At 39.5% G+C, this 144,179-nt stretch overlaps 2 protein-coding genes, 1 long non-coding RNA gene and 1 other non-coding gene across 5 annotated transcripts; 1 reads left to right on the forward strand and 3 right to left on the reverse strand.

Moving 5' to 3' along the window:
• Nucleotides 1–2,878: 2,878 nt before the first annotated feature.
• On the reverse strand, nt 2,879–6,078 carry LOC134214564 (zinc finger protein 761-like). Its single transcript, XM_062693912.1, has 2 exons — nt 5,767–6,078; nt 2,879–4,954 (listed from the first exon to the last, which is right to left on the reverse strand). The coding sequence occupies exons 1-2, from the start codon at nt 5,902–5,904 to the stop codon at nt 3,104–3,106; spliced, it is 1,989 nt and encodes a 662-aa protein (XP_062549896.1). The 5' UTR covers nt 5,905–6,078; the 3' UTR covers nt 2,879–3,103.
• A 9,459-nt stretch (nt 6,079–15,537) lies between these two features.
• On the reverse strand, nt 15,538–15,613 carry Trnat-agu (transfer RNA threonine (anticodon AGU)). Its single transcript has one exon. It is a non-coding gene; the product is annotated as a tRNA-Thr (tRNA).
• A 31,219-nt stretch (nt 15,614–46,832) lies between these two features.
• LOC134209247 (uncharacterized) lies at nt 46,833–109,147 on the reverse strand. Its single transcript, XM_062685231.1, has 2 exons — nt 109,018–109,147; nt 46,833–55,269 (listed from the first exon to the last, which is right to left on the reverse strand). Exon 2 carries the CDS (start codon nt 55,237–55,239, stop codon nt 46,834–46,836), a length of 8,406 nt encoding a protein of 2,801 aa, XP_062541215.1. The 5' UTR covers nt 55,240–55,269; nt 109,018–109,147; the 3' UTR covers nt 46,833.
• On the forward strand, nt 67,928–71,667 carry LOC134214565 (uncharacterized). Of its 2 annotated transcripts, XR_009979833.1 has the most exons (4): nt 67,928–67,958; nt 70,956–71,006; nt 71,090–71,302; nt 71,361–71,667. It is a non-coding gene; the product is annotated as an uncharacterized LOC134214565 (long non-coding RNA). The 2 variants fall into 2 exon arrangements; XR_009979832.1 differs by lacking the exon at nt 67,928–67,958 and having other exon boundaries at nt 70,535–71,006.
• Nucleotides 109,148–144,179: the final 35,032 nt, after the last annotated feature.

The raw sequence follows: 144,179 nt of genomic DNA on the forward strand, positions 1-144,179 counted from the left end.
ATTCAACCGTCTGAAACGAGTTTACTACTCTCCATTTAATTCCACCAATTATTTTCGATGTCTTTGCAGATGCGTATTTCGACCACAACTGTGTGGTCGAAATACGAATCTGCAAAGATATCGAAAATAATTGGTGGAATTAAATGGAGAGTACTTAACTCGTCTTAGACGGTTGAATACATTCCACAAAAGAGCTTAAAATATTTTTCGGATGGGACTATTATTAATTTAAGAGCACCTGGCCGTGTTAAATCTGTGTTTCTACTTTTCCTCTGGAAACAGCGTTCTCTCGGATCTCATACCGTATTTTGTGCTGTACGCTTGATACTACACCAACATTCTCCCATTCATCGATGTAGTATCCACGCGGAAACGAAAATAACGAAGCAAAATAGACAAGCACATGAGCTGTCCCAATGCGCTATTGCACATGTGCTTGTCTCACAGCTATCTCAAAACTTAGTACGGTGAGCTGGAGATGCGATGAGACTTTACTTCATGGGGCACATCGGAAAACGAAGTGCATGCGACAAAGCACACTTGTGCAACTAAAATTGTGTATGCTCTGTTGTTGCGTCTCTCAGAAACAAAAAATAAATGAGCCGAGCTGTCGCACCGCTCACGGTCTCATTTGTGTATGTGTGAGATTTTTGGAAGCCTGGTTGCAAATAAAACCTGATTTGAAACTTGAATGAAACTGAGTTTCAAATTTATTTAATTGTGTTTGTTTGTTTGAGATGATGGACAAACTCATTGTTGTTCGTATGCGATGTAAAAACTACCGCGAAAAATGTTAGTTTGTTTTATTTTTGTTTTATGAAAAAATAAAACCAAGTTGCATTTCGTTTACAACTCTGCGTTGCGGGCACCAAGTTGTAGTTCTATTTTGACAGTTATAAATTTTATAACATCAAGCAGTACCAAACTGAAACTGCAACTTCAGCATTGGAACCGGCCTAAAACTACGATTTAGAAGACCCAAAAAAGTTGCCCCCCTGCTCGAAATCCTGGCTACGCCCATGGGCCGCCTTACGGCTGAATTCTGAACAAAACAGTTTCTCAAAATATTGGCTTCCAATCCTCGAACAACCTTGTAGAAGACGGCAACTTTCTAATTCCCATAGATCCCGAGATATCGAACCAAACTGGTATTTTCATATACACTAGCGCCGCTCAGTGGGAATTCTAAATCAATTTTTTTTCTTGACTCATAGGGCCGCATGGGATTATAGATGGATTTAGAGTTTTTTTGGAGTTTCTAGAGTTTTTAGAATTCTTATAAGAAACATTGCGCCATTTATTAAGAAGATGAACTACTTCCACCGGTGTTCCGTTGGTTTCGGATCTCCCGGAGGACCAGTAGAAGATCCAGTGGACTTAAAAAAATGTCCCCTTTATTATTATCCCGAAAAAATCACGTTGATATCATTTGAATTGGCTTCATTATAACGGATTTTAGGACTGTTGTACTTTTTACAACACGCGAGTTCTCGAGTTATGAAAGTTGAAGCGGGTTGCGGAAGGTTAATAGGTCCGTTATCTTTCAATAGATTTTAATGATTTATATATCAATCGATTCGTAAACTTTCCACCAATTTGTCAGTAGTATTGAAACTATCCAGTTTTCCGCGAGCGGTAATGGCCGCCAGCTTGCATGCGGGTCAGTCTCTGATTTGACGTTTCTGGAGGTCAACTGCACCCACCGCTCCGAGCATTTTGACCAATGTTGCATATAAGAATGTGCTGATTCGGCGAATTCAAGCCTTCTTATATACCACATTGATCAAAATGCTCGAATGGTGGGTGCAGTTGACCTCCAGAAACGTCAAATCAGATACTAACCCGCAGGCAAACTGGCGGCCATTACCGCTCGCGGAAAACTGGATTGATTATCAACGCTAAACTATTGAAAATTTTAGTTCTTTCATGCATCGTGCATCCCCTATACAGCGCGTTCCAATCCTTGGTAATTGCCTACTTTTAGGGTATTATCTATTATTGAACTAGGTTGTATGAATGGGGTGGCCCAGCCGCTAGACAGTGGAGTCCCTACTCCTTCATAGAGTGGGAGATGCATCTAAGGCCCGATGCCCACGTAGCGTCTTTTCAACGCTGCGTGCACACAACGTTAAAAGGACGCATGTGTGCATCGGGAAAAAGCGGTAACGCAGCGTCGCCGCACCGATGCACACCTGCGTTTTTTCAGCGCCACGTGCACGCAGCGTTGAAAAAACGCTACATTGGCATTGGCCCTAAAGCTGGGTAGTATTGTCGTGGGATGGTTCCTTCCAGGAGGGTGAAACGTCTGTCATCCGCGGTACAATTGCACAATTTTTTGAATAGAAATTCTCTCGAAAAGGTTCGGACTATTTCACCGAACATCACAATAATATTCAGTAGAAAACCTGGAAGAGGCCGTAGGCTTCCTGATGGGCAACGTACACGATGGCTTTTTGTAGTTGAAGAGGATCTGAGGGCATTGAACGTTCAGAGCGAATGGAAACGGCTGGCTCAGGATCGACTTCAGTGGAGAAAGATACCCACCAGGTGTTTTTTTACGCGGTTCGAATTCATCAATTTCTTGGCCTGAACTAATACAGCTTTTTAAATACCGGCTGAATTTTCTTTTATTTCATTCGGTGTATGCTCAACCAGGAGGAGCTGTATGGTTTGAAATAGAGGAAGGAAGCATAGCAGAGCATGAATCCTTGTACAAATCGTAGGTGGAAGTGCAGAGATAAGCATATCCACCGTCATTGTAGGTAAATTCTGTCACAATCTACAATTAGGTAGATCCGATTGTCCTTAAAAGTGTTTGGGATAGCGTTAAAGTTGTTTTGACAAAAAAAAATTAAAAATGAGAAACAATCAGATTTGATTTTTATTTGTATATATATATTTGGATAATATCTATTAAATGAAGAATGAAAACAGAAACTTTACATGGATCAGTTGCCTATAGAGTGCACGTGTGCAATCTAATCTATACTCACCTGCAGAAATAATCTTTTTCTAAAAAACTTAAAACTGCAAATAAAATTAGGAAAAAAAAAGGTTGCCTTCTTAAAATTTGTTTATGCAAAAGCTTTGAATCGCGTTGTATTTAAACACTATGAATATTTAGTTTCTTTTCGGTGAATTCCTCAATTGGGCTTTGTTTATTCGGTTGCTGTTCCACAGAACTATCAACTAGCTCTGGGTGCATAAATCTGGTATGAATCTCAAGCTGTTCTTTCGTGGGGAAAATCAGGCGACATTTTCTACATTTAGGATCATGAACCTTAACAAGTTTCAAGTGAGCTGCCAACTTGGAACGTCTTCGGAACTTTTCCCCGCAAACATCACAAACAAACACTTCCTTGTGGACTCTCTTCGTGTGTAATTTAAGTGATTGACAATTTGCAAACTGCTTTTCACATTTCGTACAGGGATATGCGTTGGTCACTGCATTCGACAACTTCGTGTGCATCAGTTGGTGCTTCACAAAATGTTTGCGTAGTTTGAAAGACGACCTGCACAATTGGCAAACAAATTTATCTGTCTTCTTGTGGGACCTCAAGTGCTTCATAAGGTTATCGTAACTGTCGCATGAAGCCGTGCACCGGTTGCACCTGAAGACGTGCTCTCCCTGGTGCGCTAGGACGTGCATTGGAGTGGTTTCAGTGGCACAAAATGAGCAGAACTTTAGTGAACGTCCATCTTCGTCCTCTTGCTTTACGATGCTTTTTCCTCCTTTGCTGTTAATCTTTATTCTTTTTTGTAGTTTCTGTACGTTTGATGTATCTGTTGGGCTGTTAACAAAATCGATGGGAGCTGTTACTCCTCTGATTTCTGGTATTTCGATTTTAATTTCCCCAACAGCTACTGTTTGTTCATCTTGAGTTCGATCAGAGTCCAATCGCTGTGTTGAAGATATCGGTTCCGTTTCTGTATTATTTTCTGAATTCGAATCCTCAGCTATAACAAAACTATTTGATCGCTGCAGATGTTCTTCCGACTGTTTGTGAATCGCTAACTGTTCCTCCGAGCTGAATTCCAACTCACAGTGCGTACAATAATGTTCATCGTGGTGGGCATCCCTTTTGTGGCGCACTACACTCGAGCTAAGTGCAAAGGTAGCATCACATTGGTCACATGCATAAGATCCCGAGAGTTTTGTTCGCTTGACATTTTTCAAAGCTGTGCTGACAGTGCAATGCTTTTTATTCACATGAGTTCGTAGTTTACTGGGGTGGTCAAATGTAGCAGGGCATATATTGCATAGGTACGTCCGTATAGTATGTTCAACTTGATGATGACGCTTCAAAAGATAAGCATGAGTGAACTGTTCATTGCATTGCGAACAGGAAAACGTGTTATTCTCGACGTGAGAAAGTATATGTGTCTGCAAACACTGAGGATAAATGAACGCCTTCTGACACAGCTTACATTTATAGGTTGCCGATTTTGAATGAACTTTCATATAATGAGTGTAGGCTGCAATATATCGAGCAAATATTTTTGGGCATTCCGAGCACTTGAATGTTCCATCTATCTGGTGAAGCTTAAGATGTAGTTGAGAGACTTTTTTTTTGCAAATCTTGCAAAACTTGCGCTTTTGTCTTTCTCGAACAGCAATGGTTTTCTTATTGGCCTGGACTTGTAAATCAGCTTTACCAACATCATTCAGATTCATTGAATCATTGTTGTGCCCAACTTGATTTGCCATTTCTTTCTGTACTGAAACAATATGGCTAGCTACCTTATTGGTAGCACCTACATCAGGAACATCTGGTACGATCAATTCAGCTCCTTGGTCTTCTACATTGTCTACATCCGGTACGGCTTTTGTGATAAAAGTTTCGTAGAATAATCGATCGTTGCTGATGCACATTTCTCGGAATGTTGCGAAATCTTCCAGATTGGATTTACACTCCAAACACAACGATGCTGGTGCATTTGGGGTGAAGGTTATCTAAATCAAAAGAATTCTATGTTAGAAAGTAATTTTCACATTTTTCCGACTAAAGTATCATTTTGCCATTGTTGTTTCATGAGATTGAAAGTTGGGAACGCAAACATTGATTTTCCTATTGATTTCAGGAAAAAATGGAACTATTCATGGTGTTTTTGGAATGCCATTAAATTGTTAGTTGGTTCGGTTGGGAATGGTTCATTTAATTGGGAAATTTGCAAGAAAAATCAATGTCACATTTGCGTCTCTCGCATTACATTTTCTGAAGACTCTTACGTATACGTGTGCATTACTCCATTTGATGCCGGGTATTTACCTTGCGTGAACGCGGCGTGCGTGCAACTTAAAAAAACGCTACATTGACATCGGCCCTTAGATCATATTCCGAACACTAGCTTTTAAATGACCATTTTAGCTTAGTACTAGTAATTCTTTCCATAGGATCCTAAATTCGTTTGTAATCTTGATCATCAGTACGGAAAACCGATGAAAAACTCAATTTTAGGACACTTAAACGCCAGTGTTCGGAATTTGAGTCAACACGGTATTATACGTCTTGCCTAAATACTACATTTGATGCTGGTTACATTGCGTGGACGCGGCGTGCACGCTACGTTAAAAAGACGCAGGTGTGTATCGGGAAAAAGTGGTAACGCGGCGTTGGCGCGCCGATACAAACCTGCGTTAACACTGCGTGCATTTGGCGTTGAAAAGCTACTTCGTGGTCATCGGGCCTTAGTGTCCATTTGATGCTTTAGTCGAAATGATTCTGTATTTTAAATAATTATTATATGTTGCACTTTTTAACAAACCTTCAAACTTGTGAGCTCTTCGATCCATTGGGGAAGCAATTTGTTGTCGCCATCAAAGATACGCTCACTCCTTTTTCGTACGGTCAAGCATAGTCGACAAATAATGAAAACTGTTTTACTGTTGGTTAACGAATTCATCGTAGTTTTTTCCTAATTCCAAAGATTTATTGCTGATTCGGCAGATTTAATTTATATAATATAATCAATTTTATCTATTCTCAACCACTGTTTTTAGTAAGAGAAATAGTAATTAAAAATTTGCAATTTTTTTACAAAAACCTGACAGAAACCACATCAGTGCGATGTTTTCGATGTTTTGGTTTGACATTAGTATACACGGTAAAACAAGAAAAATCAATTTTTGAAGTGCTTGCACGCTAATCTCGAACAACTCTCTGCACTGAAATTCAAAACAATCCAAAATTGGGTACTTTTCACTCAACTTGACATCTAAGTGCAACTACATATAGTGCAACCACTCAAAATTGAGTTTTTCGTAAAACTTAATTTTAAGTAGTTTGATGAAGGTATAAATTTCAGTAAAAATTACTACATTAGAAAGACTTCGGTTTGGATGAAAAATACCTACCCAGGTAACCACTAAGCACTTTAATAAGCCTTATTTAAATCATATAACAACATTTCAGTGCCTAAAAGCTGTATATATAATTTTCAAGTGCTAATTAGCAGTATAAACTTTAGGCAGTAAAAAAAGCCGTATATCGGTATATAACGCTTCGATATGAGCCCTGTGGATTCAAGCCGAATAAGGGAAGTTTTATTACCAATTTAGAGCTACTATCTATGACGTTTGGGTAGAATCAATAACAATAGCACCTAGAATGTTATAACCTGTCTCTTTTACTCGCATTAGAAATATTTGTTTTGTACTGTCGTGTATGTCGTGCTTGTCAATTACATATGATAGGCAATGATAATAATATCGGCATCATATTGCATACAAAATGCCAGTCTGCCAGATAAATGCTTAATGAGCAGTGAATTTATTCTACGGCAATACCTATAGGTATTTATTAATATTCACCTGAAAGATACCTTTCAGATGGGTTTCCCTAATATACAACAAAAAATTTATCTATAAATAACAGCAGATTGTATCATTTTCAATGCTTTCTCGCCCTCGATACAAAGGCAGATGAGATCCTTCTGCTTTTTATCCCTTCCCAGCCATACATCCAAACAGATCCGTGGTGGATCAGATGGTAAACTATGGGACCAACCTAAATCAAAAGCATCCAACACCAGTTCAAGCGTTCAAGACCGGAGTTAAATCTAATTAGCAAAAAAAATCATTGAATCCCCAAAGGGAAGAAAAGAGAAAGAACGCATTAAAATGTAAATAAATATTTTCCATTTCATTTTTTTTCGTTCCGTTCCAACTCGTCTAAAAATTTTGACATTTTGGCATTGGCGTGGAAAAATAGGTAGGGGCAAGCACTATATCAGCCAAATAATTCGCCAAAAGCGGCTTTTGAGCAGCACTAATGCATAATTTAAGTCTTATTAGCACTGTTGACCAGGTTTTTAATGCGACTATAGAGCCGAAATAAAATCGATTTTAACGGCTTAATGGTTACTTGGGTAAAATTGAGAAATGATTTTTTTACGGAAAATATATTATTGCGCTTTTTGCACTTTATAAGAGTTTTGTGAGATTTTTTTTTCTCTCACTCAATACACTCAAAAAAGTTTGATTTTCCGTGTATAATATATGTGTGTGAGTGCTCAATCTGAAAACAAACAGACGTCAAATCGTGGCGGGAATCGATTTAGTGTACATGTGACTCACAAGTAATGGGTTATAATTGGGTAAATTTCAGTAACAAAAATCGATCAACCCGAAATGAGAGTGAGTGTGAGAAAAAGAAGCGGGCAAGAAGTAGAGGCCTTGATAAGAGAAACGCGGATAGACAATATGACTCTGCCAACTAGAGGTGTGCGCCGGTCCGATATTCGTCGGCGGCGGCGTTTGTCAGAATTTTGGCCGGCGGCGGCGGCGTTTTCGGCGTGACGCCGAAAGCCATTTTACCCGGCGGCGGCGGCGGCGTGAATCGGCGTGGCGATTTTTTTCATTACGTTTTTCTAAGATTTTTTTTTGCATTTTTTCGGCATATTTTCAAGACATTCAAAAACAGATTTTTTTATTTTCGCATGAAAAATCTAATGAACTTTTCCAGAAAAATCTGGAGGAAAACCAAAATTTGGAAAATATTTTCGAATTGTTTGAAGTTTCGAGAAATCTTTGGAATTACCAAGAGAAGCTCTTTTGAATTCCCAAATAAAATTTGGAATTTCAGCAGAAAATTACATGAGAAACTTCATAATTTTTACAAAAAAAAAAGTTCCTTACTTCTACAGGAAAAACTTCGGAAATTTATGAGAAGGTCTTGTTGAGTTCCTATTGAGTATTCTTCCAAATTTGTACAGAACATTATTGATAATTGTAGTAGAGTGCGGCTGGTTGAATGGGTGTTTTACCGTTGGCTTTCTCAATCTACAATAATAAAGACGGCTTGTTTGGCATGGCCAACGATAAAACAGTCAATTCTTAAGAATTTCCGCGGGAGACTCTAAGGAGTTTTCGAGAAAACTTCTCTGGAATGTTCAGGAGAAATTCTCCGTAAGTGTTATTAATTAACGACTGGTAAACTTGTTGCATTAAAAATCTGGCCCATAGACTGAGAAAGCCAGATCCTTAATGCATTCTCCGTAAGTTTAACGGAAACTTCTTTTGAATTTCCGCGGAGGATTGTTCAAAACGATTCAACGAAAAATTGTTCAAAATTCTTGGAATTCTACGGGAAATACTTTGTGCAGAAGACGTTCGATAACTGCAATTCATTTAACTGCAATGCTTTTAACTGCATTTCGAAAGTTACATCAGTTTTGCAGTTATCGAACAGTTAAGCATCAAAACTATGTCAAAGTCGATGATCACTGCATAGCGGTGAACAATCAGATGCACTTCTATTATGACGACGTCTACAATTGTTTGACGTCTAGAATGCGTCATGTTACAGTTATCGAACGACTAGTGTATTGTCCGTAAGAAATTCTTGGGAAATTCCATTGGCCGAAAGCCGTATGTCCGAACTGGTAATTTAGCCGAAAAAGTCGTTTTCCCTAACAGGTCGTTTTGCCGAATAGGTCATCAACCCAAAAATGCCGATTGGCCGATATGGTCGTTTGACAGAATAGGTCACTTGTCCGAAAATATCGTTTAGGCCAACAGGTCTTACGGCCAAATGTCAATAACTGAATGGATAATTTCAAGACAAAATTTTCAAAACGACTTATCTGCTTTTGTAAACAAAGATTCAAACGATGATTTGACGAATCTGATAGCTCTCCCACGCAAGCCAACACCATCAACAGGTAGCGGAATCCTTCACCTACCTATTGATGGTGTTGGTTTGCGTAGGAGAGCTATCAGATTCGTCAAATCGTCATTTGAATCTTTGTTTACAAAAGCAGATAAGTCGTTTTGAAAATTTTGTCTTGATTTAGTCCATAATATCCATCCGTTTGGCTTAATGACATTTACGTTGAAAAGACTGTTAAACGAAATTTCGTAACACCTCTACTTTTAAGTCGATACTAACGTTTAAGCCAAAAACCATCTAATAAAACCCCATTAAGCAGAATTGAACGTTTATCCGAAACTGTTATCAGGTCAAAAATGGTCCGACCAAAAATGTATTTTTTCCGAAAACGACATACAGCCGAAATGGACATTCAGCCGAACTGGTAATTTGGCCGAAAAAATCTTTTATCAAATAGATCATTTGACCGAAAATGGTGTTTGGTAAGAATGGTAATTTGACCAGAAAATGTCCTTTCTGCAAAACAACTTTTCTGGCCGACCAGCATTTTCTGTCAAATGACCAATTCGGATAAACGTCTTCTTTGGCAAAATAACCAATTCAGCCGAACGACACTTTTCGAAAAAGGTTGCCGAAAGGACATTTAAGGTCCAAATGACTCTTTCTGTCAAATGCCATTTTTTTACCAAATGGCCTTTTTGGTCAAATGATGTATTTTCGGTCAAACGACTTTTTCACCCGAGCGGCATTTTCAGCTAAATGACCTGTTAGGGTAAAATTTTTTTACAAATCCGTCCAAATTTTCCTTTTAGCTGTACATCGCTTTCGGTCAAACTACATTTTCGGTCAAACCAATTTTGATCTGATAACAGTTTCCGTTTTGCTAAATGGTACCTGGCTAGATGTCTTTTGGTCTAAAGTCTAGTATTGACCTAAAAATAGAGAGGCCACGAAATTTTGTTCAACGGTCAATTGTCAAAAAGACCATTTCGCCAAACAATTGGCCATTTCTGACCATATTACCCGTTCAGTACGAGGTTCAGTCATTGAAATTTGGCCGTATGACCCCGTTTGGCCATTTCTGTCAAAAAACTATTTCTGCTAAATGGCATTTTTAGACAACGATAGTTTCGGCCAGACGACCTGTTAGGGCAAACGGCTTTTTCTGCCAAATTACCAGCTCGGCCGTCTGTCACTTTCGGTCTTATTGGAGAATACTCAACAGAGACTCAATAGGAACTTTCTGTGAATATTCTGAATATTTTCCTGTAGAAATTTGGAACAACTCCCCGGAAAAACTCTGTAGAGCTTCTCATGTAAATCCCAAACAATTTTCCTTGGTAATTACAAAGAGTTCTCGAAACGTGAAAGTAGTTCCCGTGGAAAATCTGAAAATAATTTTCAAATGAATATTCTGGAAAAACTTGAAGAATTTTTGGGGAAGTTCATCAATTTTTTGAGGCGAGATTCAAAAGATTCTCCAGTTATTGTCGTGAAAATATCCTTAATGACCAATTCAGCCCAACGACACTTTTGACCGAATGTCCATATTGATCAAATTGCCCTTTCTACCAAACTACTATTTCAGCCGAAGGACAAGCTCACGATTTTTTTAGCCAAAGGAACTGTTCGACCAAATAAGATTCTCGGCCAAATATCTGCAGGCTACATAGTCTGAAAACATAATGAGAGCATATAGAATATTTTGATTTTGACAAAATGATTCACAATTGGTTTTCAAATATGTATAAATCATCATGATTGATTATATATTTTGATCTCATGTTGCTGTAGATTACTAAATTAAATGATATGACATCAAAATGTGTACTTATTTTGCTATCGGAAACCAATATCAAATTTAGTTTTCGATTTCCTCTCATCGACAGCAGAATAGTTTTTGATTTGATGTCACGGTAAGCTGATTCTGCTAAACGCTTTGTTATTTCAACCGTTAAAACGACCAAAAAGATATCAAATTAGGTGAACATAATCGATGAATACACAACATTAAAACAAGTTATCGATTTGCTCTTAAGCTTTGCTCGGGTAGGCTTCTACCAATTAATATTTTCGGTTAAACGATTCGGCCTAACAGCTTTCAGTCTTGTAACTTTCTGCCGAACAACTTTTTTCTATTCAAAAATTCAATTTAAATTAGATTTTAATTTTTTCATTTTTCGCAACACGCTTAGTTTTTACGGAGAGCTCTTCGAAGTTTTAACAAGGTATTGTAAGGAATTTTCATGGAAATAATTGGTATCCTCACGAAAAATTCTCTGAAGTTTCAACGTAATGTTGTAGAGATCTATCAGCAAATTGTACGGAAAATCCAATGAATCTTAGGAGTTTCCACTGAAAATTTCAATCGGCGTGAAAAATTATAGATCAGCGGCGTGGCAAATTTTAAATGGCAGCGCGCCGATGCAAAAATGTCGGCGGCGGCGGCGTGCCAAAAACTGCCGGCGGCGGCGGCGTGGCGCGGCGGCGCACACCTCTACTGCCAACACTGCACGGAAGAAATAAACTACCCAATAGTGAGTTTAATTCACCCAACCTCGAACATCCGTACGGGAAGCCAAAATTGAGTAAGTAGGGTCGAAGTAGTTTGCCTTTACTCCCATGTTAAAAAAGTACCCAACGGAAAATTTATTGACCCAAATTTAAGTTTAATTCACTCAATTTCGACCTCAGGTAATAAAACTCAACATTGGCTTCCCGTATTGAACTGGCGTCGGTGGATTGTTTGGCTCTTTTGTTTTTGACAACAAAAGAAAGAGTGGATGAAAGCGAAGAGAAAAAATAACTCAAAAGTAAGTTTAAAAGTACTCAATTTTGGGTACTTTTTTTCTTCCGTGTGCAGTCAATCTTCTTCATCAAAGACCAACACATGAAAAGAAATGGTTTATGTAGAAAAAATCTCACAATCCGCTATTTAATGTGTCCGCATCACATAACAATAGAATCCAACACGCAGAAAAAAAGATTGTAAATTTAACAAAATATTGGGTTGAACTCAACAAATAATTTTGTTATCTCAGGGCTTACAAACATTTTTGTTGAATTCAACCCAAAATGTGTGTTGATCTAAGCACACGTGATTGTTGCCTCTTAATTTGACAGATTTGTACATTCAGCAAACATTTTAGTTGAATTGACAATCAGTTTTGTCAAATCAACTATCGGTTTTGTTGCACCGGATATTCTAGGTTAGGTGCATGATTACAAATTTTCAACTTTCGCTAATTTGAATAAAGTTATGTGGAAATAAGATTATGAGTTTGTTTTTTATAAGTTTTTTTATTTTGTTATAGGGAAATATTTTTAATAAAAATAACCATGAAAATGTCTACCCGATTAAACATGCAGTAGGGGCTCACAGCGTGGACGTCGTGTTTCTAGCTAGAAAAACACAAAAAAAATTAAATACTCTTTTAAAACATATTAATATGCACTTACCTTGTTGATAGATTAATTTCTTTATTCTTTAGTGGATCCAAATTAAAATCAAATACCTGTAAATAAATTATTTACAACTATTCCTGTACACAAATTCTCAACAATTAGTTTTCCCTATTATAAAAGAAAAAACATGAGAGTTTTGTAAATATTTACAAGCTAAATTTCACACGTTTAGGAAAACATACCCAAAATCAACAAATTTGTTTGTTGAAATAGATAACATTATTGTCATTAAGATCTAATTTAATTGTTATTGCGACAAAACAACATTGTTGCTTCAACAAACAAAATGAGTTGAATTCAACAAACAATATTGTTGATTCAACTAAGCGAAAATTCCATGCGTGAATAAATAATGCAATTTTATTTCATAGTCTACACGCTTAAATAAGATAACCTAAAATTAGGTTTTTATTTTACCTAAAATTCGGTATTGTATGTTTACTACAAATATCGGTAAAAATTAACGATAATTAACGTTAGTTTTTACCGACTTTTAGGTATTTGACGTTTTCTGACGAGGACGTTATTTTTTACCTCAAAATAGTTCTTTATGGACTTCTTTATGGTTCTTTGGCGGCCTCTCCCTGCCCCGAGCTTCCGGATTTTTATTAATCAAAAATAAAGGTAAATGGACGATTCTATAAGGAGACGGCTTTTGACCGCGGGCAGCAGGGACTATGTCCAAGGGCTTGACGGTCCCTCCCCAGGCCATCTGCGAGTTGTGGGGCTTGCCTAGGATGTGGTGGGGTTTGACAGTGGGCCCTGTTAAACCTCTATAAAAAGCTGCATGTATCCGCAAGTAGGCCCCACCAAAGCGACCGTGTGCCGCTCAAAGCGCACAAGCCCAAGTCCTGGTGTTAGGTGGGACGCTAAACAGCCCTGACGCGACGGCCCTCCGACGAGACAGGAGGTTTGCGCTGGCCCAATAAGCCGCCTAGAAAACCAATCATTACGAACAATATAAGAGATAATGCGACTCGATATAATCGGCAAAGACTTAGGCGACGAATACAGGATCACGATTGGAAGCTTGGAACATGGAATTGCAAGTCGCTAGGTTTCGCAGGTTGCGACAGGATGATCTACGATGAATTACATCCCCGCAACTTCGACGTCGTGGCGCTGCAGGAGATTTGCTGGACAGGACAGAAAGTGTGGAAAAGCGGGCATCGAGCGGCTACCTTCTACCAAAGCTGTGGCACCACCAACGAGCTGGGAACCGGCTTCATAGTGCTGGGTAAGATGCGCCAACGCGTGATTGGGTGGCAGCCAATCAACGCAAGGATGTGCAAGCTGAGGATTAAAGGCCGTTTCTTCAACTATAGCATCATCAACGTGCACTGCCCACACGAAGGGAGACCCGACGACGAGAAAGAAGCGTTCTACGCACAGCTGGAGCAGACATACGATGGATGCCCACTGCGGGACGTTAAAATCGTCATCGGTGACATGAACGCACAGGTAGGAAGGGAGGAAATGTATAGACCGGTCATCGGACCGGATAGTCTGCATACCGTATCGAATGACAACGGCCAACGATGCATAAACTTCGCAGCCTCCCGCGGAATGGTAGTCCGAAGCACCTTCTTTCCCCGCAAAAATATCCACAAGGCCACATGGAGATCACCTAACCAAGAAACGGAAAACCAAATCGACCACGTTCTAATCGACGGTAAATTCTTCTCCGACATCACGAACGTCCGCACTTACCGCAGTGCGAATATTGAATCCGACCACTACCTCGTTGCAGTATGCCTGCGCTCAAAACTCTCGACGGTGTACTACACGCGTCGAAGTCGGACACCGCGGCTTAACATTGGGCGGCTACAAGATGGTAGACTAGCCCAAGAATACGCGCAGCAGCTGGAAGTGGCACTTCCAACGGAAGAGCAGCTAGGCGCAGCGTCTCTTGAAGATGGCTGGAGAGATATTCGATCCGCCATTGGTAGCACCGCAACCGCTGCACTTGGCACGGTGCCCCCGGATCAGAGAAACGACTGGTATGACGGCGAATGTGAGCAGTTAGTGGAAGAGAAGAATGCAGCATGGGCGAGATTGCTGCAACACCGCACGAGGGCGAACGAGGCACGATATAAACAGGCGCGGAACAGACAAAACTCGATTTTCCGGAGGAAAAAGCGCCAGCAGGAAGATCGAGACCGTGAAGAAACGGAGCAACTGTACCGCGCTAATAACACACGAAAGTTCTATGAAAAGTTAAACCGTTCACGTGGTGGCGGCAGCACTACGAAGAACACCTGAATGGCGATGTGGCAGACGAAGATGGCGGTATGGTGATGGACCTGGGAGAACGCGCGCAGGACATAATTCTACCGGCTCCGGATCTCCAGGAAATCCAGGAGGAGATTGGCCGGCTGAAGAACAACAAAGCCCCTGGGGTTGACCAACTACCAGGAGAGCTGGTAGTTGGGGTTGACCAACTACGGTGGTGAGGCACTGGCTAGAGCGCTGCACTGGGTCATTACCAAGATTTGGGAGGAGGAAGTTTTGCCGCAGGAGTGGATGGAAGGTGTCGTGTGTCCCATCTACAAAAAGGGCGATAAGCTGGATTGTAGCAACTACCGCGCAATCACATTGCTGAACGCCGCCTACAAGGTACTCTCCCAAATTTTATGCCGTCGACTAGCACCAACTGCAAGGGAGTTCGTGGGGCAGTACCAGGCGGGTTTTATGGGCGAACGCTCCACCACGGACCAGGTGTTCGCCATTCGCCAAGTACTGCAGAAATGCCGCGAATACAACGTGCCCACACATCATCTATTCATCGACTTCAAAGCCGCATATGATACAATCGATCGGGACCAGCTATGGCAGCTAATGCACGAACACGGATTTCCGGATAAACCAACACGGTTGTTTTACAATGTTATGACAACTCATATGTGAATATGTACGTTATGTGGAAGATATTGATTTGAAAAATGTATTGGAGGGAACCACTTTCCCTTCGATGGGACTCGAACCCATAACCCTACAGTACACTAGACTGGTGCTTTAACCAACTAAGCTACGAAGGACCTCCGTCGGCCTTCGCAACCTAGCGGCTACTGAACGAGCTCGAGATTTCCAAATTGGACGCATAGTCAAATCACTCGCAATCCATTTCTCAAGCCAATACTTCCACATGTGTATAGTACACGTCCACATTAGAGGAGCGTGAGTATTTAGAATGTCTGGCGGCTGTACACATTCTTCATCAGCAACTGTACTGATTGTAGTATATCAGTGGAATTGACAGAAAAAACGAAATCGTTCATTTATTATTAAACAGTAAAATTATCTGCAGTGAACTCTTAATTGAATTTTAGGTTCAAATTTGTAAAATTTAAAAAAGAAATCGAGTTTCATTTTCAGAAGCGCCCAATGTTATATGACGACATATGGTGAAAGAACGAAACGTCAAACGTAGAAAGAAAAGCATACCCGAACAATTTACTCTTTAGCTGTCCATCACTATCGCGACATGTACTTCACAGTCATAAAGATGGGTATTCGTGCCATGACTTATTCAGTTTATCGACCGATGCAGACCACGCAGGAACGAAGCAGGACAGCAGCAGATCTCCACTCCGACGACGAGCAAGCGGGTGGCACCGCCCTCTGTCTCCCGGAGTGTTGAGTTGAACCAGCAGCCGGAGGACCTCCATTTCAGCAGCGATAAAGCGGGTGGCGCCGCAGTTCACTGCTGAAGTGTCGAGCTGGGCAGACTCCGCTAAGGTGGTGAGTAAGCGGGTGGCACCGCCCTCTGCCTACCAAAGCGTCGAGTGGCGGATCAGGACGATAGGTCACGACAATGGCGTAGCCGGTAGCACCATTTTACGGTAAGAGACAAAATTGAAAAAAAAAAAAGCAAAGTAAGCCAAAAATAATTTGAAATTGATGTGAACAAAAAAAAGAGAGAGAGAGAACTTAGCCTCCGGTGGAGATGGACGGAGAGCAAAAAAAGTAATGAAAAAAAAAGAACTGCTTTCCGGTGGAGATAGACGGAAAGCATGGAAAAAGCCTCTGGTGGAGATAGACAGAGAGCTGTAATGAAATGGAAGTAAATGGCTAAAAAAAAAGAGATTAAAAAAAAAAGAAAGAATACTTAAACCCCGGTGGAGATAGACGGAGGTTAGAAAAAATGTGTAAAGTTAAACGAAAGACTACAACTCTCCTATGGAGTAAGACGGAGAAATGGAAATAGACTAAGAGCTATTTTTCGGTACAGATGTACGGAATAATAAAAAAAAGAGAATAATACCTAAATACATAAATGGGCATTGGGTGGCTCTAAATGATTGTGGATTTTGAACGGACTTGATTCAAAAGATTTCGTAAGAGTATGTGTATCGTTTATATGTCATTAGAATTTCGACTGCATCTAAAAAAAACAAAATCTGCATTGAATTTAAAAAAGTTATCGGAATTGATTTATTCTTGAATTGTACTCAATTTGAACGGGATTTGCAATTAGTTATATAAGCATTAGATTTTGCTTTAAATATATTTGGGTCCGATTTTCCTGAGATCGAGCAATTCAATCAAAATTTTACTTTCATTAGAATATCAACTAGGTGTGGATTGAACTTGAATTTATTTTGATGGAATTATTGTGGTATAGGATATAGATTGCATTGATTCAAAAGTTTGGATTCGTATTAAGAGACTGAACATTAATCAAAGCCAGAAAGGTTGTAGAATAAACTTGGATTGAATTATTTTATTATTTATTCAGACTAAGGCCGAAGTGGCCTGTGCGGTATATAAGAGTCTCCTCCATTCGGCTCGGTCCATGGCTACACGTCGCCAACCACGCAGTCTACGGAGGGTCCGCAAGTCATCTTCCACCTGATCGATCCACCTTGCCCGCTGCGCACCTCGCCTTCTTGTGCCCGTCGGATCGTTGTCGAGAACCATTTTCACCGGGTTACTGTCCGACATTCTGGCTACGTGCCCGGCCCATCGCAGTCGTCCGATTTTCACGGTGTGAACGATGGATGGTTCTCCCAACAGCTGATGCAATTCGTGGTTCATTCGCCTCCTCCACGTACCGTCCGCCATCTGCACCCCACCATAGATGGTACGCAGCACTTTCCTTTCGAAAACTCCAAGTGCGCGTTGGTCCTCCACGAGCATCGTCCAGGTCTCGTGTCCGTAGAGGACTACCGGTCTAATTAGCGTTGGATTGAAATTGCATTGGAATAAGACGGGTTTTTGGAATAGATATGAATTTGTTTGGTTTGTAATTGTGTTTTGGTTGTAACTGGGTTAGATTGAAATAATGTTTGATTATTGATTATTTTTTTTCCAGCACACATGAATTGTAAAAGGATCGGTCCTGGTTTGCAATTGTTTACAACTTGCATCAAAGATGGATTAATTTCATAATGTATTCCTGATGAGTCTGAATCAGAATTGAATTTGGGTTGAATTTCGATTGAATTAGTATTGGATATAAGATTTGAATCGAAATGCGATTTCAATTTATTTGTAATTGTATATGAAGCAGAATCGTATTCGTATTTAGATTGAATTTCAATTTTGTTTTGTAGTGTCGAGCAAAACATGAATATATTGGATTCGATCTGAATTTTAATTGATTTGAGGGTAGATTGGATATGTATTACACGTGGGTCTTATTTGGATCATTTTGTTTTGGGTTTGGATTATAATTATTTTGAAATGGATTTGAATGGGCTTGGATTTTAATTGAGTCTGGATTGAAGTCAGATTACGTGTGAGTTGGATATAAATTAAAATTTTTGTGGATTGAAATTTGTTTTTTGTAGTATTTAATAGCATGGAATTGGTTTTATTCTTAATATGCAGAGTATCAGGATTGGATTAGAATAAAATCTGGAATAAATTTAAATGAATTGCTTTGTGTTAATTTTCCTAATAAATAAGGATTGGATTTTTATTGATAGTGAAGACATAAGATTGCTTGTCCGGAAATAACTGCTATAGTTGAATAAGAATAAGAAGTGATGAATATGTTTAGATTGGATTGGAGCTGTTTTTTTGGAAGATTGATTTTTGATTTTTTTTAATGGGTTTGAATATGATATTACATTTGGTTGATTAAATTTTGAATGGATTAAATTTCATTGAATTTGATGAGCTCAAAAAAAAAACATAAATTTGAAACAATTTCAATTTTTTTATTTATTCGATTTGTTAAGAATTTTTGGAGCTAGAGAATGAAGAATTAATCAGAAGAATCAATCAGCGTAATTGATTAGTAGAAACAAAAATATGAAGAATAAATAGCTATGAGTAATTGATTTTTAATGCTAAAGTCCATTTTGTTGAGTTACTTAAATATTACTTGGTGGTTTTGGTTTTGATTGATTTTTTATCAGATTTAGATTATTTAAGGATTTGGATCTGGTTTGTGAATAATTTAACTTGTATAAGAATTGGGTTAATTTAATAAAATGTTGGGTTTATATCACAATTGATTGGATTGGATTATAATTGAATACATGACATTTGAATTGAATTTAGAATCATATGTACACATTCATACAAGTTTATATTTGGGTTTTGTTTAGATATAATTGAATACTTAGCTAAACATGAATGTATTAGGATAGAATTTGGTTTAAGGATAGGTTGGATGTGTATGTGAAGTATGTTGTATTGTATTTTGATTTTAGTTGTATCATATTGGATTCAGATTATGTTCGGAGTAGATAAACATTAAGTTGGGAATAGGACTGGTTTATTGCGGAATTGATTGAAATTATTTGACGGACTAAGTTCATTGTCATTAGATTTTGTTCGATTATGATTGTATTGAATTTTATTGAATTCGGATTTATGTTGAACTCAAACAGAAATATTAAGAACGGGTTGTGTTGTTAGTCGTTTTCGGTAAGAAGAGTTTTGGGAGCTATGAGATAAAGAATCTAATTACCGTTATTGGTTGTATTGAAATATAAATTGATTGTTGTTTTATTACTTTGATTTTGAATGCAAGTCTGTTTTGTTGAATCACATAACTGTTATTGCATTTTTTTTGCTGAGACACATAGACAAAAATGGTTCTTAAAATACACTTATTCAATGAAAAGTATGCACGTTTGACAATTTGCTGAGAGTAGAGGTGAAGGGAAATGTAGTATATCAGTGGAATTGACAGAAAAAACGAAATCGTTCATTTATTATTAAACAGTAAAATTATCTGCAGTGAACTCTTAATTGAATTTTAGGTTCAAATTTGTAAAATTTAAAAAAGAAATCGAGTTTCATTTTCAGAAGCACCCAATGTTATATGACGACATATGGCGAAAGAACGAAACGTCAAACGTAGAAAGAAAAGCATACCCGAACAATTTACTCTTTAGCTGTCCATCACTATCGCGACATGTACTTCACAGTCATAAAGATGGGTATTCGTGCCATGACTTATTCAGTTTATCGACTGAAGCAGACAACACAGCAACGAAGCAGGACAGTAGCAGATCTTCGATCCGATGACGAGAGTAAGCGGGTGGCACTGCCCTCTGTCTCCCGGAGCGTTGAGTTGGACCAGCAGCCGAAAGATATCCAATTCAGCAGCGACGAAGCGAGTGGCGCCGCAGTTTGCTGCTGAAGTGTCGAGCTGGACAGACTCCGCTAAGGTGGTGAGTAAGCGGGTGGCATCGCCCTCTGCCTACCAAAGCGTCGAGTGGCGGATCAGGACGATAGGTCACGACACTGATCAAGTGAGGTTGTGTAAGCTATTTGCCAGTCGGTCGTCAAGCTCAGACCCGACCGCATTGCGTAGGCAAGAGCACGCAACTCAGGTTCAGTTCAATATCACTGAAAGAAGCGACATAGTAACGCATACTATATCAAGGGTGATGTCAAAAACATTTTACCACTTGATTTCTGCAGAATGCAAAATGCTTTTGAAACTACTGAATCGCGATTGATTTTACCATGCCGTTTTCAAAATTGGGAAGTAGTAGAATGAAATATGTTTACGTCATGGGCACTAGAACACATGGCACACGAATAAAGTGAAATTCACCATGGGTTGTGGTTTCATACTACTAAGAATGGTAGAAATAATTTCTGTGTAATCGATTTTGACGTAGAACTACGTCTGTCTTTTCTATATTGGGGTACACTTTACGATTGCAAAAAATTGAAAAACGTCACGAAAATATGATAGACTTTGATCGTTAATATCTCAGCCGTTTCTCCATGGATTTCCAATTTTCTTGGACCATTCGATCAAGGAGGAGTCAACGCTTCATACCCGATGTACACTGAAGTCGTTTTTTACGCGGTTATTTTTACAGACATCGCTTTTTATGCGATTTTTTTCATTCGAATTTCTGGATTTCCGCGGTTCATTCAGACATATTTTTGGATTTACGCGTTCTTTTACGTTGTTTTAATTTACGCGGCCCATTTCCTCCGCGTAAAAACTGACTCTAGTGTGTTATAATATCTATGTATGATAATATTTATTATTAAAAACTTGCTAACAGTTTAGCACTCGGTTTCGGTGAATCAGTCAATCTCGTAAGTGCAACGCAAACTTCTTCTTCCATAGCATTACATTCCAACTGAAACTTGGCCTGCTTTTCAACTATTCTATTAGCAATCTATTAGCATTTCTTTAGTTATTAACTGAAAGCTTCTTATGTCCGCCATTGCAGGGCTTTTAGCTGGTGCAGTTCGTTTCTGCTAACTTAAACGTGCGTTTTCGCTCGAAAGCTTGGGGCGTTTGACGCCAGCTTCTTGCTTACGTATATTGATGCGAATAGAGGAGCTCGGAATCTTCGGATATACCCCGTTAGGCATAAGTACGTTAGGAATAAATACGTTGGGCATAATTATGTTAGGCATGATGGACGTCAGGCATAACATACATTATGCCTAACGTCGCAGACGCGAATCTTCTTCGCTGCTGCAGTGAATGCGTTCTGGTAAACTTTCTTTGGCTCGTTTTTGCTGATTCTTAGGTGTCTGCAGGAGTAAACGCTAAGTCCGACGCAACTCACGTGAAGGAATAATAATTATTATCAATAAACTGTCAAACTTCTTTGTCGCGACTCCGACTTCCTGCATAGAATGACCACCAAACGCCGTTGACAGCCCAGCTTTCGCGATGGGCTTTTTTTTGTAATGAGCCACCAGGGGCTTAGACAGACTTAGTGATGGGTGCTTAGTCTCTGTTCCAGTTTGCGTCGGCGAAGGTTGCAGTTGTACACTATCAGCCAGTGTTGTGCTTTTCAAATTTTAAACCAAATGTAATTAAATGTAATACCAATTTAATGTCAGCAATGAAGTTCAATCGGATGTTTGGCATTGTGTTTTGGTGTTATGTAGGAAAATAAGTTCAAAAGTAGCATTTACCAATGCTTCGAATCGAAATACAATTATCGAACGATTCTTACTCTCTAACGAGTTCTTATCAATTGATAACTTGAATATGACGAAATAAAGATCTCTAACACACGTGTTTACTCAACGATAGCTTTATTCAGAATGATAAAAAGGCGGGTAACAGAGTTTCAAGAATGGTGCATATAAAAGGTAGGACAATTTGACATTCGGATTACACTCTAAAACAAACTCAATCAACTATTATTATTTACGCTGCTGTCTGTTTCACAACACCCCCTCTCAGACCAAGCGTGAAGCAATGTTTCTTGAAATAGCTAGCAGGAAGGCTCTTGGTGAACATATCTGCAACCTGTTCCTGCGTCGGTATGTACTGCACTCGTATTTCACCAGATTGAATACACTCACGGATAAAGTGGTATCGTATATCCAAATGCTTCAATCTTTTCTGGTCACATGGTTCGTTGGCGATGTGGATACACGACTGGTTGTCTTCATATAGCTTTGTAGGATTGCGGCAATCGATTCCTAGATCCTTCAATATATTTCTTGTCCATATTGCATCACAGGCGGCGTTACTTAGCGACACGTACTCCGCCTCTGTAGATGACAATGCGACGGTCGTCTGCTTCCTTGTAGTCCACACCCAGACAACCAGAATGCATGCATAATAGAATTGTTTTTCTGTTATGCGATACCTATGCACACAAATTTCATCGCTTACCAGTCGCTAAAACGCTTTTTGCGTACAAAAGTGGAGGCGATATATGTGTATTTCTTATCCGACGTTGAACGGCAGTGTATGCGATATGCACGATTTTTATGCGAGTTTGTTCGTTATACATTGCGATGTAGTTTGTGATAACAAACTCTGTTTGACAGATAATCCGATTTCATTTGAGTTTGTTTGCAGGAATATGCGATGTCAACATATGAAGCTGGAATAAACTCGCAAAATAGCCTACTGTGCGGGAAAGTTTATAAATGAACTGATGAGCTTCGCACCACAATGCGATTTAGATGAAATTTGGATCGGTAAACGATTTTAATCGTACATTCTTATGCGATGTGTGGTTGTCTGGGCAGTATTGAATTCCCAAACACCTGGAACAAACTTCCGGATGTTGATCTGCGGTCATTGATGTCGCTTCCCCAATCGGCATCGGCGTATCCAACTAGAGGCTCCGGGTTCTCATTGCGTCTGTAGACCAAACTGTAGTCCTTCGTTCCTTGTAGGTAGCGCAGTACCCTTTTTAAATGTGTCCAGTGAGTGTCTGTTGCACGGCTTTGGAAACGACTGAGGAAATTTACCGCTGAACTGATATCGGGGCGCGACGAAAGCATGAGGTATGTTAAACATCCGACAAGCTCCCGATATGGATGCTGCGTCACCGGATCTGACATGTTCTACTCCAACTTGAGGTTGACTTCCAAAGGTGTGGACACCGGTCTACAATTATTCATACCGAATCGCTTCAACAAGGCGCTGATGTACTGAGTCTGGTTTATAGTCAATGTGCCTTTTTCCAAGTTTCTCTCAACTTTCAAACCAAGGAAATGGTTGAGTTCATTCATGTCATCCATTTCAAACTCTTGGGTTAAGCTACGTTTGATCTCTTTCAGTTCGTCCAATGAACTAGTTGCCAAAATAATGTCATCGACATACAAAATCAGATAGGAGACCAAACCATTTTGATTACGAACGTACAGGCAGCTGTCGTGTTGAGAACGATTGAACCCAAGATGTAGCATAAATTTATTAAATCTTTCGTTCCAGCTACGAGGTGCCTGTTTTAACCCGCACAGAGATTTGTTTAGCCTACATACTTTTCTCCCCCTCTCAAATCCTGGAGATAGGCGCATGAAAACGGTTTCAGAGAGGTTACCGTTTAAAAATGCAGTACGCACGTCCATTTGATGTACGTGAAGGTTCTTTTGAACAGCCACCGCTAATAAAGTACGCACAGTACTTATGCGAACAACTGGTGCGTACGTTTCTTGGTAATCAAACCATGGCGTTGGGAGCAGCCTTTCGCCACTAAACGGGCCTTGTATCTATCAATACTTCCATCGGCCTTTGTATTTGATTTTAAATACCCACTTACTTGGAATGACACGCTTCCCAGCAGGAAGGTCCACAAGGTCCCACGTGTGGTTCTTTTCCAACGACTGCATCTCGTCCTTGATCGCCATTTTCCATTCTTCCCAATCCTCTCGCTTACGCAATTCTTCAATGTTGTCCGGCAACTCTTCCACGTAGTTTTCAGCATTCAACGCGAATGCTACGCACACTTCATATTCTGAAAGATGTTTCGGAGGCCTGCGTTGTCGATCACTTCTTCTCAATGGTTCACTTTCTTCCTCCGCACTTTCGTATTCTTCATGTTGATCTTGTTCTTCCTCAGAGTCTTCATCACTTCGGTTCTTCGTTTCGTCCACGACTTCAAACCTTTGTCCAGATTCCGGTTCCGGTAGGCGGTCGGAAACCAAATTATCGTTCGTGTACACTTCCGGGTGAATGCTTCGCTTCACTGGAAGCTCTTCTACCACAACATCACGACAAACTATAACTTTTCGCTGTTCCGGGTCCCACGCACGGTAACCGTGAAAACCATAACCGATCAAATAGCACACGCGACTTTTGACGTCCAATTTGGAACGTTTTTCTTTCGGGATATGACAAAACATTTTGCTTCCGAACACTCGTAGTCTTGATACATTTGGCTTCCGTCCGTACCACATTTCATACGGCGTTTTCATAACCGCTAGCGCACCAGTCGGGGTCCGATTAATGACGTGAACCGCCGCCTGTACCGCTTCCGACCACAACATTCGATTAATGCCCGATTCATCCAACATTGCACGCGCGCGTTCGAGAATCGTTCTGTTCATATGCTCCGCAACACCGTTTTGTTGCGGCGTATAAGGTACACTTGGTTCCATTACGATTCCTGATTCACTGCAATACGTCATCAGTTCTTCGTTTATATACTCGGTTCCGTTGTCACTACGAAGTCTCGCGATCTTCCGCTCAATATGTGCAGTAGCCATCGCGGCATACTTTTTGAACGCACTTACTACATCACTTTTTGCTTTTAGCACGTACACTGCCGTAAAGTGCGTGTAATCGTCTATAAATGTCACAAAAATTTCTTTGCATCCCAAGATTCCGGCTTGAACGGACCACATACGTCCGTGTGAATTAACTCCAAGGGACGAGACGAACGAGCTCTAACACACTCTTCGAAAGGTAGCTTCGACTGCTTACCCATCATACACGGTTCACAGATTTTCACATTGTCAGTAGCTTGCAAATTTCCTTCGATCCCTTCGATCATATCATTTCGGATCAGTTTCATTAGGCCAGACTTACCAATGTGACCGAACCTATGATGCCATAATGAAAGTTGACTTTCTGAATCACCGATCATGGCAGAAGACACTTTCATAACATCCACTTTTAGCTCGTACAATCGACCCTTTCGTTCCGCAGTACACAACACTTTTCCGTTCTTCATGATTCGCGCACTATCTCTTCCGAAAACCACCTCCATTCCGCGTTCCGCAATCTTTTTTTTACGGAGAACAAGTTGGTATACAAGCCAGGAACAAACAAAACGTCGTACACTGTGCAGCATAGCTGCTTCCCGTTCACCGTTGCACTCATTTTGACGTCGCCGACTGTGCGACTAACCAGTGACACACTCGACTTAGCAATATTTATCACTGTCGGTACTCCCGAGTTTCGCATATTTATGAGACAGCTTCTGTCATTTACCATGTGCTCCGAAGCACCGCTGTCGAGCACCCAACGAAAATCACTACCAGCACTATGTAAAGCATCTTGTTCTAGGCTCGCGACAAAAGCGATATCATCGTTTTCCACTTCAGCCCTGTGCGCTCCAGGCCTATTCTTCTTCTTCACTTGTTTGCGATCATTACATTCTCGATCCGGCCATTTATTTTCAGGACAGTCCACTCGCTTATGACCCGGTTTTCCGCATGAATGACACTTGAATGGGAACTTAGACCCTCTTCCGACAAAAGCCGTTCCCGGATCCAAAACTTTTGAATTTCCACTTAACTGCCGTTTTACATCTTCACTGAGCAGTCTCGATTTAACAAAATCCATAGAGCACTGTTGCACCGGAAGCGTTTCCAGTACGGTAATCAACTGTTCGTACGACTTTGGCATTGATTGCAGCAAGAAAAATACCAGAACCGGCTCATCAAACTTAATGTTTGCCGATTCCAACTCCCGCACAACGACAAAATGTGCTCTTCCATAGAACGACCATCACTGTACTTTGCACCGGTCAACTGCTTCAACAAGAAAAACACTCCCGAAACACCTTTTTGCTCGAATGTTTGCTTCAGCACTGCCCAAATAGCCTTTGGTGACGTTTTTCCACGAATATATTCCAGTTGTGAATCCGCAATTTTGTGAATTAACACCGATTTACACTTTGCGTCTTCTTTCTTCCGTTTTTCTCGCTTATCTTCTTTTTCCGCTTTCACTGCCGCAGAATCAGTCGGATCATCCGGATAAAACACTTCCTCTTCCAGTCGCTTTTCGATACAATGCAACAACCCCAACTCTTCCAGGTATGCCTGCATACGAAAGCTCCACGTCGAGTAATTTCTACCGTCGAACAAATACACTCGCTGTGTACGTTCATCTTCCATTTTGCCGAACGAAAACAAAATGGCGTCGTAATCAGCAAATACTACCGCCGAACTGTTTCCACTGAAAAATTTTCGCCCGCGTTCTTGATTCCACTTGCGACCGAAAGCACTTTTATTTTCCGCTACTTTTCGCGCATCGATTTTCCAATCGAAAAGATTATGGAAAAATTCTCGTGACTGAGGCCATAACCTGACGAAATAAAGATCTCTAACACACGTGTTTACTCAACGATAGCTTTATTCAGAATGATAAAAAGGCGGGTAACAGAGTTTCAAGAATGGTGCACATAAAAGGTAGGACAATTTGACATTCGGCTTACACTCTAAAACAAACTCAATCAACTATTATTATTTACGCTGCTGTCTGTTTCACAACAGAATATGTGAACGCTTTGATCGTGAACGTGTTGTTCATCCTCGATTATTTGAAAATTTTATTTTTATCTTCCTTTTCAAATGTTGGTCCAAAAATTATATACATCACCGCAGTTTTCGTAATGCTCACTCAATCTCAGCTCATAGGATAAACAACAAAAGCAGATTGAAAAACGCTTGGTTTGGTCTCATCGCATAGAATAGTCGAAAACCTGTACATTACATACAGCTACGTAGTTCAACGTCACCTTTGCGTACAACCCGATTGGGCTGCACCTTTGAGTTTTTGTGTGATGTTTCATCAGGAGAAATATAGGACAATCAATCTTTATTTTAACATATTTCTTATTGATTAATAATAATAGACTCCATGCTAAGGATTAGTAACGCACGACAAAAATCGCGGAGATTCCTCGCCAAACATACATACATTGTCATGGGATATTTCATCGGGTATTTCTTCTCCGATGGTACAATAAAGAAACAATTGATGAAAATATGTTTCTGTTTGATGAGCAGGATGGTTATTCTCGGGTTATTCGGCTCTGAAATATAAATAAATGTGCGATAGAGTAGAGTGGGGCAAGAGTGCGCGTGGGGTAAGAGTACGTTTTCGATTTTTTGTAGTAATAAAAAAAGATAAACTAGCAGCACTGCATCAGTTTGGTAGGTATTCTGACCAACTATTTTCATGTGTAATTGTAAACGATTTGAATAAACAACAAGGGAGATATGGAGTTAGATAACTTTTTGGTCATTTTGCTAAAAATAATTGGATTTCCGCAACTAGTATTTCATTACCATATATACGTTCAATCAGGTGAACATTATACCATTTCGATAACCTATTGTATAGAGTACTTTATGGTACAGAACACCAATCCGGTTGGTTTTCCAAGAAATCAAAACCATTACTTGAATAATTTTTGGGACTGTGGGTAAAAGTACGCAGGAACCGGTGGGGCAATAGTACGCATATGAATCTTCGTTATGATGTCAAACCCGTATCTCCGGCCAAAATAAGACTTCTTCCAAAGCGTAAAGATCCACAACTAAGAAAAAAGGGACAGAATTAGAATTTATCACAAGTTTTCAACCAAAGTTGAAGTAATTCGGTGCTAGACAGAACTTACAGAACAAAGAACAGAAGCGAAATAATGAAATTGTATTAGGACTTGTTGTAAACCTAAACATAGTACGAAAACACAATTTCATCTAAATGATAATTTCATTTAATCAAAAGAAACATTCATAAATTACGCAACGTTTAGCTGGAAGGGGTTGTGAGATGTGTGACGATCCATATTATTTTTAGAGGATTCATACAAATAGTGTAAGATAGGGGGGGGAGGGGTTATGAAATTGCCAAATTTTACGTTACGTGATTGGTGGACTTTCTTTAAGGAAAATGCCTTTGTATATGCCACGCGAAACCTGATATATATTTTTACCTCTGTAGTTTTTTGTATATATAAAAAACAATGGTTTTTCGATTGTACGTGCACATTTTTAGTAAAACCTTCCCCTGTAAGTATTACGTATTCTATAAACATTCCCTAATATATGCTCATTAAACATCAATTAAATGTTATTAACTCTTATTTGTGTTAATATATACTTAAAGCACATGATTGGATAAATGCGTACTCTTACCCCACCCGATGCGCACTTTTACCCCACCGATGGGGTAAGAGTGCGTTTTTCACTTGTCTTGCAATAAGGGTTCTACTAAAACGAATCTCAATTATTTCAATATTTTTTCCACTGTGTAGCATAAAGGAAGAGTATATGAATCATCGACACTGATTTGATGTGCAGAAGCTTGCTTCATACGGGCCACATGATCGATTGAAAACTAAGTGCGTACTCTTGCCCCACTCTACTCTACAGTTTTATTGTGAAATACAAATAACCTGTAGCTTGGAATACATACCAAGATTATTTATCTACGGCTTCTTCGGCTGGATCTAGCTTATGTTTTCTGGGACAAAATCCGCAGGAACCTTTTAACAAGGGTCAATATGATTGCGGCAAATGTATAGAAACCATGTTCATTATTTGGTTGATTGCTGGAGGAAGAGGAATTTACGGAACTTACCAGTTTCTAGTTTAATGGAGATGCCGTAAAGTGGCAACTAAAAACAACAAAAATCACAAATCGCATTAAGGCTAGCGGGAACTGCATTGTATATTTAGATTTACTATGGGTGTTCTAGTACCTGGTGCAGTAACCTTCGCTGTGGTTGAGAATAAATGGAATTATGATTAATTTTACTACTACATTGTGGCATAGGGGCCTTCCTTAGCCGTGCGGTAAGATGCGCGGCTACAAAGCAAGACCATGCTGAGGGTGGCTGGGTTCGATTCCCGGTGCCGGTCTAGGCAATTTTCGGATTGGAAATTGTCTCGACTTCCCTGGACATAAAAGTATCATCGTGTTAGCCTCATGATATACGAATGCAAAAATGGTAACCTGGCTTAGAAACCTCGCAGTTAGTAACTGTGGAAGTGCTTAATGAACACTAAGCTGCGAGGCGGCTCTGTCCCAGTGTGGGGATGTAATGCCAAAATGAAGAAGAAGAAGAAGACATTGTGGTACATGGTGTAAGTAACGGCTAGCTCAGGGCTACTCTTTGGTTCAGGGCCGGCTTTCACGTACTTGGAGGACTCCAGATATGCAAAGTGGACATCGACACATCAAAGGACAATCGCATAGAGACGGACTTGCATGCATACCTAAGGCTCATAGTCTGATAAATAATAAGAAATTTGAGATTTTCATTTTACCTTTTTTTTTTATTCAACGTGCATAGGAAGGGTAGGGGGGGAGAGGGGTAATAAAGGGAACGATGCGGCCGATCAGCTACTGTTGGGGCCCTTTAACATGCGACGGGGAACGAGATTGAGAGCATTGACATACCTGGATCTTCGGGCAATGTACCGATCGAAGAGGTGCTCACGGTAGGGGGAAACCACATCGGTAGCAGTCGTTGACGAGCGGGGGCGAACCCAGCCGGGCCTCGCCAAGATGCCACCTCCTTGTCGTCCGATTCCCCGCACCTAGACCGTGTATAGCCACCCGAAATGACGTGGGGGACTCGGGTATCTATCTGCACGCTCACTTTCGGTATTTTCGATGACTTGGCAATTCTTCTCCCGCGTTCTCGACGATACTCTGCTTGAATCCTCTGAGCTCGGCCACCGGTCTAAATTTCGTCCTGGCTGCTATTACGCTGGTCAGCGTTCAGTGCTCACGGTAGGGGGAAATCACATCGGTAGCAGTCGTTGACGAGCGGGGGCGAACCCAGCCGGGCCTCGCCAAGATGCCACCTCCTTGTCGTCCGATTCCCCGCACCTAGACCGTGTATAGCCACCCGAAATGACGTGGGGGACTCGGGTAACTATCTGCACACTCACTCCGAAACATCGGGGGTTGGATAAGGCCCGACGACGCTTTCTGGTAACTTGCTGCTGTCTTCCCTGGAGCAATGCCACTAGCTTCTAACACACGCGGAACAGGTGTCTTACACGTGGGTATATGGCTCTGGAACACTGGGGTCACTGGTTGGTGGCGCAAACACGGCTCACCCATTCTCTGGACCAACCAGAAGGCTTCTGTTGGGTCGGAGGAATATAACTTCTTCCGAACTATCTGTACGAACCCTTTAGATTCCGATTTCCCAAATGCTTAGGACCACTACTCCTTTTCCACGACACACGTTGTCTCTTTTTATCAAATCGCGGCGTTAAACACCAAACCGTCTGACTTGCTTCGTGGTTCTTCTCCAACTCCCCGTTCATCGGTTATCGTCCAACCTTTCTGCCCATTAGCTCTCATCTGCCTTTCGTTCTCTCTCATTCCCCTGACCGTCGACTCCCGATGATTCCGGAAATGGGTAAACGTTCCCATTCCAATCCGTTGGGGATGCTAGCCGTGCTCCCGTACACTCAGCAACCGAATTAGTAACTAGTTAGAATAGGTTTAGTATTATTTTTTTGTAATGACCCCTAAAAAAACTACACAAGCGCGTTTTACGTTTTTTTAGTTGTGTCTAATTAAACTTCATGCTTAGTTTTACAAATTCAATCAGTTAGTAGGTTAGTGCATATGTGTTAAACAAAATTTAACAATTTTTCATATATAGTATAAACCAAAAGCAAAATCGAATATAATTCAAATGATTTGTTTTTATTTAAATTTAAATTAAATTGGAGCCTTCCTAAAGACTAATTACGACTTGAATTTCAGGGTTAGTAAACAAAATCTACACTCAGAAATAGAAGTAACCCATGAAAGGTTTGAAATTAAACCTTTTTATTATTAATGAGATTTATTTTTGATTAGTATAAAATTTATACTATCGATTATATAATTTAAACTAAACCGGTATAACGTGAACATATGCTTTGTTTTGCATTCTGGCTTTAGTAAAATTTTCTTCTCGCGCGTGATGAAATAAGTTCGTAACTTCTCGTCGCGTTTTCTAACTCCATGTTTTTGAATAGGAGCTACATATTTGAAAATCATCGAGAAAATGTGAGATTCTGAGTTTAGTGTAAAATACCTATTTGTGTGGATTTTCATTGTGATTTTCATATTTCCTAGTAGATCTGCTATTTCTGGAATCCAGAAGTCTCGCCAGAAGCGAAGAAATTTTGCATCATGAAGTCTGGATATTGTAGTGGCAAAACGCAACCTCGAACGCCACCAAAGCGCTCTTTACCGGAGGAAGTTCCACGTCTCTATTCACACTGCCACTGGAATGATAAAAATTGAGCCTCAAACACAGGAACAAAAAACAAAACTAGAGCCACAAACATGCAACGCTAGCGAATAAAACAAAAGAAGATCGGCGATGGCGCTCAACCTTAAGCAAGGGGCATTGCCGGAGAACTCGGAAACAGCTTCAGCTAGGGAGGCATCCATTCCTGCACCGTTCATTAGCATCGGCGAGTGCCAGTCGACTGTTTTTTGCAAGGCTACCTGGGTAAGTTATTTACATTTATGTGATCTATGGACATTCAAGGTAATGATGATGACTATTCTACGGTTGTAGGAAACCAGCCGTTCCGAGGAACGCACTTAGGTTGGGTGGAGTCGTGATGCCGACACTTTTCTGGATAAATCGTAGAAGGAGAAAATGGTGTGATCAATTTGTTTAATCCCACACTCGACGCTACATCTTCCGTTGCCAGGACTAAACCGACTCCCGATGTTAATTTCAAAAATTCAATTTGAAACACACTTGCAGTTTTACCTCAACTACACCCGTGCGATGTAAGCCCTGTTGATCCGCCTAGATGGAATGTAATGAGTTACACTTACGATGTTGATATTTTCTGTCTGGATCATATAGTTTTGTATGACTCTCGGGAAACTTCGCATGATAATCATGGATCGCTTCTGGGACATTATGGAATGGTAAGAAGCGAAACGGAGGATTTCCATAGCGAGCTGCGATACGAAGGATTTCTTTCTGCTCCAGGAAGGCAGTAAGTAATGGTGACTCAAAGTAGGCCGACGTGCTCCTCAGAGCAGCTCAAATAGCGTGTAACATGTTATTCCGATACCTGTGGCTCCTCTCTATGTCTGGGCATATTTATTATAAAATGGCTATTCATAATTAATAAAAAGACATATTGTTTTGGATTTTGATATAAATTATTTCAATATTGATATTAGAAAAAAGAAAAACATAACCTAGAAATTCTGGATAAATATTTATGCTGCAAGATAATCTAAATAATAATAAAGCCAAATTATACTAAGTCTCAATTTGTTTAAAGTTATACTAACGCGGTATTGTTGGATCAAATACAAGTTTGGGGTCAACCAGGCGAATAGCCAGTTAGAATGACTTTTAATCTATTTAGTATAGATTTTTCTCAGAGTGTAGCTTTCTAATTAAGGTTAATATTTTATTGGGAAAAAACACACATATCAGCCTTTAGGTGATTGTTCAAGGTCAATGACCGGTAACAATTATTCCCCTCCCCGAATAAAAATTCTCAGAATGGGAATTTTGTCAACTTTAGTCTCAGTTTTACCCTAACTCCATCACTGGTCTTCATCCTCGATTTGTTTTTGAATTAAGCCTTAGTCTGGACCTGTTTTTTTTTGTTTCTACATGGTTTTTTTTTCTTTTGAACATATCATTTTATTTTGCGAGATTATCTTGGAGTTCTGTTTTAACAATGTTCTATTCCTATAGTCCACCCAAAAGTTGTTGCAATCAACCGGTGATGAGAATTGCAATTGATAACAAGCTTAGGTTGGCGAAAGGGAGTATCATACTCGCCTAACGTACTTTATTTATATTCTATTGAACCCTATAATTAACCTTTCTTAAAACGCAGTCATTACTGTCTCATTCATCTCCATTCATTGGGTACCCTCGACATTCATTCATCCTCATTCATTCCTTAATATCTAACTCAAGCTCTAATTCAATCTCATAGACAACGACTGTCTTCGAGAGCATCACCCAGACGAAAACTACAGTCTAGTGTGATCTATTCCTAATCAGTTTTTTTTCCCAGAAACTAGAAGTTTCTGAAGGCCTACTGTAGGAAGGATGTGAGGCAAAATCTTTCGCCTCAATCCACTTCTTGATGTGAACGCACGGTATCAGAAGTATTGCCATATGGAGCGTACCTATACTACTTTACAGTATTATTGTGTTATTCTACTACCTATTTCATTAGTAAACCTATTCGCTCATCAGTTGCAGATAAACCATGTAAGTGAGAACCGATCGTCTTGATGCTCCGTTGTTTATAATATCAACAATCTAATTTCTCATCGATCTGGCATATTCCACCTTAATCGATTAAGCTAGTTGTCTCGGTAGCGAGCTCGGATCAAGTTCTAGATAGACGTGAAACTCAGTAGCGCGGATTGATTGCAAGAGTATGGGGGACTGCATATATTACATCTGGATTGATTGAAACAACCAAGATTGCTGCAAATTGAAGATTGGTATGGAGTCCTTTATCCGGGCTTAATGTGCACTGCTGGCCACACTCCCAGGGATTTACCATCTAAATCTACCAATTCATATGAAGAGGAACCTTTTTTACTCTGGATGCGTGCCGGAATGAACTGCTGACCCAGTTTAGAATTATAATTTTCCATGGCACTCGAAGGCTTCATATTGCGCCGATAAACTAACTGGCCTATCTCAAAGGCTTTACCAAATGCTCGGTGTCTTAGTTCGTACCGTTTTTGACCTTCCAAGTGTGCTTGTTTAAGTTTTCCTCTCACGAGCTCACATATTTTGCCATGTAGGTCTTTCTGATGCGCTTCTCGCTCTCCCGGGGTTTCCTCAGATCCTTTCTCCATCATGTGGTGATCGGATCCTCGGCAAAACATATCATAGCCATGGGTACAGAAGTATGGTGTCAAACTAGTAGCCGTATGTAGGGAGGAATTAAGGACAGTTTCAATTTCGGATAGACGAGTGTCCCACAATTTTTGGTCATTCTTTACGTACGTCCGAATGGCGGCATTCACAGTGCGGTTGACCCGTTCGACCGGATTGGCCTGTGAATGGTATTTCGAGTTCAGCCAGTGTCGTACGTCAAATCGCGATAGTAAATCTCGGAATTCACGAGATAAAAAACAGGATGCGTTGTCCGAAATGACCACTTCCGGTACGGAATTCCGAAAGAACCAGTGGTCTCTGAGAACTGTGCAAAGAGTGGTACTATCTATTTTTCGGAAAGGCCACAGCATGACCCATTTGCTGAAGAGATCCACCACCGAAAGGATATATTGATTCTGTTTCTTACTCCGTGGCAAAGGACCAATATAATCCAGTGCAATAATTTGCCACGGGTGGTTGGTTATGCGCTGCTCACCTAACGGGGGAGCAAGAGCTATGTTGGGCGCCTTGGTTTCCTTACACGTGATACATTTCTGTACGTGTTCGCGAATTTCGGTGGCCATTTTTGGCCAATAAAACTGTTGCCTAATTCTGGCAATGGTTTTGTCGACACCTAAGTGTAACGCTTCGTCATGATGGTTTTTTATTATTTGTGACCGTTCGTTCGGATCGGGGATCAGTTTCCAGTCAAATCGAGAATCATGTAGCTGATCTGTGCTCGAAATAAACTTGTAGAGCTGTCCTTCCCGGATCTGGTAGTCTACCATCTCTTCTGAAGAATCCATAACTTTCTCCAAGGTATTATGGTACCAAGTTACAGCAGGATCCTCTACATTGGACACTGCATTGACAGACTCTCTGAGTGGGAGGATATTCTCAGCCTCGGCCGTAATTGGCACGCTGCGGGACAGGGCATCGGGAACTATGTTCTCCTTACCCCTTCTGTGTTTGATAGTCATGTCATGTTGCTGTAAGGAGAGACACCATCGACTACAACGGGACGCGGTTTTCCATTTACTAGACATGATGTGCGTTAGCGCAGATGAATCAGTCAGTAGATTGAAATGTGACCCTTCGATGTACCCTCTGAATGCTTCAATGGACAAGAGAGCAGCCAAGGCCTCCTTCTCACACGCATGGTAATTCCTCTGAGGAGTTGTCATTTTGTGTGAGAAGTAGGCAATGACTCTCTCTTGCCCATCTTGCAATTGAGTAAGTACACCTGCCACCGCCACGTCACTCGCATCGGTCTGAATGGTGAACTCTTTGGTAAAATCTGGAGGGGTTAATATCGGTGACGTTATTAATTTTTCTTTCACCTGGCAAAAAGCATCTTCAGCAGCCTCGTTCCAACCAATCAGTTTAGACTTGGTCTTCAAGAGGTCTGACAGGGGTGCGGTAATTCCACTGAAATTGTCAATAAATCGGCGATAATAGTTGGCCATTCCTAGGAAACGGCGCAACTTTGTTATCGAGGTTGGTTTGTCATACTCCACAATGGCCCGTACTTTTTCCGGATTAGCACGTAGACCATCCGTTGACAGCAAGTACCCTAGGAATGGCAACTCTTTAACGCCGAATTTTGACTTTTCCAGGTTGATTGAAAGGTTAGCTTGGGATAGCCTTCGCGCCACCTCTTGCAGTAGCCGCAGATGATCCTCGAACGTCTCCGTGACGATGACGATATCGTCAAGGTACACGAAGACGTTCGGTTCCAGTTCACCATGCCCCAATATCCGATCCATCAATCGGGAAAGGGATGCGGGGCTGTTAACCAACCCAAAGGGCAATCTGGTGAACTGAAACATCCCCTTGCCCTGGACGCTGAATGCCGTGTACCGCCGAGAGCTTTTTTCCAATGGGATTTGCAAAAAAGCTTCCGTCAAATCTATGGTACTTAAGTATCTAGCTCGGGATAATTGGCTTAAGATGCGGCCGGGATGGGGCAAGGGGTAGGCGTCCCTTACGGTTCGTTCATTAATTTTTCTGGCGTCTAGACATAGGCGCACTTTTCCTGTTGGTTTAATAACAGGAACAATATTGGAAGACCAATCGGAGTGAGCCCTTTCTAAGATACCAATTTTTAGCATTCTTTCGAGCTCGACTCCTACTTTTTCTTGGATTTTTGGAGACAAGGTATAAGGGTATTGACGAACCGGAGGTTTTCCCCGCCATTCATCTGCTATTTCTATCCGATGTTCGGCTAGGGGCGTGACCGATAGCTTGTCAGGTTCTGCCACTTTGAATAGTGACTTAATGTGTTCAAGTTGTGTCTTCTGTGTCTCCGTGAGAAGAGCAGTAGGTGTGTCAGTCAATTGAACTTCTTCGATCGCGCAACTTTGCACAGTCGGCCAGATACGGAATCTACGCCAAAAGTCCATTCCTAAGATACAGCTGGCTGATAGTCGGCGAACTACCACTGTTGGGATAATTTTCACCTGGCCTTTAAAATTGAACGGGATTGATAATTTGCCGAGCACTACTAGTTCTGAGCCATTAGCGGAACAGATTTTAGTGGGCCTATCTAGTGGTTGTAATTTACTACAATTGAGTTTTAGGAAGATCTCTTCACTTATCAAAGTGAGCTGACTTCCTGAATCTAATAAACCTTTTGCCGGTAAGCCATAGATCTTAATTGTGACATAGGGTCGATTATCATGAAATTCTGATAAGGAAATAGTAAGCGATTCCTGCGATTCGGAACCATAACTCTCCTCTGACACGGGCTCCCACATTTCAGACGGAGTTATGCCAATGGGGTAAGTATTTACGCGCTGCTGTTGGGATTCGACGGTCGGCGATTTTCGACCGTCTGAAGTCCGTTTTTTCGACAATACGGGCAGTTCTGAGTTTCAAACCCTTTGAAACCGCAAACTAAGCAAATACTCCCTCTATAAGTGCGACACTGATCTAGACCATGGTTAGTTTGCCTACAGTACAGACATTCATTGCTACGAGGTGGTCGATAACCATCAACAAGGAATTGTAAGGTTCGAGATGGTTTTGATGGTCCCTCACGAGGGTTTTCTTGTTTTCCAGACTGATTTGTGAATAACAAACCCTTTGTATCCGCTTTGTTAGTCCCTTCCTTGTTCTGAAAAGGCTCTTCCCTTACTTTGGGAGGGCTCTTATCCCGCAGCTTAGCAAAAGGCTTTGATTGGGATTTGCTTCCCTCGCGGTTCGGTGTCCCAGAAGAAACAGCGTTGACCGACTTTTCAGTCCCAAATACCTTGGCGAAAAGTGAAAAATTGGACGCATCTATTTGGTGCCCTGCATCCAACAGTTCCGCTAGGTTTGCAATCGGTTTCCACAAAAGGGCTTTTTTATAATCAGTTCGCATGTTTCTTCTTAGAACATCTAATTTTTCACCTTCTGCCATTGGATGGATCATAGAACGAAACATCCCTTCCATATCGTAGTAAAAATCCTGAAACGTCTCGTTACGTTGCTGACGCCTCTGATACACCTTGGACCTCACTAGTGAGTCCAGTTCGGGATGTGCAAACGACCTTCGGAGTTCGTGGACTAGATGAGTCCAGTTGACTAATCTGCCTGCCGATCTGTTTGACATATACCAGTTTAAGGCTGGTCCTGTAAACAGGTGAAAGGCGGAATCGAAAAGTTCCATCTCCGAAACGTGTTCGGACAAGGCTAATTGGGACACCAAGTGCAAAAATTCATTTAGTTTCAGTCCCTGGTCAGTTCCAGCATACTTGTCCACTTTCCATTTGGAAACAGGCAGAGATTTGCGGCTAAAGGCGTAGTTATTAGCATTTGCTGGAGCGAGCGAATGGAACGGAATTATATTGCTACTGTTCGATGCAATGGATGGCCCAATGGCTGGGTTTGTATAATATCCACTACTATTCACATACGAAGGAAATCCTCCTGCAATATTCCCCGGGGCCATTCCGGAAGAGTAAAGGCTATTGAAAGTTGTCGTTGGCATGGAAGGTATTCCCTGAATCGTAATATTTTGTGCAGAATTCTGTGGAGAAATCTGCGATAAAGAACTAGATGTCGTCGCCATCGAGGCGTACGGCATGAGCTTCCATTCGGTACCAAATTGGTTATACTGGTACGGAAATTGATTGAGACCTAAAGGCTTTTCCAATGAAACTAAATTCTGGCGGGAATAAGCATCGTGAGAGATTGGTGATTGCCAACTGTATGGTCCAATTGACGATGCCACCCTGGGCGCGGAGTTCGATAGAGTAGGATTTGTTTGAGTATTAATAATGGGATAAGTTGGCAACGAAGCGTATTTCCCCCCTTGGCTACTAGAATTCATTGACTTATAAACTGGTGCGCTCCCACCAGCATTAAAATTTGAAATAAATCCGGCGGTCGATCCTATGAAGGACTTTTGAGTCGTTGGTATCGGCTCCAAACCTCCAATGCTTGGTTTTGGAATTGTACCAGTGTACGTTACCTGTGGTTGTGCTCCCGGTGCATTCCTATTCCCCACGATTGATTGAGAGGCTTCTGGCGTTTTCGTGCCTCGCAAAAGATACAATTCGCTTTCTAATTTGAGCAATCCGTTTCTCACTTCTTCTGGGTTTATCTTTCCCGATTCTAATAGTCCTAAACGGACAAGCGAACCTAAAATATCGGCATCTGTGCCTGAAAGACTAAACTCGTGACCCGTCTGAGTGGTTCCTACAGGAAACGTATTTGTCATTGAAACGGAGTTTGGAATGATCGGTTCTTCAAACAAATTCTCGAGCCCTATGTCTAAAGTTACACTGGATCGATCATTCCGTTTGTTGTAAAAAAACTGGTTTAGATAAGTTAGAATCTTGTTTAGAATAATTTCAATGTTTTCTTGCAAGTCGGGACCTGAACATTGTCTGAGCAATCGTGCTCGATTACCCAAGTGTAACAAAACGGATTGGCATCTTGGAGGAAGATCTTTGGTCGTGCCTTGCAAGGTAACCTCAAATTCTCTAAGCTTCCCCTCACATGTCCTCACCTCTTCGAGTGGGTTACGCTTGAATGTCCTGTCACCTGCATCCCCTCTTTCCTTTTCGTCCTTCAGTTTCTCTCTTAAAGCTCGACGTTTTCTTGACATGGAGCCCTCTTGACCGAATAAAATATCGCGAATTTCTAGTTCATACTCTAGCTCATCTTCATTCAGATGATCTACTCTGATGTCGTAGAAGAATTTAGATAAATTATCTTCAACAACTTCCACAATCTGATCACCTCCAGATGCCATTTTGAAATGCAAAAATAATCCAATGAAACTTTAAAAAACAAACCTCAAGCTTTTTATATACACCTTATATCTACAAATTCTCTAATTAGCTATTTGCAAAACTATGGACTAAGAAAAAAATTAAATGTAATGAAAATTCAACCAATTCACTCGCAATAATAATAATAATATTCTAAGTTTAAAAAAAAAAGCATGAATTATTATTTTGGAAATATATTTTTTTAACCACTATTTTTTTGTTGTTCATGTCGTAATCTGCCCATTATACGCTTCTCGCGTCGAAACGTCGGCGCGGCTCCTACGCTTCAATTTTACTCGAAGCGGAGCTGATCCTCGAGTTGGCTCCCACGCTTCGATTGCCGGGGGCGGTGCCACCCGCTTACCCGGATCGAAGCGGAGCTGATCCTTGCGTTGGCTCCCACGCTTCGATTGCCGAGGGCGGTGCCACCCGCTTACCCGGATCGAAGCGGAGCTGGTCCACACGTCGGCTCCCACGCTTCGATTGCCGAGGGCGGTGCCACCCGCTTACCCGGATCGAAGCGGAGCTGGTCCTCACGTCGGCTCCCACGCTCTACTAAATAGAGCGGAGCGGTAGCTCCTTGTTCCGCGTCCGTCGAAAAAGTGACCAGTTCACTGTTATGCATGCGCTTTTATACTTCAAGAACATGTAACGTTAGTGATGTGGGCGTCGTATGTTATTATCCGTTTGTTTATTTTCAGTTTGAGAATCGTATGCAGTTGAACCAAATTTAGCTCAAAAGTTTTAGGTTCGTATGCAGATGAGAAGTTTTATTGAATATTATCTATATTTTCTTTATTTCATTATTTTTATTTATTTTCGAGTTCTTTGTTATCATTTTTGAACAAATGAAATTTTCATTCAACCTGGTCCATATATATATACTACAGTTCAAACAGACCAATCCTTATTCACACACAACCCATTCAATGAAGACGTAGTTCAAGCGTCACGATAAACCACTGGAAACCTTTATCGTGAGTCTCCCCAAGTACATGCAAAATTTTTGGAATTCTGAGAATTACGAAAATTTTGTTTTTGCGGATCGCCAATTGTAAGTAACGGCTAGCTCAGGGCTACTCTTTGGTTCAGGGCCGGCTTTCACGTACTTGGAGGACTCCAGATATGCAAAGTGGACATCGACACATCAAAGGACAATCGCATAGAGACGGACTTGCATGCATACCTAAGGCTCATAGTCTGATAAATAATAAGAAATTTGAGATTTTCATTTTACCTTTTTTTTTATTCAACGTGCATAGGAAGGGTAGGGGGGGAGAGGGGTAATAAAGGGAACGATGCGGCCGATCAGCTACTGTTGGGGCCCTTTAACATGCGACGGGGAACGAGATTGAGAGCATTGACATACCTGGATCTTCGGGCAATGTACCGATCGAAGAGGTGCTCACGGTAGGGGGAAACCACATCGGTAGCAGTCGTTGACGAGCGGGGGCGAACCCAGCCGGGCCTCGCCAAGATGCCACCTCCTTGTCGTCCGATTCCCGCACCTGGACCGTGTATAGCCACCCGAAATGACGTGGGGGACTCGGGTATCTATCTGCACGCTCACTTTCGGTATTTTCGATGACTTGGCAATTCTTCTCCCGCGTTCTCGACGATACTCTGCTTGAATCCTCTGAGCTCGGCCACCGGTCTAAATTTCGTCCTGGCTGCTATTACGCTGGTCAGCGTTCAGTGCTCACGGTAGGGGGAAATCACATCGGTAGCAGTCGTTGACGAGCGGGGGCGAACCCAGCCGGGCCTCGCCAAGATGCCACCTCCTTGTCGTCCGATTCCCCGCACCTAGACCGTGTATAGCCACCCGAAATGACGTGGGGGACTCGGGTAACTATCTGCACACTCACTTCCGAAACATCGGGGGTTGGATAAGGCTCCGACGACGCTTTCTGGTAACTTGCTGCTGTCTTCCCTGGAGCAATGCCACTAGCTTCTAACACACGCGGAACAGGTGTCTTACACGTGGGTATATGGCTCTGGAACACTGGGGTCACTGGTTGGTGGCGCAAACACGGCTCACCGATTCTCTGGACCAACCAGAAGGCTTCTGTTGGGTCGGGAGGGAATATAACTTCTTCCGAACTATCTGTACGAACCCTTTAGATTCCGATTTCCCAAATGCTTAGGACCACTACTCCTTTTCCACGACACACGTTGTCTCTTTTTATCAAATCGCGGCGTTAAACACCAAACCGTCTGACTTGCTTCGTGGTTCTTCTCCAACTCCCCGTTCATCGGTTATCGTCCAACCTTTCTGCCCATTAGCTCTCATCTCTCTTTCGTTCTCTCTCTCATTCCCCTGACCGTCGACTCCCGATGATTCCGGAAATGGGTAAACGTTCCCATTCCAATCCGTTGGGGATGCTAGCCGTGCTCCCGTACACTCAGCAACCGAATTAGTAACTAGTCAGAATAGGTTTAGTAATATTGTTTGTAAACTACACAAGCACGTTTTACGTTTTTTAGTTGTTTGGAATTTAACTTCTTGCTTAGTTTTACAAATTCAATCAGTTAGTAGGTTAGTGCATATGTGTTAAACAAAATTTAACAATTTTTCATATATAGTATAAACCAAAAGCAAAACCGAATATAATTCAAATGTTTTTTTATTTTTAATTTTAATGAAATTGGAGCCTTCCTAAAGACTAATTACGACTTGAATTTCAGGGTTAGTAAACAAAATCTAGCTTTCTAATTAAGGTTAATATTTTATTGGGAAAAAACACACATATCAGCCTTTAGGTGATTGTTCAAGGTCAATGACCGGTAACAATGGCCATAGTAAAATTAAACGCGAGTGAATAGTTACTGTTACTAGATAATTATTTTCAGTGATAGGTTGCGAAGGCCGACGGAGGTCCTTCGTAGCTTAGTTGGGTAAAGCACCAATCTAGCGTACTGTAGGGTCATGGGTTCGAGTCCCATCGAAGGGAAAGTGGTTACCTCCAATACATTTTTCAAATCAATATCTTCCACATAACGTACATACATATTCACATATGAGTTTTCATAACATTGTAAATTAACGTCCAAGTCGGGTGGTTTAATCCCCGGAAATAGGCAATTAACTCTGATTGAACTAACACGGTTGATCAAAGCGACGATGGATCGGGTTATGTGCGTAGTTCGAGTTTCAGGGGCATTCTCGAGTCCCTTCGAAACCCGCAGAGGGTTACGGCAAGGTGATGGTCTTTCGTGTCTGCTATTCAACATCGTTTTGGAAGGGATAATACGAAGAGCAGGGATTAACACGAGTGGTACAATTTTCAATAAGTCCGTCCAGCTATTTGGCTTCGCCGACGACATAGATATTATGGAACGTAACTTTGAGAAGATGGAGGAAGCCTACATCAGACTGAAGAGGGAAGCCAAGCGGATCGGACTAGTTATCAACACGTCGAAGAAGAAGTGCATGATAGGAAGAGGTTCAAGAGAAGACAATGTGAGCCACCCACCGCGAGTTTGCATCGGTGGTGACGAAATCGAGCTGGTAGAAGAATTTGCGTACTTGGGCTCTCTGGTGACTGCCGAAAATGATACCAGAAGAGAAATTCGGAGCCGCTTAGTGGCTGGAAATCGTACATACTTTGGACTCCGCAAGACGCTCCGATCGAATAGAGTTCGCCGCCGTACCAAACTGACAATCTACAAAACGCTGATTAGACCGGTAGTCCTCTACGGACACGAGACCTGGACCAACGCGCACTTGGAGTTTTCGAAAGGAAAGTGCTGCGTACCATCTATGGTGGGGTGCAGATGGCGGACGGTACGTGGAGGAGGCGAATGAACCACGAGTTGCATCAGCTGTTGGGAGAACCATCCATCGTTAACACCGCGAAAATCGACTGCGGTGGGCTGGGCACGTAGCTAGAATGTCGGACAGTAACCCGGTGGAAATGGTTCTCGACAACGATCCGACGGGCACAAGAAGGCTAGGTGCGCAGCGGGCAAGGTGGATCGATCAGGTGGAAGATGACTTGCGGACCCTCCGTAGACTGCGTGGTTGGCGACGTGTAGCCATGGACCGAGCCGAATGGAGAAGACTCTTATATACCGCACAGGCCACTTCGGCCTTAGTCTGAATAAATGAATGCAATGTTCAATGTGTTATGTCTGTGCTATGTATAAAGTGCAATATCACAAAATAAAATTCAAAATCGAAATATACAAATTATACAATATAAGAAAAGTCCAACTTCGTACTGTTAACCTTTTTAATTGAATCACAGAGAAATTGAATTGCTCCTAGAATTTTTGAGTAGAGTTAAAAAAATATCTTATGCTTTCCCGTGCATTTTTTTTTTCAAATAGCATCCTTCGACTTCTTCTTCTTCTTCATGTACCCTTTAATCGCCAATTGAGTTTGGTAAACCTTGAACCGTGAACCAACCTTTGAATACATTGATCAAGTAAATCCACAATAAATCTGCATCGGAATTTGTCTTGAAACGATTTTGCTGTACATCTGAGGCCAGTATGACGGATTTATGTAAGCAGTTCGCAATGCAGAGTTAGTTGGCTCCTGCATATGTAATAATTTATACATTTGTAACGTTTTGTACCAGATATGAAACACCAGCGGAGAACAACGTCGGGTATATGGGTCGAAGTCGACGGAACGATTGGTTCGACGAAGAGTGCAGACAGATTCTGGAGGAGAAGGACGCAGCGCGGGCGGTCGCGCTGCAGCAAGGTACCCGGCAGAACGTGGAACGTTATAGACGGAAGCGGAGACAGCAGACCCGCCTTTTTCAGGAGAAGAAACGCCGCCTGGAAGAAGCGGAGTGCGAGGAGATGGAACAGCTGTGCCGTTCTCAAGATACACGTTCTATCAGAAGCTCAACGCATCCCGCAAAGGCTTCGTGCCGCGAGCCGAAATGTGCCGGGATAAGGATGGGAGCATCTTGACGGACGAACGTGTGGTGATCGAAAGGTGGAAGCAGCACTACGAGGAACATCTGAATGGCGCTGAGAGTACAGGCAGTGAAAGTCAAGGCAGCGGAGGAGATGACTACGTCAGTTCAGCGGACGATGGAAGCCAACCAGCCCCCACCTTGAGGGAAGTTAAGGATGCCATTCAACAGCTAAAGACCAATAAAGCAGCTGGTAAGGATGGTATCGGAGCTGAGCTCATCAAGATTGGCCCGGAAAAGCTAGCCACTTGCCTGCACAAACTGATAGTCAGAATCTGGGAAACCGAACAGCTACCGGAGGAGTGGAAGGAAGGGGTTATATGCCCCATCTACAAGAAAGGCGACAAACTGGAGTGTGAGAACTTTCGAGCGATCACCATCCTTAATGCCGCCTACAAAGTGATATCCCAGATCATCTTCCGTCGTCTGTCACCATTAGTGAACGAGTTCGTGGGAAGTTATCAAGCCGGATTCGTTGACGGCCGCTCGACAACGGACCAGATCTTGACTGTACGGCAAATCCTTCAAAAATGCCGTGAATACCAGGTCCCAACGAACCATCTGTTCGTTGATTTCAAGGCGGCATACGACAGTATAGACCGCGTAGAGCTATGGAAAATTATGGACGAGAACAGCTTCCCTGGTAAGCTTACCAGACTGATCAAAGCAACGGTGGATGGTGTGCAAAACTGTGTGAAGATTTCGGGCGAAGACTCCAGTTCGTTCGAATCGCGCCGGGGACTAAGACAAGGTGATGGACTTTCCCTGTTGTTCAACATTGCGCTAGAAGGTGTCATGCGGAGAGCTGGGTGTAACAGCCGGGGTACGATTTTCAACAGATCCAGTCAATTTATTTGCTTCGCGGATGACATGGACATTGTCGGCCGAACATTTGCAAAGGTGGCAGAACTGTACACCCGCCTGAAACGTGAAGCAACAAAAGTTGGACTGGTGGTGAATGCGTCAAAGACAAAGTACATGCTTGTGGGCGGAACCGAGCGCGACAGGGCCCGCCTGGGAAGCAGTGTTACGATAGACGGGGATACCTTCGAGGTGGTCGAGGAATTCGTCTACCTCGGATCCTTGCTAACGGCTGACAACAACGTTAGTCGTGAAATACGAAGGCGCATCATCTGTGGAAGTCGGGCCTACTACGGGCTCCAGAAGAAACTGCGGTCGAAAAAGATTCGCCACCGCACCAAATGTGTCATGTACAAGACGCTTATAAGACCGGTTGTCCTCTACGGACATGAAACATGGACAATGCTCGAGGAGGACTTGCAAGCACTCGGAGTATTCGAGAGACGGGTGCTTAGGACCATCTTTGGCGGTGCGCAAGAAGACGGTGTGTGGCGGCGAAGAATGAACCATGAGCTCGCCCAACTCTACGGCGAACCCAGTATCCAGAAGGTAGCTAAAGCCGGAAGGGTACGATGGGCAGGACATGTTGCAAGAATGCCGGACAGCAACCCTGCAAAGATGGTATTCGCTTCCGATCCGGCAGGTACGAGACGGCGTAGAGCGCAGCGAGCGAGATGGGCAGACCAGGTGCAAAACGACTTGGCGAGCGTGGGGCGTATCCGAGGATGGAGAGATGCGGCCTCTAACCGTGTATTGTGGCGTCAAATTGTTGATTCAGTGTTATCTGTTTAGATGTTAACTAAATAGGTAAATGAAATGAATGAAACACCAGGGTAATCGCCCTCACTTAGGCAATTTGTTTCGTTTTTTATTATTCTACTGTTCCTCTCCGTTTTAACAACGCTTCGTGGTGGCGATTCTTCCAAGAGGTTTGTTTTAAACGATGTCCTTGCAGTATTACCCACCGCTTATCGGAATTTTACTTCCGCTGACTGGTCCAACGTAAAAAAATAAATAAATAAACTAAAAACGAAGGAATGCACACTCAGTTTTTATTTTTGCAGCTCGGCAAAATCCGCACAGCCGTGTGCCCAGCAACATAAAAGACTGATATCCCGTCAAAAATGAGGTTTGTTAGCTGGGTTTCGGTAAATTATTTTCTGATTTTCAGCAACTTTGACATATCTAGGCGAAAACGTGTTTGCTGGGGCTCGGCTGTGCGAATCTCGGTAAAAGTTGAACAAATTGCTGAGATCCCGCTAAAAAAATTAAGTTTGTGGGTCCAGGCAGTACAAAGAAGAAGTGATGAACTTTGTACCATCTTAAAAATCACTTTAATAAAGAAAAAAAAAAAAAAAAAAAAAACAGTACAAAGAAGTACCAGTTGAAATTAAAACAGCTTTACAACCGCACATCACGAGAGTACACCAGAATTCGTTCATATGTTTTCTCCTTCTCGGAGACGCTTGCGTTCATCTAAACAAATTATATATATGTCTTTTGTCAATTTCTTTTCATCATCTCCATATGTTTCGAGAGCGCTATCTAGCTTTTTCCTCATACCATCGAAGAATCCATTGCTGTGCCGACCACGGTGAACTGGTCGTTTTGTGTTTAAATCTTGACGGGCTTGCTCACTGTCGGGACACGCCAGCAGATTGATCGGCTCGTCGATGTTGAACCCACTCTTCCTGATTGCCTCATGGTTCCGCAGAGAATATGGGATGAGGTGATGTATCTGTTGTCTCCCCATGCCTTCATCCATTGTACTGGATTCCTCTTCGACATCTTTTTCAACAATTTTCGAATATTTTTCTCTATTTGCATCGTACTGTTGAATAAGTTCTACCAGTTTTTTCGTCGTCAACCGTCCACCGCTTAGGGTACGGTCATGTGCAATACTTTCCAGTTCAGCTTGTTTCTGGAACATTTTCTCAGCCTTATCAGGGTTCGATTCGATTAGTTGTACAATTTTTTCGCGCATATCTTCTGCTCTATGGATCTGTAGATCTTTTTTCTCGGCAGAACTTAGCTGAGATACAACTGCATCGAAGGCACAAGAATTCATTCCTGAGGGAGTTACATCGCTCTTGCAGTTCAGTGGACTAAAATGTCCCACAGAATGGTCCTTCGAAGGGGTGTACTTTATCGCCATAGGCGTACCGGGAAGATTATCTCCTACGATGTATATCAATGTTTTACCTGTCTCATCGAAGAAGTGGATTGGTCTATTTATTGCAGCGGACATTAAAGCCAAGCTTGTGCTATCTTGCGGATGATCACCACTTTTTATTGACTCAATTTTTTTCAGTGATTCAGGACCAAGATCTTCATTGCGTTGTTCAGATTTATCCTTAGAGGCAGTATTGGCAAAACTATCTGACACATCACGATTATCACGTTCGGTTTTAATCGTCTTTCTAAGATTCGATACTGATTCTTCCATACCTTCAAAAATCTTTTTGGTTACGGCTGTTGTAGCCTTGCTAAGAGCAGGATTGATTATGTTTTCTTTGATAGAATTTGCCATTTTGCTTGTGATGGTTTTACCAAAAGCATTGGCTAGCGATTCAGGAGTGGATGGTTCTCGATAGACCGATTTCAAATTTGTGACTGTGGCAGGTCGATCGTTTGAGCTATAATATATGTCATCTTTTGCCTGATGCACAAGAATATCCGAACTGTCGTAATCCACATTGACTACTTGAACTATGTTCTGATTATATGTCTGATTTTGATTTTCACTTTTCGGTGCTTTATATGTAACAGCGCTAGCAGTTGAGCTGCTCGTTTCAACAATCTGATTGATGGTTTTTTCGTGAGAGGCCACTACTTTGTTAAATTTTTCAATAAAGTTATCTGTATAAGTTAATAAAGTAATCATACATTCGGTTGCCCCTTGAATTTGCATGACAGCTCCAGCGTATGGTATTGAACCTTCTGCTACACCCTTAACGAATTGTTTGAACATATCCCTACATATGTTGATTTCTTTATCTTTGAGTAATTTATTTCCTTCATCCAAAAACCATTGCTTCCAAGAGCTATCACTGTTCAGCTCGTCTTTTTCTAGTGCTTTCACAATTAATGCATTTGAAGCAAGGGCTCTTATCAATGCTTCGTTTACCTTTTCACTGATCACTTTCTCCAAGTTTTCCATCAGTAACTTATCGCTGCAGTACTTGCCGGCTTCATTCAGGCATTCCTTAACAATACCTTTTCCCATCGACAGTGCCACTTCTTTTATTGCCAAGTTTACTCCACCTTTTGGTACAGCAATTTTATCAATGAGTAGATCTTTACATGTTCTGGATACATCTTTCACTGCTGATTTCATGTTTTGTATCGCTGCTTTGCCGGCATTTTTAAATGATCCAACACCCAAATTTTTAGCACTGGAAAGCGATCTTCGGATGGAAGATATGCCCGAGCAAACAACAGACACAGCTATGCTGACTACTTTTTGTGCCGCCCAGGCCACCCAACTGAACGATCCTTTGATGGCTGCAGTCGTGGCTGCGATTAGATCCGCTACTCCTTCAGCAATGAATCCCGTACCTAACGCTCCTCCGGTGCTCCATGCTATCATGCATCCGACGCCAATTTGTGTGATACCAATTATGGCGACTGTTATAATGCTACCCCATGGTCTTGGCAGCTTCTCTTCAACCGTGAACAGATTCTTCAAACCATTGCCATTTGCCTCGCGCACGGCTTTGGCGTGATCTTCGTTTGCCTCTGAGAATACTTCATATAAACTTTTGAGGGTCAGTTTGACGTTGTTGTTGTTCCCCTGAGCCGTTTTGATGGCTTCGCAAGCCTGTTGAATGAATTCCTCTTGTTGGCTTAGAATGTCCAGTTGGTGTTGTACGTGTTGTGAGGTTTTATCAAGGCATTCGTGCTGTCCAATTAATGTATTGAACGTCAAAAGGTTTGGACGATATACAGATTTGATAAGGTTCTCTGCTTTTCTCAACTCCCGTAGTGCTTCCTGTTGTTTACTTCCCCTATTTTCAGCATAAGAGAGGAGAGCTTGTGCCTTGCAGTAACGAGCATTCACAGAAAATACAGGATCTAGATCTATTGCTCTGTCATAGCATTCGACAGCTTTCTCAATACGCCGATTGCACAGTTGATCATTTCCTTTCAGGACGTAGAAAAACGGGTTATGTACTATCTTGTCATTTTCAGCATCGTGTCGAACTGGATCTTCAAACTGTTCTTTGAAAACGGCTGCTGCTTTCGTAGCCGATATCTGCTGGAAATCAGAGTGCTTGCTTTTTAACCAAAGACCCCAGCATTCTTCCAAAGCTTTTCTTTCATGAGTACCCCATCCGTATCTTTTTGCCAGTTCACTAAGCTTTATTTTAATGTTTTCATAGTTTTTAAAAGCACTGAGCTCATTTGATGACACTTTAGATAAATTATTGGAACAGTATTTCTCCCGAACTTTCCGAATGTAGTTTTCTGTGAAAATAGACGATGCATTAGCCACTTTGATATTCACGCCATCATGAAGATTTTGTTTATCTTTCTCGGTTAACTTTGCTTGCTCGTTCTTGGTGAGCTTCTTGAATGCCTTTTTTACTAACTCTTTTCGTCTTTTTTCGGTCCACATTGCAGCCTTTTGTTCAATTCTCCAAGGATTTAAATGATGCGCCGAATAATCTTTCCATCCTTCATGAAGCATATCCCAAGTCTGAATTTTACTCGACTCCTCCATGCCAGGCAATAGACTGTTCTCTAGCAAGCAGAACTGCTCAAATAAACAGTCTTGAATTAGCATCTTATTGGCGTCATCGATCGCCGACGTGGTTGCTTCAGCCTCATGGACTCCACGTACCCGCTTAAGGACGTCCATCGAAGTATTGTTTTTATCTAATACAATCAGTTGGGCCATTCCTCGCTTTCCTTCGCGAGCCGTTCGCCCCACATTTTGCATTTCGACGCGGAAGCTATCTGGCAAAAATGTCACCAGCACATACATTCCTCCATGTTCTTCAACATTTGTCGTTGTCTTGAGATCCATTCCACGACCCGCAATGTTTGTGGCTATGATTATCTCTTCTGAATCAATCGTTTGCTTCTTGAAGTTGTTTTCCTCTCCCGTGTAAATGAACACCTTTTTTGGATTGTGGAGCTTCTTCAACATGTTAGCAAGGCTCCGAACTTCATTGATGTATTTGCATATGATAAGGACACCTCGTTTATTTTGTGCATGGTACAGAGCGTTCTCTTTAACACTTTGGTACCATGTCGCTCGGTTAGACATAACCAGAGGAGCAAGCTCTTTGCAGCGATATCCAGACGATTCGTTATTTGGGATATCAATGGTCTTGTACGGTGGGATTACAAACATATCCGTGCCGTACACGGCATTTAAAAATTTTAGAGTGGATTTCTCTCCGAGCGTTCCAGTCATTCCGTAGATGTTAGAGCCGTATCGCTTGAAAAAATTTACATTGGAGATAAAGTTTGTGGATATGCCTTCCGGATCCATTCGCAGACCCTCTTTTAGTTGCAGAAATTGCGTCAGACCGTCACTCCAGATCATATTCGTTTGAAGATCACCCGTTTCTTTGAAGTTCACCGGAATAATTTTCCCATCAATAACGGTATAGTGTGCGTCTTTCTGGTAAACCCATTTAGCTGCTATAGCATTTTCCACCCATAAAGGGATTTGATTTAAAGCAAAATTTCTCAAATGCTTAGGAACTTCTATAATGGGATAACGATTATTCCATGCATGCTTCACAAGAGTTTCACGCAGCTCTTCCAGTTTTATTTTTATGTTTGCGTCGTTCTCGTTCTTTGATGACTGTTCTGCCATGTCCATTATCTGTAGATTTATTGTTTGATAATCGTCGTACTCTTTTTGTTCATCATCATTTAACTTCCGCAACAGTTTTCTCAAATGCTCTTCGGTGTGTTTAACGATAAAATCCTTTTTGTCGTGTACTTCGGTGCTCACAGCTCGCCAATGCTGCCCAGAGTATAGCGTAAACTGATTTCCGATTGCCTCAAAATCTTCTGTGATAAAATACACCGTACCTTCAACCTCTACCATGTGAATGTAAATAGTGTGGATATGTTGCCAAATGACAGCCAAGGGAACTTCAAGATGAGTCATACCGGGATTCTCATTGGACAATCGCACACTATGCGTACGACTGTCGAACAACATGCTGTCCACCTCATCCACTATGACCACATTATGCTTTCTGTTTCCGCGACATTCGTTTCCCAGAAATTCAGTTCGCAGTATATCGCCTTGGAAATCTGAAGCCGTTCCGTAAACAATATCACATTCATAAACCTCCGTCTTTTTCTTATCACCACTATTTTCGTCTACCGTGAAACCAAACATTTCGAAGAAAGGTCGTTGTTTCTTCACTTCAGGAATAGACAGCTCAGTGGATGACGTAACAACATCGACCTGGACACCTTTGAGCGCATGAATCACGGCCAGCATGGCAACGATGATGGACTTACCCTCTCCGGTGTTGACCTGGATAAGGCACCCACAATCTTTATTTGCATTCAGCAGCATAATTAATGACAAAATCTGGGAATCTCGAACCATAAACTTGTGACAAAGCTTAACGGCTCGTATTGTGGCTGCTATTTTATCTTCTAGTGTGAACTTATCGTAATTTTGCTTAACGCGTGCAGCCCACTTTCCAATTCGATTCGAGTTGAACAATGAAAACCGACCGGTACATTCTGATTTTACAGCTTTGAAAGCCTTCCTAACATCGTCTAGATTGATATTCTCAAAGTTATATGTACATGCACCCATACGTGTTATTAACTCATCAGCACTATGTTCAAAGCTTTCACCATATATGGTAGAAACAATGAATTTGTCTACTTGTGCAATCCACGTGTCGGCTTTTTCTTCAGAATTGAGAATTCTACTGACTTCAATCCATACTTCTGGTGTTGTTTGATATGTTAATACATGTTCTAAAATGGAAGCGAATGCGGTCATATTTGATTTCAAAATATGCTTATTAGATGTAATTAAGTTAATAAGCGTGTTGGTCGATTCTTTTCGTAAAACTACTGCTATTGTCGAATCCAATTTACGAGCGATTTCTTGTGATAATTCGAATACTTCATTAATTAGTATTTGGTATTGGAGTTCTCTAAGCCAAGCTAAAGCACAGTCTTTACCATAGGTTTTAGTAATAATATCCATAATAGCAAAATGAGAAATATTTTCTTTTTTGACCGTGTTCAAAAAATCGTAAACCGCAGGTTGATTTCTTTCTTCAGAGATGGCATTCAGAACCTGCAAAGTCATCAAACTATTCCAGGGTATACTTACAAGCACTTGAACAAGCTTGGTATATACATCGTCTTCACTATATTGTGGAATCTTGGATTTGATCCAACATCGCTTCAAATGTTGGTACCAAAATTCGCTTCTTCTACACACAATTTCTAATCCTTCGGAAGGAACCTTGCTTAGCATATATAAGATATCATTTATGTGCATTAAGTTGAATTTGCGGATCATCTGTTCCGTACGCAGCGCCAACAATATTTTTTGACGATCCTGTCGATCAAACAACTTTTCTATTGCCAACCAATTGATCCTAAACATTTCAAGCAGTAATGTATCTGTTGGTCCCTCAGGATAGACAGTGAGTTCAAATATTAGATTTTTTTCATCATCTTCTGACATGTAGCCTAACATTATTTTATGCCATGACTCAGGAACGGGTTCATCGTTGCAACAATTTTCAAAACAAAATTTTGGTGATCCATCACTTAACTTCAATGATCCAAAAAATGTGCTACCAGTATCCACTCTATGTTCATAAATCGATGCCGTAGTCTCTATAGGACCTTCCTGTTGTACATATATTGATTCCTTCAGCTCCTCCCTATCATTTAACTCATTTGTTTCCTCTTCACTCACACAACCCGACTCGTCATCTCGCACAGCTAAGGGTTGCTGCAATACTTCCTGTAATTTTGACTTTATCGATTCCCTTTCCCGTTGCTCTCTTTGCTTTTTCTCTTGCTCACGCTGTTGTCGCAATCGTTCCTGCCGTTCCTGTTCTAGAATCGCTTCTCGTTCGCGTTGCATCCTGTGCTCATGTTCACGTCGTTGACGCTCTTGGCTTTCACGTTCCATCTTTTTCCGTCGGGCGATCTGTTCCTGCCGTTCCCTCTCCCTTTCCTCTTCCTCTCGTTTTTGTTGCAATCGTTTCTGTCGTTCCTGTTCTTGCTTTGCTTCCCGTTCGCGTTGCAACCTTTGCTGTTGTTCACGCTCTTGGCGTTCACGTTCCATCTTTTCCTGTCGAGCGATCTCTTCCTGCCGTTCCCTCTCCTCTTCCTCTCGTTGTCGTTTCTGTCGTTCCTGTTCTTGCTTTGCTTCCCGTTCGCGTTGCAACCTTTGCTGTTGTTCACGCTCTTGACGTTCACGTTCCATCTTTTCCCGTCGAGCGATCTCTTCCTGCCGTTTCCTCTCCTCTTCCTCTCGTTGTTGTCGCAATCGTTTCTGTCGTTCCTGTTCTTGCTTTGCTTCCCGTTCGCGTTGCAACCTTTGCTGTTGTTCACGCTCTTGGCGTTCACGTTCCATCTTTTCCTGTCGAGCGATCTCTTCCTGCCGTTCCCTCTCCTCTTCCTCTCGTTGTCGTTTCAATCGTTTCTGTCGTTCCTGTTCTTGCTTTGCTTCCCGTTCGCGTTGCAACCTTTGCTGTTGTTCACGCTCTTGACGTTCACGTTCCATCTTTTCCCATCGAGCGATCACTTCCTGCCGTTCCCTCTCCCTTTCCTCTTCCTCTCGTTTTTGTTGCAATCGTTTCTGTCGTTCCTGTTCTTGCTTTGCTTCCCGTTCGCGTTGCAACCTTTGCTGTTGTTCACGCTCTTGACGTTCACGTTCCATCTTTTCCCATCGAGCGATCACTTCCTGCCGTTCCCTCTCCCTTTCCTCTTCCTCTCGTTTTTGTTGCAATCGTTTCTGTCGTTCCTGTTCTTGCTTTGCTTCCCGTTCGCGTTGCAACCTTTGCTGTTGTTCACGCTCTTGACGTTCACGTTCCATCTTTTCCCGTCGAGCGATCTCTTCCTGCCGTTTCCTCTCCTCTTCCTCTCGTTGTTGTCGCAATCGTTTCTGTCGTTCCTGTTCTTGCTTTGCTTCCCGTTCGCGTTGCAACCTTTGCTGTTGTTCACGCTCTTGACGTTCACGTTCCATCTTTTCCCGTCGAGCGTCCTCTTCCTGCCTTTTCCTCTCCAGTTCTTCTTGCTCTCGTTGCTGTCGCAATCGCTGCTGTCGTTCCTGTTCTAGTTGTTTTAGTCGTGCCTCTTCCCGCTGTTGTTGTTCACGTGCTTCTTGTTCTCGCTGTCTTTTTTGTTGTTGCTCCTGCCGTATACGTTCCTGTTCAGCACGTCGTCGTTCTTCGCGCTCTTCCTGTGCACGTCTTTGATCGGCCTGTCGTTCAAAACAGTTGTGTTCCCCTCGATGTGTGCAACAGTCATAACATCTATTATTGGGACATGAGAAATGGCACATATTACAACAATAAACCGGGGAGCCATCACAACTAAAAGCGTGTCCCCCACCATACAATCCAGCTCTTCCGATATGAAGCACGAATGAGTTATTCACACGCAACAGCTGAATGTGCGACGGATGAGATAGTGGGAAACTCTCCTTCCTGAAATATTGTGAAGCGTATGGGTTGCCGAACACAACTGGAACATGTTGAATTTGATAACAACGGGGAATCGATGAATTGAGCACAGCAGCTTGAATGCCATGGTCAGTAGAGTAAACAACTGCGCGGTACCCTTCCTTGGTTTTAATAAGAATTTTATATTCATGTTGGGCCATTCGATCCGCTTTTTTCTCGGTTGTGTTAAACTAGAAATTGAAATAATGCAAAATGATAAAATGTAATAAGAAAAATTCATAGCATGATGATGTAATGCATGATGACGTAAGTTTGACAGTCTGGTAGGTCATGACGGAGCTTGTTTACAACTTCCGGAAAAACTGTTTTGCGTTATAATAAGAATATTGATTAGAGGCCTGAATAAGAGAAACGCGGATAGAAAATATGAATCTGCCAACACTGCAGTCAATCTTCTTCATCAAAGACCAGCACATGAAAAGAAAGAAATGGTTTATGTAGATACAATCTTACAATCCGCTATTTAATGTGTCCACATCACATAACAATAGAATCCAATGAACAATGCAATTTTATTTCATAATCTATAAATGACTTGCATATTTTATTGCAAACCAATGAAAAATTAATTAAATTTTGCTTTTTCTAAAATGGTATAAAATCGAATTTAGCCGTTTTCAGTATTTGAGCCATCATATTGGCTGCTTGACAGGTCTCCTGCTCGATTGGCTGCTGTTTTTTGACGGTTCGATTGGCGGCACATACCTATCCGCGTTTCTCTTATTCAGGCCTCTAATATTGATGTCTTCTAAGATTGGTTTACGGTAGGAATCAAAGCATATCACTGGAATATACGGATTAGAGTAGAGTGGGGCAAGAGTACGCACTTAGTTTTCAATCGATCATGTGGCCCTTATGGAACAAGCTTCTGCATATCAAATCAGTGTCGATGATTCATATATACTCTTCCTTTATGTTACCCAGTGGAAAAAATATTGAAATTATTGAGATTCGTTTTAGTAGAACCCTTATTGCAAGACAAGTGAAAAACGCACTCTTACCCCACCGGTGGGGTAAAAGTGCGCATCGGGTGGGGTAAGAGTACGCTTTTATCCAATCATGTGCTTTAAGTATATATTAACACAAATAAGAGTTAATAACATTTAATTGATGTTTAATGAGCATATATTAGGGGATGTTTAACCGATTCGGTACGGATTTTTTTTCACCTTATTTCTACATAAATTTTGGACGTTCCGCTTCAAAAACGGATGCAAACCATATAAAAGTAGAAATATGGGAGAAAATATTTTTTTGAGATATTCTAGGGCTTCCAAACCTTTCTTGAGTTCATATCTTGATGTATCTATGTAACAACCAAGCGTTTCACAGGATTTAATTCCTCATTTGAAGTTGCCAAAGCTACTTGAGACATTATTACACTATTTTTTATGAAATCGCAGTGATATCAGAACATCTACGGTACTCCAAACTATTCTTGAGTTTATATCTTGAAGGTCTACAAGATCAACAGAAAGATTCTTAGGTTCCCGAGCTTTTGTGTTAGTTGGAGAAGCTCCATGAGACATCATTACACTAGTACATACAATTCACAACATTCCCAGAATATCTACGGTACTCCAAACCATTCTTGAGTTCAGATATTGGAGGTCAATCGCTGGAAATGGACATTCATACCGTTACCATCTTTTATCCTATACTAGTTGTAGCGGGTAACTGTTAGAATTCGAAATAAGCGAAAAAGTTCGTTTCTGTATATACCCCACCCTTTCATTACTATCACATTGGCAACCCGTTGAACAAGACAAACATCTGCCATAGAACCTAACCCCCAGATTCCAATAAAATTCCGCATGAACTCATGGAGAATGCAAAGGTGTGATTGATTGAGTGATTGCATAATTAATTTCTGCTCATCCCAAGCTCATGCTCGATAAACTCTTTCATTGAAAACATATTTGATAGGCGTACTGGTAACTAGTAAGTGTTATCAAATATTTTTTCGTGAGATGTTCCTATTTTTATGTTAGGGGGTCATTCACAAAGTTCGTCACATACTTACGGGAAGAGGGGGTCTGAGCAGCGTAACGATAAAGACAAAAAACAAGAGGTTCAATACAAAAAGTTTGTATTTGTAGAAGGAGAGGGGTTGAAAGTGTTTTTTTTTGTGCGACGTACTTTTTGGAACTTTCCTAGATGTCTCTCACCATACAATTTTGTGGCGGTAACATCATGCTGCTCTCCACGCATATACGTTAGCGCCTGGATGTTGGCAGCGGCGGGTAGTAAACCAACCACTGCTGGTGATTCATTAGTTCTAAACGACAGTCAGACGTATTGCGGATAAACAGCTGTGCAGTCAAAATGGAAACTAGTGACCGGAAACGCAAAACATTACCGTTGGAAGAATCAATAGTGGATTCGACGGAGGAAGATACGGACGAAGAAAAAAATAGACATATGTGATGCAGATCATGCTTCGTAAGATATGCATAAAGCCTTTATGGTGGGACTTGGCATGACTTTTTTATTTTACTTACAGTGCAGCCGAAGAGGTGGACGAAGACATTGAGAAATTTGACACGTCCTCGTGGAGTTCATCCTTCAAAAACTTCAGTCCCCTAAGAAAACTTCCGGTGGATAGAGAAATTATGATTTCGAATGAAGTTGATAAGAACTCCTCTGAGCTCGATGTTCTGATGGCATTTCTTCCACAAAAGTTTTGGGATGTTATAACCGCACATACAAACGAGAGACTTGATATTTTCTCGAAGAATAAGGGTAAGAAAAATCACGGCTACGCCGCAAGAACTACAAACAGTATTCGGTATATGCCTTGTAACCTGTTACAACAAACTTCCGCACATTAAAATGTATTGGTCCAAGAAACCTTCTCTTGGTAATGACCTAATCAAAAGCGCAATGGCTCGAGATCGGTTTCTATGCATTTTTTCGAAACTTTACTTCAATTCACCGGAGAAACCGGAAGGCGTCAGTAAGCTGTTTTATCTTGAAAAAGTGTTGCCAATGTTCAATTCATCATTTCAAAGAATGCGATCTAACAGTGTTCACCAGTCCATCGATGAAATGATGGTGAAATTCCTTGGTCGTTTATCTTTCAAACAATACCAGCCTCTGAAGCACATCAAGCGTGGAGTAAAGCTTTGGGACCGTTGCGATGCGTTAACTGGCTATGTGTACGAGGTCCAGGTTTATTGTGGAAAAGATACAACAACGAAATCAGAGGGTACACTGGGGGAGAGGATTGTGCAAGGACTGCTGAAGTCCATTCCGAGGGATGAAGTCGACTCCATTTGTTTGTGCTTCGATAGATTCTTTACATCACTCGAACTGCTACGAAAGATGCCATGCTGCGGCGTGGGAACTATCCAGAAAAACCGTAAGAATTTGCCAAAACTTAACACTAAGCTGGATAAATATAGTTCCGAGTTCCAGCACACAGCGGATGGGATTACGCTTTGTCGTTGGCAGGACACGAAAGATGTGCTCGTAGTCAGCAATTGCCACTCAAGCAACATTACAACCGTGAAGCGTACTTCTAAAACCGGTACAAAAAATGATGTCAGTTGTCCTGAAGCGATATCATTCTATAATAAGTACATGGGAGGAGTCGATCATGCCGGTCAAATGGTTACACTATACGATTTTGATCGAAAAACAAATAAGTGGTGGCGTCGTGTGTTTTTCAAGCTTTTCTTGATTGCAGTTTTTAACTCTTTTGTTGTTTTCAAAGAGTTGAAAGGAAACGATAAGCTCTCCTTTATCGATTTTCTTGTTCCATTAGCAGAACAACTAATTGCGAAAGGAACCGAAGGAATCGAAAGGCAACGAGGAAGACCATCGAAGAGGAAGTCACTGGGTAAAGATCATCTTATTATCGTCGGGGATATAAGAAGACGTTGCGTCAGTTGTACAGCAAAAGGTTTCGACCTCAAGACTGATACACGCTGTATAGCTTGCGATCAGCACTTATGCAAGAATTGCTTCTATTCTTACCACGTGAACATGTAATGCAATAAAATATAACATTGAAAAGTTTAAGTTTTCAACACTCATCCTAGTTATTTGTTATGCTTATTTTTGAGTAATGATGTGAATATGATTTTATTATTATTATTTATTTATTCAGACTAAGGCCGAAGTGGCCTGTGCGGTATATAAGAGTCTTCTCCATTTGGCTCGGTCCATGGCTACACGTCGCCAACCACGCAGTCTACGAAGGGTCCGCAAGTCATCTTCCACCTGATCGATCCACCTTGCTCGCTGCGCACCATGCCTTCTTGTGCCCGTCGGATCGTTGTCGAGAACCATTTTCAGCGGGTTACTGTCCGACATTCTGGCTATGATTTTATTATACCCCAGTAATGTGATCGTAGGGAGACATCGTAGATCTTTCTGAACTCGATGGCACTTTGGGGTATCGTGGATGTTCCACGAATTCTGTAATGTGTCTATAATCTTGTAATGAAGTCCGGTGGACCTATTCCAACTCATAAAAATAGTGAGTACATCGTAGATCTTCCTGTTGATCGATTTGAACATTAAGTACTGAACTCAAAGACAGTTTGAAGTGTCGTAGATGCTCAACGAATTATGTAATGTGTCTATAATGGTGTAATGAGATCCCGCGCAGCTATTACAACTAATAAAAGTGGTGAGGACATCATAGATATTCTTGTTGGTCGGTTTGAATATTGGGTTCTGAGCTCAAAGACAGTTTGGAGTGTCAAAGATGTTCAATGATTTATGTAGTGTGTCTATAATAGTGTAACGAAGTCCCGTGGAGCTATTGCAACTCATAAAAATAGCGAGGACTTCGCCGATCTTCCTGTTGATCTATTTGAATACTAGGATCTGAATACAAAGACAGTTTGGAATGTCATAGATGTTTAACGAATTCTGTAGTATGTCTATAATGGTGGAACGAAGTCCCATGGAGCTATCCCAACTAATTAACATTGTGAGGAGATTGTTGATCTTCCTGTTGATCGATGTTAACATTAAAATCTGAACTCAAAGACAGTTTGGAGTGTCATAGATGCTCAATGATTTTTGCAGTGTGTCTATAATGGTGTAAAGAAGTCCCATGGAGCTATTCCAACTCATAAAAATTACAACGTATAGTGGGCTTCGTGGCCGTGCGGTTAGCGACGTCAATCGCATAAGCGCATGTGCTGTGGAGTGTGGGTTCGATTCTGCCCTGGTAAGGATAAAACTTTTCGTGATCGAAAAATTCTCCACTGGTCCACTGGGTGTTATGTGTCCTGTCCGTTGTCTCATGCTAGGTGTTAAGTGTTCAGTCTGTACGACCTCTGGTCGAAGACGGTGCTCCTGTCTTTTAAAATAATGAGGACTTCGTAAATCTTCCTGTTGATCTATTTTAATATTAAGATCTAAACTCAAAGACAGTTTGGAGTGTCGTAGATGTTGAACGAATCCTGTAGTATGTCTATAATGATGTAACGAAGTCTCATGGAGCTATCCCAACTCATTAACATTGTGAGGACATCGTAGATCTTCCTGTTGATCGATTTGAACATTAAGAACTGAACTCAAAGACAATTCAAAGTGTCGTAGATGCTCAACGAATTATGTAATGTGTCTATAATGGTGTAATGAGGTCCCGTGCAGCTATTACAACTAATAAAAGTAATAAGGACATCATAGATATTCTTGTTGATCGGTTTGAATATTAGGATCTGAACTCAAAGACAGTTTGGAGTGTCATAGATGTTGAACGAATTCTGTAGTGTGTCTATAATGGTGTAACGAAGTTCCGTGGAGCTATTACAACTCATAAAAATAGCGAGGACTTCGCAGATCTTCTTGTTGATCTATTTGAATACTAGTATCTGAATTCAAACACAGTTTGGAGTGTCGTAGATGTTGAACGAATTCTGTAGTATGTCTATAATGATGTAACGAAGTCTCATGGAGCTATCCCAACTCATTAACATTGTGAGGACATCGTAGATCTTCCTGTTGATCGATTTGAACATTAAGAACTGAACTCAAAGACAGTTTGGAGTGACATAGATGTTCAATTAATTCTGTAATGTGTCTATAATCGTAGAATGAAGTCCCGTGGAGCTATTCCAACTCATAAAAATAGTGGGGACATCGTAGATCTTCCTATTGATTTATTTGAATACTAGTATCTGAATTCAAAGACAGTTTGGAGTGTCGTAGATGTTGAACGAATTGTGTAGTGTGTCTATAATGGTGTAACGAAGATTCGCGGAGCTATTCCAACTCGTAAACATTGTGAGGACATCGTAGATCTTCCTGTTGATCGATTTGAACATTAAGAACTGAACTCAAAGACAGTTTGGAGTGACATAGATGTTCAACGAATTCTGTAATGTGTCTATAATCGTAGAATGAAGTCCCGTAGAGCTATTCCAACTCATAAAAATAGTGGGGACATCGTAGATCTTCTTGCTGATTCATTTGAATATTAAGATCTGAATTCAAGAACTGTTTGGAGTATCGAAGATACTGAAATAGATTGGGAAGTCGCTGAAAAGGCGAAGAATTTTATCATAACGCATTATAGATTCGAACATTCAACCAGAATATGGTGAAGCATGTTTTTTATTACCTAGAACATCGAAATCAAAACTCAAGGATATTTTGGATGCTCTAGGTCATCCTAGTGCCCATATCCTGACATGTTCAATATTTTTCCTGGGTGGAACAGTCAATTTTGAACATTTTTGCTGAAGAAAGCGAGGCTCTATCTCTTAAACCTGATTTTTGACAGCTGATTTTCGTCTTGGGTCATATATGACCCATCCGTACTGAATCGGTTAAAGATCACGTAACTCTTAAAGGGGGAGGGGGTCCTAAAAATGTGCACTTTCATACGAAAAATCATTTTTTTGTATATACAAAAAACTATAGAGGTAAACATATATATCAGGTTTCGCGTGGCGTACACAAAGAAATTTTCCTTAAAGAAAGCCCACCAATCACGTAACGTAAAATTTGGCTATTTCATCACCCCTCCCCCCTATCTAACACTTTTTGTATGAATCCTCTAAAAATTATGTGGATCGTTATACATCTCGCAACCCCTCCCAGTTTAACTTTGTGTAATTTATGAATGTTTCTTTTGATTAAATGAAATTGTGTTTTCGTACTATGTTTAGGTGTACAACAAGTCCTAATACAATTTCATTATTTCGCTTCAGTGCTTTGTTCGCTAAGTCCTTTCTAACACTGAATTACAGTCGGGATTCGCTGGTTGGGATCTTAATACTTGGGTCACCTCCGCTGGTTGGGCCATAGCCCAACTAAAAAGCAACCGTACGTCAAAATTCAATGTAAACACGGAAAACGGGATTGGGCGTCACTGGACATCATTTGTGATGTTCAAGTCGAAATACACGTGTTCAAATGGCTGTCAGTTGACCCAACTAAAAAAACCGAATTCGTTAGTTGGGCCGAGGTCGTGGCCCAACCAGCGAATCGCGACTGTACTTCAACTTATCCTAAAAACTTGTGATAATTTCGAATTCTGTCCCGTTTTTCTTAGTTGTGGATCTTTACGCTTTGGAAGAAGTCTTATTTCGGCCGGAGATACGGGTTTGACATCATAACTTGAAAATTCATATGCGTACTCTTGCCCCACTGGTTCCTGCGTACTTTTACCCCACAGTTCCAAAAAATATTCAAGTAATGGTTTTGACTTCTTGGAAAACCAACCGGATTGGTGGTCTGTACCATAAAGTACTCTATACAATAGGTTATCGAAATGGTATAATGTTCACCTGATTGAACGCATATATGGTAATGAAATACTAGTTGCGGAAACCCAATTATTTTTAGCAAAATGACCAAAAAGTTATCTAACTCCATATCTCCTTTGTTGATTATTCAAATCGTTTACAATTACACATGATAATAGTTGGCCGGAATACCTGTCAAACTGATGCAGTGCTGCTAGTTTATCTTTTTTTATTACTTCAAAAAATCGAAAACGTACTCTTACCCCACGCGCACTCTTGCCCCACTCTACTCTATGGCAAATGTTGGGTAATCCATATCTGAAGGAATAAAATAGACCTCTATTTCGCGGTCCTTGGTCTCTTACCGAGCAACCTCCATGCCTACCTCCTCGTCGGGATACGAGCAATCTTAAGGAAGATCGGATAATCAACCCCGGTGGGAACTACCCAAGTAACCAATTTTTTTTAAACAGTACGTTTTTCGCTTAATCAGCTCAGTCAGCTTGCTCAGTCAAGCGAAAAACGTACTTTTGAAGGAACTTTTGGTTACTTGGTTATGGTCGTATACTGACAGTGAAGGGATTTGCTCCTCTCCGGAGGTGCAAAACTTACTGATCCATGTTAGTGTTGAAGGAATAATGTCTTACCCCTTACATTGATACGTAGGCTGACCAGATTATTCCGGTGAAAAAACGGGACAAACGCACTTACAAAACGGGACATTTCAAAAAACCTTGTGACAAAATTCCAGATCTGAGGTATTTTCAAAATTTATAGGCTTAATTTTCATTTTCCTTGTAAGAAGTTCGAAAAAAAATTAGAGTGAATGATTCACCAACATATCTTTACACCAACATTAAAAAACAAATGTGGAATTCAATTTTTTTATTTTAATCCGCTCTTAAACATGCGTTATTTTATTACAGGCCAATATCAAAAATCTTTTCCAAATCTGAGCAATTGAAAATAACAAAAAAATAGTCAAATCCCGTAAATCCCGCCCCTTTAAAAAGCATGGAGGACCAAATCTCGTTACACGTTTTCCGCACTGTAAATCAGCCTTAAAACTGGTCTGGGCATTGGAGAGAAAAGCAGAAATAATTAAAAAAAAAATATCAAAAGACAAGTACGAAAAGAGCAATAGTGATGGAAAATCTGCGGATGAGAATAACAAGAATCTTAACAAGGAAAGAACATTAATATAATGTAATTTTAATTATTTCCCTGAATGTGAATGAATGTCAAAACTGTAATCAATTCACAATCCTTTTTGATAGTAATTGATTTAAATGACGCTAAAAGTAGCATCTGGAATCTTGCCCATTGATTTTATACCCATGTGCTTCCAAAAAGGCGGGACTCATGCAATTTCGTCGCGAAAAGTAAAACAATTCCTGACTTATTTTTAGGTTGGTTTACAGCTTGGTTTGAAACCGGATAATTTCGAAAAATTCAGAAAGGAATCGTTCAAAAATTACGTCCATCGCTTTTCGGTATTTTCAACGCACCTTCCCCCCCCTGTTATCACAAGCTGTCACAAATCACTGAACGCCCCCTGTACGTACAGCTGTACTTTATAATAATGGTTGGTTTTCTTCGTACATTATTTCCACAAGAAACAGTAAAGGCTACCTTACACCTCGGGAAAGTTTTCCGCCGGATATTGGTCCCCGTGCATTTTTAATGGGGCCGGGATTTTAATTTTCCGCACCCAAATCCCGAAAACATCGCATATGTAAAAATGCATGGGGGAAAATTCCGCGAACCAAATTCCCGAGGTGTGGCTACCTTAAGAATTAACTCCCTCTAATAGCAAATTTAATTTTTTTGGGCTAATCAAATTGTTTCTAAAATGTTATTAGGTACTTTTTCTTGTTGGACGTAACACAAGACGAGACCCCCCCTCTCCACCTGTCACAAACTGTCACAAATTCTGGACCCCCTCCCCCCTCAAACCATGGACGTAATTTTTGAACAACCCCAAAGATTTTGAATGATTCTTAATGTTTCGAAAAGAATCAAACGATTGAAAAATATGCGGTAAAGCAGATTTGAAAAAAATAGAATTGCCTACTTCACAAGAAAAAAAAAACGAAAATCAAAATATTGAATTTGTTTGAATAATATTTTGGAGCACTTTGGAACAATCAATGAAAAACGGGACAAATTAAGGATTTTCTAGATTACGACGGGACAGCATAATAAGGTCTTAAAAACGGGACTGTCCCGTTAAATACGGTACGTATGGCCAGTAGGGCAGTTCACATTTCAAAAATGTTCGAAAATTCCAACTCCCATAGAGTAGAGTGGGGCAAGAGTGCGCGTGGGGTAAGAGTACGTTTTCGATTTTTTGAAGTAATAAAAAAAGATAAACTAGCAGCACTGCATCAGTTTGACAGGTATTCTGGCCAACTATTATCATGTGTAATTGTAAACGATTTGAATAAACAACAAGGGAGATATGGAGTTAGATAACTTTTTGGTCATTTTGCTAAAAATAATTGGATTTCCGCAACTAGTATTTCATTACCATATATACGTTCAATCAGGTGAACATTATACCATTTCGATAACCTCTTGTATAGAGTACTTTATTGTACAGAACACCAATCCGGTTGGTTTTCCAAGAAGTCAAAACCATTACTTAAATAATTTTTGGGACTGTGGGGTAAAAGTACGCAGGAACCGGTGGGGCAAGAGTACGCATATGAATCTTCAAGTTATGATGTCAAACCCGTATCTCCGACCGAAATAAGACTTCTTCCAAAGCGTAAAGATCCACAACTAAGAAAAAAGGGACAGAATTTGAAATTATCACAAGTTTTTAGGATAAGTTGAAGTAATTTGGTGTTAGAAAGGACTTAGCGAACAAAGCACTGAAGCGAAATAATGAAATTGTATTAGGACTTGTTGTACACCTAAACATAGTACGAAAACACAATTTCATCTAAATGATAATTTCATTTAATCAAAAGAAACATTCAGAAATTACGCAACGTTTAGCTGGGAGGGGTTGTGAGATGTTTGACGATCCATTTAATTTTTAGAGGATTCATACAAATAGTGTAAGATAGGGGGGAGGGGCGATGAAATAGCCAAATTTTACGTTACGTGATTGGTGGACTTTCTTTAAGGAAAATGCCTTTGTATACGCCACGCGAAATCTGATATATATTTTTACCTGTGTAGTTTTTTGTATATATAAAAAAACAATGGTTTTTCGTATGAAAGTGCACATTTTTAGGACCCCCTCTCCCTTTAAGAGTTACGTAATCTTTGAACATTCCCTAATATATTCTCATTAAACATCAATTAAATGTTATTAACTCTTATTTGTGTTAATATATACTTAAAGCACATGATTGGATAAATGCGTACTCTTACCCCACCCGATGCGCACTTTTACCCCACCGGTGGGGTAAGAGTGCGTTTTTCACTTGTCTTGCAATAAGGGTTCTACTAAAACGAATCTCAATAATTTCAATATTTTTTCCACTGGGTAACATAAAGGAAGAGTACATGAATCATCGACACTGATTTGATATGCAGAAGCTTGCTTCATAAGGGCCACATGATCGATTGAAAACTAAGTGCGTACTCTTGCCCCACTCTACTCTATGTCTATTAGCATCATTTTGATAATATAGGAGTCCTGGCAAAATTTCAGGCAATTCGGTGGCCATTTAGGGGTGGCGCGAAGTCAATTTATGTTTATATGGAAATTTGTATGGGAAAAACTTAAAATTTATTCAAATCCCCCTACAACTCTTAAATCGTGATGAATTCAAATAAACATCCCCAACCTCCATTTTTGGAATCTATTTGAGCTCAACCAGTGGGTAACTCATTAATTTTGATTTATATTTCCACTGCTACGTTGAGGCTAATTACACCATTTTAGCCATTTATCCCATATTCACACTGTCAATAGAACCGTTCAATCCACTCATAACTAATGTATTACCCGGAGGTCTCATTTATATAGATTCCAAAAAGGGAGGTTGGGGATGTTTATTTGAATTCATCACGATTTGACAGCTGTAGGGAGACTTGAATAAATTTTACGTTTTTCCCATACAAATTTCCATATAAACATAAATTGACTTCGCGCCACCCCTAAATGGCCACCGAATTGCCTGAAATTTTGCCAGGACTCCTATATTATCAAAATGGTGCTATTAGACATATGGGAGTTGGAATTTTCAAACATTTTTGAAATTTGAACTGCCCTAATGGCCAGCCTATTGATACGACATGGACATATAGCGGGTAATAGACCAGTGCATGATGACGTAGGTTGACAGTTCACAGAGCTTTTTCACCGGGACTTCGCCTCTGGCGAAGCTTCCGATAAAATTGTTTCGTCATTTTATTCGCATGTAGATGTCCTTTGCGATTGATTTCATGCTGAATGCAAAGAATATCATTGAAATATTTGGATCGCAGCAATTTTAAACTAAAAATATGAATTTTAATTTTCTCCTCATCGATTTTTCTTCTAACACCTTGTAAACAAGCTCTGTGAACTGTCAAATAAGTGAGGTTAGATCAAGATCTTGCATTGGTCTATGGCTGACCCCTCGTAGAATGTTTGTTGACGTTTGGTTGGCGCGCTTGTTAGTATTTCGGTTTTTGATGTGATTTAAAAAGTACTTCGTATATCCAGTTTGAGATCGAATAAATAAAGTGCGGTTTCTGATGATAGCTTTGTTTAGTTTCATTTAATAAACGCGTATGTGTTCCTGTGTTCTCTGCTGAAATGCGCAAGATATGAGGCTGCTTCAACAGGTTATGGTCCCAGCTTAGAAACGGAACGAAACGAAGTGATTTGTGATCGTAAACTAATATGAACAGTAGTGTGCTGCAGTATTAAGTACCGTAGAAAAACATTAGTAGTGTTTTTTGTTTGTTTTCAAATTAAATTGTTTGTGAAGAGAAAGTGATCTTAAAAATGAGTGACGCCAAAGTAACGATGGAGCGTCTGAATAACTCCAACTGGGCCAGTTGGAAATTGGAATCGCAGAAAACACCTGGATTTCGAAGGATGCATCTGCTCGGGCGATCATCGGTTTGGCACTCGACGATAATCAGTTGACTCATGTTATTGGGGCAGAGACGGCACATGAAATGTGGTCAAAGTTGAAAGGGTATCACGAGCGCGGGTCACTATGCAACAAAATCCATGTCTTGAGGAAGTTGTGTTCCTTGAGATTATCCGAAGAAGGTGACATGTCGAAGCATTTGATGGAAGTTTCAGATTTAGTGCACAAATTACTTGGCATGGGCGAACAGTTGGGAGATCACTGGATATAGGCTGACCAGATCATTTCGGTGAAAAAACGGGACAAACGCGCTTACAAAACGGGACATTCAAAAAAGCCTTGTAATAAAATTCAAGAGCTGTGAAAATTTCAAAATTGATGGGCTTAATTTTCATTTTCGAAATTTTAGAATTATGAATATTTTAGAGTGCATCATTCATCACCATAACCTTCCAACACAGAGCTTCCCAAACTTTTGGGTATGCGACCCACCTAGCAAAATTCTATATGTCTCGCGACCCACCTATGAAAAAATGCATTTTACCATTTAGTATTAGGCATTAATTGAATCAGAATGTCATCTGTTTCGGCTTCTTCCACATAAAAAATATTCACGTTACCTTACATGTACAAATGCAAAAAATGACAAACATGATATTGTTTGTCAAAAAGTTAGCGTTTTTATTTTACTTCATTAAGAGGACAGCTTTTAGACATAAATGTTTTCTAAAATAGCGTGGTGATGAATATTTAAAACAAAATGCTGTTTGAACTTGAAATTATGTTCCTGAAAAAATGATCAAAAGGTTCGGCATTCGAGCTGCAATTAATATTTGTTCTACGCGACCCACCAACAATCCGCGCGACCCCCCTGGGGGTCGGGACCCACAGTTTGGGAAACCATGTTCTAACAAATTACGGACAAAACCACGAAGGAAAAGAAAATTACGCAAATCTCAATATTTAAAAAAAATGAGATTTTTTTTTTATTTACTCTTAGACATGCATTAGGGACTCAACTATCGAACAATATCAAATGAAAATAACTCACAATTGTAAAAGTACCCTGCCTAAAGGCTACCTTACATCTCGGGATAATTTTCCGCCGGATTTTGGTCCCCGTGTTATTTGAATGGGGCCCTGATTTTGATTTTCTGTGCCCAAATTCCGAAAACATTGCATATGTAAAAATACATGGGGAAAAAATCTGCGGACCAAGTTCCCGGAAAATCAAAATCCCGGCCCCATTTAAAACGCACGGGGATCAAAATCCGGCGGTAAGGTAGCCTTAAGGCCGATTTTGTGCATTGGAAGTCTAAGAAAGAATAGTTTTAAGAAAAAAAAAAATCAAAAGACAAATGCAAAAAGAGCAATAGGATGGGATTATTGGTTTCGCGTGCCTAATCTCTTTTTCATGAATATAAGTGGGAAAAAATCTTTTTGATAATTGATAAAAAGTAATTTTAATTATTCCCATGAATATGGTTGGCGCATGAGAATAAACGTGCTCATGTGCTCCCAAAAAAGCAGGACTCATACAATTTCGTCGCAAAAGATAAAAAAAAATCCTGGGCAATTTGTAGTCTGGTTTACAACTCGTGCTCTAGGAGATTGCCGCTTGATTATTTTTTAAATCTTGCCGAATTTCTAATTTTTCATAACGGAATCCCGTAATTCTTGAAAGCGAAATTTGAGACAAGCCCCTGATGTACAAACTACCTATAAAGTACGTGCGGACCTTAAATCTAGCTTTTAATCCGACCATATTTTCCCTCGGTTTGAAACTGCCTTAAACTCGATTTCGTTCAGTTGGTTTATAAATTATTTTTCCCTGTCGTTTTTTTACAGTGGATGATTTCGAAATATTCAGAACTATTCAGAAAAACTTTGAATAAATTTTAATTGTTCGAAAAGAATCAAATCAATCATTTGATGTAAAAATATGCGACAAAGTAAATTTGAAAAAAAAAAATGAATTCGGAAAATTCAAAAAGGATAATTGAAAATGAGCCTAATTTGAAAATTAGAATGTCTGTCCCTGCGCTTTATTTTATTAACGATGAGGCGTAGCCTGATTTTCAGAAAATATGTGCATATCAAGTTACTACCACTGATGAAATTGGCCAAATTGTAATGCCTCCGGAACAAGCAGAAAAAAATAATTTAAATGAAACTGCATGAAATAAATTGCCCGGCACATGTTGTCATCAACTATGAAAAATCTAAAGAAAAATCCATCAATGGAAAATACAAAACGGCATAGATAGTATTCTTCTAAAAACAAAACTAATAACATAACATCTAACACTTTTTTTGTGGGTTTCGTACAATTTATTTGTTGAGAGATGATCCAGCCGAGGGCTGTTAATCTCTCAAATGAAGACATAAAAAACACTTGTTTGAATAATATTTTGGAGCTCTTTGGCAGAATCAATGAAAAAACGGGACAAATGAATTATTGGCAGTGGCTGATTTGCTACTCGCCGCTATCACATCAAGGCGCTATAGTATATGCGCAAAATAGCCAGCATGAGTTAACCACCAGGAATTTGTATGGCGAAAGACATCTAACGCGGGTTTTCTCAACAGTAGGAGCTTTTCACGAAAAACTATTTGGTACCAGTTATGCAGTAAGGTGTCCGCTACTACGCCTACCAAATATTAAATTGCCTATTTTCGAAATATTAAACATTAGATGCCTTTCGCCATACTGATTTACCAAAGTTAACTCTTAGTGTGCCGCTGTAAGCACGCTCAAAGCAGGCGATTCATTGAGGATTTTTTAGATTACGACGGGACAGCACAAAAAGGTCTGAAAAACGGGACTGTCCCGTTAAATACGGTACGTATGGTCAGCCTACTGGATAGTGACGATATTGCTGTCGAGTTTGCCAGAGACGTACAATCCGTTGATTACACTGTAAACTCGGCATTACTCATTAATTTGGTAAAAATATCCATTATTTTACGACATATGGAGCTGTCAAAATAATGGGTATTTGTAAATTTCTCATAGTGGGTAAATTATGTTCATTATATACTTCCGAATATTTACCCATTAATGGGTGAAAATATAATTCTTGTACTTAAAACATTCTGCAGTTGAAGTGGAAGCGGCACCGACAATGACGTTGGAATCGAGGTTGTAATGAGGTAAGTTTTAAATATTTTCTTCTTGATAATGGATTGAATATATTTGGAATCTTTTGATATTACGTCGTTTACTCGTTTTACAGTGAATTATTTGTTTTACACCTCAAGTGTCCTGCAAATTCTTGGGCAAATTGCTATTTCCTGTGCCATGATCTACCCGGCTGCTAACGGGGCATTTTCTGTAGCACCTTGTTCGCTGGACTCAGCACCGATGACGCTGAATCGAAGCAGTTCCGGCGACTGATGGCATGATGGGTCTCGTTTCACAAAGGCATCTCGGATGGCGTCTCGAAAGGGTGAGCATTAAATTGATTTGTTTAAACTTGTTATGCCTGATTTCAAATGAAATTTCAGCTCCAATAGAGCCAGCGAATATTTATTCTGGCCGGATTTGGTTGGTCCGGCCGTGACCCGGCCGATTCGCACGGATTTTGGCACCTCGTTTTCCCACACGGCCTGCCACCTCAGTAAAGGACAAGGAACAAAGTGTCCATTCGCTGGATCAGCTACAATACATCTTTAATTTAAATCGAGAATCATTTGAGTGGCTACAAAGTGCACTTTGCATGCAAGAAAATAAAAATTGTGTTTATTTTTTAAATAACTCAATAATAAATAAATCTATTCAACTAATTCGATTATTTTACTTCATTTTTATCAAACTTCCTGATTCATTACTTGTCTAAAACTGAAAAAAATAGTGTATAAATTTTACCCACCGCAAGATTTCGAAAAATTTCCTAATGGGTGAAATTTACCCCTGGTTTTGACGTATAAGCGGTTTACTCATTAATGAGTAAACGCTGTTTACTCATTTAATGAGTTGAACTATTTAACTCACCCCCCTGGCGTCCTATACTATCACAAGGGGTTTGACAATAGCCACCATGTCCACGGACGGTAGCTCATTACCGTCCGTTGTTATTGTACGAAAATAAACATCATGTGTTTTGTTTACTATTTGTTTTGGTTAAATCTAAAAATTGTTTTCAAAATAATTTGCAAGATTTACATCTTTGACCATGGGAATTATGTTATTTGATGATAAAATATAATAAACTTACGAATTGGAGGGAATCTACAGGTGAAATCAAGCGCTAAACGAAATCATTTTTCGTAATTTGTTCTCCCACTCCGAATCAAACAAAAGATATTATTATTGTTTATACTGTGTTGAGCATCACAGTTGAAATGGTCCCGGGATGCAAATCGAACAACATTCATTAGTGAAATTGAAATGAAATAAATGGTGTGCTGAAAGATGTTTTAGGATTATATTTTCATGCCCATAATAGCAGGTATTAATTTTGAACAAATTGAAAAAGTGTAGCCAACAATATTTTGGAAAAAAATCCAGTTGCTTATAAAAGCACGATTCGGGAGAAGTACTTTTCAAAATGTATGCTAGACATATTCATGAAGATGTTCGCTACGCTGAGAAGCATCTCTTGCCACGGGGCTGATTTAACTTCATAATGGGTACTTTTTCACCCATTAAAGAGTACTTTGGTGGCACAGTGCACGGACAATCTCAGAAACTCATTAATGAGTAAAATTTCACTCTTTTCGTAGAATAAGTGGATCTACTCATAAAATGAGTAAAACATTGTTTACTCTTCACGCATAGAAATTTAGCTTAGTTGATTCAACAATATTATTTGTTGAGTACAACTCATTTTGTTTGTTGAAGCAACAATGTTGTTTTGTTGTAACAACAATTCAATTTGGTCTGACTTACAATAATGTTATCTATTTCAACAAACAGTTTTGTTGATTTTGGATATGTTTTCTCAAACGTGTACATAAAATTTAGCTTGTAAATACTTGTAAACACACATGTTTTTATGATAATTGTTTAAAATGTAATTCACAATTTGTGTTGTGGAAACATTGGAAATAAATAATTTTCAAGTGTGTAGTTCCAATTTCAACCCAAAGAAGAATGAATCTATTAATAAGGTAAATGCCCAACATGTTTTTTAGAATTTTAAAATTTATTGTTTGTGTTTTTTCAGCAAGGAACACGACGACTACGACGGCTATGCTGTGACTTCCTTCCGGCTGTTTATTTTCCGTGGAAATTTCTTTAAAATGTTTAGCTTTCTATTAAATGAAATGCATAGCGTATAATAAACAAAATCTATAATCTTATTGCACATGCTTTTATTCCAATCAATTAAAAATGTACAAATTGAAAATAATAATCTTGCACCTAACCTATAATATCCGGTGCAACAAACACGTTTGCTGATTTAACAAAACTGATTGTCAATTCAACTAAAATGTTTGCTAAATGTACAAATCTGTCAAACTATGCGGGCAACAATCATGTGCGTTTGAATCAACAAACATTTTGGGTTGAATTCAACAAAAATGTTTGTAAGCCTTGAGTTAACAAAATTATTTGTTGAGTTCAACCCAATATTTTGTTGAATGTACAATCAATTTTTCTGCGTGTTTAATGAGTAAACGCAATTTGTGTCAAAAAATGGGGCTTTTTTCTTTTTGATTTAGAACTTTGAATGGGTATATTTTACCCGCTTTGGGAATAATTTTTGTTTTCGTCGACCGATAATTTGAATAATTCTTCTCACTTCAAAATAAAAAAGCAAACGAAACTATATAAACACGAGATAAACACAATAAGTTTATTTATATGTCACATGAATGTATTTTAATTAAAATATGTTTTTTCCAAAGGGAACGACACAAGTCTTTCCAAGCCGAAAACGACGGCATATCCTGAGCGAATTTTTGTCATTTTTTCCTAGGTTGTGCCGTGTTTTTCTTGAATCTTCGACGCGGGAATCCGAGTGTCGTTCCGCTGATGGGTTTTCGTAGAAAATTCAGCAATAGGATCCGTGTTTAACTGTGTCCATCATGTGGCTCCCGTGACACCTGCATGCTGAATCAAGTTATATCTAAAATGAGGAATCAAATCGAAGTGAAAAACAAAGTGCATACTTACTTTTGCACGTACTAGCTCTCCCATGTTGTCAACGGTTGTAATAATAAACTTGAGCAACTCAAATCAAATTTAAATTATATATTTAATGTACAAAAAAATTTACTTTTTGTTGGGCTCGAATTTATCTCTTAAGTATTTTTTCACCCATTTCGGAGTAAAAGATAATCATTTTCAAACAGAAACAACATTCTCAAAATAGGTATTTTTTACACATTTCAAGTTGTCAAATTTTCCCCATTTTCTGACAGCTACACACTTGAACTAAAAATGAGTACTTTTTTACTCATTAATGTGTTTCTGTGTTTATCCGTGTGTACGGCTTTGGAAGGCCAATCTGAGACAACATTGAAGCTGGACTACGTTAAAGGGAAATTATTGGATGAATGGTGACGTAGATGCGAGATGAAGGAAGATCATGTTCGAAACGACTTGGCACTCAGGGCAACAAGACAACTAAGAGAAACTCGAAGTGACCATTTTTTTAAACGAGAGTGTTACTACTGCCACGAGGAAGGACATATTCGTCGAGATTGTCCAAGACTTACAAAAGTTGGTGGAGGAGACAGGCGAGGAGTAGACGGTGAAAGATCGTCAATTGCAGGAGGCAGCTGGAAAGCAAACGATGTTCGTAGTGTATGCTTCAATGCGACTACTAATAGGGTAAATGATGTATCTTGGACAAGCGCAGGACATTCATTAGAAAATATATCGAGATTGAATAGTATAAACCAATTGAAAACCACTAGGTTCATCCAAATACATAACCTATGATTAGTCTTGTGTCTCCATTGCCCAATTTTTGAGTAAATTACGTTTACTAGGTGTAAACTGTGATATACTGCGAACTGAAATATTTTCTTTTTGGACATCAAATATATAATTTCGACATGGCAAATGCATATATTTTGGACAGAGTCATTTTCTCCTTATTTAAAAATGGCCACCTACAGATCTCAATGGTATGACTTACCTACACGTATCCACAATCATTTAACCCTTAAATGCGCAATGTTGTTTTAAAACAACAAACCGAAAATACGTTCAATGTTAATAATTTCAATGGTTATTAACGTTAAAAATATTTCCGACGATTTCTAAAAAAGTCGCCTTGCACCTTTAAGGGTTAAATGCATTTATTTGCTTAACTGACATAGATTAAACCAGAAATTAACATTGTTTCGCAATAATATCGATATCATTGAAAACAGCCTGAAAGTTGGCAATTAATGGTTCATCCATGTACTGTACATGGGGTGACCAATAAATGTCTGATGCATAAAAACATAACTTCACTTTGGTCACTCCTTTTTCATCCGTCTCAAGTTCATGTTAAGCGATTGGAATATGTTAGTATCTCAATTACAATCAAACTTTGGCCGCAGGACCTCAAGATTGCCGTTTGAACCAATTTAAACGTGTTTCAGGTGCATGTTACGAAGAGTCCTATAATGCATGTTCTCCTGCATACTGGCGTCCAGCAGGCACTTTGGTAGAAAGCTTTACATTTTAGATAATTTTAACGATAAATAATAGTTGATTTGTGAACTCTCATCAGGAGCCGCTAGAGTTGAGGTAAAAGTATGCAATGATCATACTTTCGATAAAAAAATTCCTACACATTATCTAAAATTGATCGAAGAAGCTCAGGCTTGTCCAAAATATGTACATGTCCAAAATATATCATTTACCCTAGAACGAATGGATGGATCATTGATAGCGGATGTTCAAGGCATATGACAGGGGAAATCGGACGATTGACGAATGTCGTACCTTGCAAGGAAGACGTTATTGTTGCTGATGGTAAGAAGTTGCGTGTGGAGGCTGCTGGCACAAGTGAGTTTCTTGGCTATGAAGAAAATGTCGGAGAGATTCACGTTAAGCTGAGAGTGTTTCCTACGTACCGCAGTTAGCAGTAAACGTGATTTCAGTTACTCAAATGGTGGATGCGGGGTATACGGTTACATTTGGTTCGAGAAGTTGTGAAATACGTATGGGCGGCAAAGTAATGTTGGCCGGAGAACGTCGAAAAGGTCTCTACTACGTGAAGGAACTATAATCAATGGTTATATCAATATAGTATCGTGAAAGCAGGGTCTTTAATTCGTGCGGTGAAGGAATAACGGTGTTTTGCTTCAGGAGGAGTAAGTGATGTCGACATTAAGGGTCTGTCTCATTTGGAGAATTAAACTTAAAAGTGACAGTTCGAAAATTAGCAAATAACCCGGTAATAAGAATGGCTAATGCTGCCCAGCAATTCCAATAAGACATCGATGCAAAATGATTCGATATCTGTCAAAAGTAATCTTGCTCTGCGAGCAGGGTTATTTGAGAATTATTGAAATGTCACTGTTAAGTTTAATTTCAGTTTAATTCTCCAAATGAGACAGACCCTAAGGAGGAGTGTTGAAGGAATAATGTCTTACCAAAAGATATTTTAGTTACTAGATAAAGATTGTCGCTTCGGTTCCCTTTGTTCTGCTGTCCGAAACATGTGTGGTACATACCTGTCAAATCGTATGGATTTTTCTTCTTTGACATTTAGCTCCCCTATCCTCGCCAGCAAAAGATGTTCCGGACAGCGACGACAGCGACAATCTTTATCTAGTAACTAAAATATCTTTTGTCTTACCCCTTACATTGATACGACATGGACATATAGCGAGTAATGGCTGACCCCTCGTAGAATGTTTGTTGACGTTTGGTTGGCGCGCTTGTTAGTATTTCTGTTTTTGATGTGATTTAAAAAGTACTTCGTGTATCCAGTTTGAGATCGAATAAATAAAGTGCGGTTTCTGATGATAGCTTTGTTTAATTTCATTTAATAAACGCGTAGGGGAAACTGGACACACATGATCCCCACTTTTTGTTTATGATATTTCTCGATGTAACATGCACAGATTTGCACGATTCTTGATGGACTTGATGAAGAATTTAATAAGCTTTTCAAAAACGTCATTGGAAGCAATTATTTGTTCATGAAAGTTACCAAAAAATCGATTTTGCCGAAAGATAGAAAATTTGGCATTTTGAAAACTTGCGGGAGACTTGATCCCCATATAGGGGGAAATTGATCCCTTTATGAGCTGAACATGTTTAGGTTCTTCCAAGTCTAATGAAAGGTTGAATTGGTCTAGCCTCAAATCCTAACAATTATTTTTAGTCTGTCGTAATGGCAGTCGTGTGAAAATTAAATATTGTTGGTATTAAGCAAGGCAAGTAATTTGATTCTCGAATAGAGTAATAGTGACAAATATAATGTCTGTTATAGCAACAAAATTGGCATGGTGATGATGATTTATCAGGATTTATGGTCATATCACGACAACCATAATGTTCCCAAGAGGATCTCTCTTTGTGATTGATACAGTTATGATACCAAAAATGGTTGATCGATTCATAAAAATATCTTTGTAATTTTAGAATTCAATTATTCTATTAAATCTCTGAAAATTGGCCACACTGTTAATGCCATGGTCAATGGTAAACATCCCTGAGTACCTGTTTTGGGACCAACAAAAAAAGACTGTGATACATCGAGATCGTCAGACTACTACCAATACCACAACCGTGATCATACCAGGATGATGACTTTATACATCAATATGGTACTGTCACGCATCATCGTTTGGTACTGTCACACATCATCATTTTTGTAGTGCGTATTATTATTACACAAATGCGATTTCTCTTAAACGACTGAAAAAAGTTGTTGAATGAGCCTATTATTAAAAATTCTTTAAGAAGACAAATAAATGGTTATGTAAGCAAACTTCTCCTGCTTCAAACGAAAAAAAAAATAAACCAGATCGAACAATACTAATTTTAAGCCCTGTGATTTGTTGAATATTTTCAAAGCTTAATTTACACTTTTTTTTTATTGAAAATAATGATAAAATGCATTTAATAAAACTAATCAAAACTAAGTATGTTCAACTACACTTTGTTCAGGGTAATGAAATAAGGCTATTGAGAAATTCAAATTGCGCGTGTATCGTCTGATTGACAAAATTCAAGATAAATTAAATTTATTTATACTTTTTAACTAGAAAATAATTTTTACAGATCAATTAGTTACATACAATACAATAATATGCGATGGTATACAACAAACGCCTTAATATATGCAATATCGGGATCAAGTGTGTCCAAACTGTGGGGGATCATGTGTGTCCATTAGACTGGCCCAGATTACTATGGGGAGAAAAAAATGTTGTCGAATTCCACGGGGCACCCCCCAGAATTGTGTCTTTGGGTGAGAAAATCAATCTCTGAAAATTTCAGCTCAATCGCTTGTTGCATAAGCTGGCGCATTTGATTTCAAGTTTGTATGGGGATTTCAGCCAAAATGTATAGGAAAATACACCTCCGTCACTCACTCGATCTGGAAATTGGTTCTGATTGCTTGATTGACCTCAGAATTGCAAAAACGGCAGTTGGTATGCTACAGAACAATTTCACAGAACATTACATGATGATTAAATGAACTTTTATATAATTTTCGGCTGAATTATTAGGAGCTGATTTGTGTATTTTTGGGTTTTTTGATCAAATCGCATCAGCCGAAACCCATATAAAAGTTCATTTAATCATCATAAAATGTTCTGTGAAACTGTTCTGTAGCATACCAACTGCCGTTTTTGCAATTCTGAAGTCAATCGTGCAATCAGAACCAATTTCCAGATGGAATGAGTGACGGAGGTGCATTTTCCTATACATTTTGGCTGAAATCCCCATACAAACTTGAAATCAAATGCGCCAGCTTATGCAACAAGCGATTGAGCTGAAATTTTCAGAGATTGATTTTCTCACCCAAAGACACAATCCTGGGGGGTGCCCCGTGGAATTATACAACTTTTTGTTTCCTGGGCCAGTCTAGTGTCCATGTTGAGTATTTATCTTGTTTTATTTTTTGTATTCAACGGAAAATAAGCAATAGTTAATTGTATGAATTTATTGAATTCTACAATAATAAAACTTTGTCCAGTAAAAATTAGGTACTTTTTGGTTGGACATTAGGGTGGTTCAAAAAATCGATTTTGCTCCACAGTGCTCATCTGATTCTTTCAAGTTTGCATGCAAATTAGTATGGGGAAATTATTTTTTTCATTATACTGTTAATGACACTTCCCCATTAAGCGCAGGTTAAAAGAAAACCTACAGAGTTAAAAGGAATACTCAACAGCTTTCACCCAACGAAAACCGCATGTTGATTAAGCGCCCCAATAATTAGTAATCGAATTTAAACTATACCGTAGTTTTCTGGAGCTAATTGCATAACTCACCAACAGGCAACATTGCTGCTCGTGGCGCGAAAGATAGCACACACAAATTCAGGCTACTATGTTGCACTGCACATTTCAGTGATGCCCTCAAAGAAGTTTAACGATCATGACTAAAGATTCGCAACCTGTCTTAAAATCGATTACTAATTATTGGGGTGATTAATCAACATGCGATTTTCGTTCGGTGAAAGCTGTTGAGTATTCCTTTTAGCTATGTAGGTTTTCTTTTTACCTGCGCTTAATGGAGGAACGTCATTAACAGTATAATGAAAAAATAAATTTCCCCATACTAATTTACATGCAAACTTGAAACGGCTTGTGCTAAATCAGTTTTAATCCAAATGAGCTCAAATTTTCAGAGGACACTCAGAACATGGTAAAGAATCAGATGAGCACTGTGGAGCAAAATCGATTTTTTGAACCACCCTATTGGACATATTCAAAGTAATTAAACTTTTCTGCTTTGAAGAAAAAAAGGATTGAGAATGCTTAAATAATAAAACCTCTCTAAAACCCATATACACAAAATAACTAATATCAAATGTTACTCAGATTCAATAATCTATCTAACGGATCCGTTTGCACATATCACTGGTATAAAAATGTGATTAGTTTTCGAGAAAACAGGGGGGGATCATGTGTCCCCGGGGATCATGTGTGTCCAGTTTCCCCTATGTGTTCCTGTGTTCTCTGCTGAAATGCTCAAGATATGCAGCTGCTTCAACAGTTAGGAGCGGCTATCAACAGCGTCTGTTCCACATGTTAGGGGTGGCTGACCATCGTCCGAGTGCCAGCGAGGGACTCTTGCAAAACTGTTCACGCACCATGCTGCATCGTGTCAGGATCGAGAAGGCAGGTAGCGCAATCCCAATAGTGAGTTTAATTCACCCAACCTCGAACATCCGTACGGGAAGCCAAAATTGAGTAAGTAGGGTCGAAGTAGTTTGCCTTTATTCCCATGTTAAAAAAGTACCCAACGGAAAATTTATTGATCCAAATTTAAGTTTAATTCACTCAATTTCGACCTCAGGTAATAAAACTCAAAATTGGCTTCCCGTATTGAACTGGCGTCGTTGGATTGTTTGGCTCTTTTGTTTTTGACAACAAAAGAAAGAGTGGATGAAAGAGAAGAGAAAAAATAACTCAAAAGTAAGTTTAAAAATACTCAATTTTGGGTACTTTTTTTCTTCCGTGTACAGATACCTTCTTCTTATTGGCATTACATCCCCACACTGGGACAGAGCCGTCTCGCAGCTTAGTGTTCATTAGGCACTTCCACAGTTGTTAACTGCGAGGTTTCAAAGCCAGGTTACCATTTTTGCATTCGTATATCATGAGGCTAACAGATGATACTTTTTTGCCCAGGGAAGTCGAGACAATTTCCAATCCGAAAATTACCTAGATCGGCACCGGGAATCGAACCCAGCCACCCTCAGCATGGTCTTGTTTTGTAGCCGCGCGTCTTACCTCACGGCTAATGAGGGCCCAAGAAACCAAGTTATCAAGAAAGGCAAAAGTAGAGCAAACGGATTGATTCAACGGCAACAAGCCCGGCAACTAGTAAAGGACAACGATTGGAAAGTCGGATCATGGAACGTGAGAAATTTGAATATACCCGCACGTGTTGGGCTCCTGCCACGTAAGCTGCAGATGGTCGGCGTGAGTGTGGCAGCACTACATACTTGATTTTTTTACCGGATTCTCAGCAATGCTCGGGTACTTTTTCAAAACGGCGTATGTCGCAAATTGTAAACAAACCAGTTTTCAACAGCATATGGTATCAAATTCATCTAAAAATGTGTAAACTAAAAATCCACACATATTTATTGGCAAAAATCCATAGATTTAACTTATGATGTATATCAGCGCACACCTAACCATTCTTCTCGCGAACTACTTATAAAATATATATCCAAATAAACTTTATGTGTGGTCTCGAATTAGCAATTATTTAATTTATGTGTGGTTCTAAATCGATTATATTAGGGTGGAGCTATTGCAAAAATTTATAACGGCGACACATATATCTTCTTCTCTATATAATAAAAATGAAATGGTCTGTGTTCGTATCCGCATAACTCTAAAACGGCTGGATGAATTTTCTTCATTACTTCAGTAGATATGTTCGTAATCGTTTCCGACGGGTTTATATGATGTTTCCTCTTGCGAAAATCACGAGTAAAGTTGATTAAATCGTGAAAACCCAAAATAAAGATTCGTATGGAAATTGCGAATGGACAGCTCACAATGCGCATTTCCGCCTACTATGCAGGACAACGTCTGTCGGGTCAACTAGTCTTATATAGATATTTTTTGGCAGTGTATCTTCAAAGCTACATGAATATCTGTCAAAGTTGCTGAGAATCAGCAAATAATTTGCCGAAATCCAGCTAACAAACCTCATTTTTGACGGGATATCAGTTTTTCTCCAACAGAACGATGCGTTTCGATATCCAATGCTTGACAGTTGAAGGAGTTGCTGAATAGTACCATCAGATGCTGGACGAGCGAGTAGGAGATGGCGAAGTCAACAGATTGTGGGAAAATATCCGCACGAAGCTGTGACTACAACAGCGCAGGAAGTGTTAGGCATTACACAGCGCGCTAACGAAATGGTTGGTTTGGTGAGGAGTGCCATCGAGTGACGGACGAGAAAAATGCTGTTAAAAGCGTACCATTGGTACTTCGCGTACCTGAAGGAATAAAATAGACCCCTTCTCGCGGTCCTCAACCTCTTACTCAACAACTCCTATCCCTATCTCCCCGTGGTACTGGCCGGGATATGAGCAACCTTAGGGAAGATCGGGTAATTAACCCCGGTGGGAACTATGTGTAGTATAAGCATCGAATTATAAAAAATAATAATAATAATAAATTCTGTAAAGTTGAATTTTCAAAAGAATATTTTCTCCGTGTTCTTATTTCGATAAATATCGTAAGCAGAGTCTATTATATATAGAGTTACGCAAAGAGTGAAGCCAAATCTACCTATTGAACTGTCAAACCGTCTACCTATCGAGCAAAGTAAACAAATGCTTGTTGGTAAGGCGGAAGTATTGTTATCGCCTGATGATTATTATGGCGAATTAAAACTCATGAATTGAAATGTATTAGATTTGTTCTAGAAACAGCTTCAAAAAACTTCTATACACCCCCCAATAATGTAGCAACAAGAAACTTATGGGTTTACACTCTGTGGGTGATTTATTATCGAATTAAAAAGCTTTAGAAGTGAGCACTCCCCTGAAGTCACTTGAAAGGCTGAACAAAAATGAAAGTTGCCAACATAATAACAAGAGCATCATTCAGAATAAGCGTAAGAAGATCCTCTTTGCGCAACTCTATATAATAGACTCTGATCGTAAGCTATCAGAAAGTGGAATCGCCCAATTCTATTTTGTGCAAATGTCAAAACAAAACAGCAACAAAAAAAGAGAGAGGGAAAACCGAACAACAGATACATTGTCGCATGCATGTGCGACGCTACAAATTTTGCAGACAGGGGGTATAAATACAAGTGCGCATGTCATACTTCGCTCAATTTTACGACGGACACAGCCAACAGCTAGCAGTCCTGCAGATTACTGGTCAAGGGACCAATTGGTAAAAGAGACGGCACTCCAGACTCGCAGTAGCCTCGCTCTCTCTGGTTCATCATCAGCGTAAACAGACGGCAGCAGCCCAGCAAATTACTGGTCAAGGGACCAACTGGTAAAAGAGACGGCACTCCAGGCCCCCAGTCAGTGGCCTCGCTCTCTCTGGTTCATCATCAGCGTAAACAGACGGAAGCAGCCCAGCAGATTACTGGTCAAGGGACCAACTGGTAAAAGAGACGGCACTCCAGGCCCCAGTGGCCTCGCTCTCTCTGGTTCATCATCAGCACCCGCAAGAAACGGCTCTTCAGGCCCGCAGTGGTTTCGCTCTCTCTATGCATTCACCTGCAGCATCGTCAAGAATGGACGGTCTAGATTGGACTGTAGAAAATATGGCGGGTCGCGACACTATGGTCGTATGCAGACAGGGAAGGGGGGGTTCGCTCTTCTCCAGAGGTTCAAATCTTACTGAGCGTCTGATCTCTATGTCAGGATCGGCTCACAACAGCATCTGTTCTCCATGTTAGGGGTGGCTGAACGTCGTCCGAGTGCCAGCGAGGGATTCTAAGTGAAACTGTGCACCATGGTTCACCGGGAATAAGGAGGAATAGAAATTTAAGGGGTTTGGTGTCAGGCCCTGCAAGCCAGCCTTTAGAAAAACATAAGCAACGAACAATCAACCAGAGAGTACGGACCGGAAGCATCGGCGAAGACCACTGCGACGAAAAGGGACTAGCGATTAGAAACAGCCCCCACCTTGAGGGAAGTTAAGGATGCCATCCAACAGCTAAAGACCAATAAAGCAGCTGGTAAGGATGGTATCGGAACTGAGCTCATCAAGATGGGCCCAGAAAAGTTAGCCACTTGCCTGAACAAATTAATAGTCAGAATCTGGGAAACTGAACAGCTACCGGAGGAGTGGCAGAAAGGGGTTATATGCCCCATCTACAAAAATGGCGACAAGCTGGAGTGTGAGAACTTTCGAGCGATCACCATCCTTAATGCCGCCTACAAAGTGATATCCCAGATCATCTTTCGTCGTCTGTCACCATCAGTGAATGAGTTCGTGGAAGTTATCAAGCCGGCTTCGTTGACGACCGCTCGACAACGGACCAGATCTTTACTGTACGGCAAATCCTTCAAAAATGCCGTGAATACCAGGTCCCAACGCATCATCTGTTCGTTGATTTCAAGGCGGCATACGACAGTATAGATCGCATAGAGCTATGGAAAATTATGGACGAGAACAGCTTCCCTGGGAAGCTTACCAGACTGATCAAAGCAACGGTGGATGGTGTGCAAAACTGTGTGAAGTTTACGGGCGAACACTCCAGTTCGTTCGAATCGCGCCGGGGACTAAGACAAGGTGATGGACTTTCGTGCCTCTTGTTCAACATTGCACTAGAAGGTGTCATGCGGAGAGCCGGGTGTAACAGCCGGGGTACGATTTTCAACAGATCCAGTCAATTTATTTGTTTCGCGGATGACATGGACATTGTCGGCCGAACATTCGCAAAGGTGGCAGAACTGTACACCCGCTTAAAACGTGAGGCAACAAAAGTTGGACTGGTGGTAAATACGTCAAAGACAAAGTACATGCTTGTGGGCGGAACCGAGCACGACAGGGCCCGCCTGGGAAGCAGTGTTACGATAGATGGGGATAGCTTCGGGGTGGCTGAGGAATTCGTCAGATCATTGCTAACGGCTGATAACAATGTTAGTCGTGAAATACGAAGGCGCATCAGCTGTGGAAGTCGGGCCTACTACGGGCTCCAGAAGAAACTGCGGTCAGAAAAAATTCGCCACCGCACCAAATGTGTCATGTACAAGACGCTTATAAGACCGGTTGTCCTCTAGGGACATGAAACATGGACAATGCTCGAGGAGGACTTGCAAGCACTCGGGGTATTTGAGAGACGGGTGTTTTGAACCATCTTTGGCAGTGTGCAAGAAGACGGTGTGTGGCGGCGAAGAATGAACCACGAACTCGGCCAACTCTACGGTGAACACAGTATCCAGAAGGTAGCTAAAGCCGGAAGGGTACGATGGGCAGGACATGTTGCAAGAATGCCGGACAGCAACCCTGCAAAGATGGTGTTCGCTTCCGATCCGGCAGGTACGAGACGGCGTGGAGCGCAGCGAGCGAGATGGGCAGACCAGGTGCAAAACGACTTGGCGAGCGTGGGGCGTATCCGAGGATGGGGAGATGCGGCCTCGAACCGTGTATTGTGGCGTCAAATTGTTGATTCAGTGTTATCTGTTTAGATGTAGACTAAATAAATGAATGAATGAATGAACCACGATTGGATATATTACATGCGTCCATTGGATATGTTCAATGTTTCAATCCCTTGCCGGCGATTTTACTTGTGTTTGAGTCAGCATTTTGGAAGTAACCGTATTGGAACTAGATGAGTAGGGGAGGAGGTTCGGTTGTGGGCACCGTTCGGTTATTAGCACCCCTACGTATCTTTTGACAGATAACAGATGCTGTCATTCTGACAACCGTTATTAGTTTGCTATTGTAACATAATGTTTTGTGCTCAGAATCAAACCGGATGGGGATCTCTACTTTGAACTAGGAAAAAATCAATTTTTTTTACAAAAAAAACAACACGAAAGTTTTTTTTTTGCCGTTTTCAAAGTGTCATAAATTGAAGTGATTTAATTCAAAAAGTGAGTTCCAATGCATATTTATACAGTAAATTTAATCTATTTTGAGGCTCAATGACGATTACCATTAAAATTTTAGCGCAAATTTTTTGACGTAAACTACGTCTAAGGGGAAGACTCGGATACAGGGTGACAAATGAAAATTTCCAAATTCGAGACCGTCACGAAATCATGTAAGATTTCAAACGTTAATAGCTCCTTTATTTTTCAATGGATTTTCGAGATTTTATTATCATTCGAATCGGAAACTCTCCAGCAATTTTTGGAACTATTGATTATTAATGTAAAAACATTGAAAATTCCAATTCTTTACCAACCCAGTAAAATTTCAGAGTTTCGTTACGACCGCCATCTGGTGCCGTTGGCTCTTGCGCTCTACTTTTGTGCGGCGATTCGCACAAAAAGTACAACAATAGAACCAGAGCAATGACCGCGGTCGGAGCAAAAAATAGTGTTTATGGAAAAGTGCTGCAGATGCTGGACATGTAGAAGTATGCAAGAGGTGATCATTAAAATTGATTATCATCTATAGACGAATCCAAGTAAAAATAAGAAGAAGACACACGACGGTGTTAACTTTGACAGATCCTACAGCACAGCATAGGAAGATCATTTTAAAATGCTTATTATAAATTCTAGATAAAATGTAATTAAAATCTGATTGATGTATGATACGGAAAAAGTTCCGAACTGTATGATAGATACATTTATGGAAAATATTCAAAAAATTGAGATAAGCTTTCAGATACGTAATTCAGAACTTTTTCCGTACCGTACATAAATCAGATTTTAATTACAATTTGTCTAGAATTTATTATAAGCATTTTAAAATGATCTTCCTATGCTGTGCTGTAGGATCTGTCAAAGTTAACACCGTCGTGTGTCTTCTTCTTATTTTTACTTGGATTCGTCTATAAATAAGATTGTCTTTTTAATTAGGCAGCACCCCTTTAAAATAACACTTCAAAGATCACACAACAGTCGGAGAAAGTAAAGGCATCATCACCACTGCGGAATAATAAATTTGGGGTTTTTAAATAAAAAATTTTAATTGTCATATCAATAATTTTCATATACAGTGAACTCTCCCTTACTCGATATTGAAGGGACCATCGAGTTAGGGAGGTATCGAGATAGGGAACACATTTATATTTGGCCGAATGCCATTATACCGAACAGTTAAAATTTGTTTCCTTATTAAGTGAAGTGAGAAGAGAGATGTTCGAAGTGAATGTTGAACAGCCAGAACTGAGAAGCGAGAAATGAGATTGTTTAAATGAGTACAGAGTAGTGAGAAGTGAGTACTGAGAAACGGAAGTGAGTATTGAGTAGTGAGATGTGTGCAGTAACATGTGAGTAGTGGAAAGTGAGAAATGAGAAGTGAGAAGAAAGTGGTGAGAAGTGAGTTGTGATAGCTGCTTAGTGAGAAGAAGGATGTGCAAAGTGAGAAAAACAGAAGCAAGGAGTGAGAAAGAGAGGATAATTATGAGGTGAGAAGCGAGATGTTAAGTTGTGAGTGAGTGGAGAGATATGAGACAGGAGAAGGAAGACAAAAAAAAAAGAAGAGAAAAAAAGAAAGGAGGAAAAAGATAGAATATCGTTTTTCACTTTTTGTTTCCGGTTCTCACTTCTCACTTCTCACTTCTTATTACTACCTTCTCATAACTTACTTCTCACTCCTAATTTCTCACTTTTCACTTTTCACTACTTACTTCTTACTTCTCTCTTCACACATTTGGCTTCTCATCTCCCTTTACTCACTTCTCACTTTGCACTATGCACTCCTCACTATTAATTTCTGACCTCTCACTTCGCACATCTAATTTTTACTTCTTACTTCTCACTTATAACTTCTTATATCTGACTTCTGACTTCTCATTCCTCACTCATCACTTTTCACTTCTAACTTTGCAATTCTCACTTTTCACTTCTCGCTGATCGCTTCGATCTTCGTGCTCTAAGCTTCTCACTTCCCACTACTCACCTCTCACTCTACTTTTCTCACTTTGAATTTCTCACTTTCAACTTCATTTCCCACTTCTCACTTCTCACTTCACACATCTCACTTCTGACTTCGCACATCTCATTTTTCACTTCTTACTTCTCACTTATAACTTCTTATATCTCACTTCTGACTTCTCATTTCTCACTCATCGCTTCACTTCTCACTATTCGCTTCGATCTTCGTACTCTAAACTTCTCAATTCTCACCTCTCATTTCTCACTTCCATTACTCATCTCTCACTTCTTACTTCTCATTTCTCACTATTAATTTCTCACTTCTTACTTCGCGCCTCTCACTTCTCACTTCTGACTTCACACATGTCATCACTTCTCATTTTTCACTTTTCATTTCGCACATATAACTTCTTATATCTCACTTCTGACTTCTCATTTCTCACTTATCACATTTCACTTCTAACTTCTAACTTTTCACTTCTCACTTCTCCCTTCATACTTTTCACTTCTCATAACTCTCTTCGCACTCCGAATTTCTCACTTCTTACTCTGTATTTTCCACTTCCCACTACTTATTTCTCACTTCTTACTTCAAACTTCTCACTTCTCATTTCTCACTTCTCACTTTCCATCTCTCACTTTTAATTTCTCATTTCTAACTTTTCCTCTCTCACTTCTTATATCTCACTTCTCATTCTTCACTTCTAATTTCTTATTTCTCATATCTCATTTCTCACTTCTCAATTATCACTTTTCACTTCTAACTACTAACTATGTCGTGCATGTTTCTGACAACATCGAGTTAGCGAGGTGAAAATTCTTTGGAAAATTACTTCGACTTAGAGAATATTGAGTAAGGGAGATATCGACTTACGGAGGGAGCGCAATATGCTAGATTCAAGGGACATTGAATTTCATCGAGTTAGGGAAAATATCGAGTTAGGGAGAGTTCACTGTATTGAGTTACGCTATTCGAACAAATGAATTGGTGTGAAATCGAACATGATTTGCGGAAAAACTACACATTATACGCGGCAAAACGTTTACCAAAACGAACCTCGTTACCTCCCGACCACACATTGAAGGTTAGGGACACGGCAGGTATTTTCGTCTGTTCGTCATAGTCTCGAAAACCAAAAAACCAAATCGTAAGCTCAGGAGAAACGTTCTGCTATAGTGGAGTTCTAGCAAATGTACGTTGCTTTCGTTGGTTTTAGCCCCTATGACGATGGACGGAAATACCTGCCGTATCCCTATTATTCTCAAATATCATCTGTTGGTTCTCTTTGTAATTACATCTGGCCTGGCAGAAACAGAGTAACAACCGTGGCAGTCAATCATGCTCATAAGAGTGGTTCAAATTTTGACTTTTTCGCTCTCATATGCTTAAACGGTGGCATCAGTTGTCTTTATAGAACTTCCCTAATTGTTAGCAGATTTGGTTGTAATTCGACTTAGCACGCGCGATTTGAAGTTTGAGAATTACTATGAAAACAGTAACTTTTTTGGAAAACCGTTTTGCAATGTTGCTCATTAATATATAAAAATATATGAGTACGTTGGCAACATAGGAAATTTAGCGAGCGAATAAATCGTTTTTGTTGCGAAGCAATTTGCTGCTAATATTAAGGAAATACTAAATCGTGGGAAATTCAATTGAGCACGTAAAAGAATAACATATCAATAATGAGCATTTTTGTTTTCATTATAACTTGCTAACGAAATCTATCGGTTCGCAGCAATAACTGTCTTACAGAATGGGAAATATTCTTCGAAATCTTCGGGTTGATTATATTTAGGAGGAGATCCTCCAGTGCCGGACACATAAGTCATTTCACAAAAAAAAACTCGAACTATCCGGATTATGTTTCCTTTTATACCTTATACATAAAATATGGCCGTTGATGATTCTTACAAGCTATATTTGATCATTTGAACACGTTTTACGACGATAAATTTTGGAGAAAAATTTCACGGTTCAGAAAAATGTTTCCTAGCACCTGATACTATTCCCTAGCAGCACAATCCGAATCGATTTGATTGCACCAACTCAAATGTAACTAAATTTGGTTGTGTAAGGGTCACAGAAACATTTGTGCAACATGTGTGCTAGTCGGGTTGCATCAAATGTTCAAATATTGTTCAAATGTGACTAAGTTCCTGTTACATGAGTAAAGACATCATTCGGAATAATCATATTTTTCACGTGCCTCAAGCTGTAAATATTAAAAATTGTTAGTAGAGCTTATTTGACTCTTCAGCTAATTTTTTTACATCTTAATCCAAATTCTAACCGTTTTGAATGTCCTCTTCAATTTTTGTTTCTGCTAATTTTTGTGGCTTTCGCAGGAAGAAGAAACAATTGAATTGAAGTAAGTGTAACCAAACAGGTGTAAAAAATGGCTATGAAAAATCTCAATGTCCGAACACCACAATTACATGGTACATCTAATAAACCATCATCATTATTCAAAATATGGCTAATATGGACCATCTTCACATAATCAAAATGCAATGCAATGCATGCAGTAACGCGAAACATCAAAATTTTAAGCATTTTTATTCAATTTCAAATTTTGTACAAAGCTTACTACATGAAGATCTGATATCCCATGCCATTAAAAGCCTTTTCAATAGCTTCCTTTTGTACTTAATAAGTTGAAGGAGGGAGCTCTGCAAGTTAAGAAGTGTCCGGTATTGGGAGGTGTCCTACGCTGGGGGATGTCCCCCTAAATAGTTAATAAGCCGCCTCACGAAACGATCTTTCACATACGGGGCGATTTCCATACAAAATACAAACTACAAACAAAATTTCAATCACTCTAAGCTCTAAGCAAATTATTTATTATCTTATGATCTGCTTTACGTAGTTTACGTCGGGCGGTCGTATCTTGTATATAACCCTTCTGATTTTTTTCTTCATTTTCATTGGTTCGATTATGGGCACCCTTATTTTATGGACAAATCATTAAATATCGTTTTAGTTGTCTCCTAACTTATTGCAAATGACGTTTTATGCAGTTTTTGCCTTTCTCGTATACTAAGTATACGGTAAAGGCTATATGATCACTCCAAAAACAAACTTTTATAGGAGACCCGGAGACCCATAGTGTTATATACCGATCGACTCAGTTCGACGAATTGAGGTGATGTCTGTGTGTATGTTTTTTTTTTTTTCTTCCTAAACAATGGAGGGGGAATCTGCTCAACAGACATCCTGGGTTGACCAGGAATTGCGGGGTTAGGAATCACCGAGGGAGGCAGGACTACATCCCCGACCCGCCTCGGTACAACCAGACCCGACTCGGTACAACCAGAAAGTAATGCTTCAAAGGGGGGCCAGTGCACAACGCACCCTCGAGGTTAGCTGCGTGTCCTTGCAGCACCGAACATCGTAACTCGCTTTTTTAGAAGAACACCATGGTATCGTGCCAGCGCGTTGCCGGCTTTCCAGGTGGCCTTACCACGCCCTATGTCCTCGGAAGGTGGGAAGGGTCGACTTCGCGCCTGCTTCCTCTGCACGACTGGTATCAAAAATGATGATGCCGCGTGCACCCCAAATTGACCTTTCTGCGATAGGGCCTATTCGCCAGCTCACAGAGGGACTTGCCGACGCGAGGCTTACGCCTGCCCCAGCCTTGACGAGGACCCCTTTCCGTCCTCGGGCTCGGAACCCGCCCGGTTGACCGACGCCGCGAAAGCGACGATACCATGTTGTTCTTCGCGCGGCCACTTGTTCGATGAAAGGATCGAGTTCGACCACAGAGCATGACCACCGGTATGACCCATGAAGCCGACTCCGATCCCTTGGACCACCTCTTGTTTGCGCCTGAACTAGCCATCCTTGAGCCCACGCGCCACCTTCTGTGTAGCTCCGAGACGATTTGGGCGATAGCCGATAAAACGGCGTTCCAGCCAACTTCATCTTTACACATCCTCCGAACTAGGTTATCCGGGGTAGTGTCCAGACCACATGTGGCAAGCATGTGGTCACGCATTGCGCGAAAACGTGAGCACACGAACAACACGTGTTCCGCCGTTTCCTCTAAACCTGCGCACACCAAACACTCGGGCGAGGCCGAGCAAGCCAGCTGCGTTACCTGCACTTTGATTTTGCAGCACGCTTAAACGCCGGGCACATCGAACCCCCCATGGGGTGCTTGCTGTTCACAGCTTTGCTGGATCAAATCAAACAATTGGGAGGGTTCGTGCAGCATTGTGCCTTATGTCCCTCCAATCCGCAGCGTCGGCAGAGATTGCTTCTGTCAGGGCCTTTGCAGTCCCATTGCTTGTGCCCCGGTTCCAGGCACTTGAAGCAAACTTCGGGTTGCTCGTATATGCGCACAGGGCATACCGACCATCCCACCTTGACGCTCCCTAACTTGACTACCTTGGAGGCGTCCGCTGCAGAAAGGCGAACCAATGCTACCTGCGTCCCTGCCGGACCTTTCCGTAGCCGAACGGCTGCGGTGGGCGTCTCCACTTCACACTGTCGCCGCAGTGCCGTGACGAGCTCTTCGACTTCAGTGATCTCGTCCAGGTCTTTAACCCTTAGATTCACCTCCGTCGTGAGTGCCATCATCTTGACGGTCTCGCCAAGGACTTCCTCCGCCAACTTCTTGTAGGCGGCGCCCTTTTGCGAGACGCCCCGCTTCAGCTCGAGTATCATCTCGCCCATCCGGGTACGTCTTATTCGACGTACGTCGGCACCGAGTTCACCGAGCTTGACGTCACTCCTCATCGCCTTCAAAACATCCGAGTACTTAGCCTCGTCCGCCGTGATGACTAGGGCATCGCCCCTGGAGCGATTGGCGCCTACACTAGACTTCTTGCTACCCTCATTCGCCTGGGCCTTCTTTTCGGCCCTTGACGTCTTCGGTTTTCTCCTGTTCTTGACCAGGGTCCAGGAGGCGTCATCCCCCTCTATTTCCCTGGTTTGGTGCGGCTGAGAACTTTCAGCCTGCCGTAACCCCTTACCACCGTCTTTCCTGAGTGGACGGACCTTTCCAGGTCCTTCCTCCCCCGGTTTTGGAGGTACCTGACCGGGGTTCAGCTTCCCAGCCCCACTATCCTTGTTCGGGGTAGTAACCCTCCGCGTTTTGGAGCGGCCCCCAGGGAGCTCATCCCCTGGAGACTGTCTCCCCCGTTTTTGTGTCTGCTCCGTTGGAGCAGTCACCCCCGACGTACCCGCAAATACTTGAGCCTCAGTCTGGGTAGACTTTGGCACCACCGTCTTCGCTGGCATGCCTTCGATCGATTCGACCTTGCCCGAGTCCGCGAATCCTTGGGCCTCAGTCTGGGTAGACCTCGACTCCACCGATTTCACGGGTTTACACTTGGCCGTCCCGACCGCCCTCTCCAGCTTGGCGTCCAGCATCGACTTTCGAAGTTTCTGCAAGCTCCTCTTGAGGTCCTTGCTGATATTATGCTTCGATGACGCAAAGTCGATGATGGCGTCTGGCGCTGCGCACTGAGCTGCCGACTATTGCCTCTGGCCTCCTAGGCGGAGACCTGAACAACCCACCTCTTGCGAAGGGGTTGTCGCCTACACTACTACCACTAATTGAAGAATTGACTTGGTTTTCCATTTTGGTCCCACGAGTTGCTCGGGAAAAGAGGTCCACCACGCCAGAGCCCAGCATGACGCGGTAAGGGACAATTACTGTGGAGGGTGCCCAGGTACCCCACAGGCTCCGTTAAAGGCCTAGCTTATTATTTCACCCCCCTGGCCATGCATCCACTCGGCACGGGTCGCTTGACGCCTTGGGATTAGGGGTTAGGGACGATGGTCCCGGTCTAACTCGCAGTGGCCATGGGGAGGGGTCGTCAAGCCCTTGGACAAAGTCCCTGCTGCCCCGTGTCTGTGTGTATGTGTGTGTGTGTGTGTGTATGTGTGTTAGGGTGTCCCAAAATTGGACAAAGTCTGGGATTTTGGGGGCTCAACCTTCAAATGAAAGCTTAGGGTAAAACAAAAGAAAAATTGTTCTACGACAACTCTGGGAAATGACGTTTAGGGGTGGCCCCGACGCGTTTTATGAAAAAAGTGCATTTTTATAGGTAACATCGAAAATACCGGTATATCGGAAAGAAATTCGATGAAACCCATCCATTTTATATTTTTTACATTTAACTTAGGGTCTATACTTTATGGTAAAACTTTGATACCGCATGTTTTGGGTCTATATATTTTTCACTGATGCTTTAAATTCCCAAAAATGATGAAGTTTTCTTAATATTTTTTTATTAATGCATCCAAAACTGGTATCAATCATGATGCTTTCGAAACTAGATATACATAGAAAGATGGGGAATTTTATAACGAATATTTTGCTAAAAATAGCAACCTTCTATCTCTATCCGTTTAAAAGTTATTCACGATTTACTGCAGCTTGGAAAAAGACTTTTTGAAATTTCGGATCATAATACCTGGATCATGTTTAAGTAAAAAAACGCCTACTTTTCCATACCAACCAAATGAGCGCTTTAATAACCAATATAGTATTCATATGAGTTGCATAAAATTGATTTTAATACTTATTTGAGTGTTATAATGGAAACCCAACGATGGACCAGCAGCAGTCGTGGGCTTCGTGGCCGTGCGGTTAGCGACATCAATCGTCTAGACGCATGTGCTAGGGAGTGTGGGTTCGATTCCCGCCCTGGTAAGGATGAGACTTTTCGTGATAGAAAAATTCTCCACTGGTCCACTGGGTGTTATGTGTCCTGTCCGTTGTCTCATGCTAGGTGTTAAGTGTTCAGTCTGTACGACCTCTGGTCGAAGACGGTGTTCCTGTCTTTTTAACATGACTGACTACAAATTGTTCAGTTAGTCTAGGTGAGTGCTCAAATAGATGAATATGGTTTCAAAACTACCCATAGGTAGGTTCAGTTTTCGTGTCATGGTTTGTCGAGCTGTGCAATGTTTCTCGATAACATGGAAATTAGTTGTTTTGTGACCATCTTGATTTTTTGCAAGAACGATCATGTGAAGCAAATCCAACTAGATCATTTTGATATCGATTTGTCATATTTTACGCCATATTGAAGCTCATTTTACGTCATTGCAAAAAATAGTGTGTGCAACTAATTGCAAAACTCGATTTTATCAGCACTCGTAGTATTTATCTCATTCGGCAAGTCTCGTTGGATAAACGTACAACCATGCTGATTAAATCATCTTTTTGCAACTAGTTACACAAATTACTATTATCATTATTATTTTATAATGCATATTGAAATATTTGGCATCTACCATCTACAGAATCTCTGGAAATAAGAACAATCTACACTAATTACGAACTATTTTGCCTACCAATACTGAATACAATGATAAATTGATTGCATCGATAAATCGGGACCAAAATGATCCAGCCGGATTAACTTCACATGATCGTGCTGGTTAAAAAATCAAGTTGGTCAGAAAACAATAGATTTCCATGTTATCGTAAAACATTGCACAGCTCACCAAACCATGAAACGATAGCTGAACCTACCTATGGGTAGTTTTGAAACCATATTCATCAATCTATTTGAGTACTCACCCAGACTAACAGAACAATTTGTAGTCAGTCATGTTACTGCTGGTCCATCGTTGGGTTTCCATTATAACACTCAAATAAGTATTAAAATCAATTTTATGCAACACATATGAATGCTATATTGGTTATTAAAGCACTCATTTGGTTGGTATGGAAAAGTAGGCGTTTCTTTACTTAAACATGATCCAGGTATTATGATCCGAAATTTCAAAAAGTCTTTTTCCAAGCTGCAGTAAATCGTGAATAACTTTTAAACGGATAGAGATAGGAGGTCGCTATTTTTAGCAAAATATTCGTTATAAAATTCCCCATCTTTCTTTGTATATCAAGTTTCGAAAGCATTATGACGGATACCCGTTTTGGATGCATTAATAAAAACATATTAAGAAAAATTCATAATTTTTGGGCATTTAAAGCATCAATGAAAAATATATAGACCTAAAACATGCGGTATCAAAGTTTTACCATAAAGTATAGACCCTAAGTTAAATGTAAAAAATAAAATAGATGGGTTTCATCGAATTTCTTTCCGATATACCGGTATTTTCGATGTTACCTATAAAAAATGCACTTTTTTCATAAAACGCGTCGGGGCCACCCCTAAACGTCATTCCCCAGAGTTGTCGTAGAACAATTTTTCTTTTGTTACACCTTAAGCTTTCATTTGAAGGTTGAGCCCCCAAAATCCCAGACTTGGTCCTATTTTGGGACACCCTAATGTGTGTGCGTCTGTGCGCACCCACGTACCAAAATGTAGCAAAAGTGTCACTCATTTTTCGAGCACTTATCCTCAACCGATTTCCTCGCAACAAGTTGCATTCGACGTAGAATTGTGTCCTATTGTTTCCTATCGAAAATTGGCCATATCTGACTTTTGGGATCGGAAGTTATGGCTAAAATACTTTTTCTACGGAATAATCACGTAAAAAAGTGTCACTCATTTTTCGGGCACTTATCCTCAACCGATTTACTCGCAACAAGTTCGACGCAGAAAAGTGTCTCATTGTTTCCTATTGAAAATTGGGCAGATCGGACTATGGGATCGGAAATTATGACCAAAATACTTTTTGCCTTTCGCGTATACTAAGTACACGTAAAGGCTATATGATCGCTCCAAAAACAAGCTTTTTATAGAAGGCCCGGAGACCCATAGTGTTATATACCAATCGACTCACCTCGACGAATTGAGGTGATGTCTGTGTGTATGTGTGTATGTGTGTGTGTTTGTGCGCACCCACCCAAAAAAAAATGTCACTCATTTTTCAGGTACTTATCCTTAACCGACTCGCAATAAATTGCATTCGACGCAGAATACTCTCCCATTGCACATTGGTCCAGGTAGCATATAAAACGGTAATAAGTTGTTCAAGCCGAACATAGCAGAGATAGAAAAAAACTTTGTTCTACAAAGTTGCTCCTAACGGTGAGGGGCTTTTTGAGGTTTTCATAAAAATTAGGTGGGCCACATTTGAAAAAATTAAATATAGAACTTTTTCATTTGAAGAGATACGGCTATACAATGTTCCGCGAAGTTATAGTTCAGCCAGATTCCAAGAATTTTGCTAAAAAAATTATTTCTCTAGCTCTTAAATTGACTGATTTAGAGCAATTTTCCCAAGTTTACTTAGGGTGACCCATAAAAAACAGTTTTTTTGCTCTAACTTTTTTGTTTCAAATTTCTCAGCAATGTGATGTTCAGACCACTATTTGTGCTTTGCAGGGCGCAACTTTTCATGTTGCCATATCTCATGCAGATCAAAAGTTATTGAGGTTTTTCTTCGAAAAAACGTTTTCTTCTAACGGCTGTATCTATGAATGGCGCAAACATTTTTTCAATCTGTTTTCTCGACCTTATTCTACTACTTTCAGGCTTCATTTCAGGGTGTTTAAATCGAGGGGATAATTGGAAATAACCCCATATTATGGCAATGAAAAATTACCGTTTTTTTCCATTTTCAAGCACTTATTTGCTATTTTTAAGTGTTTTGCTTCCATGGCTTACTTCGTGATATGGCAAACGCCACACCATTTTGTTATAGAGCCTGAGCAGAAGCTAATATCTTGAAAACAGCAGTTCTTATGAACTGGATATGAATAAGAGGTAACATGACAAAAAATAAAAACAAAAATTAATATCCAAAATAAATACTTTAGGCATAACATTATCAGATATTTTAATACAAAACAAAAAATAATTATGTTTTGCCTTTGATATTGTAATAACAACATATGTTATGCCTTGAATAGTTTGTATATTACTTTTTAGTATTTCGTATCTTATACATGTCAGTAATTTTCGTTGAGACCGAGCCACTATTTGCACGAGGTCTTTGAAAATGTCCAAATTTATGTTCATTAGAATGCCTTCGGCGAGATTATTAGGGATCCGAGTTAAATTTTTCAGAAAGATGGACCCCTCGTTAGTTATGGACGAAATCACTTTTATGGACCCCTCGATTTTTGTCAATTCTTGATTCACCAAAACTGTCATAACTCAAACATTTCTCAACCGATCTTATGGATCAGCATATCGTTGGAAAGAAGAAGAGTGTATCCTCAATTTGCAATAATAACAATGGGGCAGCCATATTTGATTTGGCTGCCATCTTGGATTTATTTTTTAAACTATTTTTCCGCTAGATTTGCAATCACCGATTTTGAATATCACCACATCGATGGAAATCTTAGCTTATATAGAGCTTTGTGTTCAAAAATCTCAGGTGTATGTTTTTTCTATCAAAAGTTATGTACGATTCACCAAACTATTTTTTAAGGCCCATCTGACGAAAGAACATTATTTATACAAACAATATGAGACTACGACATCAGTTCATTGATTTCATACACTATTCTACGCCAAATATATTTTGAAAATGAAGAGCACATCTACAGCAGTAATTTATTTGGAAGGCTCAAAACTGTAATCCAATACCAAATCCAATATGGCTGCCCCATTGTTATTATTGCAAATTGAGGATACACTCTTCCTCTTTCCAACGATATGCTGATCCATAAGATCGGTTGAGAAATGTTGGAGTTATGACAGTTTTGGTGAATCAAGAATTGACAAAAATCGAGGGGTCCATAAAAGTGATTTCGTCCATAACTAACGAAGGGTCCATCTTTCTGAAAAATTTAACTCGGATCCATAATAATCTCGCCGAAAGCATTCTAATGAACATAAATTTGGGCATTTTTAAAGACCTCGTGCAAATAGTGGCTCGGTCTCATCGAAAATTACTGACATGTATAAGATACGAAATACTAAAAAGTAATATACAAAATATTCAAAGCATAACATATGTTGTTATAACAATATCAAAGGCAAAACATAATTATTTTTTGTTTTGTATTAAAATATCTGATAATGTTATGCCTAAAGTATTTATTTTGGATATTAATTTTTGTTATTATTTTTTGTCATGTTACCTCTTATTCATATCCAGTTCATAAGAACTGCTATATTAGCTTCTGCTCAGGCTCTATAACAAAATGGTGTGGCGTTTGCCATATCACGAAGTAAGCCACACTTAAAAATAGCAAATAAGTGCTTGAAAATGGAAAAAAAACGGTAATTTTTCATTGCCATAATATGGGGTTATTTTCAATTATCCCCTCGATTTAAACACCCTGAAATGAAGCCTGAAAGTAGTAGAATAAGGTCGAGAAAACAGATTGAAAAAATGTTTGCGCCATTCAAAGATACAACCGTTAGAAGAAAACGTTTTTTTCGAAGAAAAACCTCAATAACTTTTGATCCTCATGAGATATGGCAACGCTAAGTCCATGAAAAGTTGCGCCCTGCAAAGCACAAAAAGTGCTCTGAACATCACATTGCTGAGAAATTTGAAACAAAAAAGTTAGAGCAAAAAAACTGTTTTTTTGAGGGCCACCCTAAGTAAACTTGGGAAAATTGCTGTAAATCATCTTGGCTGTGCATATGCACAGCATATGTTTCGAAATTGACAAATTGATATGAAATTTGCGAAAAAGAATCCACGTGTCTTGGAGGGACTCGAACCCTCAACCTCCTACTCTCTAGATAGGCGTGATAACCCCTACACAACAAGACCACTTAAAGGTCACGTTTGCGGAAAAGCCATCAGAATCCGAGTACCAACCTCCACCGCGGTTAGCTCTTTTTTGCAAATTGAATATCTTTCGGATGCTTGATTTGTCCAATCTCCACATGCGCTTTACTGTTGTATATCCACAGCCAAGCGAGTGCACATTGTTTATTAAACGAGAGGATCGCACTCCATGCCCCCCAGTAACTGTCTGGGCGGGACGGTATAGAATGCGAATTCAATCGCACTCTGCTGTGCCAAAGGCTTGCTTGGCTAAAGCATTTGATGAGTTTGATTGCCTTTAACGTAAGCGGTCGCGTGTACTCAGACGACTAATGACGGTGAAAGACCGACACTTGATTACAATTAATTGCATATTATTCGGCAACTCGGCCGTACCAAAACCATTTTTTTTTTGTTAAATATCTTGGCTGTGCATATGCACAGCATATGTTTCGAAATGGACAAAATGATATGAAATTTGCGAAAAAGAATCCACGTGTCTTGGAGGGACTCGAACCCTCAACCTCCTACTCTCTAGATAGGCGTGATAACCCCTACACAACAAGACCACTTAAAGGTCACGTTTGCGGAAAAGCCATCAGAATCCGAGTACCAACCTCCACCGCGGTTAGCTCTTTTTTTGCAAATTGAATATCTTTCGGATGCTTGATTTGTCCAATCTCCACATGTGCTTTACTGTTGTATATCCACAGTCAAGCGAGTGCACATTGTTTATTAAACGAGAGGATCGCACTCCATGCCCTCCAGTAACTGTCTGGGCGGGACGGTATAGAATGCGAATTCAATCGCACTCTGCTGTGCCAAAGGCTTGCTTGGCTAAAGCATTTGATGAGTTTGATTGCCTTTAACGTAAGCGGTCGCGTGTACTCAGACGACTAATGACGGTGAAAGACCGACACTTGATTACAAATAATTGCATATTATTCGGCAACTCGGCTTCTATACCGTCCCGCCCAGACAGTTACTGGGGGGCATGGAGTGCGATCCTCTCGTTTAATAAACAATGTGCACTCGCTTGGCTGTGGATATACAATAGTAAAGCGCATGTGGAGATTGGACAAATCAAGCATCCGAAAGATATTCAATTTGCAAAAAAAGAGAGCTAACCGCGGTGGAGGTTGGTACTCGGATTCTGATGGCTTTTCCGCAAACGTGACCTTTAAGTGGTCTTGTTGTGTAGGGGTTATCACGCCTATCTAGAGAGTAGGAGGTTGAGGGTCGCCTATCTAGAGAGTAGGAGGTTGAGGGTTCGAGTCCCTCCAAGACACGTGGATTCTTTTTCGCAAATTTCATATCAATTTGTCCATTTCGAAACATATGCTGTGCATATGCACAGCCAAGATATTTAACAAAAAAAATGGTTTTCGTACGGCCGAGTTGCCGAATAATATGCAATTAATTGCTGTAAATCAGTCAATTTAAGAGCTAGAGAAATATTTTTTTTAGCAAAATTCTTGGAATCTGGCTGAACTATAACTTCGTGGAACATTGTATAGCCGTATCTCTGCAAATGAAAAAGTTTTATATTTATTTTTTTTCAAATGTGGCCCACCCTAATTTTAATGAAAACCTCAATAAGCCCCTCGCCGTTAGGAGCAACTTTGTAGAACAAAGTTTTTTTCTATCTCTGCTATGTTCGGCTTGAACAACTTATTACCGCTTTGTATGCTACCTGGACCACTGTGCATTGTTTCCTATTGAAAATTGGCCAAATCGGACTATGGGCTCAAGAGTAATGGCCAAAATACTATTTTTATAATGCACGAGAAAGGCACCATCACCGCTAGGTGGATTAATCTGGGTTTTTTTAAATTATTTAGACATAATTGATTGAAATAATGAGTTCAATTCATATTTTTGTTCTTTGGGTATGTTTAGTTATAATATCCACACTTGTTGGAACAAATCGTTGACTGATTTTCTTGCAACAAGTTTCATTCGACGGGGGGAATCCTGTCCCATTGTTTCATATTGAAAATTGGTCAGATCAGACTATGCGATAAACATTTATGGTCAAAATATTAATTTTTGTAATGAATGAGAAAGGCACGGTTACCGCTAGGGTGATTAATAGGTTTTTTTTTGACTGTGAGGTATATAAATAAAACGTAAATCAATGAAAAATAGAAACCCATTTACCTGAAGTGCTATTTTTGACTTTTTTATGTGATTTTTTTAAATATCCTCCCTAATGCACAGATGGAGGCATCATCACTGCTAGGTGGATTGGTTTGATTTTTTTAGTGCCTCCTGGCCATTAGAATGAATAAATTATTCATTTTCTTTAAATCTGGGTGGTTTCTATTCATGCTTCTTTATTTTTACCTGAGTTTCCAAGGGTGTCCACAACCGAACCACAGAATTGAAATGTCCAAATGTGTATTTTTTTTTCAATCCAATGAAGTAGTAAAGTTTATTAGTCTAGTTTTCCATTGGTATACAAATGTCGGCATAAGATCAACTAGAGCCAAATTTATGGATCAAAGACAAAAGGGTGCCCATAACCGAACCTCTTCACCAATCTTTTCATGTCTTTATTTTATACTTATTAACAAATTTTCGTCCATTTTGAAAGCTGAAGACTTAGATTCCAATAAACCCACAAATTTCCCGCTTCTTATGCATAATACTATATAAAAGTATACCCAGTGACAATTCTTGGTAAATAACGTATTAAAGGGCCACTAGGGGGATTAATCTAGGGGCCCTCCTTAGCCGTGCGGTAAGAAGCGCGGCTACAAAGCAAGACCATGCTGAGGGTGGCTGGGTTCGATTCCCGGTGCCGGTCTAGGCAATTTTCGGATTGGAAATTGTCTCGACTTCCCTGGGCATAAATGTATCATCGTGTTAGCCTCATGATATACGAATGCAAAAATGGTAACCTGGCTTAGAAACCTCGCAGTTAATAACTGTGGAAGTGCTTAATGAACACTAAGCTGCGAGGCGGCTCTATCCCAGTGTGGGGATGTAATGCCAATAAGAAGAAGAAGAAGGGGGATTCATCTGTTTTTTTAACCGCTATAATAAAAAGATTAAAAACAATATTTTGTGAACGAACCCTAAGAAGAGTATTTATCCTAAATTGGTCACGACATAATAGGCAAAGCGCTTTCTTTTCGATGGCTATAATTAACACTCTGTGAGACTTGATCCTTTCTATTTATATGCGGAGAGAACCGTGACGGATCGCGGATCTCGGATCTCTCGTAAGTTTTCGTTGACATAATTTTTTCTGGGTTTTGTAAAGTTTGAAACATATGGGGGAAAGAGGAATTTAATATATTTCACCTTCTTTCTCGTTTCAGAGAGCGAACAATGGCGCTTAAACCTAGGATAATTAGCCAGGGCAAGTCTAATAGCTTCGCCTCATCCCCGGAACATCATCAGTGGAGTGACATAGACTTTTTAGCATGGTCACTCCCAATGTCTATTTAAACTTATTTAAAATTTCATCATTTGCTTATGATGATACTCCTAAACTATATCCCCTACCAACCATCCAACTCCTTGACATCTATGAGGGCGTCGGTGAGTTGCTGGCCTCTCGTTAAGTAGATGTCATATCATCATTTCCTCCCCTTCCCTAGTAACGGAGAAGATGGGCGTGGCCAGCAATAATAGCTTTCATGCTTTATCATTCTGGACCTCCAATTGGTTTTTCATTAAATTCCAAATGGAAATCCATAAGCAATTAGGGTATGATAGTTAAAGAATATACATGGCAGCGATCAATCTACGAAATACTCCGTTACAACGCAACGCATAAAGCATGGACGTTAAAAAAGGCGGACCGGATAGCTTTCGGGGTTTTCGAGCGAAAAGTGTTGCGTACAAATACTCGGAGTGAAACTAGAAAATGGTGTGTGGCGCAGACGCATGAATCATGAGCTGTATCAAGTATACAAAGAAGAAAATATTGTGAATCGTATAAAATATGGCAGACTTCAGTGGGCTGGTCACTTAGTACGAATGTTGTAAGAATGAATGGAGTAAACAATATTCAACAGAGAAGCAGATAGAGGCCGGCGAGTAATAAGGAAGTAGAGTAAAAATTGGACACGTGTTGGTTGGATATATTCAAAGTTATTGAACTTTTTTTTTCTTTTGTTGAAAAAAGAATTTGAGAACGCGGTCGAGACGAGCCAGCCTCGGGCTGAAAGTCTCGATAACAAAGACAAAAAAAAATTGAGAACGCTAAAATAATAAAACCTTTCTTAAACCGATATACATAAAGTAACTAATATCAAATGTTACTCAAATTCAATCATATATCTAATAGATTTCTTTACACATATCAGTGATTATAAAATGTGATTAGTTTGTGTCCCCGCAATCACATGTGTCCAGTTTCCCCTACTTGCGTCAAGTATTTTGTTATATGTGTCGTGATTTCTGGTTCTTGATTCACAAAATGCCAGAGGTTTGGAGTCTCTTGATAAGTCTTGTTCCTCTTTTAATTATGGATTCTTGATAATCTGTTCTTGATATTCTCCTTTTCTTCAAACTTGATCCGTTCGTCATGCCATCCGTTGTAAGAATGACCTCTGGCCCCGTTGACACCCGCCTTTTATACAGTTTGGCGTTGGCAACGGTTATGTGTTGTTTGTTATACTTAACCCCGCCTACCATGATCCATTTAGTCGAATTTCTAGAAATTGTGATGCAAACACCGAAAATACCATAGAGTGGCGGATTAATTTATTATTTATTGTTGAACGAAATAATGTATCAATTTGAATAATGTTGTATTTATTGATCAAGCCTTATTCTCTACAATACTCTCATCCTCTACTCTTTAATACAAAGTCTGCGGAAAATTGGAATTCAATTTACTGAATATTGTTTGTATTATAAACATATATATTGAAAACTCAGTGTATTTGAATGACGAACTCCGTTGTAATTATCTTAAACAGCATAGAGTTGAGTTTAATTGACTGTGGCTCAAAGCTATAGAAGTGTGATGACTGAAGGTACTGATTTATAAGTCCTAATTACGAGGAATTATCAAATAAGTACTATCAACTAAAATTTGATCATACAAGGTCAAATTTTTTATGTTTACAATATTTGTAGGGGTTGAAAAATAATCTGACTATTTTCGCCCTTTCTATGCTTGCTCCTGCCACTGTCGTGTTAATGTTTTCTCTTATTACTTGGTAGAATGAATGTCAAAAAGAAATGTCTACCCTTGTCATTTCTGTTTAAAAGTTTACCGTAGAATGTTTAAAGCTTAGCAATTGTGAGTGCTATCCAAATCCTATCTGATTACAAAAAAAAACAAAGTCAGTTAAATACCAATTCCATTCTTTATTTCATTCAAGTTTAATTCACATTTAAAGCAATTCGAAGTCAATCCAAATGCAATCTGAATGTATTCCATTTTTTAACTCAATTCAAAATGAGCCCAAGTTCAACTCAAGAACAATATTATTTCAATCTAAATCCCATCAAAAATAAAACCAATCTAAATCTAATCCCATAAAAATACAATTTGGAATAATTATAAATCCAATTGTACTCCTTATTCAATTCTAAATCAAATGTAATGGACAATTCCAATTTTAGTTCATGTTCCATCCGAATCCAATCGAAATCAAATACAATCCAATACCAAATCTTAGTGTTGTGCAAATTCAATCGAATTTCAATTAAGGTACAATAAATATTCAAAATATGTTTCATTCAATCAAAATCAATTTAATACAATTCTTTCAAATTTAAATGTAATTAATTTATTTTTTTAAATCCATTTCCATAAAGCTCTATCCATTTTCATAAAAATATAGTACAAAGCAATTGTAATTTAATTTTACTTATTTGCAATCCAATTCGTTTGCCTAATTGCCTCCAATTGTAAAAAAATATTTATTCACTTTATACTTGATTCCTTATCCCTCAAATACCTCTGTTTTTCATAATTTTGCGTGATTTCTGTTTTTTTTTCAGCTACAATTTATCAATATGGTCCTCAATTTTTCCTCCATTCCTTCCTTCATTTTTTTTATTACAAACGATAGCGTAACAGTCAAAATTACATGGACCGATCGTATTAAAATTCTGTATTATGGAAAGCCTCAAACGCAATTCAGTGTCAATAAATTTGAAATCATTGTAAAAGCACTAATAAGCTGAAACTAAGCCCAGGCGATCATCTATTTACATTATACTTGTATTTTTTTAATCACTATTTTTCTTCCAAAAACACCAAACGAAATTTCTGCTATTCCCATATTTACATTTTATCAAGTTTCAACTTAAATTTTTCCGTGACTCGGCATTTTAAAACGGAGAATAGCAGGTTAAACACAACATAAAGCAATGGTATTGTCACTGGGTGTTAAATTCTATAACCTTGATGCTCTTAAAGATGTATTATTCACTTATTGCTGCTGATTCTGATACAATTAAACTCCAATCCTAAAATTAAACCAATACAATTGGATTTAAACCAAAAGCCTTTTAAATTCATTCCAAATGTAGAAGTGCAATTCAATTTCATTTCGATCCTTATCCAAATCCCTATCCGATGCAACATAAATCCTGTTCGAATCTTATCCAAGTCCAAGTAAATCAACTTAATCTTTAATTAGTTGAACTCCATTCGAATTCTAATACTAAACCAACACAGAACCATTCCATTTTTAATACTAATTAAAATTGTTTCCAATTAAATTTGAATAGAAATGAATACAAATATAGTCTAGATTAAATCCATTTTCAAGAGAATAAAATCGTAATTCAAGCGTTTCCGTCGTAAAACTAGTCTAATTTAAAAATGTTTCTTTTTTTTTTTTTAATTCAGAATAATTCATGCCAAATCAAGTTCAAGTCTAATTTAATTTTAATCTATTTTAAATCCAATCCAAATCTGCAATACAAATATGGTTCAATCCAATCCATTTTAAAATTTGAACCCAAAAAAATCAATATTGAATCACAACAATTTGTAATCTATTCCAATCTTGATTAAAGTCGAAATTAAAATCCAAATGAACTTCTTCATTACTAAACTTAAAATAAATCCTTAGTTATTTTTGTTTACATTAATCCAACTCTAGTCAAATTCAAGTTTAATACAATCTGATTTTCTGTTTAATAGATCTGTTCTATGTTCATTTGGCTGGTTTTCAACTAACTGTTCTATATGCATTTCCATAGTTAATATTTGATATCTGTTTTATGCCTGCCATTGTTTGAATATGCATTTAGTGTGCCAAATACCATGAATATACTATGTCCCGGACATCAAAAAAAAAATTCCCACCCGAAAGCTTTTTAGGTCGGTCAAAGAATCGAACTCACCATCTTTGAAATTGTAATCCTACGCTTTTGTTCAATACGAAATTTAATTCATCTTAAATAGAATAAAATTGTATTTCAACTCAATTTCAAATATTATCAAATTAAATACAATTTAATCTCAATCTGAAAAAAAAAATCATGAATACAGTTGAAAATTATGTCGAATATGATTCAAACATTTCCAATGTTCAATAGAATTTTAACTTAATTTGTTTCAAATATGACATAGTGGAAAACTTTTTTTTTTACCTTTCATTGCACACTTTCTGATGATATTTGATACTGTAGATCTGTGCATAATTTCAATTTCCAGAATATTGAGCTAGCAGGGTTCACGAAATAACATGAAATAAAACTTAAACTCATTCTTTTTTTATGTTCCGCAAAACCATCACGTTCATCCAAATTTCATAATCCAAAATGGTTGCTTGCTGTTGCACCTCGCGATATTTGAGGGCACTACAGCAAAAGGTATGTTTCATTATTGGCTTTACACGCAAATATCACTTTCTAAAGTGCCCTGCCTCGACTGCAGTTCCAAAGTGTCATTTCTTATTACTCTGATTCATCTATCAGAAGTCAATTGATTCATCGGATGCTGCCTCGACTACAGCTCCGTGTTATGTACTGTTCAGTACTCCTGATACTCTACCTTAGCTATCAGAGATCAATTCTAGATGCTGAATACTGCCTCGTCTACAGTACAGCTATTTTCTACATTTCGCGTTCTTCTGATACCTACCGATTGGGAGCTAAAGTTCTGCTACCGTCCACGCCATTGTCGTGATTTCTGGTTCTTGATTCATAAAATGCCAGAGGTTTGGAGTCTCTTGATAAGTCTTGTTCCTCTTTTAATTATGGATTCTTGATAATCTGTTCTTGATATTCTCCTTTTCTTCAAACTTGATCCGTTCGTCATGCCATCCGTTGTAAGAATGACCTCTGGCCCCGTTGACACCCGCCTTTTATACAGTTTGGCGTTGGCAACGGTTATGTGTTGTTTGTTAAACTTAACCCCGCCTACCATGATCCATTTAGTCGAATTTCTAGAAATTGTGATGCAAACACCGAAAATACCATAGAGTGGCGGATTAATTTATTATTTATTGTTGAACGAAATAATGTATCAATTTGAATAATGTTGTATTTATTGATCAAGCCTTATTCTCTACAATATGTATTAGCACTTGCACTTCAGTAAATAAGGAAGCCACGAATAAATAAAATAACCATTTCCTAGATAAAGTTTCTCCAGTTAGCCTTGCGAACAAAGGCGTAGGATTCCCATCCGGAAATGGCGAGCGATTTCGATTCTCGGTCCGGTCTATAGGATGTTTTCGGGTTTGAAACTTTCTCATCACCCTGGGCATAGTGTATCCATTGTACTTGCCATACAAGCTTTCAATTTAAAACTGAGGAAATGTTAATAGAATACCAAGTTGAAAAGCCGGCCAAGTTCCACTTAGAGCCATAGCAAAAGAAGAAGAAGCTAACGTTCCGTTCTTCACTGTAACCCAACATGGACAATCCTGAAAATCTCATTGATGGAACCTGTACTTGCGAAATCGAAATAATCAGGAACGAAGTTTTTTTTTTAATTTTAAAACTTTCGGCGTGGAAACTTGTGGTCGAATCCACGTTTTTACTCTGCACCCAATGCATGAAGATTACGTTCGATACGTCGTCGTGAACATGATGTTCATGAATTCCTTGATTTTCAGACGTACAGACGGCTAATTTAAATGCGTACGGTTACCTGAACGGAAGTTGTGAATTTTTGTTTCCGGCTTTATCGCTTTTAATTCTAACACCCTGTAAACAAGCTCTGTCAAAAAAGTGAGGTTAAGTTAAGAGTTTGCATTGCGGTCTATACAGTAACTCTCTCGCTCCGTGATGCTAGCGCTCTCGAATTTCTCATTAGTATTCTCAATCAGCCATGTACTCTTGTACTTCCAAGAAATAATGCTGAAAATATTTGCTTCTCTTCGGAATTACCTATGATTCATGTTTTTTAAACAAGCGCTTCGTCGAAGCAAAAGATATTTTAGTTACTAGATAAAGATTGTCGCTTCGGTTCCCTTTGTTCTGCTGTCCGAAACATGTGTGGTACATACCTGTCAAATCGTATGGATTTTTCTTCTTTGACATTTAGCTCCCCTATCCTCGCCAGCAAAAGATGTTCCGGACAGCGACGACAGCGACAATCTTTATCTAGTAACTAAAATATACTCAATCCAGTTGAAACCCGAAATTGGGTGCTGGCGAAGTTGGATTTTTCTCACAATCCGTACGTTAAACCTAACTTCGGAAGTGGTGCGCTGAATAGCGCTTCGCGATATGAAAACAGCGCACCACTTCCGAAGTTAGGTTTAACGTACGGATTGTGAGAAAAATCCAACTTCGCTATTCCCCAATTCCGGTTTTCAACTGGATTGAGAATATCTTTTGTCGAAGCGATTATTAGCCATCACATGATGTGATGTCGAATTTTCTGTACACGATAAATAAATCAGCAGTGGATGAAATAAATCAGCAGTGATAAATGTCACTCTGCTCTGCCATCAATATAATCACTTATTGTATTCGTATGATAAGTACTTACTCTTTAACATAAACCACAGAATTAGATGCAAAAATAGCTTTCACTTGTCGGTTTTATAATATGATGTATTATTTAGTTTGCCAGATAGAAAGGTAGATAGCGTCAAGTGTACAACTTGCGCGGAGTGTTGGCGTTCAACTGAGAAACCGGTGGTTGGCATAAAGCTCGGCTTCCAACGGTGAGTTAATGGCGTTCACGCGAAACAAAGTTTGCCTATGAACCATGTGCGCGCGCGCAATCAATTAACTCTCTCGTCTCGGGATGCTAGTGCTCTCCTTTTAGTCAATGGCGCTTTATCTCTTCTAAGAAATAGTATTTATACCTTGTATAAGGTACGGTGGGGTTAGATTTCACTTTACATTGCGGCTTGTTGTTTTTCTAGGTCGATTTTAGGTCGAAACACGTCCAATTGGTGCATTGCTAAGTGGATTTTGTCTACAATTTTCAGTTCAGCACTAAAAATATTGATTAGTTAGTATTTTATTAGTCTGATTATAACTACTGGCAAGGAAAATTATTATATGTATTAAGTATGTAGTAAGTATCGTTATGAATGGCCATCGAATTTCAACGAATCGAGTCAGCTACTGAGAGGATCCAATGCAGGAAATGCCTCCACTGGAAACCGTAAGTTCTGGATATTCTTTACCAAAGTGGCCAAACATGTTTCCACCGATGTGATGCACGAAATGGTATCGAATGCTTTGCAATCAACTGATCAACTAGAAGTCGTGAAGCTAGTCCCGCGATGGAGTAACTTAGATGATCTGCGATATGTATCGTTCAAAGTTGGTGTGAACTGGAAGGATAAGGAAAAGGCGCTATCGAAGTCAACATGGCCAACGGGATTATTATTTAGGGAATTTGTAAATATTATTTTAAAATGTTTTGTGAGCGTTGATTAACTTATCTCGTAGTTTATTGTGAAACTGTTTAATGTTTGTTATTTTAAATTAATGTGATTTATTCGATGTGAACTGTATTAGCATAAGTAATAGACCTCTTCATGTTTTCAAAAAGTATCACAAATTCAACCGGTCAGCCCAGAATCACAATTCTTATGCTAAAATAAGTCCTCTATCAAATTTTCAGCTTATTCGGCTAAAATTTCGAGGTGGCTCAAGTTGATTTAGTGTTTTTTTGGCTCTTTTCAATTTTGGAAAAAAATCTAACAAGATATATAAGCGTTGAAAACTATCGCAACAACCTCTATACGGAAGCTTTCGGTGTGCTTTACAAGTCTTGTGAACATTGCGATTCGTTCCGTTCACGTTTTGTCCATGTTAAAGTGGTCTTTAAGCTTTTAAGTGCATAAAAATACTGTTTCCCCCAAAAATCGTTGTTCTACAAAATTCTTGAATTTATGACGAATAATTGCTAATTTATTATATTATTATTCCTCTTTTTCCCCTAAAAATTTTGCCAATGTGCGATTTACCGTTAAATTCTTAAAAATCAGAAGCTGAACATTTGTCATAAATTTGCACGCTGAGATTTCTTCAAACAAGTTGTTCGAACAAAACATAAATTAAATCATAATGATATTTGATGCTTACAACAAACGACTTTCAAATTTTGGATTGATTAGATTTGGATTAAATTTGATTGGATTTGAATTTGTATTGGATTTAGACTTGATTCGAATGAAATTAGGATTAGATTTGAATTGAATTTGGACTGGACTTTGATTGAATTTGGATTGGATTGGTTTTGGTTTGGATTTGGATTGGATTGGTTTTGGTTTGGATTTGGATTGGATTTGGATTGGATTGGATTTGGATTTGATTGGATTTGGATTGGATTCGAATTGGATTTGAATTGGATTTAGATTTGAATTGGATTGGATTTGGATTGGATTGGATTGGATTTGGATTGGATTGGATTGGATTTGGATTGGATTGGATTGGATTTGGATTGGATTTGGATTGGATTTGGATTAGATTTAGATTTGATTTGGATTGGAATTAGATTGGATGAGTTTGGATTTGAATTTGGATTTGGATTTGAATTTAGATTGGATTTTGATTTTATTCGGATTGGACTTAGATTGGATTTGGATTGGATTTTGGATAGATTTGATGGATTTTGGTTAGATTTGGATTGAATTTTGATTAAGTTTGGATTAAGATTGGGTTTGGATTTGAATTCGGATTGGATTTACGTTGGGTGTAGATTTTAATAGGATTTGAAATGGATTTTGACAAAATTTGTATTGGATTTGGTTTGGAATTTGATTAGATTTGGATTAAATTTGATTGGATTTGAATTTGTATTGGATTTAGACTTGATTCGAATGAGAGTTTGATTAGATTTGGATTGAATTTGGATTTTATATCAATTGGATTTGGATTGAATTGGTTTTGGATTGGATTTGGATTGGATTTTGGTTAGATTTGGAATGATCTTTGATTAGATTTGGATTTGAATTGGGTTTTGATTTGGATTTTGATTTGGATTGGTTTAAGCTTTTATTCGGATTAGATTTGGATTGGATTTGGATTGAATTTGGATTTGAATTGGATTAGATTTCGATTAAACTTGAATTGGACTTCGATTGAATTAGATTTGAATTGGATTAGATTTTGATTAGATTTGGATTGGGTTTGAATTGGATTTGAATTGGATTTGGATTTGGATATGATTTCGATTTGCATTATATTTGATTGGATTTGAATTTGTATTGGATTTGGATTTTATATTAATTGGATTTGGATTGAATTGGTTTTGGATTGGATTTGGATTTGATTTGGATTGGATTTTGATTGGAATGTATAGGATTTGGATTGGATTTTGGTTAGATTTGGAATGATTTTTGATTAGATTTGGATTTGAATTGGGTTTTGATTTGGATTTTGATTTGGATTGGTTTTAGCTTTTATTCGGATTAGATTTGGATTGGATTTGGATTGAATTTGGATTTGAATTGGATTAGATTTAGATTAAACTTGAATTAAACTTCGATTGAATTAGATTTGAATTAGATTAGATTTTGATTAGATTTGGATTGGATTTGAATTGGATGAATTGGATTTGGATTTGGATATGATTTCGATTTGCATTTGGATTTGCATTATATTTAATTGGATTTGAATTTGTATTGGATTTAGACTTGATTGGAATGGGATTTGGATTATATTTGGATTGAATTTGGATTGGACTTTGATTGGATTGAATTTAGATTGGATTTGGATTTGATTGGATTTTGCTTTGGATTGGAGTTGGATTTGTATTTTAATTAGATTTGAATTTGGGTTGGATTTAGATTTTTTTCGGATTAGATTCGGATTGGATTTGGATTGGATTTGGATTAGTTTTGGATTAATCTTCAATTGAACTTTGATTGGATTTGGATTGTATTTAGATTGAGTTGGATTTGGATTGGATTTAGATTGGTTTTGGATTGGATTTGAATTGGATTTGGATTGGATTCAGATTGGATGTGGATTGGATTTGGATTGGTCTTGGATTGGATGTGGACTGGGTTTGGATTTGGATTGGATTTGGATAGTGTTTAAAATGGATTTTGATTAAATTTATATTGGATTTAGGTCGAATTGGATTTGGATTACAAATTGATTGGATTTGGATTAGATTTGATTGGATTTGAATTTGTATTGGATTCAGGCTTAAATGGGATTTGGATTAGATTTGGATTTTATTTGGATTGGATTGAATTTGGATTGAGTTGGATTTGGATTCGATTTAGATTAGATTCAGATTGGTTTTGGATTGGATTTGGATTGGATTTGGATTGAATTTGGATTGAATTTGGATTGGATTTGGATTCGATTTGGGTTGGAATGTATTGGATTTGGATTTGAATTGAATTTTGATTAGATTAAACTTGAATTAGATTTGAAAGGAATTGAACTTGGATTGGATTTGGATTTGAATTTAGATTGGATTTAGATTTTATTCGGATTGGATTTGGATTGGAATTAGATTGGATGAGTTTGGATTTGAATTTGGATTTGAATTTAGATTGGATTTTGATTTTATTCGGATTGGATTTGGATTGGAATTGGATTAGGATGTGGATTAGGATTGAGTTTGGATTGGGATTGGAATATATTGGATTTGGATTTGATTTGGATTGGATTTTGGTTAGATTTGGATTTGATTTGGATTAGATTTGTATTAGATTTGGATTAAATTTGAAAGAATTGAATTTGGATTTGGATTGGATTGGGTTAGTGTTTGATTTTGGATTGGATTTTGATTTGGATTTAGAATGGATTTGGATTTTGATTTGGATTGAATTAAGATTGGATTTGGATGGGATTGAAATGGATTTAGATCAAATTTTTATTGGATTTGGATTGAATTCGGATTGGAATTTGATGAAATTCGGATTGGAGTTGGATTAGATTTGGTTGAATTTGAACTCGTATTTGATTTGGGCTTGACTCGAATAGGATTTTGATTAGATTTGGATTGAATTTGGATTGGGATTTGTATTGGATTTGAATGGGAATTTGGATTGGATTGGAGTTGGTTTGGTTATTTATCGCTTTTTCGGTTTATTTGTAAATTCAAATATGCAAAGATAAGAGACTGAAAAATTAGTGAGACTTTTGCCACATTATTTTGGGTGTGTGCGTACAGACATACATACACACACACACAGAGCGGTTTCCAGAAATGCTAGAGAGGATCATCTCGGGGATCATCCTCAACAGGTTGTTGATACGCACGGAGGGTGCGGATGGTCTATCGAGTAACCAGTTTGGCTTCCGAAAGGGTAGGTCGACCGTAGAAACTATCTTGTTACCAAATCCGCGTAGATAGCTATCCAGCGTAAGAGGAGGGGAGTTCGCTATTGTGCAGTAGTGACTCTCGACGTGAGGAATGCATTCAATAGTGCCAGTTCTGCAGCTATTTCAGATGCGCTCATGCGTCTTGGAATTCCCGAGCACCTACCCAAGATTCTCGGAAACTACTTCTAGAATCGAGTACTGGTATACGACACGGAGGCGGGGCGGAAGTGCGTTGACATATCCTCAGGGGTTCCGCCAGGTTCCATACTGGGTCCGGTGTTATGGAACGTCATGTACGATGGTGTCTTGAGGTTGAAGTTCCCGGTGGGCGTGGTAATCGTCGGCCTCGCTGGAGGTCTACGGCGCATCGATCGAAGAGGTGGAGTTGACTGCAGCCCACTCGATCGCAATTGTGGAGGAGTGGATGAGTTCCAGGAAGTTAGAACTGGCTCACCACGCATGCAGGCGTGCCTCCACAGCTATAGTGGCATTGTCCCGGATGATGTCCAATAGCTCTGCGGTTTATGCCAGCAAGCGCAAGCTTCTGGCTAGCGTTGGGCTGGCCATATTGAGGTATGGGGGTGCGGCTTGGGGCACGGCCCTGGGTATTAACTGGTACAGCAGGAAGGTAGAAGTGACGGATGGGCTCATGTGCCTAAGAGTTGCGAGCGCGTACCGTACCGTTTCGCACGATGCACTTTGCGTCATCACCGGTATGATGCTTATTGACACCGTGATCGGTGAAGACATACAGTGCTTCGAAATGCGCGGCACGAGAGGCATCCGTAGGACTGTCAGGTTGACCTCAATGGTAAAATGGCAGGGGGCGTGGGACAGTTCCACTAAGGGTAGGACACATAGGTTGATACCGGAGATCCCAAATAGCACACGCAACATCTTCCTAAAAGCATATTGTTTCTATTCAGTTTCATTAAAGGCATTGGAAAAACATGAAATCACGAAAAAGTTGCATCAAGATGTCAAAAGCGTTCGAATTGTGATCAATGTTTCATCAACATTGCAATGTAGGGACACGGCAGGCATTTCCGTCCATCGTCGTAGGGGCTAAAACCAACGAAAACGACGTAGATTTGCTAGATCTCCACTATATCAGGACGTTTCTCCGTAGCTTACGATTTGGTACGAATTAGTTTGGCAAAAAAGTGTCCCTTATATTGGTTTTCGAGACTATGACGAAAAGACGAAAATACCTGCTGTGTCCCTAGTACGTGTTTGACATTTGAAAACAATCAACCAAAGAATACTGCACTTCATGTTGCAAACACGAAACAAAATCATTAAGTTGCATATTTTTTACCATGTCACTTCCATGCGTCTTTAAAAATTTAATTGTTTGTTTAAATTAAGTTGCAGAAAAGTTGAGTATGTCTTCAAGTTTAATTGAGCATCGTTCAACGTTTTGACTACTTACATTTTTCCTGTGATGGTGCAATCAAGTAACAGGAAACTCTAATGCAAAACTTCACAACCGTATGGATTTTATGGTGAATCAATGTGCAGTCCATTCGAAGTGTTGAATGGTGTTGTGGTAGATGAAGGACTATCAATCACAAGATCCATAAATCGAATCCAGTTTTATATTTTTATTTTATTTTTTCTGCTGTAGTATTTTGTAACATTATTGCAATTTTACTGCAATCGAAGGATGTTTCCGTAGGCTCCACCTCTTGCGCTTTTTAGATTGCAAGAGAGTTATCTTTGATGGCACATACGCAAAGATTGTTTCTTTCGGAATAGTTGCAACACAGTGAAATGTTCAGTAGTGAAACAAGTTGTGCTGCTTGGGATAAGTACACGGGTCAAGAGGCGCCATGGGGAAATTACTTTCCACCTGACCCAGGTCCTTACAGGCCATGGTTGCTTCAGACAGTATCTACACCGGTTCGGACACTCGGCCTCGTCCGGCCACTCGAGGAATGGCTAGTTCAGGCGCAAATGAGAGGTGGTCCAAGGGTTCGGAGTCGGCTTCATGGGTCATACAGGTGCCCTGTAGTCGAACTCGATTCTTTTATCTAACAAGTGGCCGCGCGAAGAACAACATGGTATCGTCGCTTTCGCGGCGTCGGTCAACCGGGCGGGTTCCGAGCCCGAGGACGGAAAGGGGTCCTCGTCAAGGCTGGGGCAGGCGTAGGCACCGCGTCGGCTGTGTGTTGGCGAATAGGCCCTATCGCAGAGAGGTCAATTTGGGGTGCACGCCGCATCATCATTATTGATACCAGTCGTGCAGAGGGAAGCATGCGCGAAGTTGACTCTTCCCACCTTCCGAGGACATAGGGTGTGGTAAGGCCACCTGGAAAGCCGGCAATGCGCTGCCTTGATACCATGGTGTTCTTCTAAAAAAGCGAGTCACGATGTTCGGTGCTGCAAGGACACGCAGCTAACCTCGAGGGTGCGTTATGCACTGGCTCCCCTTTGAAGCATTATTTTCTGATGATATGGAAATGCTAATATCATCTTCCAAACTTAGACGTACAGAAGGCAGAAGGACGGTCGTTCTTCATGCCTGCCGTATCCTAACGGAACTATCAATTCTATACTTTCGCCTCTAATTCTATCATGAACATGTACGTCTAAGTTTGGTAGATGATGTTAGCATTTCCATATCATTGTAAATCGTTTAACTTCACGTAGAAGTAACACACACAAAATCATTAATTATTATTTTCTGGTTGTTCCGAAGGGACGATGGCACATAACATAAGTGGATCTTCGAATAAAATCCAATCCAAAAGTTGACCCCCTTTTGATGAGCCAAAACTGTTATAATTGGGAACGGGAACATCGTTCTGTCATTTTCAAGTGTAAACAAATACCATATGATCAGAAAATTATAACACTTTTTTCCAAGACTACAAAGAGCAAGATCTGTAGCCGAAGTATAATGATATTTATTTTTCTATCATTAATTTTTGCATTGTTTTAAAATGACGGATTGCATCCAAAAGAAGGTCTCTCCTATGCTGTTAATAACCAATTTATATTTGATGAAATCTAATTTGATTTATTTGTAGAGTAAACTTCTATTTTCAGGCGCTTTTTGATGAAATGTTCGTCTTTTATTCATTTTAACTTATTTATCATAAGAAAATAAAATTCCTCTGAAATATTTTTGAGATTTTAATATTTTTGAGTCAGCATGGTAAAAATGTAGATTTTATTCATCATGTATAGAAAAGTATATTCCTTAGAACTGTTCTATATTGGGAACGAATCTTTATATATGCAGTCTTAGGTTTTTTCGTAAGGATGACGAGGGATACTCCAATGTTTGTCTACGATGCGCAACAATCACAAAATAGATAGATTAGAAGCAACATTATAAATTATCAATCGTACGAAAGCAAGCTCGCTTATCATAATGCAGAAGGGCATCGCAACTGTGAGGTGTTTCCAATTTGGATATCATTTTAAATGAAAATGTGATGATTCAACTTTGAAATCAAGATAATCTTTATCATGCCATGAAGCACGTAATCTTAGTAGATTATTACGATGTACGATATTAATGTTATCTCTTTTCATGGCATTCTTTTCATTATTAGAACATTGCTTTTGGGTTGATAGATGATTACTTTTTACCAAAAGTAGAGCAACTTCAACGACATGTAAAAAGGAAACAGAAAACACCAAAACTGTGCATTGAACATTTAACTGAGGGTAAATCTAGGTGAGGCATCACCTTTCTAAAATCGACATTTCTTCAAAATAATCCGATTAATGAAACTTTACTTGTTGTTATTGATAATTTAAGGAAACATAGTGTAGACGACTTTTGAAAGACAAAAAATCAGTTACATACAGGTTAGAAAAAAGTCAAATTCGGATGCGATGCCACACTGCCAAAAAATATCTATATAAGATATATGTGTCACCGTTATAATTTTTGCAATAGCTCCAACCTAATATAATCGATATAGAACCACACATAAAGTAAATAATTGCTAATTCGAGACCACACATAAAGTTTATTTGGACATATTTTATTAGAGCATCATTATCGGTCGCGAGCATTTTAATCACCCGCACAGCGCTTTCATTTCCGTTTCGTCACTCGTTTCCGTATCGGTCACTATTTTCGGCTCTCAATTTGGTTGCTGTATTCCGTACCGGTGACGTTTGACAGTTGACAGTTCATCAAATAGCAGCGCTCTTATCGCGCTACCAAATTTGGTCACCTGTCAGTCGCGCTACTGTTATAGCAGCGCGTTTAGTAGCGACCGGTAAAGTGTCAAGTGATGATACTGCGCTGCCAAACGGCTTAAACTCACCACCGGTAATCTTGCTCTTAGTAGTTCGCGTGGAGAATGATTATGTGTGCGCTAAATGTCAACCAAACACCAAACAAATTCATCGTTTACTAGTTAACAGCCCGAGCGCGGCGTAAGAATGGATTTTGTTCGAGTTTGTCGAATCAATATCAATACAATATTAAATCAGTTACATGCCTTTAACTCCTTTCTTTTCTACTTTAATATTGTTTTCCCCAATCTCCAATTAATTATAAAAAAACAATTGCAGCTCCTGAACACCCAACGCCACTAGGGACAATCTTTTGTATAATTCCAACGCGAATCGTATTCATATATACAATATACTCAATCCAGTTGAAACCCGAAATTGGGTGCTAGCGAAGTTGGATTTTTCTCACAATCCGTACGTTAAACCTAACTTCGGAAGTGGTGCGCTGAATAGCGCTTCGCGATATGAAAACAGCGCACCACTTCCGAAGTTAGGTTTAACGTACGGATTGTGATAAATATCCAACTTCGCTATCCCCCAATTCCGGGTTTCAACTGGATTGAGAATATAAGTCGCGTGACCCCTTGTTAGATCAAATACTGTTATACTATCTTTTGACGTTTCGATGTTCCGTATAACAAATAAAAAGTGTTATCCAGCTTTCCACGCCCGGTAATGGCGGCTTGCTGCTGTGTAAAAATCAATCGGTCACTGTACTGTTTGACACTAGCTGGAGGAAAGCTCACTGGCGTTCCTGGGTGAGGGGAAGGGAAAAAAGGCCTTTTCGCCAGTGAGTTTTCCTCCAGCTAGTGTCAAAAAGTACAGTGACTGATTGATTTTACACACCGACAAGCCGCCATTACCGAGCGTGGAAAGCTGGATAAGGGCATCTTTAGTAATGTTACAGTTAAAGTTATATTTATTTCCCGAGTTTTAGATTTTATAACTGTCAAAGATATAAAACACGAAATGCATCTTCAGTAGCAGTTATAAGCTGCACATGTTTTATACTGGAAAACGAAAAAATAATCTTCCGAGGCCAATTCAAATATCAAGATGTTATGATGTCGATGAAATAGTATTTTTTGTAGCTGATGACGTCATCTTGTATTGTTTTGAACGAAATAAAACTCGCGTAAATTCTGTTGCAAATTCGTGCAAAAATACAACTGAGCAGTATTCCAGTTATAAATTTCCCGACGAAACTGTTCGAATTTTTAAAACTATAACGTCTGTTGAAGATGGGATTTTTACAGTTTCAATTTCATTTTCTAACTCTCATACAGTTTATAACTCTACTAAAGATGCCCTAAGGGTACAACTTTTGCTACCCGAGTTACACATATGTTATGTGACGATGGGCTTGGCGGCAATTGAAACAGTTTAGCGGGTCGAGGATATAGTCCTGCCTCCCTCGTTTGCTGATGGAGGTGGTCCCTAACCCCGCACTTCCTGGACGTCCAACCTAGGATGTCTGTTGAGCAGATTCCCGCTCCATTGCTTAGGAGAAAAATAAAATACACACTGTAATTAATCAATGTGAATGATATTTTTTCAAGGATCAACAGGGTATAGCTTTAAGTTTGTTCTATGTTTATAACAGGTCTGTTAAGAAGAGGGGGAGAAGAATGTAGTAGATGAGATCAGGTCTTAAAATATTGAAAAAATAATTCACTTAAATGCATTGTGATATTAGCAATCAATTAATTTCCAATTAGAACATGTTATTTTGTAGTGTATTTCTTTCAAACGTGTAGCGAGCTACCTTAGATTCTAAAACATTTTGATTTCATCCACCATGTAAACATTGTCAAGATGATCGAGTGAAAGCGAAACGAGAATCAGTTTGCTGAGTATATTTGCGACGAACGGTCGAGACTAGACATCTCTTTCGGGTCACGACAGGCAGGAGAGGATAGCTAACAGAATGTCGAACTTCTCAGCATGGTCGCAGCATGCTTACTTTTGTAGTGAGTTGAACATAGTGAACACAGTGAACACAAGATGATTCTGTGGACTATTCTTGTGATGAACGGTCGCTCAATCTTTTGTAGCAGAAAATTTTAAGTCGCTCAAATCTTTACAGTCGGCAAAATTTCATCAGCGGTTGGAAGAAAATCTCGGAGATACGACATGTCGCAGTCGGCAGGTAAATATAAGGGGAAGTTACAGATTCTTGGGGGTTTTCAATGTGTGGAAATTGGCCGTATTACTACAAGGTTATGGCCTTTGAACTAAAAGGGAGCGAGTAGGCTTCCTAAATAGAAAAAAAAATGGAGCGTGTAGGACTCCAACAAAAAAAATTAAAAAAATAGGAGCGAGTAGGACTCCAACAACAAAAAAAAAAGAAGAAGCGAATAGAATTTAAAAAAATATATACATATTTTATGTATATGTTTATATATGCATCTAGTAAATGTAGAGCGTGTAGGACTCTATATTTTATGTTGTTTATTTTAGGAAAGTACGTGCGAGCTCCGCAGCACAAAAACGATAAAGTTAAAGCTAAACACCTAGCAAGAGAAGCGGCTGGAAGAAAGGTAATAGATGATAATTTGGCTCGTGAGCAAGAGTAGGAGAAGGAGCGTAGTAAACCAAAGGGTTTGAGCAGAGAGCTTGCTGAAGAAAAGGCCACTAGTGCGCGGCTTGCAAGTGAGCTGGAAGTATCACGGAAGGAGATCGAGGAGTTAAAGGCGATAATGTATGCAAGAGATAATCGGGTGATGGTTAGTCCCAGCTCAGATTTTGGTGGACAACCCGGTTTCAGCAGCACGCGTCGTCAGACCGGAGTGACCCAGAGTGTGGACGAGTCGAAGTTCCTTTTTTCTTTGAATAATCTATCGATGGCTTCTATAAACGTTCCTGAATGCAAAGCGCCGGAAGGAGAGGACATTCACAGACAAGTATTCGAGCAGTGGAAAGATTTGCTTTGTGACTCTCTGAAGCTGGCAGGAATTGATGACGAGTCGACAATGTTCACTGTGTTCCGAGTAAAGGCTGGTACTCGTTTGCTCGGTATCTTCCGGAATACGAAATCGTCTACAGACGCTCCGGATCCAGACTCACAGCCATTTTCCAATGCCATGCATCGCCTGCGATCGTATTTTGGTTCAGGGTCGGATGTCATGCTGATGAGGCGCAGACTTGCTCTAATGGTTCAAAAGCCTGACGAGTCTGATCTCAGTTACATCACGAGAGTCGGAACAGTCGCTCGCTTATGTGAATTTGACGATGGAAAAGAATTTGAGGAAATTGTGGCAACGGTTGCGGAACACGCAAGGTATCGAGAGGTCAGAACTGCAGCACTGAAAATGCTCAGTCGCAAAGGAAGCTATACAGATCTCGTTGACAAGATTCGTGAGCTGGAAGCCATTCGGTTGAATGAGGAATATGTAAACCAAAAGATGGGAAAACAGTCACAAGCCTTGATTGCTTCGGTCGCTTCATATGGGCGGTTGTCGTCCTTGTTCCCATATGAAGCGACCGAAGCAATCAAGGCTTGTGACTTGAGATATTGAAAATGGAAAATGGAAAAGCTGTCGAACTGATGCGACGAAACAAATTGTTTGACTGTCATATGACATATCAAAAGCATCACGGTCTACCGATAACAAGGTAGGCGCGTTAGAAAAGTGACACGTCCACAGTGACGCATATTTTAACGCCACATGTTAGAGTACAAAAGTAAGCATGCTCAGACCGTAGAGCATCGTCTCAGTTCAGCTTGTGCGAAGATAGTAGTGACGACACATGTTTACGTTCAAACTGAATGTTTACATACGTGCTGAGCCTGCCTTGTTTTTTGTATGCCGTGAAAAGCATCCTATGATTGAATCAAAACTAATAAAGAGATCATAGTAAACCTGATTACTTGTATGGGTGTGATATCATTTTATAACTGGCTCCATCCATATACTCCGACCAAATCCTGTAATTCAGGTAACCAACTCCATCGGAAAGAAAAGCTATGTTAACTAGAAAATATTCCCATTTATTTGCTTTTGAATTGTTTTTAATTAAAATCAAAATATTGGTGCAATCTTGATGAAATTATAACATATAAAGAAAAAGTATCGAGTTTGTACACTTTTTGACTATTTACTAAAACTGCAATATCTCAGCCCCAGGACAACATTTCTTGGATATTTTTTTATGAAAATATTCGTTATAAATAGCTCTTTGTAGTATGTAAGTTTTTCCGAACGAGAAAAAAATATTTTTTGTGTTGGGATGAAGTAACTTCGAAATTCGTCAAAAAAATGTGTATTTTTCGATATTTAAAAAGTTCTGCAGACTGTAAAAACGTACAATACCAAAAACTAAATCATGTAAAATATGGGCAAAGATCCACAGAAAAATAAACAAAAAAATAAAACGAATGGGTGACCCTGAAAAAAATTGTTAAAGGACCCAATATTTGATTTTTTACCTTAAAAAGGCTCATTTTTCAAAAATCGATCTGGCGCGACCTCTAAACGATTTTTTAGAAATTCGGTTTGTTCTACAAAAAATATCCAGACAGGTATATCTTTTATTTCAGGGTTGACCACCATGACTTTTCGAATATCGATTTTTTTTGGGACACCCTAATATAGAAGCTTTTGTTTCGTTTTACAGAGAAAACACCGACCACCTTTCCCTACAACATCATGTCGTGCTACATTTAAGAATCGTTGCAGATGCACAACGTAAATGAAATGGTGGAGCAAGAAGGTATTGATCAACGTGACAAATATAATAAGTTACACTAATAGGGCGTCAGAGACATCGATATGCTTAATTTAAAATGAGTTATCTGATCCATCTGTTTGGTTCGTTTGATGTGCATGTGAATTAAATGACTGATTAATTCGTACGTTGGGGTTAAATTGCAGAGTGATCAGTTTGTTCTGAATGCCCAGTTGGTGTTGTACGTGCTGAGAGGTTTTATAAAGGCATGCGCGCTGTCCGATCAATGTAATGAACATCAAAAAATTTGCACGATTTACAGATTTGATGGGGTTTTCTGCTTTTCTCAACTGCTGTAATGTTTCTTGTAGCTTACTTCCCTTATTTTCAGCATTAGAAAGTCGAGCTTGTGGCTTGCGGTGAGGATCTTTCACAGAAATTACAGAATCCATTCCGATTGCTCTGTCATAGCATTTCGCCTGACCACGGCCCGGAATGTTTGTGGCTATAATCTTCGCTCGAGTCAAATACGATACACCGAAGACGGCCTTACTGTTGAGATCGAATTACGTATCTGTGAAGTTAAAATAAAGTAATGGAATTAAAAGGGATAGTACTGACTCGACTTATGATAAGTGCATATATTGCAATAAAAACACTTCAAATTTTCTTTCAATGGAGGAGCCTAGGCGGAAAACTATAGGGGAAGTGGGGGTAGCACGCCCATAGGGGTTAAAACGCGCCACCCCTGAATAAGGTTAAATATCCCCATTTTGATTATTTTCAATAGTCTATACGATAAAGCAATGAAAAATATTGCCATTGGATACATATATTTCATGATTTTTCTCTAGTTATACATGAAAAACTCGAAAAAACGATTTTTGCGTGTTTTGATGCAATTCTAGCTCGGTGGAATTTAGTCTTTCTGTCGCTGTTATACATTGATAAATTAATAATTGAGCCATGAGCCATGCTGCTTACTCGTGTTCTTTATGTTCCACACGAAATCGTCGTCAAAAATGGTTGCAAAACGAGTGTATGTGCCTTCAAACTTGAGGTCGGTGTGGGGCATTACGCCAATGATCATTTCGTATGACCGAAACAGCTGCAACATTCGGTTAATTGCCTTAATGTAGGCAATTAAAATGACAATCAGTACGATAAGCACATGCGCGTTTTAACCCATCCACTGGCGCATCTCACCCCGCATGGTTTCAAAATCACTTTTCGGGTGCTTTTTAAAAATCAAATTTCTGTGCAATAAAATGGACAATTAGATATCTGTTATCGGTAGTCAGTCGCAGATATGCTGTTCTTCAGTATGCGCTGATGAAAACTGGCTGAAATGGTGGTTTTCATTGATAAAAATGGCATTTTCCTTAACGTGGGCGTCCTACCCCCAGTTCCCCTACCTAAACTTGTGCACTTTTCATTGCCTTCGGAGAATCACTCGTCATGCTGTCACTTCTTCTAATTGGCATTACATCCTCATCTGGGTCATTGTCGCCTCGAAGCTTAGTCTGAATTGGCCTTCGATGGAGCAATTTCAATGTTTCATCTATGCTATTGATTACAAACTTTATTAAACTTTGATTCTGGCGGACAAAATGATGCAGAATCTTTGCGTTTTCTAGATAGTAAAAAAATTAGCGCAAAGGATAGTTTTCAAATGTTCAGAACATCTCCTATGTTCGTGGAGCAATGTAAGATTGGATTGATACACCCAACCAGAGATTGCAACATTTTATTGCAATCTCGCATTAGTTTCGCGTCCAGTTTGCCATAATTTGCGACATATGCACAGATTGTATTAAGTAAACGGCAGGCCCTTGCATTAGGTTTCCGGTCACGAGAAAATAAGAACTGGTTATGTGTTAGTGTCTACATTGAATCTAATTTTACACTCCCCCATCGAGGAGTGAAATGCGGTATACTTCGACAACCTAAAAAAATTCGGTCAAAGACGAGTATTGAACCCGAACCCTCCACACTTAGCAAACTTAGACTGACGCGCTAACCATCTGGGCTATTTACCTGATGAGGAACGACGCGACCAAAAGCAATCATAATCCACGTTTCATACTATGCGGATGTGACTAGTGGAAGGGTAACAGGGATAGCAATGAGTGATACGAGTGGAATAAGCACCATGCATATTTGCTTCCTTTTCCGTCATCAAGCTAAATGGAATCGGGAAGATTGTGTGGGTTAAAGTTATATTGCTGTACACGATTCATATACTTGTTCTAGGAGAAGCCAACGAGATTCGTTTGGATGTATTGATCGAAACCAAATAAACTGACTTAACGCAAGGAGCTGTATTAACAAGTATGACATTCTCTGATCGGTTTGAATGCGAGATTTGATACAAAATGCTTAATACAAAGAATGTCACACAGAATTGTTTTGGGTGTAAGAAAGACAGAATACTGGAAAAGTTTCTGCGCCCGTACCGGTTTTATCAAAATCGGGTTGTTTATTACAAAGTTATGCTAACATGAATTTCCACAAAATTTTGCCTATCAAAACCTTTTTGTCCAACTCCTCTACATTTCTCCCGCTTTGTATCATAGGGCAATAGCATGAATGGGGAAGGGTCGTTTGGCCGAAACCCATTTGGCCGACAGGGTCACAAAACAAAAATAAATTAGCACTTTTAAAAGCAAAAATAGCAATCATAAAAGAAGAATTTTCCATAAAGAAATTTCCATATATAAATCAATATTGGCAATAAACAATTCCCTTCGATGGGACTCGAACCCATGACCCTAAAGTACGCTAGACTGGTGCTTCAACCAACTAAGCTAAGGTCTAGCGTACTGTAGGGTCATGGGTTCGAGTCCCATCGAAAGGAAAGTGGTTACCTCCAATACATTTTCCAAATCAATATCTTCCACATAACGTACATATTCACATATGAGTTTTCATAACATTGTAAATTAACGTCCAAGTCGGGTGGTTTAATCCCCGGAAATAGGCAATTAACTTTGATTGAAATAAACAATAACCAAATTTTACACAAAATAAGTATTCTTTTTTCACAAAAAAAAACACTTTGAATTTTTCATGGAAAATTCTTCTTTTATAAGTTGTTTTTTTGTTTTGTGGAAAATTTTTAATTATTCATGGAATTTTTGCATTATTTGTGAAAATTTTATATTTATTTATTGTTCATACATTGATTTCTTTATTGGCGTTTTCCTAATTTTTTATTTAAAATTTCTAATTCATCATGGAAATTTTATTTTGCTGCCAATATGGAAAACACAGACGTTGTCCTACGTCAAAACGCAAGAATTTTGTCTTCTTCTAAAGTATCTTTTTGTTCAGGGAGAGTTACGTTTTCAATACTTTATTTAGGTGATTTTTATTTTATTACATTTTTGGTAGGATTTATCGATTTTCGATTATATTCATTTGAGAAACAAATACGGATAAAAAATTGACTCTTTATAAAACATAGTGCAGATCAATTTTGGAAAAACTAGTATGCAAAATGGCTTTTTGTGACAAAGTCTACAAAGTCTAGAAAGTTTCATTGAAATCTAAAAGAGTGCTAACATTTGTTCGGGTTGGCGCGAAATCCATCATTCAAATAGATGTTGAATAATGGTAGACCGAGAAATTGATAAAATCTATCTGCGTAAAAAGCGACTTCAGTGTATGGATTCGTATGCAATTTATCAATTCAAAATCAAAATGATATCAAATTTGAATAACAAATTCAAACTCAATTGCTATTCAAATTCAATTCTCAAGTCGAGCTCACGTGGAAAAGTTTCCATTTTCAATCTATCGGAAACAAATCAAATCCCGCAAAGGGAAATACGAAAGCACACATTTCGTTAGTTGATATCAGTTGATATAAGTAATAAGCGGCAGCTCACTTTGAATAAAAAGAACTAACTGGCTTGTTTCAATCCTATTTCTTTCATTATTGATCTGATGAATTTCCGGAGCTATCAGTGTAATATGTTGGCACATCAATCCTAATTTATCGTTCAAAAAGTCGCAACGAAAACCGTTATGCATAAGGGAATCACTTATCAATTGGCGCACAATTGGTGGTCAGTAGGGGAGACTGGGTAGACTTGATCCCCTTTTCTGATTTCCGATGTATCACAACCAAAAATAAATAAACATAAGCGATTTCCGCACAGACTCTTTAAGAAATATAGTATTTAACTTTACTGATGTATGACAGTCCTTAAATTATTGTTGTTATTGATACATAATCGATTTTTTGGAGTGCTGTCAAAAATCGACTTTAAAAATGTTTGGGGGAAATTGATCCCTCTCCAAGAACTTGCTTTGATAAAATTAGAAACGTGCCCTCAGATTTTTTAAGCACTTTTCCTTCAAAATACGTCGAATTTTCGAATTGCTGTGCGTATACATGAACGATTTTTGTTATTGAATACGACAGCACATGCAATTTTATAATTTGGGGAGACTTTATCCCTTTCTATGAGATCTACGCAATAATTATTTTTCCTGCCAACCCTTCATCAAATCCATCAAATCTGCAAAAAATTAGAAGCCTAAGTACGGTTTTAATTTTTTGAATTTTTCGCTAAATTTTTGTATGGGTGACTAACGGGGGATCAAGTGTCCCCATATTGAGGCAATAACTTCAAATCCAAATATCCTAAAACTTTGATGGAATGTTGACATTTTCAACAGTACAGATCAATAAGCATATTTATGGCTTGTTGATCTGAAAAAACGAAAGACTTTGGTCATTGTTATGAAAAGTTGTTCAAATTTTGCGTGGCCAATGAAAAAATCTTTGAGGAGGTCAAAGCATACAAACCGCCCTGCAGAATAAATAAAGCTGTCAATCCAAAAAATAACTCACCACATAAAGGTCATTTGTCTAGAGGTTCTATACTAAAAAATACGCTAGAACAAAACTACTTTAGTTCTCGATAAAACAGAGGGTGATCAAGTCTCCCCGGGGATCAAGTCTACCCACCTTCCCCTACACATACCTACATCGCTTCATGATGCAAGCGCTCGCGAATTCCCAATACTATTCTCTGACAGTCACGTTCTTACTAATTTGTAATGTTTCCAAGAAATACTAAGTTTGTCATTTATTTCAATGCTATAGGTGTATTTCATTTCTTTGAAAATACCAATGACTCATTCTTATTACCCATCCTCGTTTTATTGTCGAAGCGATAATGCATCAATAGTGTTATGCTTTTTATTTGAAGCATCCGTTTGTCTGAAATAAGACAAACCTAAAGCAGCCCAGCAGTAGCCTTTTTACACGAAGTAAGATTTAAATGAAAAATATGAAATATGATAAAATGTTTTTCACTGTATTAGCACTTGCATCATCACTATATTATACCAATAGTAAAATCACAAATCTGTCTATTCTTATGAATTATACTCACCTTTAAACATAAGTCACTGCATCAGATTAAAAAAATGGCATTTATCTGCTGGTTTCTATTGTGATAATAATTTGTAAATTAAGCTAAGTAACATTAAATGTACAACTTATGCGGAGTGCTGGTGTTAAACTGAGAAAGCGGTTGTTAGCACAGGTATGGCTTTCGATATAGTGAGCTAATGGCGTTCACGCGAAACATCTTTCGCCCAATAGAACCATCCGTGATCGAATAACTCTCTCGTCTCACGTTGCTGATGTGCGTCCTGCTTTGAATTGTTAATCTTATCACTTCCAAGAAGTAGTATTTAAGATACAGTGGGGTAAGTGGAAAACGTGTAGAATAATGCGTTGAAAAAGTAAGACATAACATATTTCAACAAACCATATACTAAACATTAATTCACTTGTCAAGTTTGTCTTTTGTACAAGTTGTGTGGCGGTCAATAAATGTGAATATTTTACAAATACAAATATTTCTATTGAGTGTAGATAAACAAAAAAACCAGATTAATCCACCTAGCAGTGAAAATGCCTTTCTCGCGCATTATAAAATGAAATAAGAATAATGCACTCTATGTAAATATTGCATCATTTTCAGAAGTGTGTTTCTGTGTATTGATCATTATCAAAAGCCTTGTATCTTTTTGTATTTTTCTTTTTGACCCTTCCTTCGGCAGTGTCTATAATTTCACTTTTGACTTTGTCTATAAAGAAATCTTTTAAATTATGAAATAAAATTTCTCGCTTAACTTTTCAAAAAAACCTAAGTAACATTTTTTTCATGAATTAATTTGAATAGCGCAATCAACAGAACAACATGAAAGCTATTGATTGCTGTATTCAAATTAATTCATGAAAAAAATGTTACTTAGGTCCTTTTGAAAAGTTAAGCTAGATTTATGGTATTTGAAGCAAATATTGAAAATATAATTATGTATAACAAATGTAATGATATGGAAATATTCTTATTTGACATGTACTAACAAATCTGCTCCGAAAAGTAAACACGTATTAAGTACATAGTTGGAAGAGTACCACGATGGCAGACAATATGGCACAGGATCTTCCACGGGTCAACCCCACACCTCCCGAACTCCTCTCCCACCAACATTCGAATGCATCCAACAGCATTGAACAAAAGTTTAATATGCAAATTACTAACCTGTTCACAGCTTATTTTATTACTTCCCGTGATAATGAACATACTTCTCCAAAGAGCTCTATGTATTTCGGCTCGAATGAGCATAAGGGATGCACTGCTGGCGAACATGAGTCGATTCACGATTTTTCGTGCCACTGCTTTGTTATTGAACAAGATGAATCGGAGCATGCGCTTGTTCGTAGCCTCTGGAGAGTAAGGTGCCTCGTCCGACAAAGTTGTTCGGGATTCAAAACAAAGACGAATAAACTTGCTCTCCATGCGCTAGCGACTAAGGTTTGTGGGAGAGTGTAACGCTCAGCGATTAACTAGAATCGTAAGTTGTAACAAGAGAGGAGTAAGCTTGTTCGCTGTTTAAATGAGAGAGCGACAAAGATGATAAACTGGCAATATATAGTTTACAATGTGAGCAGGTTTAATTTCAAACTAATAATTTAATGTGACTCATGGGTCGATTTCAACCAAATTTAAACTACATATTCTCTACATCATGAAGCTAATCATTACATCTTTAGATAATGGAGAGGATTTAGGCGAAGGGATTATTTTTTTTACCAGTTCATTTATTTGGTAGGCTCAGTCGTGTGTGACACTTTGCGGAGCCGCAATTCTCAAGTATGATATTTTACATGGTATATCATCTTATCTTAACAGTTAGTTGGGAGGGGACATAGACCATAATACTCGTGGCGACTCAAGGTTAAAAAACTTAATACAGGACGGACGGGGTAGGGATTTGGGTTTAGGTTATTTCAGCTGCTCATCCGGGCGTTTGACGTTGAACGTTGAAAACGATTTTGCGTGGCGTCGTGCTCGATTTTGGTTCGTCAGGGAGCATCTTCCGAATGGCCAGAGCTTCGGGGTACATGATACAGAGAAACAGAATCGGACAAGCAAAAAAAAACTGAGAAAGAGAAGAATATAGGCATTAAACTTTGATGTCAGCCAAGCAAAGGAAGGCATAGATGGCCTGCATATATATCACATCGCGATCTCCCAAAACACCTCTTATATCCCGGAAGGGTTGTTTACCTCGGGCCACAAGGGTATCCAATAGTTGCTCTCTGGAGGCGTCATTTTCCGAGCAATACCAAACTACGTGATCGATGTCATCGTAACCGGCTCCGCACCTACATAGGTTGCTCTCGACCAGGTTTATTCTGTAGAGATGTGTGTTTAGTGAATAGTGATTGGACATAAGCCTCGACATCGTGCGAATGAAGCCTCGACTTAAGTCCTCACCTCTGAACCACGCTCGCGCAGAAACTTTAGGAACTATGGAAAATAGCCACCGTTCAAGTTCATTGTGTGACCAAATCATTTGCCAATTTTGAAGAGTACTCTGACGGACTAATGGGAAAAACTCGTTATTCGAGATTTGTCTATCATAAACTTCACCTTCCTGTGCGCCCACCTTTGCTAGCGAGTCCGCCTTCTCATTGCCATAGATTAGACAATGGGATGGGACCCATACAAAGGTAATCTTGAATGATCTTTCGACCAAATCACGCATCTGCTCTCTTATAGTTGTAAGAAAGTAAGATGCGTGCTTAACAGGTTTCATCGACCGGAGTGCCTCGATAGAACTAAGACTATCCGAGAAGATGAAATAATGGTCTACGGGCTGATTGGAAATTATCCCCAAAGCGAAATTAATTGCTGCCAGCTCAGTAACATAAACCGAACACGGTTCCTGAAGTTTTCGGAAGGTGGTTGAACTTACGTTGAAAACACCGAAGCCAGTGCATCCGTTAATGCGAGAACCATCAGTGAAATATCTGTTATTGCAATTGACATGTTCATATTTTTCAGAAAAATGGAAGGGATAGATATTTGTCGAAGATGATCTGGTATTCCTTGAATAGCGTGTTTCATGGACAGATCGTATTCAATTGAGGAACTGTCGTTGACGAAGTAAACTCGAGGTGGATTATAACATGGAAGACAGAGATCTGACGATATGTAGTTGAGATAGACTCGCAGATATCTTGAACGATGAGCCAGTTCAAGCATATTATCGAAGTTTTCTAATACAAGTGTGTTACTTGTTCCACATTTGATCAGTATTCTAAGTGAGAGCTCCCAGTAACGGTGCTTTAAAGGAGTGACTCCAGCAAGCACCTCCAGGCTCATGTTATGCGTTGAATGCATACAGCCAAGGGCAATACGCAAACAACGATATTGAATTCGTTCCAATTTGATCAGGTGGCAATCAGCTGCTGAGAGGAAGCAGAAAGAGCCATACTCTAAAACAGAGAGAATAGTCGTTTTATATAGTTTGATGAGGTCTTCCGGGTGAGCGCCCCACCAAGTTCCAGAGATAGAACGGAGAAAATGGATCCTTTTTCGGCATTTCTCTAACAAATAATCAATATGGGTTTTCCAGGTACACTTGGAATCAAACCAGACCCCAAGGTATTTAGAAGATAAAGATTGGTTTATGTCATCTTTCAACAGCTTTAGTTTCAGTTGAGCTGGGTACCGCTTCTTAGTAAACACTACCAATTGAGTTTTTTGCGGAGAGAACTCGATCCCTAAATGTCTGGCCCAAACAGTCAGGTTATTTAGGGAATTTTGCAATGGTCTTTGCAGGACATTTGCACATGAACCTCTTAGGGAGATCATGGCATCATCTGCAAGTTGTCTAAGCGTGCATTGTCCTTCCAAACAATTGTCAATATCTTTAACATAGAAATTGTAAAGCAAGGGACTTAAACATGAACCTTGGGGAAGGCCCATGTAGCTATTTCTGGAAGTTGTCAGAGTGCCGAGAGTAAAGTTCATATGTTTTACTGACAACAAATTGTACAAGAAATTATTCAAAATAACGGGTAATCCACTACTGTGCAGATTTTCCGACAGTACTTCTATGGAAACAGAATCAAAAGCGCCCTTAATATCCAAGAAAACTGAAGCCAGTTGCTCCTTGTGCGCATAGGCCAGCTGTATATCTGAAGAGAGCAACGCTAGACAGTCATTTGTTCCTTTACCTTTTCGAAAACCGAATTGAGTGTTTGACAGTAATGCATTTTGCTCGACCCAATGGTCAATTCTTGAAAGGATCATTTTCTCCAATAATTTCCTCATGCACGATAGCATGGCAATCGGTCGGTATGAATTGTGATCAGACACTGGTTTCCCAGGCTTTTGAATAGCTATTACTTTGACCTGTCGCCATTCTGGGGGCACAATGTTGTACTCCATGAAACAGTTGTACAGGTCAAGTAATCGTCTTTTAGCGATATCTGGGAGGTTTTTGAGAAGATTGAATTTGATATTATCGCATCCCGGAGAAGAATTGTTTGATGAAAGAAGAGACATAGAAAGTTCCAGCATTGAGAATGGTCCACCCAAAGAACCGGGATCAGTGACTGATTCTCGAAATAGCGGTTCTGCTGGTACGGAATCTGGGCAGACCTTTTTTGCGAAGTTGAATATCCATCGATTGGAGTATTCTTCACTCTCATTGGTGGAAATGCGGTTCCGCATGTTGCGGGCCGTTTTCCAAAGTGTTTTCATTGAGGTTTCTCGTGATAGTCCTCGACAAAACGTCGCCAGTAGCTACGTTTTTTAGCCTTGAGAAGATTTTGAGCTTTCTTTCAAGCCTCAAATACTTTTCGAAAAGCTCAGAACTTTCGTGTTTACGGAAAGGCTTGAATGCATCAGATATCACGGAATACATCTTAGCACATGCATCATCCCACCCAGGAGTGGCTGGTCTTCTTATGACAGATGTACTTGGAACGCGTCGTTTCTGAGCTTCTAGTGCGCATTTGTGAATCAATTCGATAAGGAATCGATACTCATCCAGTGGAGGAAGAATATCAGTTGATTCAATACCAATTTTACCGCCGATGCAAATTTTTGCCAGTCAATGTTTTCGTGAGGTCGAAAGGAACATTAACTGGCACTGATCGCTGATAGCCGCTTTTGATTGTGGTGACTATCGGCATGTGGTCACTACCATGGGGATCTTGGATTACCTTCCACGTGCAATCTAATGATAGTGAATTAGAGCATAAAGACAGATCTATTCGACTTTCCTGACCTTGAGGTCCTATTCGAGTTACTTCACATGTGTTCAAAATATTCAAGTTGAAATCGTCGCACAAATCATAGAAAATAGGCGCTCTGTTATCGTCTCTAGTTTCGCCCCATGCAATACCATGTGCATTCATATCACCCAGTATTAAAACTGGGGATGATAAAAGAGAGACTGCGCTCCAAAGATGCCGACGATTAAGTGAGGCATTTGGGGAATATACACTGAAGCTATGCAAAGGTCTTTTTCTTTACATTTACTTGGCAAGCGACGATTTCTAAACCATTAACAGTCGGAATGGGAATTCTGTAGAAAGTGTGACATTTTTGATTCCCAAAAGAACGCCACCATAATGATCATTCCGATCTTGGCGAATAATGTTAAAATCGTGGAAGTTGATTTCATCTTCAGAAGAAAGCCATGTTTCACAGAGTGCAAATATATCGCAATCGGAGTTGCGAATTAAAAACTTAAACACGTCCAATTTATGTTTCAGACTGTGACAGTTCCACTGCAGCACAGTGATTGTATCTTGTATGGCCGTATTATCCATCGAAAGATACAAGTCCTGCAAGAAGGGGCCATGAAACAGTCAGTTGCTTCAGATAACTTTCAACTGTTGGAATAAATAGGTCAATGATTGGCCTCAATGAATTCGGAATATTGAATAAGTTCAAAATACGATCCACAAGGTCCTTAAAGGATATCAATCCTCGCTTGGACGAGATTCTTTTCTTGGAAGTGCGAGTAGCAGTTTTCTGCTCAGAGATATGCCTTGACTGATGTTTCTTTGTAACATCAGTTTTAGGCAATGGCGGGAATGTCCTACTGCAACATGGGTCAAAAGGAGCAGTATAGACAGGTTGCTTCGGAATTTTAAATAATCCCCCATTACCATCAGATTTAGGCAAGCTTCTAGGGATGGTTTTTGTTTTCTTACGGCGCAATCCCGGGAAAGACAGTTTCTTCCTCTTTTCGGGTACGTGTACCTCCGCAGAATCATCCATATCGGCTACGTCAGAGTCCGATTCGTCTATGGAAATGACATCATAAAAATCACTTACTTGAACGGCAGCTGAAATAGCAGCCGTTGCGTTGGCAGTTGCGGATGTGTCTTGCGACTTCACCATTTCTGCATACGACTGCTTAGAGCGCTGTACTAACGAGCGCTTAACTTTTTGGGTGCGCTTTTTGTACACCGGGCATTCTTGAAAACCATGGGGAGGGTCCATGCCACAATAAGCGCACTTTGTAACTTGTTGTTGGCAGGACTCCTCCCTTTGCTTTTCAAAACATTTGCCACAACGGGGCTTGTTGTCGCAAAACTCGGCAGTGTGCCCCAACTGTTTGCAGTTGGTACAATTGAAAACTCTGGGTACAAAAAGACGCACCGGAAACAACATATTTTCGATATCTATGTACATATTTTGGGAGTATCGAACCGGCAAACGTTACCCGTAGCGAACCTGACTTCGAATATACTTTTTTACCATCTACCATAGCTGCTGAATGCAATTCCTTGCAGTCCAGAATAACCACGGTAGACTGCTGGGCATTCTTTAAACGGCCTTTTCCTGCAAGTACATCCTTGCAAGTCAGGCTCGCTGCGTTAATTACGCCTTCAATCTCGACCTCCCGCGACGGGACATAAACCAAATATTCCACATTATAGTACTGGTCTTTTGCGATAGCATTTGCATCCTGGTATGTAGGTGCGGTTACACGTAGTTTGTTCCGATTGATCTGATGAAAATCAGTTTTCGGAAAACGACGCGTCAAGTCACGTTTGATTCCTAAAAATCAATACTTTTCACTTTCTGCCGGAAATAAACAACCCAGGGACCAGGTGATGTGGCCTGGTAAAATCGCGTGCGAACGACATTGTCTTTGGGAGGCGTTTCGCCTCCACTCACTTCATCCATGTATCAAAGATAAAAAAACTTAAATAAATTTATTTAAGAAAAAATATTTTTTGGACCAGGCTAATGCCCACTCTTTTCTGCACTGTCCGATTCTTTCTGTCGAGAAAAAAGTGTACCCAACTCCACCGCATGCAAACAATACAAAGCGAATAGGTACTTAGCCGTTTTGTTGTTGCCTTTGTAGGTGCCTACGAACGTCGTCGTACGGGGATGGATGATGCTCTGTCCGAATGCTGATATTCACGGCGCTGTAATGATTACCGGTTGGTAATTTACCAATTACAGCCCGCTTCCTTCTGGTCGCCAGGAATTCACCTTGCGAAACTTCGGTGCCGTATATTTGGCAAAGTAAACTTGAAAAAGCACTTTATCGAGTTCGCGTGAAGAGATCCAAACTAAATGCGTCTGACTCGGTCCGATGCGACACAGGGAATGAAGGGATTCTTTTTTAGAAAATCATTGATTCACTATTGCTTTTGAAAGCATTTGTCGATTTCAACAACATTTGAAATACATCATTAATATGAAGAGGATTATTCAGGCGTTGAGTGGGTTTTTAGTAGAGCAAGATGCAATGAATAAAGGGGTCATTTAGTAGAATGTGAGGGTCTTTTTCGAAAACGAATTTGTAATTCGGTATCACTTCCAAACGTATGAGTCGATTTAAACTAGCTAAATTTGGAACGCATGGGGCAAATGTACCGATGTTTGCGGCCTTAGTGCCTAATTTAACAAACCCGGAAAAAACATATTCATTATTTGGATCTGAACTTTCAGCTACAACAGTTGATTGTTGATTGATGTTTTTGTAGCATATTATTAGCCATAACCAAAACCAGCACAGTGGTCTTAAGGGCCATCCACAAAGTACGTCACGCTTCTAGGGGGGAGGGGGGGTTCCGAACAGCGTGACGACTCATACAAAAATTTTAGAGGTTTAATACAAAAAGTGTGACGAAGGAGGGAGGGGGGGGTGAAAATAGCCAAATTTTGCGTGACGTACTTTATGGATCTTCCCTTATGATACATATTCTCTTTCCTTTGGAGGCAATATTTAGGGAGGGGGTGTCATTTTGAAAGGAGTAATATGAGACAAGAGGTTTTATTTCGAATGCAAAGATTTTAGTGTAACTCGTCAACGCATGTATCGATTTTAACTGAGTTCAGAGCACATTTTCTTTTTAATAAATTCAGGGTCATTTATAAAAAGGGACATTGAAGCTGGCCTCACTGTTGGATTGAAATACGTATCTGTAAGGTTACCATCAAGTGGTGGAACTAAATGGGATAGTTCTTTCTCGTCTTATAACAAGTAGGACAAACTTTCTATTTCAGAAAAACGGTTCAGAAGGATGTAGAATTTTATTCGGGAAAGAGGTGGATATGCTGCCCATGATTTCATAGTTGACGTAACAGCCATTGCACTTGCGCGTGTATTTTGAATGATTCCAGGACAAACAACACAAATTTAAAACATTTCAATCCGTGAGCACCTAAATGAGGTTTGGAACATGCAACGTATCGATGTTGCAGATGTTGAATTAACCTAGTAAAGACGTAATAAGCTGAGATCGCTGAAATTTTGAATGGTTGATGCGTCAACTATTGAATCATGGGCAGTATGGAAGGATGGTTTTATTTAGAAAACAAAGAATTAAGCGTTAATTCTCAACGCTCGATTTCAACCAGATTCGGAACAAAAATTTTTGGAGGTATTATTTAAAAAAACTTTTGAACGCAACGGTCGATTCCAGCTAAATTTAGAACACATTTTCTGTCTATCTTTCGATTGATTTCCAGCTATCTATATAAAACACATTTCTTGAAGTTTGTAATTTGGAACAATTTATTTTATATTGTTCAAATGTTGTTTGAGAATTCGAAGAAAGTGTCGCAGTTTTTCATTCAATTTTTACATCCTTCAAACTATAGGTCTAAGTTAGAAAGAGAAAACAATGCTTGAAATGTGCTGTTTTTCATGGGTAAAAATCTCTGTTCGATTTTATGTTTTCCAGAGCCACAGGAATAGCAAACGGAAGTAGACATTTCTAGCTTAACTTTTCAAAAGGACCTAAGTCACATTTATTTCATTAATTAATTTAAATACTGCAATCAAAAGCTTTCATGCTGGTCTGTTGATCGCAAAATTCAATCCTTTTGAAAATTTAAGCGAGATTTATTTCAATTTCACCTGAACTGCCGTAATTTTAAAAAGCGACGAATGCGTCAAATTACAACCTACAACCATTTCTGGAGAATTGCGTAAACGTCCTTTTTTCAGAAAGAAATTGTTTTAAAATAAAGTCGTGTAGCAAATATGGAACAACGCTACTGAAAAATCAGCACGCCCTTGCTCTCATTACGGTTTTTGAATCATTGTTTCTAATGTTGAACGAATTGGGTAACGTTTTAAAACCATACTCTCTCTCATGTACCGGTGACATTTTTGTAGTTTCGAAGCATACTTATTTAACATAACTGCAAAAATATGTTCAGAACTAGTTTTCAAACATTGCAATTAATTAACACTCCGCTTGAACAATCGCCGAAAAGTAGGCAATTTCCTATGTTGAAGTGATCATTTTCACTTATTTTTTCCGATTTTTATTCTTGAGCTTTGAGTACTACCCGTCTGAATAGGGCGAGGCACGATTTTCAGCCTTAATTTTTATGCACAAATTACCTTTACCTAATTTGACGGTACAACATTTGTTAAAAACCAAGAAAAGCATTTAAATGGCAAGATAAAAGCAAAGTTACACCTCTAAAACGCATTGATTATATCATTATTATAGCGGTCGTACACTAATTACGTAAGCACTTATGAGGGGAGGGGGTCTGCTATTCTCTTACGCTCCATATATATATATAAATGATTTGTATGGGAAAAATCGTACTTGGGGGGAGGGGGGTTGAAAAACCCAGAAAAATTGCTTACGTAATTAGTGTACAGCTCCATACCAGTTTAGACTCAGAAACTCACATAAAACCGCTCGGTTCTATTTCATATAGATTTGAACTATGAGTGAATCACGAAATCCAAATGTTTTCAATTGTATGGGTGTATTTGGCAATTGTTTAAGTGCGTCATTTTTTTTTTGAATAAATCCTTCTTCTTCTTTGTCATCTTCTTCTTGTCTTCAATGACATTCCATCTGGAACTTGGCCGGCTTTTCAATTTAGTATTCTAACAGCTTCTCAATTATTAATTGAAAGATTTGCTTTGTCTGCCATTGTATAAGTACATTGCGTAGAAGAAGAATAATACAAACCATTAGAAACAAGTTGTGCGGAAAAATAATAGAAAAATATCACAAGTATATAATTGACTTATTCAAGACAAAATTTTCAAAACGACTTATCTGCTTTTGTAAACAAAGATTCAAACGACGATTTGACGAATCTGATAGCTCTTCCACGCAAACCAACACCATCAACAGGTAGCGGAAACCTTCACCTACCGTCCGGTGATGTTGGTTTGCGTGGGAGAGCTACCAGATTCGACAAATCGTCGTTTGAATCTTAGTTTACAAAAACAGATAAGTCGTTTTGAAAATTTTGTCTTGTATTGCTCTTTTCACAATCGTTTAGCTTTCTGTGATAATCCTTCTCACTCCGTTTTTGAACTTCGCACTGTCAAGCGCTTTGAGACGACGATGAAAACAAACTATTTTTTATTGTTGACTATCAAATTTGCTGACTGTCAGATGCAAGGCCAATCTGAATAAGGTATTTCAAAATAAATATTGTACACGGAACCGCGAAACAACTCACCTTACGGTTCCTTTCACTCGAATCCGCCCTTGCGTGGAAGAAGCCAAAAATAAGTAAAATGCGAAAAAATCCGGTGAGTACTTTGCCTTTACTCCCGTGTTGAATTTTCACCCACTATGAAGTTTCACCAACTCAAATTTATGTTATTTTCGCTCACTCGAGACTAGGGTAAAATACCCAATAGTGGACCCCCTAGTGGCGGAATTTTGTTTTTCCTGTCATAAGGAGTAGAAATTTTCAACATAATAACTCTGCTTGATATCTAATAACAAGTTCTGCATCTCCTCTTCACGATACATACATAAAACACTCAAATACACGACGTTATTCGTTGAAATTAACATTTTAAAGTCCGACTAAATTCGCCCTATAGTAGACCCCCTGGGGGTCCATAATAAGAAATTGCTTCCCTATAGTCGACACTTCATTTGATTTTCATGTTTCGTTTCGGGACGTTCTTCTTTCCTATTGTGGACCCCCCAAAATATTCCTATAATGGACACTCTTGTGTTTATTGTTTATATAATTGTTATAAATCATCTAATTTTACTTTCCATAGCATTTCCAATGCATGTAATCAAATCATAGGACTGTAAGGTAGGTTCTCCCGATGGAATTTCATAGCAAAATATTTACATTGTGCTGTAATAATGCAAAAACGGCTGGAGGGTCCAGTATTGGTTGGGGGTCCACTATTGGACACTTTACCCTATGATGAAAACAACTCAAATTTGGCTTCTTCCACGGAGCAGCACACGTTGGGTCAATGCAGCTCCATTTGTTTATAATATCATTCATGAGAGGGAGTGAGAAAACTACCTAATATTGAGTTAAAAATTTGAACTTCGTACTCAAAGTTGAGTTCTTTAAACTTGTTTTATAGGTTCTTTATTTTTTCTGTGTTTGCAAAATTAGATAACCTTACTTTGCAGTAACCTTGACGCACTGCGAAATCGTGTGCGAGATTCGACTGTGATAATAGTGCTGTCCAATGAGAGCTCGAAGTAGCTCGAAGTTTCTCCCTGTCCTGCTCATGCCCATTTGTTGACAAAAAAGAACGAAAAGGACGGGAACAACTTCGAGCTACTTCGAGCTGCTCATTGGACAGCACTAATAATTTATCCAGGGTAAGTCTAAATAGGAGTAAATGTCGCAATATTTGTTTTCTAAAAAATCACCCACGCTCTTGCCACCTAACCCACACGTCTCCTTTATAATCGTTTGCAAGAAATGATATTTAAATTTGGGTGAAATGCGTTCCAAATTCATACTGAATTCTGTACCCTTCATTACGAAATAACCCACTAATGACATCCATAATTGTCTTCATAAAACAAAGAATAATTAGGGTGGGTATACCAATTGTCGCCATACATAAGAACAACTATTTTTTTAAAAATAAGTAAAAGGCATGTGGATGGAATTCATTTATCAAGCGAAAGGTTTTACTTCCTGCTCCTGCTGTGAAAACCACAATAACATTTGTTATAAGCATCAAAACTGATTAATCCATAACAGGAACGCATGCACCAGTTGTGGCACTATTCCTAATTTTGGTTCCTTATTTGGCAAATCCCATTGTTTTCTTATGGGATTGGCCAAATAGGGACCACTAGTGCGACAACTGGTGCAAAGGGCGTCAAAAATAAGGCAAAAATTTTTACAATTATTCTTTGCTTGTTTTGGAGGAGATCAAAGGTTTTATCGTATCATATTAATATGCTTTATCGATATGAACTTGGTTTGCGGTGATTTGATTGGCCATTTGGCATATAAAGCACTAGTGCGACAACTGGTGCTATAGCCACAACTGGTACATCTAGCCTATACCCAATTTAGTTGAAATCGACCTATGCGTGTAAAAGAAAACAATCTAGCGCTTAGTTTCATAGGGGCGTAACTGTATTGATCGATTTCTTTTCGTCGATGTTTTCTTTTTATTATTGTAGAGAATTGCGCTAGTATGTCGATGATTTAATGGTAAATAATCACGGTTGTAGCTTTTAAAACAATTGAGTTATTAACAAAATATAAAATCGATTTAGAGAAATCGATCAATACAGTTAGGCCCCTATGAAACTAAGCGCGAGCAATGAATAATATACCTGTTCATAGCTGTTCGCCATTTTCAAAAGTATTCCAGATTCAAAGTGCCACCCCTCTATTTCAATGAGTATCTTAAATGGAGTCTCCTGCTCCTGACCAATTTTCAGCCAAATCCAAGGAGATTTGGAGGTGCATCAAACGAGATTTGTGATTTTTCAGACTTTTTCGTAAAAATATCGTCTGAGTGCCTCAATTTAACTCCACATAATAAAAGGATTAGTCGTTGATAGCTTCTTCCTGACACTACCACATAGCCCACTCTAGATACATACCAGTGGATCGAGCATACTGGATGACATTGCTCATAAATCATTTTTATCATTTTAATCACTTTGTTTTAGTATGGGGGAATGGTCTTGCTTGACTACCCTATTCAAATGATGAGTATTTTATGAAAACTGCATTATTACATGCCGAAGCTTATTTTTCAGAATAAAGTGATGTATGGACGAAACTTCCGCAACACTCGAAGGAAATGAAAGGAAAAACTGAATTGGGCACATATTGAAAATTTATACTACCCCCAGAAGCACCTAAAATTATTTTTCTGGTTTTAAGGCATTTTTTCAGCAAAATCTAATAAAAAGTCATAGAATAAGCACTCTAAACATCCTAGTATCAATGACAAAGTGGAAGATAATAGTCTAAAGAAGCTATCAACGACTTAACCTTTTATTATATGGAGTTAAATTGATGCATTCAGATGATATTTTTACGAAAAAGTTTGAAAAATCACAAATCTCGTTTGATGTACCTCTAAGTCTCCATGGATTTGGCTGAAAATTGGTCAGGAGACTCCATTTAAGATACTCATTGAAATAGAGGGGTGGCACTTTGAATCTGAAATACTTTTGAAAATGGTGAACAGCTGTGAACAGGTATATTATTCATTGCTCGCGCTTAGTTTCATAGGGGCGTAACTGTATTGATCGATTTCTCTAAATCGATTTTATATTTTGTTAATAACTCAATTGTTTTAAAAGCTACAACCGTGATATTATTTACCATTAAATCATCGACATACTAGCGCAATTCTCTACAATAATAAAAAGAAAACATCGACGAAAAGAACAGATGGTGAACAGATCTAATGAATATATCTTACAAGCTTGTATGAAATCCACCTGTGTTCAGAATTTAAATTTAATATTCTTTGTTTTCTAAAAAAAAGTCCTTTAGGTGGAAATAACCGTAAATTCCATTAAATATTGAATGTGTATTTTAAATTTGGTTAAAATCGATCCATGCATTCAAAAGATACAGTGCATTCTATATGATTCCCCAAATGTACTAATCGCCCAAACCCGCACTTGTTCGTAAAATGAGCAAGACGAGATTGCCTTTATTCGCTAACTGTAACATTCTCCGACAAATGTTTACTCCCTAAGTATAAAACTAAGCGAACAAGGCTAAATCGCTGGAGACCACGACAAAGGATTAATCTTATCTGTAACAACTTATGACTAAACGACTCTAGGATGTAAGAGAGTCGCTCGCATGGCATGATTAACTTTGCTCTCGTACGTTTTGTTCTCTCTCTGTTACGCTTAGCGAGTAACTGGTGGTCGCAAATCAGAACGAACAAAAGTTACTCGAGTGGGGTGTTACTCTCTTGTTCTTTGTCGCTAGAATTTCTTAGCATCCCTGAGCATTAGCATTAGCATTGAGCAATTCGCACAATTTCGTAGGTGGTACAAGCCAAGATTATTGTATGAGAGTAGCATCACTTTCATCCGTTACCACAGATATTGATTTGGGACTAATCACTATCTCTTAGATGGAACCAATGTACTCTCCAATAGTCGGCTCGAATTATATCATAAATCTGCAGTTTCGTGCCAATTTAATAGCCGTTCGCGATTTGGTGGGTTTATCACTGCACTTCACTTCTTCTCAAAGGGCATTGAAAAAATCAAGTTTTTACACACTTCTCCGCACATGAGTAGCCCGAAATGTTGATAGAATGCAAATGAAACATCACTTTATGAAATCAGTCACTTGTTTGAAGCAAAAAATATTAATTAATATAAACTGCTATTTTTGCTCGAAAAAAACGACTAAAAACTGATCGCGGAGCGATTGTAAACACCGGCACCGATAGCAGCAAGCAAATAATTTGGGGTGGTTCAAAACTGATTTTGCTCCGCCAGGCTCAGTCGATTATGTTTATATTTTGGGTGCCGTTCGATGGTTTGGGCTGGTTTGAATAGGGGCTTACCGTGTACAGGTCGTTTCAAGTTTGTATGACAGTTGATATGGCGAGGTTGAATTTTACATTATTCTGATTCTGATTGTGGCACTCCGGCATTGGGCGATGCGCAGTGATGCCAAGGTGGAAAAAAGTGAAAAAATTGAGTTGAGCGTACAGCTTCGAAAGTATTTTTATAATTTTTCATAATGTTTGAAATATCTTTCCTCAAAATTTCACGAATATTGGATGAAAAATGCACGGGGTGCATCATGTTGATCCAATGGCAAATCAAGGATGCTTTTTAAATTTGCATGTAGCAATGTAGCATGTAGAGTAGAGTGGGGCAAGAGTGCGCGTGGGGTAAGAGTACGTTTTCGATTTTTTGAAGTAATAAAAAAAGATAAACTAGCAGCACTGCATCAGTTTGACAGGTATTCTGGCCAACTATTATCATGTGTAATTGTAAACGATTTGAATAAACAACAAGGGAGATATGGAGTTAGATAACTTTTTGATCATTTTGCTAAAATAAATTGGATTTCCGCAACTAGTATTTCATTACCATATATACGTCCAATCAGGTGAACATTATACCATTTCGATAACCTATTGTATAGAGTACTTTATGGTACAGAACACCAATCCGGTTGGTTTTCCAAGAAGTTAAAACCATTACTTGAATAATTTTTGGGACTGTGGGGTAAAAGTACGCAGGAACCGGTGGGGCAAGAGTACGCATATGGATCTTCAAGTTATGATGTCAAACCCGTATCTCTGGCCGAAATAAGACTTCTTCCAAAGCGTAAAGATCCACAACTTAGAAAAAAGGGACAGAATTTGAAATTATCACAAGTTTTTAGGATAAGTTGAAGTAAT

This window comes from Armigeres subalbatus, chromosome 2 (genome assembly GCF_024139115.2).
Source record: "Armigeres subalbatus isolate Guangzhou_Male chromosome 2, GZ_Asu_2, whole genome shotgun sequence".
Classification (NCBI taxonomy): Eukaryota; Metazoa; Arthropoda; class Insecta; order Diptera; family Culicidae; genus Armigeres; species Armigeres subalbatus.

Excerpts from the sequence above, each read along its gene's own strand:
- LOC134214564 (XM_062693912.1), bottom strand. The coding sequence starts at position 5,904 with ATGAATTCGTTAACCAACAGTAAAACAGTTTTCATTATTTGTCGACTA. Across the intron at positions 4,955-5,766 it reads AAGAGCTCACAAGTTTGAAG|ATAACCTTCACCCCAAATGC; the intron begins GTTTGTTAAAAA and ends CTTTTGATTTAG.
- LOC134209247 (XM_062685231.1), bottom strand. The coding sequence starts at position 55,239 with ATGGCCCAACATGAATATAAAATTCTTATTAAAACCAAGGAAGGGTAC.